We start from the raw sequence: 144179 nt of genomic DNA, 5'->3' as shown, positions 1-144179 counted from the left end.
CGCTATTGAATTTTGAGAGTTCTGAATGTATTCTAGACATGAATGTTTAGTCAGATATGGAGATTGTAAATATTTTCTCCTAATGTGTGGCTTATCTTTTTATCGTCTTAACAAGGTCTTTCATAAAACAAAAGTTTAAAATTTTGACAGTTAATGTTAAATTTAATATTTTATTTGCTGGATCATGCTTTTGGTGTCACATCTAAGAACTCTCCATCAAGCCCTAGGTCCTGAAGATTTTACTCGTATATATTTTTTAAAAAGATTTTTAGTTTTATGTTTTAAATTTAAAGCTATGATACAATTTGAGTTAATTTTTGTAGAAAGTATGAAGCTTATGTCAGACTCATTTTTTTGCCCATGAATATCTAATTACTTTAGTACTCTTTCCTAGAATAGAAACCATATCTTTCTTTCATTGAATTGCTTTTGTACCTTTGTCAAAAATCAGTTGATTGTACTTGTGTGGGACTATTTGAGAGTTCTCTATACTTTTCTATTAATCTATGTATCCACCCTCTGTCACTACCATGCTGTCTTGGTTAATGTTGCTATATACTACATCTTGAAATTGGGTACACTGACTCCTAACATTTCATACCTCTTTTTCAAAGTTGTTTCGCTATTCTAGTTATTGTGTTGAGTCTTTAATCCCTGAACATAGTATGTCTCTACATTTATTAAGATACTTTTTTACTTTTCATTAGCATTGTTTAGTTTTCAACATACAGATTCTGAACATGTTTTGTTAGATTAACAACTAAGTATTTTATTTCTTTTGAGTGATTGTAAATGGTATTGCATTTTTAATTCCTGTTTCCATGAGTTCATTGCTAGTATATAAAAATTCAATTCCTTTTTTACGTTTATCTTGTATCCTACTCTGATCTTTATTATCTATTTCCTTCTGCTAACTTTGGGCTTACTTTGCTCTTATTTTTCCAGTTCCTTGAGGTGTAAACTTAGGTTGTGTATTTGTGATCTGTATTTTTTTCTTAATTTAGACATTCATTGCTATAAATTTCTCTCTTGGAACTGCATTTCCTGGATCCCATAAGTTTTGGTACGTTATGTTTCTCTTTTCATTTGTTTTGATATAATTTTATTTCTTTTTTTATTTCTTCCTTGACCCATTAGTTTTTCAGAAGCATGTTGTTTAATTTTGACTTATTGTGGAATTTTCCGAATTTTTCTTCTGTTATCGATTTCTATTTTCATGAGTTGTGGTTAGAAAATATACTTGGTAAGATTTCAATCTTCTTACATTTTGTAAGGCTTGTATTGTGACCTAACGTGATCTATCTTGGAGAATGTTCCGCTTATGCTTGAGAAGAAGGTATATTCTGCTCTTTGGGTACATTGCTCTGTATATATCTGTTAGGTCCATTTGGTCTAAAATGTAGCTCAAGTCCAATGTTTCCATATTGATTTTTTTGTCTAGATAGTCTATCCATTGTTGGAAGGGGTATTGACGTCTCCTACTATTATTGTGTTGTTGGCTATTTTTCCCATGAAATCTGTTAGTATTCCCTTAATATATTTAGATGCTCCAGTGTTGTGTGGATATATATTTACAACTATTATACCCTTTTGACAAATTAACCCCTTTATGATTATATAATTACCTTCTTTGTCTCTTGTTACTGTTTTTGGATTAAAGTCTATTTTGTCTAATGCAAGTACAGCTATCCCTGCTCCCTGCTGTCTTTTGCTTTCCATTTTCATGGAATTTTTTTTCTATCCTTTCATTTTGAAACTATGTATGTCCTTAAATATAAAGTGAGTGTCTTTTAGACAGCAAATAATTGGGTCTTATTTTTTATCCATTCAGTCACCCTATGACTTTTGATTGGAGAATTTAATCCACATACATTTAAAGTAATTATTGAGAGTGACATCAGCACGATGGTGGTTAGAGTTGTTCCCTTTTTCTCTCCCTCAAAGTTACAATTAAATGGGCATTCATTAATGAACAGAGGATTCCCTACAATTAAATGGGTATTCATTAATGAACAGAACACAACAGGATACCTGAGAGATCCACATAGCCATACATCTGAAAGTGTGTAGATTGGATCCCTGAGAAGCACTGGAACTAGATGAGTGGACCCCTCCCCCTCCCTAGCAGCAATGATTCAGGTCATGGGTCCTCACACAGTGGCCAGGAATACTGTAAATGGAGGAGGGGGCAGCATGGCTTTCAGAGTGGTAGCCCACCCTGCAGAAGTGCCCACTGTGCCACAGTGGCCTCACCTATGGGAACTCTCCCCACTGAGTGGGGGAAACTCAGCCCCCACAAAAGAGCCCCTCCCACCAAATGAAACAGCTCAGCCAAATTGCCCTTGAGTGCAGAGCTGGCCTCCACACAAAAGAAAGTGCCCCTACCCTCCCAGCTAGTATAGCAGCTTAGCTGGTCCCCTGCAAAGTGTTGCATTCCCATGCACATGAGAGAAACCTGACAGTGGGGCACAGAGGCCCCACCTGCACAAGCATGTGTGACTTGCCAAGTGTCTGCAGCCAGCACACAGATGCAGATCACCCTTACTGTCACAACCTCCAATAGATGAGGTGGGATCAGAAAACACAGTTCCTGCCCCCGTCCAATGATGACAAATGGAATCTGCAACCTGATACTACCACAAATGCACTGGCAAAGTATCAAGTCATCAAACGCCATGAAGAACTACAGTAACACTTCACAGCAGAAGGAAAATGACAAATATCCAGAAACCAGTCCTGAAGTCACATAGATGTACACTCTAAATGAGAAAGAATTCAAAATAGTTGTCATAAAGAAACCCAACCAGTTACAAGAAAACTCAGAAAAACTGTTCAATGAGCTCAAGAATAAAATGAGTGAGGAAAGGAGTACTTAGCCAAGGAGATTGAAGTTCTCACAAAGAAAAAACAAACAGAAACTCTGTATAGGAAGAACACAATTAATGAGAGAAAAAAGCAATCTAGAAATGATAAAAGGTATAGCTGACATTATGGAGGACAGAATTCTTGATTTAGAAGATAGAAATATACAAATGCTTCAGATGGAGGAAGAGAGAGAACTAAGATTTTTTAAAAATGAAGAAATTCTTTGAGAAATATCAAACTCAATTAGGAAAAGTAAGAGAAGTATTATACTTTTTCCAGAGGGAGAACACAGGGAGAAAGGAGCATAGAGCTTATTCAAAGAAATAACAGCTGAGAAATTCCCAAACCGGGGTAAAAAACTGGCCTTATAAGTACATGAAAACAATAGAACTCCTAATTACATCAATGCATAAAGACCTTCTCCAAGGCATATAATATTAACTGTGGCAAAAGTCAATGACAAAGAAAAAATATTAAGGGCAACAAGGCAGAATAAAATAACCTATAAAGGAATCTCTATAAGGCTTTCAGTGGATCTCTCAGAAGAAACTTTACAGGCTAGGAGAGAATGGAATGATATATTCAAAATACTCAAAGATGAAAACTTTCAGTCAGGAATACTCTACCCAAAGAAACTAACCTTCAGATACAATGGAGAAATACAAGCTTTCCCAGACAAACAAAAGTTGATGGAGTTTGTTGCCACTAGGCCTGCCTTAGAAGAAACATTGAAAGGAGGCTTGCCATCTGAAACTAAAATGCAAAGGTTTACAAAACCTTGAGCAAGGAGACAAATAGACAGATAAAATCAGAAAATTGCAACTCTCTATCATAATAGATTAGTAAACAGTTACGACATAAAAGATAAATGGAAGCAAAACATCAAAAAATCTATAAACAATTCAATTTAGTCACAAACTCACATCACAAAACATAATAATTTGTGACAACAAAAACCAAGAAGGGGAAGAAGAGAGAGATGGAACCTGTGTAGGCTAATGGAGATAAGGGGCTATCAGAAAATGGACTATCTCATCTATAATTACCTCATGGTAATTGCCAAACAAAAAAATTAGGGTAGAGCAACAAATCATAAATAAAGATAAAACTGAGAAAACCATCACAGAAAACCACAAAAGTGAAATGGTAGTCAGAAATATAAGGGGGACAAAAGGAAATATAGAACAACCAGAAACCAGGAAATGTAGAAAAACAAGAAAATAAGAGATAAAACGACAGTATTAAGCCCTCATATATCAATAATCATTCTAAATGTAAATGGATTGAATTCTCCAATCAAAAGACACAGAGTGGCTGGATGGGTTAAAAAACAAGACTCAAAAATATTCTGCCACCGGGAAACACATCTCAGCTCCAAAGACAAACATAGACTCAGAGTGAAGGAATGGAAGATGATACTCCAAGCAAACAGCAAGCAAAAGAGAGCAGATGTTGCCATATTTATATCAGACAAAGCAGGCTTCAAGATAAAAAATACAATGAGAGACAAAGGGGGAAGTAGATAATGATAAAAGAGACATTCTACCAAGAGTATATAACACATGAATATATATGCACCTAACACCAGAATATCAAAGTATATACAGTAACTATTAACAGACTGAAAGGGAGAGACTGAGAGCAATAGAGGTGACCTAACCACCCTGCTTACATCAGTGGATAGAACATTCAGACAGAAAGTCAATACGGAAACAGTGGCTTTAAGTGAAATGCTAGACCAGATGGATTTAAAAGATACATATATAGAAGATTACAGCCTAAAATGGCAGAATACACATTCTTCTTAAATGCACAAGTTACATTCTCAAAGATAGATCTTACGTTAGGAAAAAAGACAAGACTCAATATATTTACAAAGATTGAAATCATATCAAGCATCTTTTCTGACCACATTGTTATGAAACTAGAAATCAACTACAAGAAAAGGGGTGGGAAAGTCACAAATATGTGGAGAATAAACTACATGCTACTGAACAACCATTGGATTAATGAATAAATTAAAGGAGAAATCAAAAAATACCTGGAGACAAATGAAAATGAAAACTGAACATACAAACTTTTATGAGATCAGCAAAAGCAGTACTAAGAGGGAAAATTAGAGAAATACAGGCTGACCTCAACAAACAAGGAAAATCTTAAATAATTAATCTTAAACTACACCTAACAGAAATAGAAAAGGAGGAACAAACAAAGCCCAAAGTCAGCAAGAGGAGGAAAATAATAAAAATAAGAGCAGAAATAAATGAAATAGAGACTAAAAAACATAGAAAGGATCAATGAAACTAAGAGCTGGCTCTTTAAGAAGATAAACAAAATTTACCAACTCTTAGCCAGAATAACTAAGAAAAAAGGAGAGAAAGTTCAAATAAATAAAATTGAATATGAAAGAGGAGAAATTGCAATGGATACCACAGAAATACAAAGGATTATAAGGGAATACTATGAAAAACTATATGCCAACAGATTGGATAACCTAGAAAAAATGGATAAATTCTTAGACTCATAAAACCTCCCAAAACTGAATCAATAAGAAATAGAGAATCTGAATAGAAGAATCTCAAGTAAAGAGGTTAAAACAGTAAGCAAAAACCTCCAAAAAACAAAAGCCCAGAACGAGATGGCTTCTCTGGAGAATTCTACCAATCACTCAAAGAAGACTTAATACCTATCCTTCTCAAACTATTCCAAAAAATTGACGAAAACAGAATGGATGCCAACTCCATTCTATGAGGCCAACATTACCCTGATACCAAAACCAGACAAGGACAACACAAAGAAGGAAAATTACAGGCCAATATTGCTGATGAACACAGATGCAAAAATTTTCAACAAAATATTGGCAAATTGAATACAGCAGTACATTAAAAGTATCATACACCATGATCAAGTGAGATTTATACCAGGAATGTAGGGATGGTTCCACATCTGCAAATCAATCAATGTGATACACCACATTAACAAAATGGGGAATAAAAATCACAGGAACATCTCAATAGATACAGAGAACCCATTTCACATGTTCCAACATCCAATGATGATAAAAACTCTCAATAAAATGAATATAGAAGGAAAGAATCTCAACATAATAAAGGCCATATATGACAAACCCATGGCCAACATCATACTTAATGGTGAAAAACCATTCCTTTGAGAACAGGAACAAGACAAATGTGCCCACTCTCATCACTCCTAATCAAGATAATACTGAAGGTTTTGGTCAGAACAATTAGGCAAGGAAAAGAAATAAAAGAGATCCAAATTGGAAAGGAAGAAGTAAAATGCTTGCTGTTTGTGGATGACATAATAGAAAACCCCAAAGAATCCACAAGAAAACTATTAGAAATAATCAACAACAACAAACATGTGGCAGGGTACAAACTCAACACACAAAAGTCAGTTGCATTTCTATAATTCATAAGAAAATAGCAGCAAGAGAAGTCAAGAATACAATCCCATTTACAATCACAAAAAAAGAATAAAACAACTAATAATAAATTTTAGCTAAGAGGTGAAAGATCCATGCACTGAAATCTATAAGACATATTTGAATGAAATTGAAGAAGAGCTAAAGAAATGGAAAGATATTTCATGCTCATTGATTGGAAGAATAAACACAGTTAAAATGTCCAAATTACCTAAAGTAAATGACAGATTCAATGGAACTCCAATCAAAATCACAATGACAAACTTCACAGAACTAGCACAAAGAATCCTAAAATTTATATGGAGCAACAAAGGGCCCTGAATACCCAAAGCAATCCTGAAAAAAACATAACAGTGGTGGAGGTATCACAATTCGTGACTTCAAAATATACAACAAAGCCATATTAATCAAAACAGTATGGCAGTATGGTACTGGCACAAAAACAGACACACAGGATCACTGGAACAGAATTGAAAGCCCAGAAATAAAACCACATATCTATGGACAGCTAATCTTTGACAAAGGAGCCAGGAACATACAATGGAGAAAGGAAAGTCTCTTCAATAAATGGTATTGGGAAAACTGGACAGCCATGTGCAAAAAAATGAAAGTAGACCATTATCTTACAACATATGCAAGAACTCATTGAAAATGGACTAATGACTTGAATGTCAGACCTGAAACCATAAAACTCTTAGAAGAAAATATAGGCAGTACACTCTTTGACATCAGTGTTAGCAGTATCTTTTTGAATACCATGTCTACTCAGGCAAGGGAAACAGAAGAAAAAACAAACAAGCATGACTTCATCAGGCAAAGGAAATCATGAAGAAAATGAAAAGACAGCTAAACAACTGGGAGAAAATATTTGCAAATCATATATCTGACAAGAGATTAATTTCCAAAATATATAAGGAACTCATATAAATCAACAACAAAAAACCAAACAACTTGAGCAAAAAATGGGCAGAGGATATGAACATTTTTCCAAAGAAGATATGCAGGTGGCCAACAGGAACATGAAATGATATTCAACATCACTAATTTTTAGGGAAATGCAAATCAAAACTGCAATGAGATATCACTTTATGCCCGTGAGAATGGCTTTAATTAGCAAGACAAGAAATAACAAATGTTGGAAAGGATGTGGAGAAAGGGAACCCTCAGATACTGCTGGTGCGAATGTAAACTGTGGCACCACTATGGAAAACTGTATGGAGACTTTTGTAAAAGTTAAAAATAGAAGTACCGTATGATCTCACTATCCAACTACTGGGTATTTATACAAAGAATGTGAAGTCAACAATTCAAAGAGATCTATGATTTTCATTTCAGCATTATTCACAGTAGCCAAGATATGAAAGAAACCCCACTGCCATCAATAGATGAACGGAGAAAGAATGGAGATACACACACACACAAACACACTGGAATACTACCAAGCCATAAAAAAGACAAAATCGTCCCATTTTCAACAACATGGATGCAACTTGAGGGCACTATGTTAAGAAAAATAAGTCATGGCAGAGAATGACAAACACCATATGATTTCACTCATTTGTGGAAGATAAAAAAACATGGATAAAGAGAACAGATTAGTGGTTACCAGAGGGGATGGGGTGGGGGTGGGACTGAAAGAGGTAAAGGAGCCCATATGTATGGTGATGGATAAAAATTAGACTCTTGAGGAGGCGGTACCAAGATGGCAGAGTGAGTAGTCTTCTTTGTCTCTCCCCCTTCGAATCTACAACTAATTGGACATTCACTGATTAACAAAGGATATCCATATAGCATCTCAAGACGCCGAGAGACTCATGCTGCTATACATTGGAAGGCGGACGGACTTCCCCCCTGGAGGAGGTGGAGATAGGAGAAAACTCTCCAACCACCAACCCCCAGACAGCCTAGTACCTGCAAGAGGCTCTCTTCCAGCAGACTCCCCCATAGCTTCGCCATGCACCAAGGGCAGGAGTGTGCACTCACTGGCGGAGCGACAGTGGAAACAGGTGACTACTGACCTACCTAAGCCCCCAGCAATTACACCTAAGTCCAGGGGGAAACTCCAGGGTCCTGCACCAGCCAGCAGGGAAATCCTCTGCTCGCCATTAGCAGAGAGGCCCCGCCCAGCATTCAGAATACTGGAAAGCTCCCAAAGAGTGGAATCCCTGGCAGGGCACCAGCTCACCAGCTGCTGCCACACCCACGGACTCCGGCTGTGCATGGGATGGTGCAAGAGGCACCCAGAGTTCCTGTGGGCATGCTTGGGAATTGAGTGGAGCTCCAGCATCTGGTTCCACGGCCCAGGGGGAACCTCCAGGGCCCTGCACTGGCAAGGAAAGCCTCTGCTTGCCATTAGCAGAGAGGCCCTGCCCAGCATTCAGAACACCGGGAAGCTACCAAAGAGAGGAATCCTCAGCAGGGCACCAGAGTTCCCATGGGCATGCTTGGGGGTTGAGTGGAGCTCCAGTGCCTGGCTCCGCGGCCCAGGGGGAAACTCCAGGGTCCCGCACTGCTGGCAAGGAAAGCCTCTGCTCGCCATTAGCCGAGAGGTCCTGCCCAGCATTCAGAACACCAGGAAGCTCCCAAAGAGCAGAATTCCCTGCAAGGCAGCAGCCCACCAGCTGCTGCCAGACCCACAGACTCTGGCTGTGTCCCAGAAGGGGCAAGGGGCTCCCAGAGATTCCGCGGGAGTGATCTGGGGCTGGGTGGAGCTCCAGCGGAATGGCTACAAGGCCCAGGGGGGAACTCCAGGTTCCCACAGGAGCCTCAGCAAAAGCCTCTGCACAGCACTAGTGGAGAGGCCCCATCTGGCAATCACAAGGCTGGAAGGCCCTGGGGCAAAAGTAGCACAGCTAGGTGAGTTAACCACAGACTGCAGAAGATACCCTTAGCTCTGCTGGGACCTATAGTGGACAAGTGTGATCTTGTGGGCTCTGACAGTGACAGAGCTGCGATTATAGGTGATCCTGCTCCCGGCTGCTGGGAAAGCCCATAACACCGCTGCAGACCCCAAGGAGGGAGCGCATCTAGGTGGTCTGCAACAGTAGGCACCAGCAGCCTGAGGCCCCCTTGCAATTGCCCCCATAACTGACGAGCGACTCCTGAGGACCACTGTGACTATGAGGAGGGGCCCAGGTCCAGTCAGTAACAGCTGACAGGGTTCCTGGTTGGTGCAATGTAAACAGCTGCTACCCCCCACACCAGTTGCAACAAGCGGAAGTGGTAACTAAACGCTATCTCTATGTGGAGGCACAAATCCACGCTATCAAGCAGTATGAAAAAATATATTTAATCTCCAGAACAGAAGGAAAATGATAAGTACCCAGAAAACAATCCAAAAGATAATGAAATCTATAACCTAAATGATGATGATTTCAAAACAGTCATTATTAAAAAACTCAAAGAATTAAAAGAGAATTCAGATAGACAACTCAATGAGTTCAGGAGCTATGTCACAAAAGAGCTAGACACTATAAAGAAGAACCAATTAGAAATACTGGAGATAAAGAACACAATGGAGGAGATTAAGAAAAATCTGGACTCTCTGAACAGTAGGGTCAATAATATGGAGGACAGAATTAGCAATTTGGAGGATAGGAATATAGAAATGCTGCAGACAGAGGAGGAGAGAGAACTAGGACTAAAAAGAAATGAAGAAACTCTCTGAGAATTGTCAGTCTCAATTAGGAGATGCAACATAAGGATTATAGGTATACCAGAGGGAGAAGAGAAGGAGAAGGGGGCAAAAGACCTGTTCAAAGAAATAATGGCTGAGAACTTTCCAAACTTGGGGAGAGAGATGGAACTTCATGTGACAGAAGCCAATAGATCTCCAAACTTTATCAATGTAAGAAGACCAATGCCAAGCCATATAGTAGTGAAGCTAGCAAAAGTCAGCGACAAAGAGAAAATACTAAGGGCAACCAGGCAGAAGAAAATAACCTACAAAGGAACCCCTATAAGGCTATCAGCAGATTTCTCAGGAGATACCTTACAGGCTAGAAGAGATTGGAATGAAATATTCAAAACTCTGAAGGACAAAAACCTGCAGCCAAGAATACTCTACCCAGCGAAAATGTTCTTCAAATAAGATGGAGAAATGAAAACTTTCCCAGATTAACAAAAGTTAAGGGAGTTCATTGCCACAAGACCTCCTCTTCAAGAAATGCTCAGGAAGAACCTCATACCTGAAAAATCAAAAGAAGGAAAGGGATCTACAAAAGGAAAGGAAAGGATCTACAAAATCCAGAAGAAAGTAGATAAGCAGAAGGACAATAACATAAAGTAGCAGCTCTCCATCAGAACAGGTTAGCAAAAGTTAAATAAAACATTAAAGATAAATGGAACAGAAACACCAAGAATAACTATAACCTTGTCATTTTAACCACAAACTCACAACACAAAAAGGAAGAGGAAAAAAAAATCTGACAATAACAACCTAGAAGGGGAAGAGAAAAGGGATGGAACGTTTTAATTTAAGGAAATAAGAGGCTATCAGAAAAAGGACTATCTCATCTACGAGATGTGTTATACAAGCCACCTGGTAACCACTAAACAAATAACAAGAATAAAGACACAAATTACAGATAAGAAGAAAGCCAATACAGAAATTTACCTACCTGAATTAGGAATCCAAAAATCATAGGACGAGAAACAAAGGAAATGCAAAAGAACTGGAAAACAAGTGATAAAATGGCAGCAGTAGGCTCCCACGTTTCAATAATCACTCTAAATGTAAATGGATTGAACTCTCCAATCAAAAGACACAGAGTGGCAAGATGTATCAAAGAACAAGATCCAACAATACGCTGCCTCTAGGAAACACACCTCAGACCCAAAGACAAACACAGACTCAGAGTGAAGGGATGGAAGACAATACTCCAAGCTAATAATGAACAAAGAAAGCAGGTGTTGCCATACTTATATCAGACAAAGTAGACTTCAAAGCAAAACAGATAAAGAAAGACAAAGGGGGCAGTATATAATGATAAAAGGGACACTCCACCAAGATGACATAGCACTTATAAATATATACGCATCCAACACAGGAGTACCAAAATTTGTAAAGAAACTATTAACAAAACTAAAATGAGACATCAACAACAATACAATAGTAGTAGGGGACCTCAACACCCCATTAACACCAATGGATAGATCATCCAGACAGAAAATCAACAAGGAAATTATACAATTAAATGAAAAATTAGACCAGATGGACTTAATAGATATATATAGAACACTTCACCTGAAAACAGCAGGTTACACATTCTTCTCGAGTGTGCATGGAACATTCTCAAGGATAGACCATATCTTGGGAAACAAAGCAAGCATCAATAAATTCAAGAGGGTTGAAATAATATTGAGCATCATTTCAGATCATAATGCTATGAAACTAGAAATCAACTACAAGAATAAAGCTGGGAAAGGGGCAAAAATGTGGAGACTAAACAATATGCTACTGAACAAACAATGGATTATTGAAGAAATTAAAGAAGAAATCAAATATTATCTGGAGACAAATGAAAATGAAAACACGCCATACCAAATTATTTGGGATGCAGCAAAGGCAGTCCTAAGAGGGAAATTCATTGCAATACAGGCTCACCTCAATAAGCAAGAAAAATCTTACATAGACAACCTCAAATGACACCTAACAAATTAGAAAAAGAAGAACAAAGCCCAAAGTCAGTAGAAGGAGGGAAATAATAAAAATTAGAGCAGAAATAAACAATATTGAAACAAAAAAGACAGTAGAACAGATCAATGAAACAAAGGGTTTGTTCTTCGAAAAAATTGACAAAATCTATAAAACCTTAGCCAGACTCACTAAGAAAAAAAGAAAGAAGTCTCAAATAAATAAAATTAGAAATGAGAGAGGAGAAATCACAACAGATACCGAAGAAATACAAAGGATCATAAGAGAATACTATGAAAAACTATATACCAAGAAATTGAACAACCTAGAAGAAATGGATAAATTCCTAGACTCTTACAACCTCCCCAAACTGAATCAGGAAGAAATAGAGAACCTGAATAGACCAATCACAAGTAAAGAAACAGAAATAGTAATCAAAAACCTCCCCAAAAATAAGAGTCCAGGACCAGACAGCTTCTCTGGAGAAGTCTACCAAACATTCAAAGAAGATTTAATACCTATCCTTCTCAAACTATTCCAGAAAATTGAGGAAGATGGAGCACTCCCTAACACATTCTATGAAGCCAACATCACCCTGATCCCCAAACATGACAAGAACAACACAAAGAAGGAAAACTACAGGCCAATATCACTGATGAACATAGATGCAAAAATCCTCAACAAAATTTTGGCAAACCGAACACAGCAATACATCAAAAAGATTATACACCATGATCAAGAGGGATTTATACCAGGGACACAGGGATGGTTCAACAACTGCAAGTCAATCAATGTGATTCACTACATTAACAAAATGAGAAACAAAAACCACATGATCATCTCAATAGATGCAGAGAAAGCATTTGACAAGATCCAACATCCATTTATGATAAAAACCCTCAATAAAATAGGTATAGAAGGAAAGTACCTCAACATAATAAAGACCATATATGACAAACCCATAGCCAACATCATACTCAATGGACAAAAACTGAAACTCATGCCTCTGAGAAGAGGAACAAGACAAGGGTGCCCACTTTCACCACTCCTATTCAACATAGTACTGGAGGTGTTGGCCAGAGAAATTCGGCAGGAAAAAGAAATAAAAGGAATCCAAATAGGCAAAAAGAAGTAAAACTCTCGCTGTTTGTAGACGACACGATCTTATATACAGAAAACCCCAAAGAATCCATAGGAAAACTGTTAGAAACAATCAACAGCTACAGCAATGTTGCAGGGCATAAAATCAACATACACAAATCAGTAACATTTCTATACGCTAACAATGAACTAACAGAAAAAGATCTCAAGAACTCAATCCAACTCACGAGTGCAACAAAAAGAATAAAATACCTTTGGATGAATTTAACCAAGGAAGTGAAAGATCTATACAATGAAAACTACAAGACTTTCTTGAAAGAAATTGATGACGACATAAAGAGATGGAAAGACATTCCATGCACATGGACTGGAAGAATAATCATAGTTAAAATGTCCATACTACCTAAAGCAATCTACAGATTCAACGCTATCCCAATCAGAATCCCAATGACATTCTTTACAAAAATTGAACAAAGAATCCTAAAATTCATATGGGGCAACAAAAGACCCCGAATTGCTAAAGCAATCCTGAGAAAGAAGAACAAAGTTGGAGGCATCACAATCCCTGACTTCAAAGCATACTATAAAGCTACAGTAATCAAAACAGCATGGTACTGGTACAAAAACAGGTGCACAGATCAATGCAACAGAATTGAAAGCCCAGAAATAAAACCACACATCTATGGATTCGACAAAGGAGCTGAGGGTGTACAATGGAGAAAAGAAAGTCTCTTCAACAAATGGTGCTGGGAAAACTGGACAGCCACATGCAAAAGAATGAAAATTGACCATTCTTTTTCACCATTCACAAAAATAAACTCAAAATGGATCAAAGACCTAAATATTAGGCCTGAAACAATAAGTCTTCTAGAAGAGAATATAGGTAGTACATTCTTTGACATCAGTTTCAAAAGAATCTTTTCGGACACCATAATCCCTCAGACGAGGGAAACAATAGAAAGAATAAACAAATGGGACTTCATCAGACTAAAGAGCTTCTTCAAGGCAAGGGAAAACAGGATTGAAACAAAAAAATAGCCCACTAATTGGTAAAAAGTATTTACAAGATATTTATCTGACAAAGGGTTAATCTCCATAATATATAAAGAACTCACACAGCTCAACAACAAAAAAGCAAACAACCCAATCAAAAAGTGGGCAGAGGACATGAACACACATTTCTCCAAAGAAGATATACGGATGGCCAATAGACACATGAAAAGATGCTCATCATCACTAATCATCAGGGAAATGCAAATCAAAACTACACTAAGATATCACCTTACACCTGTTAGAATGGGAAAAATATCCAAAACCAAGAGTGACAAATGTTGGAGAGGCTGTGGAGAAAAAGCAACCCTCATACACTGTTGGTGGGAATGCAAACTGGTGTAGCCACTATGGAAAACAGTATGGAGATTTCTCAAAAAGTTAAAAATAGAAATACCTTATGACCCAGCCAGCCCGCTACTGGGTATCTATCCTAAGAACCTGAAATCAGCAATTCCAAAAGTCCCATGCACCCCTATGTTCATCTCAGCTTTATTCACAATAGTCAAGACATGGAACCAACCTAAGTGCCCAGCAAGTGATGATTGGATAAAGAAGACATGGTATATATATATACAATGGAATACTACTCAGCCGTAAAAAGGGACAAAGTCGTCCCATTCACAACAACGTTGGTAGACCTTGAGGGTATTATGTTGAGTGAAATAAGCCAGACAGAGAAAGATGAACTCTGTATGACTCCACTCATAGGTGGTAGTTAACATATAGACAAAGAGAACTGATTGGTAGTTACCTGGGGAAAGGGGGGGGTGGGGGCAGGGCACTAAGGGTGAAGTGGTGTACCTACAACATGACTAATAATAATGTACAACTATAATTTCACAAGGTTTTTAACTATCATAATCTTAATAAAAAAATTAGACTCTTGGTGAGCACAAAGTAGTCTATATAGATACTGATATATAATAATGTATACATGAAATTACACTATGTTATAAACCAATATTACCTCAACAAAACAATTTAAAAGACTATTGATAGAGAAGGGCTTACTTTTGCCATGTTGTTTATTGTTTTCTAGCTGTTTTGTAGTTCCTTTTTTCTTTTCTTGCTATCTTCTTTGTGAATTGATGAATTTCTCTAATGGCGTATTTTGAATCCATTTTCTCCATCTTGTGTATATCTACTATAGGTTTTTGTTTTGTGGTTACCCTGCGGTTTATTTGAAATGTATTATAGATATGACTGTCTATTTTAAGCTAATAGTAATCTAACTTTTATTGTATACAAAATATTTACACTTTTATTCCCCTTCTCACATTTTATGTTTTTGATATCATAATTTACATCTCTTTATAATTGTGTAAACATCATCAAATTATTATAGTTATCTGTTTTTAATACTTTTATCCTTTGACATTTATACTGGAGTTAAGTGGTTAGCCCACCACCATTTTACAGTATTCTGAATCTGACTAAATATTTGCCTTTACTAGTGTGTTGTATAATTTCACGTTTTCATGTTACTAGTTAGTGTCCTTTCAACTTATAGCACTCCTTTCCACATTTCTTGTAAGACAGCCTTAGTGTTGTTGAACTGCCTCAGCTTTTGTTTGTTTGGGAAAGTTTTTATCTTGCCTTCATTTCTGAAAGAAAACTTTGCTGGATAAAGCATTCTTGGTTGGCAATTTCTTTCTTTCAGCAGTTTGACTATATCTTTCCACTCTCTCCTGACCTGCAAAGTTTATGTTGAAAAGTCCAATGATAGCCTTATGGGGGTTCTCTTGTATGAGAGAAATAATGTTTCTCTTGCTGCTTTTAAAATTTTCTCTTTGTCTTTGATTTCAGAAAGTTTTATTATAATGTGTCTTGGAGATTTCTTTAGACTAAAATTTGGGAGTGATCTACTAGCTTCATGAACTTGGATGTCCAAAATATCTCCCCAGGTGTGGGAAGTTCTCAGCCATTATTTCCTTAAATAAGCTATTTACCCCTTTCTCCCTTTTCTTCTCCTTCTGGTACTCCAATTGTTTTCTTAACAGTGTCCCATAAGACCCATAGGCTTTGTTTCTTTCTTTTCATTCTTTTTTCTTTTTGTTCCTCTGACTGGAAAATTTCAAATGATCTGTCTTCAAGCTCACTGATTCTTTTTGCTCATTGGTCTAGTCTGTTGTTTAAGCTCTATTGAACTCTTCAGTCCGGTCATTGTATTCTTCACCTGCAAAATTTGTTTTTAAAAAATGTTTCTGTCTTTTTATCAAACTCATTTTGTTCTTATATTGTTTTCTTGATATCATTAAATTGTCCATCTGTGTTGTCTTCTGGCTCTCTAAGCACCTTTAGAAAACTATTTTGATTTGTGGGGGAGAGGGAGAAATTCCTGTATCTCTATTTCTTTGAAATCAGTTACTGGAGGTTTACTGTATTCTTTTGGTGGAGTCATATTTTTCTGATTCTTCATGATCCATTGTAGCCTTGCATAGGTATCTGTGCATTTGAAGAAGCAGTCACCTTTTCTAGATTCTATGGACTGACTTTAGTATAGAATGACTTCACCTGTGGATAAGGTATGCTGGAGTGTGCTTTGACCCCTGTTCTAGTTATTCAGGGTGTCAAGTGTGGGGACATGTGCTGGGACCAGGTCCAAGGGTGGTGAATCATTGGTTCGGGCTGTCAGCATCCACATCATTAACAACTACGAGGTCTGTAGTGAGTACTGCAGCGGGTCTTCTGAGGCTCCAAGGTCTGTTGGGGTCCTAAGAATCACCACCAGGTCTTCTAGTTGCTAGAGACCAAGGCAAGCAGTGGTATTGGCTGGAGCCAGTAGTGTGTGCATGCTCAGCTGTGGGGGCCAGCTGCAAACAAACATATATTGGTGAGGGCCAGGGAAGGTAGCAAGGACCAAGGCCAACTGTGGGTACACTGACATCTACAGGGACAATGGATTTCAGCATGCACTGCCATGGCTGTTGAGTCTCATCATGGATGCACGGCAGTTGAGGCTGGTAATGAAGATTGGGCCAGAGGTTGCAGGTACACAGCTGAGGTGACTAACTGCAGGTTATCACTGTGGTGCAGGCCAGGAACAGAAGACAGGGCCTTATCTGGGCCCACAGGCAGCTGTGGAGGCCCTGAATGTTAGTGTGCTCTTCCATTGTGATACAGTCTCCCCGTGGATGTGAACATGGCTGGAGGCATGTATGTGGACAGCTGGAGGTTCTAGCCTAGCTCTGAGCACATACAGGATGGTGGTCAGCTATAGGCTGCCTAGCTTGGTATCTTATACTTGCACAGCCTCGGAGGTCTGGGATGGCTGCCGGTGCAGTTCCTGGGGCTCTAGTGGGGGTGTGGTAAGGAAGGAGTAGAGAGGGACTCAGTCAGTTGGCTCCAGGGAATGCAAATACTTGTAATGTGAAAGCCAGTGAAATCTTCAAGGGATCTGAGGTGGCTGTGCTGACTACTAGTTTCTTCAGCGGCAAAAGGTGCTAGGGTCATCTACAGAGCAGATCACTGGTAACTGTGGTAACTCCCAGCTCCATGGGTGATATTAGTAGCCCCTGCTTTTTTTCTTTGTTCCCGGATCTCTCTACAAATCTCAGTTTTGCTGGTCTCTGGGTGGGAGAAAACTGAAGCAGATAATTTGTGCAGTGCACCAAAAGCTGGAGAAGCTGGTTGCTCATCTTAAAATTCCTCTCCTGGTTAGAGGAACTCTTTCTAACTGGAACATTCCCTCTTGGTACTGAGCAATGCCAGCTTGGGGGATGGGATGATGCAGGCAAAATGAAGTTGTTCTTCCTTCCCTTTTTGTGATGTGATCTCCAGGTTTTTTTTCTATTGAATTGCTGAAGTGTCTTAAATGGACTCCAGAGCTCTCTCAGAGCTGTTTCTGTTCATGGATAGTTGTCTAATTGTTGATCTCTTGGGGAGGAGACAGAGGCTGGGGTCTCCTAATTCTCCATCTTGGAGATGTTACTCCCTCATCTTATATCCTGTGAATGTGCTGAATTCACTTACTAGTTCTAGGTTTTTTTCGTAGATTCCTTGGGATTTTCTACATAGACTAGTATGTCCCGTACAAATAAAGTATTCCAGATCTGTGATCCGTGTATTTTATGTTTCTTTTTCTTTCCTCATTGTACTGGCTAGAACTTCCAGTATTGTGGTAAAAATAATATTGTATTGCATAAAAGTATTATGTTAAACAGTGACCTTGGGCTTTCTTGTCTTGTTCCCAGTATTAAGGGGAAAAATTCAATGTTTCATCATTTATGTATGATATTTGCTGTATTTTATAAATATTTTTTATCCAATTGAGGAAGCTGCCCTCTATTCCGTTTTTTAAGGCATCATATTATGAAAGGATATTAAATTTTCCACAAGCCCATTCGGTGTCAAATGATTTACGTGATCTTTCTTCTTTACCTTCTAAATGATAGATTAATTCATTTTTGAATATTAATTAAACCTTGCATTCCCCTGGAAAAATACTTTTAGTTGTAGTTTATACTTATTTTTTATAGATTTCTGAATTCTACTTGATAATATTTTACAATTTTTTGCATCTATATTCACTGGAAATATTGGTCTATAGTTTTGCGGGTTTTTTGTGGTGCGGTCTTTGAATTTGGTATAAGAATAACACTGGCTTCATATAATAGATAGAAAGTGTTTCCTCATCTATTTTCTGACAGGTTGTGCAGAATTAATCTTAATTATTTAAAAATTTGGTAGAATTCTTAAATGAAAGTATCTGTGCCTGGAGACTTCTTTTTCAAGAGTATTTTAATAGGGAATTCAATTTCCTTCTTAGTTCTATGGCTACTGTCAAATTATTTATTTCATATTAGGTGAGGTGTGGTAGTTTATGATTTTTAAGAGATTAGTCCATTTCTTCTAAGATATCAAATTTATGTGTAGAGGTATTTGCAGCATTTTCTTATTATTCTTTCATGTCTGCGTATCCTATAGTGATATCCGGTTTCATTCCAGATATTTCTGATTTTTGTCTTTCCTTTTTCTTTTCTTTGTCAGTCTTGAGATTTGTCAATTGTGTTAAACTTTGCAAAGAACCAGATGTTTGTTTTATTGATTTGCTCTATTGCTTTTTCTTTTCAATTTAATTGATTTCTGCTCTTATCTCTGTTGTTTCCTTACTTCTGCTTGCTTAGGGTTTATTTTGCTCTTTTACTAATTTCTTTAGGTGGATGTAGATATTTTATTTTAGACTTTACCTCTTGTCTAATGTAAAGATGTAATGCTATGAATTTCCCTTTAGGCACTGCTTTAGTCGTGTGCCACAAATTTTGGTGGTTATTTTCATTTTTTATCCAGTTCAATGGGTATTTTTGTTTTCCTTGAAACTTTCTCTTTGATCCACAGATTATTTGGAAGTGTATTATTTAGCTGTCCTATGTTTGGAGATTTTCTCTATATCTTCCTGTTGCTGATTTCTAGATTGATTCCATTGTGGTCAAAGAATGCACTATGTATGATATCAAATCCTTTATATTTATTGACACTTGTTTTATGGCCCAGGGCCTGATCTATCTTGAACGTGTCCTTTGGGGCTTGAAAATAATGTATGTTCTGCTATTGTTGGATGGAGCATTCTAACAATACCACTTAAATTCTATTGATTGATGGTGTTGTTTATATCTAATTATTCTATAAGTTGTTGAGAGACAGCACGGAAGTTTTCAACCATATTTGTGAATCTGTCCATGTCTCTTCTGAATTCATTCAGTTTTGCTTCTTGTAATTTTGAAATTAGTTGTTTAGTGTATGAACATTTTGAATTTGCTATGTCTTCCTTTTGTATTGACTATTAACTATTACATGATTTACTTCTCTGTCCCTGGAATTTCCTTTGCTCTGAAGTTTACTTTCTCTGATATTTATATAGTCACTCCTGCTTTTAAAAAAAAATTTACACAACTCAGTGGATTTAGGACATCCACACAGTTGTGCAATCATCACTGCAATATAAGTTTAGAAGGTTTTTGTCAACCAAAACGAAACCCTGTAGACCTCAGCACTCACTCTTCATCCTTTCCACCTCTCCATCATCACTACGAAACCACTAATACACATTTTTCTCTATAGATTAGCATATTCTGGACAACTTACATAAATGGAATCATATAATATGTGGTCTTTTTTGACTGACTACTTTCAGTGAGTATGTATTTTAGATTCATACATGGTGTATCAATACTTCATTTCTTTTTACTGCACAATAGTATTCCATTGTATGGCTATAACACATTCATTTATTCATGCATCAGTTGATGGACATTTGGGTTATTTCCAGCTTTTGATTATCATAGATGATGCTACTATGAATATTCATGTACAAAAGTTTTTGTGTAGATGTATGTTTTCATTACTCGTGGGAATATATTTAGAGGTGAAATTGCTGCAGCAATTCACTGGTAACTCCATATTTATCCATTTGAGAAACTGCCAGACTGTTTTGTAAAGTGATTGCACCATATTACATGCTTACCAGAAATGGATGAGGGATCCAATTACTCCACATGCTCACCATCACTAATTTTTGTCTGTCTTTTTTAGTACAGCCATCTTAGTGGGTATGAAGTGATATTTTATTACAGTTTTTGATTTGTATTTTCTTAATGAATAATGATGTTCAGAATCTTTTCATTCGTTTATTGGCTATTTGTATATATTCTGTAGAGATATGTATATTCAAATCTTATGCCAATTCTTTTTTTTGTTGTTTATGTTAAGTGCTTTTTAGATATATATTCTGTATGCAAATCTCTTTTAAGATATATGATTTGTAAATACTTTCTCTCATTCTGTGGGTTGTCTTTTCAATTTCTTCATGATATCTGCAGCACAAAAGGTTTTAATTTTCGTATAGTCCAGTTTGTCTAGTAATTTATTTATTTATTTATTTATTTATTTTTGAGGAAGATTAGCCCTGAGCTAACATCTGCTGCCAATCTTCCTCTTTTTTGCTGATGAAGACTGGCCATAAGCTAACATCCATGCTCATCTTCCTCTACTTATATGTGGGATGCCTACCACAGCATGGCTTGCCAAGTGGTTCCATGTCTGCACCTGGGATCCGAACTGACAAACCACAGGGCCACCAAAGCAGAACATGCGCAGTTAACCACTGCGCCACTGGGCCAGCCCCTAGTAATTTATTTTTTTGTTTATACTTTTGGTGTCACATATAAGAAAACTTTGCCTAATCTGAAGTTACGAAGATTTACTTCTATTTTTTCTTCTAAGGGTTTTGTAGAGTTAGCTGTTGCATTTAAATTTATGACCTAATTTTAGTTAATTTTTATATGTGGTTTATGAAAGAGGCCAAATTTCATTACATGCATGCGAATGTCCAGTAGTCCCACAACTATTTTATGAAAAAACTATTCTTTCCCCCATTGAATTATCTTGACCCTCTTGTTGAAAAGCAATGGATCATAAACATAGAGGTTTATTTTTGGGTTCTAAGCTATTTCTCAGTGATATAGACACCCAAACTTACATCAGTACCACACAGGCTTGATTACTGTAACTTTGTAGTAAGTTTTGAAATTGAAAAGTGTGAGTGTTCCAATTTTGTTCTTTTCTTTTCTAGATTGTTGTAGGTATTCTAGTCTGTTGCATTTCCATGTGAATTTTAGGGTAATCTTGATAATTTCTACAAAATATAAAGTTCTAAGTTTTATAAGGATAGTGTTGAATTTCTATTTCAATTTAAGGAGCATTGCCATCTTAAATATTCCAATCCATGAATATAGGATGTCTTTCCATTTATTTACAACTTAAATTTCTTTTAACAATGATTTATAATTTTCAGTGTACAAGTCTTGCACTTCTTTTGTTAAGTTTTATTCCTAAATACTTTATTCTTTTTTATGCTATTGTAACTGGAATAGTTTTCTTAATTATATTTTTCTTATTCATTGCTAATCTATATAAACATATTTAGTTTTCTATTTGATCCTACATCCTGCATATTTGCCAAACTCATTTATTAATTCAAATAGTATTTAGTGTATTTCTTAGGATTTTTATATTTGAGATCATAGCATTTTCAATTAGAGAGAGTTTTACTCTTCTTTTCCAATCTGGATGACTTGTCTCTCTTTTTATTGCCTAATTTCCCTGGCTGGAACCTCCAGTACAATATTGAATAGAAGTGGCAGGGGGACTTTCCGATCTTAGGAGGAAAACATTCAGTCTTTTAACATCAAGCATGATGTTTTTGTGTGTCTTTTTCATATATGCCCTTTATAAGGTTGAGAAAGTTTCCTTCTATTGCTAGTTTTCATTTATTCCTTCTATTTCTAGGATTTTTATCATGAAAATGTATTGGATTATGTAAAATGCTTTTTCTGCATCTACTGAGATGATTATGTGTTTTTTCCCCCTTATTATATTCATATGGTGAATACTTTAACTGATTTTCTGGTGTAAAATCAAGCTAGCATTCCTGAGATAAATTCTACTTTGTCATAATGTATCCTATTTATATGTTGCTGAATTCAATTGGCTAGTATTTTTGTAGGAATTTTGGCATCTGTATTCCTAAAGAACATTAATCTGTGGTTTTCCTTTCTTGTGGTGTGTTTGTTATGTTTTGATATCAGGATGATACTGGCCTCTTTTTGGAATGAGTTTGGAAGTGTTCCCTAATCTTTGTATTTTTTACAAGAGTTTGTAAAGGATTGGTTTTAATTCTTCTTTAAAAATTTGGTAGATTTCACCAGTGAAACTGTTCCTGGGCTTTTCTTTGTGGTGAGATTTTATTTAATGTTTCAGTAAATTTTATACTGTTTCCTTTTCTTTTTTATAGGTCTATTGAAACGTTCTATTTTCTTCTAGTGTCAGTTTAATTTGTGTCTTTCTAGGAATTTTTTCATTTCATCTAGGTTATATAATTTGTTGCCCTATAGTTATTTCATTTAATTATAATTCTTTTTATTTCTCTAAGCTCTATAGTGATGACTACTCTTTCATTTTTGATTTTAGTAATTTGAGTTATCTTTCTTTGTTCTTGGCCAGTCTAGCTAAAAGTTTGTCAATTTGTTAATCTTTTCAATGAGTCAACCCTTGGTTTTGTTGATATTCCCTCTTATTTTACTATTCTGTATGTCATTTATTTCTCCTCCAATTTTTATTTTCTTTCTTCTGCTTGATTAAGGTTTACATTGTTCTATTTTTCTTAGTTTCTTCTTCTTTTTTTTTTTTTTGAGGAAGATTAGCCCTGAGCTAACATCTGATGCCAATCCTCCTCTTTTTGCTGAGGAAGACTGGTCCTGAGCTAATATCCGTGCCCATCTTCCTCCAGTTTATGTGTGGGACACCTGCCACAGCATGGCTTGCTGAGCCGTGCCGTGTCCACACCTGGGATCTGAACCAGCAAACCCCTGACTGCCGAAGTGGAACGTGCGCACTTAACCGCTGCACCACCAGGCCGGCCCCTTCTTAGTTTCTTAATGTGGAACGTTAGGTCATTGATTTCATATCTTACTTCTTTTTCTTATAGGGTTTACATCAATAAATTTCCCTGTAAGCACTACTTTTGTTTTGTCCAATAAATTTTGGTATGTTATGATTTTATTTTCATTCATCTCAAAGTATTTTCTAGTTTTCCTTGTGAATTATTCTTTGACTCATTAATCATTCTAGTATGTGCTTTTAAATTTCCACACATCTATGAATTTCCCAAATGTCCTACTATTGTCCTTTTCTAATTTTATTCTATTTTGTTCTGAGACTATACTTTGTATGATATCAATCCATCAAAATTTATCCAGGCTTGTTTTATGGTGCAACATAGGTTCTATCGTGGAGTATGCCCATGTGCACTTGAGAAGAATGTATGTTCTGCTTTTGTTGGGTGGAATGTTCTAAAGACAGCTGTAAGTATAGTTCTGTTAGTGTTGTTTAAGTCTTCTATATTTGTGTTGATCTTCTGCCTTGTTTTCTATCCCTTATTGAAAGTTGGGTATTGAAATCTCTAAATATTACCTTGAATTGCTTATTTCTCTCTTCAAGTCTACCAGTTTTTCTCTCATGTACTTTGAGTCTCTGTTTATAGGTGCTTATATGTATAAAATTGTACTATATTTATAATATGCATATATAAATACATATATATAGTACAATATATAATGATAAGTGGATTTACCCATTTATCATTATAAAATATCTTTTTTCTCTAATATTTTTTATTTAAAGTGTATTTTGTCTGATATTAGTTCGATCACTTCAACTCTCTTGTGCTTGCTGTTGAATGGTTTATGTCTTATGCAATTACAAGATTTAGTAGATTTTCTTGAGTGAATGTGTCTCCATTTGCTGTACGCCCTTCGGACAATTTCTAGATTCTTTAAATGATTATTCGTATAATTTTTTTTCCAGTTGAATATCTTTTTTGTAGGATGCCCACTGCACTCCTCACTCCACTATTCTGGAAGTTGATTGCTCCTGTTTTCTTTATATTTCTAAGGTTTACAAGGTATATCTTTTTCCATCATTTTACTTTCAGCCTACCTGTATCATTATAATTGAAATGTGTCTCTTATAGATAGAATATATTTGAGTCATGTATTTTTTTAATCCACCTTGCCAATTTCTGTGTCTTAATTGGGATATTTAGACCATTTATATTCAGTGGAAGTATTGATATATTAGAGCTTAATTCTGCCATTTTACTTTTTGTTTTCTGTTTTTTTCCCTCTTTTTTCTCTTGCTGTATTTTCTTTTTCCTCCCTCTCTGTGGATTATATTACCTTTCTTAGAATTCCATTTTGATTTATTTGTGGCACTCTAAGGACATGAATGCTAGATATTTTGCTATAGTCCTATAGGTTCTTGAGGATGTTTTTTAAAAAAAAATTCTGTTTATTTTTTGTTGTTGTTTAAATTGTGTATTTCTTATTGTTCCATCTTCAAGTTTACTGATTCTTTCCTCTGTCCTATCTATTCTGCCTTTGAGGCCATCCATCGAGATTTTTATTTATTTTATTTTTTCAGTTTTAAAATTTGTATTTTAACCTTCCTTATATATTGTATTTTTTCTGAGACTTTCTGTTTCTTGTTGATGCTTTCTGTTTTACCATTTGTTTCAAATGTGTTTTTAATTACTCACTGACGTATTTATACGATGACTACTTTAAAATAATTGCCAGAACATTTTAACCTCTGTATCATCTCAGCGTTGGCTTCTCTTTTTATCCTTCCGCATTCAGGTGGTTTTCTTGGCTATTGGTATGGCGAGTACTTTTTTATTGAAACCTGGACATTTTAGTTATTATGTTACGAGATGTTGGATCTTATTTAAGTCTTCTTTTTGGTAGGCCTCCTCTGACACCACTCCAATGTGGGAAATGGGGTACTATGTTGTTACTGACAGATGGGGTGGCAGTTTGGGTTACCCAGTCTACCTCCTTTGGTACTTCAGAGTGATGATTGCCTTGTTTCTGCTCCCATGTGGCCTCCATTGGGACTGTGAGACATAGTGCCCTTGTTACCACTAGTGAAAGTCCTGACTCTCCACTAGTCCTCCTCTGATTCCACGCTGGCTAGAAAGGTGAGGGTTGCCTCATTACTATCAGATCTCTGTGTCAAATGTGGTCTTTATTGACACTATGGGTGGGAGGAGGCTTGTTACTGTTCAGTGAGGATAAAATCCCGACTGCCCTTTTCTCTGACATGACAGCAGTGAGGCAGAGTGAGGGTGGGGGGTGGAAAAATCTGATTAGGGAGAAAATCTAGGCTTCCCACTTGTCATTTGTTGGTAGAGGTGGAGTTGGGGCCACCGTTTTTTCTGTGACATTTGACTAGAGAAGGAATGTTGATCGTCTAAAAGTTTTCTGTCTTGCTATTATGCCACTTTTATGGTCCTTTGGCTGGAGAGAGGAGGCTTTTTGTGGGTCTTTTCTTTTTCTTTCTTTTTTTCTTTTGAGGAAGATTAGCCCTGAGCTAACATCTGCCGCCAGTCCTCCTCTTTTTGCTGAGGAAGGCTGGCCCTGAGCTAACATCAGTTCCCATCTTCCTCTACTTTATATGTGGGATGCCTACCACAGCATGGCATGCCATGCGGTACCATGTCCACACCTGGGATCCGAACTGGTGAACCCTGGGCTGCCGAGAAGCAGAACGTGTGGACTTAACCGCTGTGCCATCAGGCCGGCCCGGTGGGTCTTTTCTAATCTGCACCCATTGATGGTTCTAGATTCTGTTTCTCTATCACCAAATCCAGGATATATGTGGCAAAAAAATCCCTAGGGAACTCACTGCTCTGTTGTTTCCCAGGTCCTGGAGTCCCTAAACCATCTGCCTTCTTCTTTACATCCTCCGGAGACTTTTCATGTTTGTTTTACATATGATGTAAAGGGTTTTTAGCTGTACTTAGTGGGAGAAATAGAGAACAGCACATCTAATACATGTTTCTAAAAGCAAAAGATACTCATTTAATTGTTTTAATTTTCATTTCTTTGATTGAGCATGAGGATAAAGATTTTTTCAAATGTATATCAGCTGTTATTGTTTCCTCTCTCCTTTATTTTCTGTGCATGTCTTATGTTCATTTTTCTATTCAAACCTTAAACTTTTTCTACTGATTTATAAGAGCTCTTCATTAATGATATAACCCAAATATTGATTGGAAATCCCATAGTCATTTGCTTTTTAATTTTCTTATAATATTTTCTAATGCACGTAAATTTTTAACTTTTAGGTAGTCAACTGCATCATTCTTTTTTCTTTTAAAGTCTCTGCATTTGATTTCTTGCTTTCCCTATACCAAAATTATGTAAACATCAGCTTAATATTACCCCCACTGACTTGAAATGCTGGCTTCAGCAAAAATTCAATTCTCTTTTCTTTGTCACAAATAGGGTTATTTTTAAAGTTGATATATAATATGCAGAAAATAAAATATACCTATCTTAAATGACCAGGGCCATGAGTTAATGCTAAATTCTTATACATACTTGGCTCTTTTCCTGTACTTCCTATTCTGTCCGCTTGGCCTTGACTCATTTTTAAGTTGTTTGGGATAACAAAAAAACCTCATGAAATCTGGTACTTAGATTTTTCCCGCTTTTATAGAACGAAGCTCAATCACTTTTTAATATTAGCACTTGGTCCTTAAGAGTCAGCAGGACCCTCACCAACTCATTAATTAGAAGTGGCTCTAATGATTTCCAGGCCCTGCACAGACCAACATTCCTATTAGGAATTAGGGTTTGGTCCTTAACCTAGAAACATTTCTACCAAAACCAAGATCTGAATACTCATTTTAAATATTAGAATCATATAGATTGCAAAAACCAGGGTCTTAGAGAGGTCCACAAAATATGCTGACATTTGTTTGCATATTAAATGCATGGAAACAGATCAAACCAAGTTAAATTCCATCATAAGAACCCCAAATTATCACTTCTTCTCTGGATTTCCTTCTGGAGGAAATACTAAGTAGATTTCCCCGAAAGACGAACAGAACAAACCTATATCGTCCTTTCCCTTCTTGTGAATAGACTGTGTTCTGCAGCCCTCCTAAATTGTGGTCATAGGGTTATAAGCAATATAATAAATTGCAGGAACTTATTTCCTTTCTCTTATTTATTTTGGATACCCAATGATCCTTTTAGATTCCTGGAGCAAGAACCAGGTACAAATGTGGGCATGGAAATGATGAACTCATTGTTTTCCAATAGATGATATGTTTTATTGTGGTCCACTGGTGGCCTTTCAGAATATATGCTTATAGGGAAAGAACAAAAGAAGTGCTCTCTTGGACAGCCCAAGGTCACTAAGGTACAGACCATGGTCTCTGACTAGGCCACAGAGGGAAGTTTTAGAGCCAGAGAGGCTTAGAGGAGCTTAAAGAAGTTTTGCGATAGCTTATCAAACCAGAATTGAACTCTTGTCAAAATGCAAAGGTTAATTTTGTTTCAATTACTCTTCCTCTTAGTTGTTACCCAACTTCTGACCTAGGGGTGTTTACATACTATTTTTCCTCACTTTCAAAACTTGCCCTTTATTTATGCTGAGGTAGGAGTGTCTTGTTCCTTCCTTCCTCATTTACAATGTTTACTTTGTGCAAGACACTGGGCTAGGTGCTAAGCATGAATTAGATAGGATTCCTACCCTCAAGGAGCTCACAGACCACAGCTTAAACTGTTACCCCAGGCAAGGTAGTTGGCATTTTAATTGAAGTTAAAATCTTTAGTGGGAGAGCTAGACTGCCAATTTTTGGCATTTTGGACACCACTGGGAAGTATTTGGGGAACAATAAAATCACTCCTGAGGACTCAGCAGCTCCTCGTAAAAATAGGTCCATGGTGTATCAATGGGTCCTCCAGATCAGGAAAGCCACACAACTTTTATAAAGTAGATTGGTTATTTTTAAGCTTCATTGAGATATAAATGATATACGAAGAGAAGTAGACTGTTAACTGATTAAATTGTAAATCCCTTGAAGTCAGGAATTATATTTTTAATCATCGTTGAATATCTGGCACCTACCAGAGTGCTTAGGCTTAGGAAATATTGGCTCTAGAAGTGAATCAGTAGAAGATGGAATAACTCTGCAGGTCAGACCATACCCCAGGTGTCCCTCACACAAAAGTGCTTAAGATTGTTCACAGGGCATCTGGAGAGCCCTCTGAGAAGGTCTCCTCTCTTTTTTGTTGTTGTTGAGGGCTTACATCTCACATTACACACCTCCCTGCCTGAAAAGAGACAGTCTTTCGCCAAGAAGCTAAAAGAGGTTGTGCAGTTGCTGTGTAGCCAAAAATGGCTGCTTTTTTTCTTGCATGCCAAAGTGAGTTTTTTCATGTAGCTGATGGACATTAATAAATTAGTCAATTTACTAGTCTATGCAGAGTTTCATGTTGAATATTATGTAAGGTATAAAAAAGCAAAGTATTCTTCTCATGAAAGAGGCAGTGTAGTTTAGTGAAAAGAACAGAGGCCTTCAATGGATATGGTTTGAAATCTTGGCTAAACTACTTACAGTTGTGTAACTTTAGACATGTTCTTTGAGGAAGTTTTTAAGCCTCAGATTCCTCATCAGTAAATTGATGATAATAATATTCATATAAGGTTGCTCTAAGGATTACATGAGATAGTACATGTACTTTGAATTCTCATTGTAGAGCTAGACTTTGAGTTTCCTCAAAGACCCTGTGATTTTCATCTCTGTATTCATCCCCTACCCAAAAGTTTCTGGTATATTGTAGGTATTCAAAAAGTCTTTGTGAAATTAATTAACAAATTAAGTACATTTACACAGAAACAAATTCCTCTTAGCTAGTTTTCCAAGGACAAAAAGAAAACAAATTAACAGTGTTTTCATTTTAATGGGACTTACCAGCCAGACATAATTAAATAAACCCTCATTCTAAAATAAATTCGCAAGCCTAAATTAATTGCCTCTAACATATATGTGAAGTCTTCAGCATTCCATGAGAAACTATAGCTTTTTACATGACTTTGAAGTTATTTAAAGGTAAAAGAAAAAACTGTCTCTGAGCCAACGATATAAACTTGAAAAACAACTACAAGTGTCTTGAAAGCTTATCACATACTGTGAGGAGGGTAAAAACAGGAGTCTCACAGTTCAATTTCACAGAAAGACGTGAGAGGGCTTGAAGCAGTTTAGCTTGCTCTGGTCTGGTTAAAACACCAAGAAAGCTAGTTCAGTTGCTTCTAATAAACCATTTCAATGAATGTAATATTTCAATGCCACAAATTTCTCTGCACAGTAATTTTCATTGTTTAATGGTGCCAAGAAGAAATCAATATTGTTTAGAGGGGGCTAGAAGGCTACCTCTTTTACCCCCTGAAGAAGATGAACAATACCAGAATTTGTTAAGCTGTTTTTTAGCCAGGTAGATCTGTGAAAGGAAGGGCAGGGTGGGCTCAAATAAAGGTGTATTATGGGATATGTTCAATCAAATTAGAGGAAAGGTCATCATCTTAATAAGTCAATTTATATGTGTCCAATGTATTTATATGAACAAATTAGCTTTTGATTGTTAGGTAAACTATCCTTGAGCTTTTTATCCTCTTTCTTCCTTGTCTGCTCTTCTAAGAAGTTATGGAGATTCTCTACAATCATATTCCTTCTAGTAGGAACAAAAACCCCAATATGTTAAAAAATAATCCTTGAAAACAGGAGTCATGACTTATTAATCACTGGACCACTGAGCACAGCGTCTTGCAAGTACTAGTTTCTTAATAAATACCTGTTGAACAGATGAATGATGGCCTAGTTCCTTTTATGATACCATCATTCAGCCAGTGACTTAGGCTCAAAATATAGTAACTGTTGATTCCTCCATCTCTTTCAAGCCTCCAAATCAGTTAGACATAAAATCTAGTTGTTTCTTCCTTTGTAACATCTCTCAAATTCCTTCCTTCCTATTGTAACTGCCAATCTGATCTGCCACAGTCTGCAGGGACACAGTGAAATGGACTTCTTGTTCCTCTTTGGCTCTTCAGCACACTCCTTACCAAATCTTGTTTACTCACACCCAATAGGTTATAGGCGTTCAGGAATTCTTTCTTCTTAGAACACTGGTCACAATTTTCCTGTGTTGCTGGTATGAGATTTCTTTATGCTAGGCTGTGAGCCTTTTTTTCTCTAGAATTGTCATTCCCGCTTCCTCTTGCTTAAACTAAATTTCTGAGTACTGAGTCTGAGTCTGTGTCTAGTTGAACTTCTCTCTAAATTGTTTGATTCTTGAAATAATGACTCCAAGTCTGTTTTCTCACTTCCAGATTGTTATAATGCTTCTCTATCTATCTATCTATCTATTATCTACTCATCTTTCTATTTATGTTGCCTACTCATTTCCTCAAAAAGAAATTTGAAGGTAGTTTACAATAAAAGCAATCCTAAAAAATGACAGTTAAAATAAATATTAAATTAGCAAAAAAAAAAAAAAACCATTAAGAGTTTGCCCGCAATTTCAAGAGTTCTATGGGTCTGTTGAGATTCATTCATAGAATCAAGATTAAGATCTTCTGATTTAGAGGAAGGACAAGAAAGGATTGTGGTAGGGATGTAGAACAAGGAATTTGGAATACTAAATTCAGCTCTGAATGTCCTAGAATCTAGGGTCGGGAGAAGGAGAAGGTAAACTTGATTAGCTTCTTGGTTTCATTGTCAGGCAGCACTACCATATAATCGTCACACTCTTTAAAGCAGCTGATCTCCTGACTACCTCCTTTTGATAGGATAACAATTCCCTCTATTCTTTTTTAAGAAGCTAACTTGCTTCCTGTTACTGAGTCTTTCTTTCTCAACTCCAATTTTCAATTGTTCATGGCCTATTCATGACACTTCCTAACTCCAAATCCTTATCAACTCGTGCTTTGATTATCACAATATTCCTGACTGATTTCCTTGCCTTCGGACTCACTCCTTCCCCAATCAACTTGTACACTATTTTCAGAAGATTTTTAGAAATAATGTATTTGATCAGGGCTAACTCTGGCCCATCTGACTGCTTTATAAAATTAGAAAAAGAATGTCTCTTTCAGTCTAACATAGCCCTCTGGGTAAAAACCTTGCTTTTTGTGAATTAGCAAGTGACACATCTTTCTGCAAGTGAAGCAGTCCTGTGCTTAAGAGCACTATTTGGCTTAAATTTGAGCTCTTATGCACATCTTGGATAGTCACACTTTTTCATTGCACAACCATACGCAGCAGCCCTGGCTTTGTTTACATTTCTCCTCTACGCCAAATTTTTATTGAGGCCTCATGGCTTATAATAATATCATGATCATTTTCTTTTTCTTCCATATAAATAGGCCCATAATAATCTAGAAAAGAAAAGATCCAAAAGCAAAAGAAGGCCCCAGAGAGCTACTTGAAATCTTACACCCTCAAATCATAACCATATCAATAGTAAAGCTAATATTTTGAGGAGGAATTAATGTGACCTACTTCAACCATCTCACCCACGTTTGGTTTCAAAGCTTTGCTCTTTCCTCATTTAATGATGTTCTCAGACAAAAGTTTGTTGAATGGCTGTTAGTGAACCCTTCTAATGAGACCAGTCAAGGTCAAGGTCATGAAATGCTGAAAGCTTGTTTTTGAAATATTTACCGCTTCTTTCTGAGGAACTTTCTCTATTTTTAGGCAATTTATTTCCCTACCACTCATACCCACGCTTACCCAAACAACACATTTGCAATATGGTGTTAAGGATTTAATGTGTTAAAATTATTGTTTCAAAGACAAGTGTATGGAGACGGCAATGCTTAACACAAAATAATAACTCAAAGAAGAATTTTAGTCATCTTTATGGGAGACATTGTTAAGCACAGTGTTTCTGGTGACCTCAAATTATTCCATTTTGGTGACCCAGTAAGGTTTTCCCTGATTCCCAAGGAGGTTCCTATTATTATCACCCTTTAACATTTGAAACAGAAAATATGACAGAGCATAACAATGTGGTCTAATCACTTCAATATGGCTTGGAAACTTTTATCTCATATTGCTAGCCTAAAAATCATATTTGACTCACATACACACATGCGTACACACAAGGAAAAAAAAGGAAGAAACATGATGATAGAGTAAGATGGGTGTGTGCATAGCAGAAAGCTCAGTGCATTTTTGACACATTCTCTTTCCAAGTACCATAGCAAAGACATGTGATCTTTCATATCCTTAGATAGAAACAGCAGCCATTGCATCCATGGGATCTAATGATGTCTGGAAGTATAGTATCTTCAGTAAGCTAGAAAGCTATGGAATAGCTTCTAGAGAGCCTTAAGAGTAGTTCAAATAAATTCCCCCAAGAAGTAGATGCCTTGCAAGACTATGAAGCAGGAAGAAGTCATGGTAAGGAACAAAACATACAGATAGACAATGAGGAAAAAGTAGTGTTTAATGTTCTCTGTTAAAAAAAAAAGATAAGCATTTTAAAGACATTACAACTTATTTTTTACTTTATTTTTAAACAGCAAGTAAAATTCTAACAGGTAAGTTGGGTTTTTGCACTTTAAACTTTCAGAATAGACTGAGGAAACTATGGTAATACGTGGCAAATTAAAGTCAGATACTGTTTCTGATTGAAGTGTACAAAATCATGGAAAGTCTGAATTTATCAAAGACAAAATTTCAATTTTCTTTGCCCACAATATCCTCTGAGGGGAATGCTTTCCTAAACAACTGAGTGATGCTGACGAACAGTTTTACGTAGCATTAGAGGGAAATGATTTTGTTTTTTTTCCTGTTTTACTCAATAAACTACGTTACTTCCTCTTGTAGCTGTACAAGCTTGCAGTTCTCTACAGGATATCTGTGTAGAAAGGGTAAGGTTCTTGGCTTTCTTTTCATACGTTAAAAAATAGAACTTAAAAATCTCTGAATTGAATATGACCATGTGAATTGCTGCCGCTTCCATCAAAAATGTAATCCTGAATCTGCTAATATTTTACCTTTTGAGGGATGTATTATTATGAAGAATGGAGATTCTAGTGAGGTAATATCTATTTATAAGTTTAAGTGGTTAAAATGTTCACTGAAACTGCTGCATGCTTTGTGTGAGGAAGTGTGGCTGTCTAGATAGAAAGCTCCTTTCTCTACAATTCAATATGCCATTAACATAAACCAGGAGTCCAGACTTAAATGAAACACTGCTCCTAACAAGTCTGTGTTAAAATTAAGTTAGTGGTTGATTAAACGCATTTGTATTAGTATGAGCAGTAGGGGAAAAAAAAACTTAAAATTTTAAATCCAGAGATTTGTCAACCAAATTAAGTGGCATTCAAATGGTAAATAAATACAATTAATTGCTTAAATCTTTTCATAAGATGGGACTTGACATGTTTCCTTTGACTGGGACATTTCACATGCATGCATTCTGGGGTGGGACGTGAGAGTCTCAAATGGCACAAAAAGATTTTCATCGAGCCCTAGAAACTAGCACAGCTGTCAAATCTCAGAGGGGCTGATTCTCAATTTGTGATGAATGTTTCCTTGGATGTATTTTTAATTTGAGAACATGGGAAATATTTTAGGAAGGTGCTCCAAGTGTTGTGCTGTCTTTGTTAGAAGGAATTCCTTCCATTTTCCTTACTTGAAATAATAAAATAGCTCTTGCCCTTTTTAAAAGTCTGCTAATATTCACACTTGGAGTTTGATTCTTAAGTATGTAAGATTATTCAGAATATATAAAAATTGTATACATTCTAGAGAAGTTAGTGCAAGCTATCTATGATATCAGTGAGATCTAGTCATCCTGATACTTTCTCATGATATGAGCAAATCAGTGTAATTTGTATATACTGACTTCCCCTAGAATAAAGAGTTGGAAATACTAAATTCCCTTTTAGTAAAAGACGATTCAATGAAGATTTTTACAGAGAAATATCAGGATAAAGACTTTATTGTATTAATAGCTTTATGCTCCAGGAACAAAATGTAACTAACAGCTGTAGACTACATGAGTATGACTCACAGGATGGCACTATCTGCATATTATGATTGCCAATTGGCAGCATAACGTTGGTTATTGAAAGCAGCTCTGCTCAATCTCCCTGACCACAAGTATAGGTGGGACTCCTCCATTGAAGTCATTCCAAAGTGCCTGAGAATGGGACAGTGAATGAAACCCAGGCAGGCTAGGCAGCTGCAGGGCTTTGGGAACCTCCAAAGTTGCTGAGGTCAGCAGTGCCCCTTGGACTGATTTTCCCCAGACATTGTGTTTTGGTGGGACTATGAAGAAAGGACCTCCTCAGCAGACTTGAAAGCTCTAGATAAAGTGTTTTCTTCCCAATCTGCTCCCCTTTTCCCACCCACCAAGCAAGTAACTGAGAAGGAGGCTGGGTGGGAGGAAAGGAATCATCTCTGTAGCACTAATAGCCAAGTTTAGCCTAAAGCTGGTGCTTAGTAGGGACTATGCATTCACTAAATTGTAGAGCCCTAGGGAGAGGGGGAGTTTGCTGTTGGCTGACCCTTGCTGAGGTCTTGCTTTCTGCAGCTGTGAATGTGGGTGTCCTAGGAGATTGAGAAATTATTCACTAGAGGTCGAGGCAGTTTTCCACTTGGTCCAAATAACTGCTCAAGATTGGAAAAGAATACTTGACCATAATTTCTGGGAGTATTAAATGATAACACACCACTAGAATTAGACTTACAAATTGGCAACAGTTTAAGCATGTTATTTTGAGACTCATGTTTCTCCGAGCCCTACCTGTGTATCTGCCGCCAACCAAAATGCTGCTATTAGTAAACTACTACCAGAGGTTACTTACTGCGTCTCTAAATTCCTACTTCTTGAAATGTAACTGTTCCTGGGAGTGGTAAAAGGCTACGCAAATGACAATTCAGTAAGTGAGTTTATGAGCTAGATTTATCAGCTAGTTGCTAGCTTTTCTCAAACTAGGAAGATTGACACTTCAGAAGGTACTAGGTGATTGAACAAAGGGCAATGAGTGTGTAGTGGAGGAAAAACTATTCCTCTACCCTCTAGGTCCCTCTGGCTGGTCTAAGAATTAAATTGACATGAGGCAGAATAACAGGAGAAAATCAAAGTTTAATAACATGTGTACATGGGAGAAACCCAGAAAAACTGTGTAACTTGCCAAAATGATGGAAGCCACCACCTTAAATACCATTTTCAGCTAAAGACAAAGGAGGATGTTGGGGGTAGTGGATTGGGACTTCAAAGAGGAGGAAGGTAATTTACATGGAGATGGAAAAGCAAATGTTTGGTAAACAAATGTTTACTGGGTCATCTATAGACAATATGACTCAAGAAAGAGAACTTTGATAAAAATGGGCTTAGCAAGGATCCTCCCAGTCTACCATACTCAGAGTTATCTATGGTGACGGACTGTCCTGGAACAGGCCTTCTATCTTAAATTCTTTTAGCCAGTCATGGGAAAGGTCAAAGTTTTTTTTCAGTCTTTTGTTCTTAAAAATAATCAAGCGGAAGAGACACATTTTGGGATGGCAAATTCTGATCTCACACAGGAGTGAAAAGAGAGACAATGAAGGGTAATGGAAAGGGAACTATAATGACTTCACACATCCTGCCTGCTTACTAATTAACCAGAAGTGCATAATGCATATGTTCCATATCTAGCCAACAACCTATGAACATAACTATGAACAGCCCAGAGAGTGAGCAGTGCCATTCATGGGGTTAACTTCTCTTTTCTGGCTTTAGACTAGATCAAGGCTGCTGCATCTCTGTGGGCAAGTCACAGATTACAGAGCTGGTTGAGACTTACAATCAAATTTCCTGAATGTCTCATCCTGAGAGCTGGCTCTGATGGGAGATTCAGTTCAATGGCTGCAGAATGAGCACATGTTTTTTCCGGAGAGGCTTCTGAAGGATTTGTAATTGTACTTGCCAAAGCCAAAGACTTATTCGTATGTTGAACAAAACCAAGCAGAAACCTATTTCTTAATTGTGAATCAACATTCATGATAGTGAATAGCATGGGAAGTCAAGATTTGGTAGATCAGAAGATGATTTCCTCCAAAATGTATTACATATGGAAAACCTGAGATAAGACGTTTTTAGTTGTTTTTCTCACAGAGCCAGCCAATTGTGCTTCAATGCATCTCAGGAGGAAGTCTTTTGTCTTTTACTTTTTATTTTGAACTATTTTTAGACTCACAAGAAATTACAAAAATAATATAGAGCATTCCTGTGCACACTTACCCCAGCTTTCCTCAATGATAATATCTTACAAAACTATAGTACATTATCAAAAGCAGGAAACTGACATTGGTATGATACTATTAACTAGACCACAGACTTTATTTAGATTCTGCCAGTTTTTACATGCACTCATTCGTGTGTATATGTGTGTTTTTATAATTCTATAAAATTTTATTATCCATGTATATTTGTGTAACCACAACCACAACAAAGATTCAGAACTGTTCCATTACCCACCACACACAAAAAATATTTTTGTGCTACACCTTTACTTCACAAATTCCTCCCAACCTGAACACTCTGACAATTACTGATATGTTCTCTATTCTATAATTCTGTCATTTTGAGGATGTTATATAAATGTAACCTTTTCAGACTGGTTTTTTTTCACTTAGCGTAATGTCCTTGAGACCTCTGCAAACTGTTATGTGTATCAATAGTTAGTTCATTTTTATTGCTGAGTACTATAGACCATTGTATGGATATACCACAGCTTATTTATCTTTTCACCCATTAAAGGACACTTGGGTGGTTTCCATCTTTTGAATATTACAAATAAAGCTGCTATGAAAATTCATGTACAAGTTTTTGTGTGGGCATGTTTTGATTTCTCTTCCGTATTTACCCAGACATTGGAGCGGAATTTCCAGGTTATATAGTGAGTGCATGTTTAGTTTTCTAAAAACATTGCCAAACTGTTTTCCAGAGTAGCTGTACCATCTACCATTACTAACAACAATGCATGAGAGATACAGTTCTTAATCTTAGCACTTGCTGTCTTCAGTATTTTTATTTTAGATATTCTGATAGGTATATCACGGTATCTCATTGTGGTTTTAAATCGCATTTCCCTGATGGCTAGTGAAGTTGAACATCTTTGCATGTGCTCTTCAGTGAATTGTCTGTTCATGTCCTTTGCCCATTTTCTAATTGAATTGTTTGTTTTCTTACTTTTGAGTTTTGAGTATTCTTTACATATTTTAGGTGCAAGTCCTTTTTGGACATGTAGTTTGCACACATTTTCTCGAAGTCCATGGTTTGTCTTTTCATCCTCTTAACATAGTCTTTCATAAACCAAAGTTTTGCATTTTGATGAAGTTCAATGTATTGATTTTGTTTCTTTTTTGCATCATTCTTTTGATGGCATGTCTATGAACACTTTACCAAGCCCTATATCCTGAAGATTTTCTCCTACGTTTCATCTAAAAGTTTTATAATTAGACATATGATCCATTTTGAGTTAGTGTTTTTATAGGATGTGAGTTATAGGTCAATATTAGGTTTTGTTGTTTGTTTTAGAGATGGATGTATAATTGTCCAAACATCATTTTTTGAAAGGCTATTCTTTCTTTATTGAACCTTTGTAAAAATATGAGTTGGCTCTACTTGTGTAGATCTTTCTTAATTGTCTATTCTGTTTCATTACTCTATGTATCTCATGCTCCACCAATACCACACTGCCTTGATTACTTTAGGCCTATAGTAAGTCTTACAATCGGGTACCGTGATTTCTCCAACTTTATCTTTGTTTTTAATAATTTTTTTTACTTATTTTAGTTCCTTTATCTTTCCACATCAACTTTAGAATAAGCTTGTCTATATCTGCAAAAAATACATGCTGGGGTTTTGATAGTCATGCTGTTAAAACTACTTACCCATTTTGGGAGAATTTTCATATTTATGATGTTGAACTGTCCAATCAATGAACAGTTTGTGTCTATTCATTTATTTAGGTTTTTTATTTCTTTCATCAACATCTTGTAGTTTCTAGCATACAGTTCTTGTAACATGGTCTGTTACTTTTATACCCAAGTATTCCTTGCTCTTTTTTTTTAATGGTTTGAAATGGCATTGTTTTTAATTTCAGTTTCCACATGTTCATTGTATATAGAAATAAAATTAATTTTTGTGTGTTAACCTTGTATCCTGTGACCTTGCTAAACTCACTTATTAGTTCTAAAATATTTTTTTAGGTAAATTTTAAAGTATTTTCCACATGTACAATCATGAAAATAGGGATAATTCTATTTTTTCCTTTTCAATCTGTATTCCCTTTATTTCCATTCCTTGCCTTATGGCACTGGCTAGAATTTCATCAGTATCTTTATTTATTTTTATTAAATTTTTGAAATTTTTTATTGCAGTAACATTGGTTTATAACATCATATAAATTTCAGGTGTACATCATTATATATTTCAATTTCATTAGTATCTTCATTAGTAAGAATGGATATCCTTACCTTGTGGATGATTTTAGAGAGAGAGCCTTGTAGTTTTTCATCATTAAATATAATGTTAACTCTAGGTTCTTTTAGAGATCTCTGTCAAGTTGAGGTAGTTTCCTTCTATTCCTAGTTTGCTGAGAGGTTTTAAACTGAATGTGTGTTGAATTCCATCAACTGCCTTTCCTGTGTTAAGTGATATGTTCTTTGTGTTTTTTCTTCTTTAGCATGTTAGTATAATGGGTTACACTGTTTGATTTTAGAATATTGAACTAGCTTTGTATTTGTTGAATAAATTCCATGTGGTCATGTTGTATAATTCTTTATATATTGCTGGATCCAATTTGATAATATTTTGCTGAGAATGTTTGCATATATATTCATGAGAGCTATTGATCTATAGTCTTAAAGTTTTTCTTTTGTATTGTCTTTGGTTTTAATATCAGGGAAATGTTAGCCTCATAAAATGAGTTGGAAAGTGTTCTGTCTTCTGTTTCTGGAAGTGATTGTGTAGAATTGGTATTATTTCTTTAATAAGTGTTTGGTAAAATTTGTCAGTAAACCCATCTGTGCCTGAAGATTTATTTTTTGGAAGCTTTTATCTTATAATTTCCATTTCTTTAATAGTTATAGGACTATTCAGATTATCTATTCTATCTTGGGAGATTTGGTTATTTGTGGTTTTCAAGGAAATGGTCCATTTCTTAAGTTGTTAAATTTAAGTGCATAGAATTGTATATAGTGTTCCCTTAGTAGCCTTTTGATGTATGCAGGGTCTACAACAACATTCTTCTTTTAATTCTTCATACTGGTAATTTGTGTTTTCTCTCTTCTTTTCATTTGTTGGTCTTGCTAGAGGTTTATCAATTTTATTGATCTTTTCAAAGAACTGGGTTTTGGGTTTGATTGATTTTCTTAATTGTTTTTCTCTTTCTAATTTCATTGGTTTCTGCTCTTTATTATTTTATTCATTCTTTTTGCTTTATTTTGCTCTTTTTTTTAGTTCCTTGAGGTGAAATGTTATATTACTGACTTGAGACCTTTCTTCTTTTCTAATATAAGCATTTAATCTACTCAATTTCCTTCTAAGCAGTCCTTTAGCCACACTTCACATATTTTGTTATGTTGTATTTTCATTTTCACCCAGTTCAATGTATAGTTTTATTTCCCTTGAGACTTACTCTTTGAATCATGGAGTAATTAGAAATGTACTATCTAATGTCCAAGTGTTTGGAGAAGTTCCTATTGTCTTCTAGCTTGATTTCTAACACGTTACTGATTATTAGCTTAATTCGTAGCTTGATTTCATTGGGTGTCAGAACATATTCTATATGATTTCAGATATTTAAAAAAATTGTTAAAATTTGTTTTGTGATCCAGGATATGGGTTATCTTTGTGAACGTTTAATGTTTGCTTGAGAAGAATGTGTATTTTGCTTTTGTTGGATGGCATACTCTATAAATTTCAATTAGATCCTGTCAGATGATGTTGATGTTCAGTTCTTCCACATTTTTGCAGACCTCTGTCAATTATAGAGAGGATTGAGGTCCCTAACTATAATTGTGGATTTTTAAATTTTTCCTTTCAGTCATATCAGTTTTTGTTCCATGTATTTAAAGCTCTATTTTTTTCTTACATACACATTTCAAATTGCAATGTCTTCTTGGTGGATAGATCCTTTTTATCATTATGTAATATACCTTCTTGTCCCTACTAATTTTGTTTGCTCTGCAGTCTATTTTGTCCGATATTAATATGCCCTGTCTTGCTGTCTTTTTGTTAATGTTTGCATGGTATATATATGTTTTCCATTCTTTTCCCTAAAACCTACATATATCACTATGTTTACAATGAGTCTCTTATAGACATACAGTTGAGTATGGTAGGCAGAATAATGGACCCCCAAAGATGTCCATATCTTAATCCCCAGCACCTCTTAATAGGTTATGTTAACTGGCAAGAGGGAATTAAGGTTATCACAGATTATCCAGATGGACACAATGTAATCACAAGCATCCTTATAAATTGAAATGGGAAGCAGGAGAAAGAGAAGCAGAGTGATGGTAGCACGATAATGACTTGACTAGCCATTGCTAGCTTTGAAGGTGGAAGGGGGCCATGAACCATGCAATGCAGACAGCCTCCAAAAGCTGGAAAAGGCAAGAGAAGTGATTCTTTCCTCCAGAAAGGAACAGAGCCAATGTTTTCATTTTAGTCCAGTGAGACACATTCCAGACTTCTGAACTTGAGAACCGAGATAATAAATTTGTGTTGTTTTAAGCCACTAAGTGTATGGCAATTCATTACAACAGCAATACAAAACTAACTCATTTGGTCATGTTTTTTCTGTCCTGATATTGTCTTTTGTTTATTTAGACTATTTACATTTAATGTAATTATTGATATGTTCAGACTTAAGTCTATAATTTTAAAGTTTGTTTTCTGTTTTTCCCTTCTCTTTTTCATTTCACTGTTTTTATTTCCCTGGCTACCTCTCAGTGACTTAGAGAGTTTTTACTATTCCACTTTGATTATTCCAGAGTATTTTTGAATCTACCTCTTTTGAGTCTATAGTCGTTTTCATGACAGCTTTATTCAGATATAATATGCATACCATAAAATATACCCTGTTAAACTGTATAATTCAGTGTTTTTCAATATATTCAGGGAGTTATGCAACCACTACCATTATCTAATTTTAGAACATTTTCATCACCCCCAAAAGAAATCACATGCCCATTAGCAATTGTTCTGTATCCCCCTCCCCTGAGCCCTGAAAAACAATAACCTAATTTCTATCTCTATAGATTTGCCTTTTCAGAACATTTCATATAAATGGAGTCATACAATATGTAGTCTTTTGTGTCTGGCTTTTTTCATTTAGCAAAATGTTTTTAGTGTTCGTCCATGTTGTAGCATGCATCAGTATTTGTATTAGTCAGCTCCAGCTGCCATAAGAGAATACCATAGACTAGGTGGCTTAAACATCAGAAATTTATTTTCTCACTGTTCTGAAGGCTGGAAGTCCAACATCAGGGTTCCAGCATGGTTAGGTACTGGTGAGGAGTCTCTTGCTGGCTGGCAGCCTTCTTGCTGTGCCTTCACATGGCAGAAAGAGAGAGAGTTCTGGTGTTTCTTCCTTTTCTTGTAGGGGAACCAGTTCTATCTCATTCAGGGCTCCACCCTTATGACCTCATTTAACCTTAATCCCCTCATTTAACTTTTAATCACATGGGGTTAGGGTTTCAACAAGAATTTTGAGAGGATACAATTCAGTGCATAGCAGAATTTAATTCATTTTTGCTGAACAATATCCAATTTATATGGATACATTGTATTTTTTCATCCATTTTTTAGTTGATGGATATATGGGTCATTTCTACCTTTTGGCTATTATGAGTGACTCTGCTGTTGACATTCATGTACAAATTTTTGTGTGGACATGAGTTTTATGTCTCTCGGTTATATACATACAGGTTGAACTACTGAGTCATATGGCAACTCTATGGTTGACATTTTGAGGAACTGCCAAATTGTTTTCCAAAGCAGCTGCACTATTTTACAATCCCACCAGCAATGGATGAAGGTTCTAATTACTCCACAGCTTTGTCAATACTTACTATTTCTAACTTTTTTTATTTTAGCCATCCTAGTGGGCATGAAATGTTATTTTAGTGTGGATTTGATTTGTATTTCTCTAATTACTAATAAAGTTGGGCATGTTTTCATCTGCTCATTTAACCTTTTTATATATTTTCTTTGGAGAAATATCTATTCAAACTCTCACCTTATTTTGAAATTTGGTTATTTGTCTTTTTATTGTGAATTATAAGACATTTTTATTTTTATCCCTACTCTAGATATAAGTTCCTTGTCAGACATATGATATACAAATATTTTATCTCATTCTATGAGTGTCATTCATTTTGATGGTGTCCTTTGAAGTACAATGTTTTTAAATTTTTAATCTTGATAAAGTCCAATTTATCTATTTTTGTATATGGTTTTGTTGAATGTGCTTTTGGTGTTGTATTTAAGATGACATTGCTTAAGCCGAGACCCCAAAACTTACTCTGATGAGTTCTTCTAAGAGTTTTGTAGCTTTAGCTCTTACATTTATGTCCATAACCAATTTTGAGTTAATTTTTGTATATTGTATGAGATAATGGTCTGTATATTTCAAGACTCAACCAGAGAAATAGAACCAGTAGGAGATATATATATGTGTGTGTGTGTGTGTGTGTGTATGTATGTATATATATAAAGAGGTTAATTGCAAAGATTGGTTTACACAATTGTGGGGCTTAACTAGGCAAGTCCAAAATCCATAAGGCAGGCTATCGGGAGGAACAGGCTGGTACTCTTTGGCATGAGCTGACGCTGCTGTCCACATGTGGGATTTGTTCTTCAGGAACGTCTCAACTCTGCTCTTAAGCCTTTCAACTATTAAATCAAGCCCAACCAGATTCATTTAAAAGAATATTCTTTATTTGAAGTAAATTGATTATGGATTTTAATCACATATACAAAATACCTATATAGCAACACTTACATTAATATTTGATTGAATAACTGAGGACTGTAGCCTAGTCAAAATGACACACAAAAAAGAACATTACATTCCACCCCTTATCAACTTGATGCCTACATGTCCTCTTAAACCATTCTTAATCTCCAAATAAAGACAGTAACAAAGTCATACTTCCATGGAGCATAATACAACTATCTCGTGTACAACTGAAAACATGCTCACCCTTTCTCTGTAAGACAATCAAGGTCCTTGGATGATGTATGCTCTTAAACTTTGATATTCTATAGCTTATATACTGTGATATAAAGTTAACTATTCTTAATACATCTTATATTTGTTGATAAGGGGATAGAGAGACAATAAGCCAAAAACATTTGGGGTATATATATATATATAAACATTCATAAAAATATAAGGAAAAATACTCAAAACTATTAAGTCCTTATTTTTACAACTAGTCACTTGGTCATAACTGATATTTTTATCTACTTTCTTCCACTATCCATTCTACATTCTCTTTTTCCTCAGCAAGTACTCCATCTTATCATGTTGTTTTGCTTGGTAGAGAACTCAAAACTTTATTCTGTTTTTTTTTAAACTTTATTCTTGAATGTTCTAAGCCTTTAGCAGTCCTACCCATAGTTGGTTGTAATAGTTTTCTATTGACTATTCATGGGACATGGTAGTACTAAGATATTCCCTAAGGGATTTCCTGTAATAAAGACACTGTTTTTCACCCCATATACTCCTTCTTACCTCCATTGTGTAGTAGTAACACAATTTGCCTTTGGTAATTAGGATCAGTCATCCCAGTCATACAGTAATCCTCTTCTTTTCTTGTTGATTGAGAGACATTAGGAGCTCAAAGTGGTCTAGTGGCAGTCTGAACTTTCAGTTCAATGGAATCATTGTTGTGTCTTCTACTGGAAGCATTCTTCCCTTTGGAAGTAAGACCTCTAGATCAGCAGAGCCTAAAGTTGCAGGGGTAGGAGGTAAAATTTTTGCTAGTGCATCACTGTGAGTAATAGTGAGAGGGATCACATCCATTTCCACCCCTTGACTACTGGGTGTATAAATCCTGGATGTGAAAAAAACACCCAGAACACTGATTTAGAGCACCTACAGCCTCCTGGAGAACATAGTCTCAGCCTTGCAAGGTACTGTCAGCTAGCTGGTGCTGTAGGGGGGGTGGATCAGGAGCCTGGGTTTGCCAAAGCCCAAAAGGAACCTTGTGCCATGGAAGTTGCCTGGGGGTGTGGGAGCCACCTAGAACCTCTGGAGCATCCTGCTGCCTGAGTGGGCTGTGGGTTTGGGTTAATGAGGGCTCTCTGGGAGCCAAGAGCTGTGGGAGAAACCTGGGGCCACTGAAGTCAGCAGGTGCTGAGGAGAGCCAGGGGCCTGGGTTCCTGACAGCCTGCCAGGATCCTGATGCCATAGAAGCTGCCTGGGGTCACTGGAGCTGACAGGCATCTTGGTGAGGTAGGTGCCTAGATTTTCAGGAGCCCACTGGAAGCCTAGTGCCAAAGATGCTGCCTGGGGTTGCAGGATTCCCTGAAGCTGCTGAAGTCAGCAAGCTATGGGGTGATCTGGAAGCCTGGGTTTATGGGAGCCCATAGGGAAGCACCTGAGGCTGCAAGAGTTGGCCTGGTGCTGTGGCATGCTGGCTGTGGCATCCATAGTGAAATTGGGCACTCACTTCCCTCTCCTCCCATAGAGAAGATCTCTCTCTCTCTCCACTGGGCTTGGTGGAAGGGTGATGGGAGTAGTGTGAATCAATTTTTCTACTCTCCTCAATGCTTCTTTTCTTATTCTATGGTTCAGCCAGGTACTGCGATCCCTCATCTGGAATGCTTGGCCCTTGTGAAGGTATTTTCATGCATGAGTAGTTGTTCAAATTGATGTTTCTGAGGGATTGCTAGGAATTCTGGGGAATGCTAGAAATTCCTATGCTGTCGTTTTGCTGACATCACTCCCCTGTACCCATTTCTAATTTCATTTCATTGTCATCAGAGAATATACTTTGTGTGATATCAATTCTTTCAAAGATTTTGCGGGTTATGTGGCTTAATATATGTCCTGCTTTGGAGACTGTTCCATGTTTACTTGAGAAAAATGTATATTCTTTTGTTATTGGATAGAGTATTTTATTACTGTCTATTACATTTAGTTGGTTTATAGTGTTGTTCAAGACTTTTATATCATTGTTGATCTTCTGCCAAAGATGTTTTATCCATTATTGAAAATAGGGTATTGAAGTCTCCAATTGGTATCACTGAATTGTCTATTTCTGCTTTTATGTCATGTATTTTAGGGCTATATATTCAGATGTATATATGTTTTTAATTGCTAAGTCTTCCTGGTTGCACTACCCTTTTATTATTATACCCTTTCTGTCTGTAATAGCAATATGTGTCTAAAACTATTTTATCTGATATTAGTATTGCCCTTCTAGCTCTCTTTTAGTTACTGTTTGCATGGTATATCTTTTAATTTCTCTTTACTTTCAATCTGTTTGTTCTTTGAATATAATGTGTCTCTGTAGGCAGCATATGGTTGAATAGAGTTTATTTTAATCCATTCTACCAATCTCTGCTTTATTATTGGAGTGTTTAATCCACTTATGTTTAATGTAATTACAGATAATGTAATTATGAATCTGCTATTTTGCTGTTTGTTTTCTTAATGTCATGACATTATAACACTCTCCTCTAATCATTCATTTCTATCTTCATGTGTTACATAGGCATTTTCTTGTGTACTGTTTCAATTCATTTCTTGTTTCTTTTACTCTAGTTTTTAATTTATTTTCTTAGTGGTTTCCTTCTGGGTTTCAGATAACAACTTACCTTGAAACAATCTATTAGAGATTAATATCAACTTAATTTCAATAGTATACAAAAACCTTGTTTCAATATAGCACTTTTTGTTCTATTATTGTCATACATAGATTTATATATTATAAACCCATCAACACAGTTTCATAATTATTTTAATTGTTTTATGCAAATTTCCTTTAAATCAGAGAGTAGAAGAAAAGTGCCACAAATAAATATATGTTTATGCTCTCTTATGTATTTCCTATGGAGTTACCTGTACTGGTGATCTTTACTTCTTCTTTTGGGTCCCAGTTACTTTCTCATTTTCTTTCAGTTCATCTTAAAGGAGTCCTTTTAGTATTTCTTTTTGGAGAACACTATTATCAATGATTTCTATTAATTTTTATTTATTTGGAATTGTCTTAATTTTTCTTTCATTTTGAGGGATAGTTTTTTTTTTTTTTTTTTTTAAGATTGGCACCTGAGCTAACAACTGTTGCCAATCTTATTTTTTTTCTGCTTTTTTTCTCCCCAAACCCCCCAAGTACATAGTTGTATATTTTAGTTGTGGGTCCTTCTAGTTGTGGTATGTGGGATGCCGTCCCAAGGTTGCCTAATGAGTGGTGCCATGTCCGCGCCCGGGATCTGAACCGGCAAAACCCTGGGCTGCCGAAGCAGAGCGCGTGAACTTAACCACTCCGCCACGGGGCCAGCCCCTGAAGGATAGTTTTTATGGATATGTTATTCTCTAGGTTGTTCTTTCTTCATTCTTGATACTCAATTTTTTTCTCTTATCATTTCCTTTGTGTTTGAAGATTTTCCTTTAGCAGTTCTTTTAGAGCATGTCAACTTAGTTTTCCTCATTTAGGTATTCCCAAAAGATATTTTTGCTGGCCTCCGTGGTTTCAGATTAGAAATTTCCTGTCATTTGAACTATTTCTCCTCTGTAGATAACATATTGCTTTTCTCTCCCTCCTTTAGATATTTCGTTTTAGTCTTTAGTTTTCAGAAAATTGATTATGATGTGTCTGTATGTGCATTTATTTGCACTTATCCTGTTTAGGGTAAACTCAGTTCTTGAATTCATAGCTTTATGTCTTGCAGAAAATTTGGACAACTTTCAGCCATTTTTTGAGAATATTTATCCTCACTTGTGGGTTTCTTTAGTGCTTAGTCCAAGATACAGGGGAAGCAACATACACACACACACCCACACACACTAAAATTGATGTCATGTTTTGCCTTGAGTCTTGAGATCTTTAGCCAGTCTTTCTTATTTTCTCCACACTTTAGAGTCTTCTGATATTTATCTTATGTGTTTTCTCCAGGGATTTTAGCCATAATTATCAGGAAGAATTATACTCTGGGAAGCCTTCCCTGACTAAGTTAGGACGTGAAGGAAAATCAGTTAGTCACTTGAAAAGTGGGAAAAGCTCATTCTAGGAAGAGAGAATATTTGTGAAAATTCATAAATATAACAAAATGCATCAGATATTCATGAAAGTGCAAGTACTTCAGCATGGTGGGAGCATAAAATGGTGGTAAAATGTAGAGATGAGATTGGAGAGATGAGCTTGCAGGACTTAATAAACCATAGTAAGGAGTTTTTTCTAAAGATACAGAGGAATACATGAGGAAACTAGACAGGGGAATGGCAAGATCAGACTGAAATTTAGAAAGATCACCTAAATGGAAAATATATTGATTGAAATGGGCAAAATTGGAAGTAAAGGGAGCTAATAGAGTCTTCTCAGAGTAAGGAATAGATGATAGCTGTCTGAATTAGAATAGAAGTGATGCAGAAAGAGAGAAGTGGCTAAATTAAAAAATTAGGAAGATAAAAATCACAGGATTTGATGATTGTATGTGGGGGTAGTAGTAGGTGAAGATGTTAAAAGTGTTACCTAGATTGTGCGAATGGGTAGATGGCATAATGATCAAATAACATTATCCAAACAGGGACACCTTTTTTTTTTTTTTGAGGAAGATTAGCTCTGAGCTAACATCTGCCACCAATCCTCCTCTTTTTTTGCTGAGGAAGACTGGCCCTGAGCTAACATTTGTGCCCATCTTCCTCTACTTTTTCATATGTGGGACGCCAGGCACAGCATGGCTTGACAAGTGGTGTGTAGGTTTGCTTGCACCACCAGGCTGGCCTCCAAACAAGGATACATTTAAGGATAAAAGGGTGTGCCATTACTGATTACACTGAGATATTAGTTGTAAACCAGGACTGTGCCTGGAAGATCAGTATATATGGTCATACATAAGCAGGCAACTTACTATAGTTCTTGTTGCTAATGTTTCTGAAGAAGAAGTGTTCTACCGTCATCTCTGCCGGCTCAGCCCCTAGTTAGAAACACAAAACTCAGATACAGCCAAAGGAGCACAATAGTGGTGAGACTATTCTGTTCCCAAGCTTTTTGTTATCTGAAATGAGCAGCTGTCTCTAGCAAGCATTGCCAGGCAGAGGTGGGAAACATTCATGCTTCTGCACTTGGAGAAAAGAGGATGTGGTCTCCAGTCAAGATAGATTACCATTGCCCTAAAAGCCCTTTGCAGAGCTAATATTTCAGGAAGGGCTGAAAGCTTTAAATTAAATGAATGGAGTTTTCTACTTTTAAAGCAATTTTAAGGGTCAGAGTCCCTAGAGAATTTAGTCTAACCATATGATTGTGAAGGGAAACTGGAAAAATCCTGGAGAGGCCAATGACCAACCCATGGATGCTTGCACTGAAACCTCCAGAGTAAGATTCTTTACCCACTTCTGGTGTAGCCCATTTGTCAGAGGTGGTAAGATAAGACATTTGTCAAGGGACTTGTATTCATGATCCACACCCTAGACATAATAGCAAATAATGTACTAGTACAAAACAATAATGCACAAGTAAAAAGTTTGACCCTTTACTGATAGTCTTATGGGCACAATGACAGGATCTCCCTTCCTTATAGGATTGTCATGAGGGTTAAATTATATAATATGTAAAGTGCCTGGCACATAGTAAATGCTCACTAAATTTAATTGTTATTAAATAATGATGCCACATGGTATAAGTTGCTAGATACTTCAGAAATCTCATGAATGCTGAAGTCAAGAAGGACTAGAGAAGTCAGGGGTAGCTTCTTGGGGGACATGGAACTTGAGCTGGGTTTTAAAACATATTTGTATTTCATCTTCTTTCATGACTCAAAAGAAATACACAAAATAAATTAGAATAATAACAACACTAGCTGTGTACTTACTATGTACCAGATACATGCACTGCATATGTTATCTTACTTTGAATGTACACAACAATGGTAAACACTGTACAGGGGAGGAAACTGTGGATCAGATAAATTAGAAAATAAATGCAACTCATAAGCAGAAGAACTTGGAATTAGACCTCAGGTTTATCCTACTCCAAAGCCTGTAGTTTGAATCACTACACGTCACTGAGTGTTAAGGAAAAACAATCCAGAAAAATGAATTAAAAACATATTGGGATCAGGTGAAAAAGAATTTTAAATAGGTTGTTGTGGGAGAAAGTTTATAAACGTCTCCAATTTCTGGGGGGAAAACAACATCAGAAATATATTTTTCCCTTTAAAAATGAAAATTACTCATAACTCAAGAAAGTCTTTACCAGCTGGATTTTGAAAGCTAATGAAAAATCTTAAGACAAATGCACTTTTTGTTTTGATTGAACTTACTGTTTTCAAGGTTCTGACACTGAAGGAGAAGAAAGTAGGAATTCTGATATGACCTAGTTTACTTTTCTGTAATACGTATTTTGTCTTTCAGTAGTTTTGGATTTTTGGAAACATTGTTCATATAAGCCAAAAAAAGTGGTTATTCTGAAAATTAATAATGATTTTTAAATTGAATCAGTTGGATACAAATGCTTGAGGAATAAGTTTATTAGGCTTCTCTCAAAGATCCATTGTGGCAAAAAATATATACATATATTAAAAGCTCAGCATTTTTATAGCATTAAGAGAAATGCAGATTTTTTTAAACATGAGAATCCTGATTGTTTTCTAAAACCTAAACACAATGCAATATTTTTGTAATTGTTTTTGTTTTGCTTTATTATCACTTTTATTCTATGTGGTAGAGACGGGAGAAATAATGGAATGTAGATAAATAAGCCAGATTATACTACACAGTTATGAAAGTTAGGTCACAAACTTGTCTGTGAGTTTCCTCATCCAGGGTGGAAAAAAATATGATTAATTGTCTTAGTCTGTTTGGGCTGCTATAATAAAAATACCATAGACCAGGTGGCTTAAACAACGTTTATTTTTCATAGTTTTGGAGGCTGAGAATTCCAAGATCGAGATGCCATCAGATTTGGTGTCTGGTGAGAACCCACTTCCTTGCTCATAGACAGCCGTCTTCCCACTGGTGGAAGGAGCAAGGGATCTCTCACTGGTCTCTTTTATAAGGTCACTAATCTCCTAATGATCTAATCACCTCCCAAAAGCCTCAACTCCAAATACCGTCACATTGGGGATTAGGTTTCAACATATGAATTTGCAGGCACATAAACATTCAAACATTCAGTCTATATCATTAATTAAATGATTCATAGTATTTGTGAGGAGATAATATACTGGTTTCTCAGGTAAAACACAATCCTTGCTGGTATAAACAGTGTGTTAGGGCAGTGGTTTTCAACATGTGGTCCCTGGATCACATGTGAACTTATTAGAAATGTAAATTCTTGGGCCCTACCTGAGACCTACTGAATCAGAAACTCTTGCGGGTGGGACAGCCCTCTAGATGATTCTGAGGCATACTCAAGTTTGAGAACCACTGTGTTAAGGTGGAATAACAAATTCTGTCTGGTTGACTTGTGACTAGGTCGAGCAAGTCATTTTGAGCTAGGCCTTCAAGAGTGACTCAGAGTTTTGTACCATAATTCTTCCTCCAGCTGAAAAGAATTTGATGCATTTAGAAAACAAATGGATATGACATTGCAATGTTATGAAAAAGAGCATTAGTTTTGGAATTTCATATAGGATGCCTTCCAGGAGACTAATTTGCATTACACACCAAAAGCCTAGAAATTCCACTTTTAAGAATTTATTCAAAGGAAAAAGTTGTTCAAATGTACAAAGATGGCTGTATAAGAATAGTTACAAAGGCACTGTTTTAATAGTGAAAAAATGAGAATCTACCCCAATGTCCACTGGTTAAATAAATTACATTACATAATTCTGATGGAATTCTAAGTATCCATTAAAATGATTATTTAGATGTCTATTATTGACAAGATTCTAGTTCGTAATAATTATGATTGAATATAAGCTATGATTATAAAAGAATATGTGTATATAAGTCGAATTTGGTTAAAATACCTATATATGTATTCATTTATAGATCCATAGGCATAGAGAAAAAAAGAAGGCTGTACACCAAAATGTTAACAATGGAAATATTGGTGATAGATATGTATAGATTTTGGGTTGTTTTTGCTTATCTCCATTTTCTAATGTGAAACTCTACTCCTTGTGTGAAGAAATAGTGAAAGTTTAAAAACAACCAAGTCTAAGATGTCCAAGCAGACTCTTTACACAATTATATCATTAGGGACTAGAAATTCTCATTCCAATTTTAAAAATCACTATTTGTCCTGGAATATTTGGAAGGAACTAATCCTTGCTGTAACAGTTCACTGTCTAGGTTAGTGTTCTAAAATCTGGCATTAGTTTATTTCTGATAGTTTGTATTATTAAATAATTACAAAAATATGGTTTTCATCTTAGAAGTTCCTGGAAAAGTAAAAATTGCTCTGTAGTGGGATTCAAGAGATCCTGGTTCAGCCTTTGCCACTAATTTTCTATGTGAATTTGGAAAATTTAATATCCCTGTTTTTGGCCTCAGTTTCCTCATCTATAAAAAGTGGGAAGATCAAGAGATCTTGAAGGCCTTTAACAGCTTTAATATTCTAGGAATCTATAATGTATTTAGAAGCCAGACTATTTTTTAGAGAACTATATGAGAAAGTATGGAAGCTAAAAAAAATTAAGTAAAATAAATCTAAACTCTCTAAAATGCCCTTTAAAAGATTCTTCTTCTGATGTTAGATGTCGTTGATACTTCTCTCCTTTAGTATGCTGTATCCTTTAATGGAATTTTCAAATAAATTAAGTGTTAAATATCAAAAGATATTTTAACGTTGGTATACTCATGACACCCGGTGGTCAAATTAAACATCACAGTTACATTCTAATTCCCCAGACATTCATTCTCTTCGTCTCAGTAAGACTTTTTTCCCCCTGATTCATCATTCATCATGCATTCAGTCATTCACTCAACAAACATTAGTGGATCCCTAATATGTTTGCGACTTTACTACACACCCTACTACGGAGGAAAGGAAGAAGTAAGAGAATGAGTCTGACACGTAGGACATTGTAATCTATTTAGGGGAAGAAAACAGACTCCATGGAAAGTCAAATAACCACAGCATGTTGGGTATGGTAAGTGTGCTTTCGCTAAGGAAGATGATCAGAACTATGGATATTATGAGGCCATAGGAGTGACTTGTAGTTTAGAGAGGTCAGGGAAGGCTTCTAGGAGGAAGTGAGTCTTGCTTTTCTTGGGGCTATAGTTTTCCAATCTGTAAAATAGTGGTAATATTTTATTGTCGTGTAGAATTGCTGTGAGGGATTGATTGAGAGCCAGTATATAAAGTACTTAGTATTTACTTTGCCCAAAGTGGGCATTCAGATTTTTTTATTATTATAACAAAATCAAACGTGATCAGAGAAGACTTCATGGGTATTAACTATTCCCTAAATTTTATTTCAAGAATGATTCTGGTTCAAGTTTACATGTTTTTTTGTTTAGACTGAGTATACAGAACACGAGATAAATTATTTTAGTTAGTTTAGTGGATAAGCAAACAAACCACACACACACAAATAGTGTTGGCTTTATTTACAGTATTCTAGCCTAACTGGCCGATTCAGCAAAATAGTCAGCTCAGTAGAAATAAAAAGTTCGAAGTAGTTGTTTATGTGGATGAGCTGGTTGTTTGACTGCAATGAACTGTCAGTAAATACAACCTATCTGAGAACTCCCTGTAGTCAGTACAAAGGCATGAAATAGGTGTTTGGCACTGTATGAGCTGTGTGTAGGTTGAATGAATTTTTACACTTTTTAATTGGTTGTGTTTAAGGTTGAGAAGGCACTGTCTTAGATCTCATATGGCTTTCAATAATTAATGCTAAATCTATCTCAATTTCCCTTTAATTTCATAAAATGTTAAACAAATTAGCTGCCTTTGCAAGCAATAAAAAGTACAAGGGAGTAATAAAATCTCATTTATCCTTTTGTTTTTCAATCAGATGCATAAGTCATATTTCCTAAAAATATCAAACATTTTGGTAATTAAACCATTTTCAAGGGTAAAATTAAGTTGTATTGCAGTGGCTTTTGGCCAAAAGCAATACCGTTCTGATGCAAAAGAAGACCAAGAACAAGGACCATGACATATTAGGAATGAATGTTTAACCTGGATAAGGGAAGATTTGAGAGAGGACAGGATTGCTGCCTTCAGATACTTGAAGAGTTTCATGTGCAACAGGGAGTAGACTTTATTTTACTTGGCTTTGCTACGTCCAACTAGGTTGAAATGACAGGGATACAGATTTTGACTCACTAGAGAGAAGAACTTTCTAACACTTACATTGTTACAAATGTAGCCATCCTCATTAATAACATTTCACTGAACTTGCCCTGAGAGCTGAAGCAGAGATAGCCCCTTTTGCTGTATCTACCACCAGAGACCAACTAGTCCCTCACAGACTCTGGTAGTTGTTTGAAATGGTTGCAGGGATAGCCTCCATACAAATATGAATGTCTAAAGCTACCATATTTCTATTAATAAACACAAATCTTTAAAGTTGCAGAAGCTTCTGAACAGTGTCAGGACGTATAAGCAGGACTAATTTTACCCTCAGCCAAATTCTGAAGGAGGCAAAGGTTATCTGAGTTGCACCACCTTTTACAAGCCCCTATCCTTCCAAGGCATGGTGACCTGTCAGCGGGTCCCCAGGCCCTTATCCCATGTTTCATTCCCAAAGGTACATAGACGCACCTCAGCAGTCACCTAATCCCTGACAAGGCTGAAGTCGAAAATTAATTAAATTTTCTATCTCCCAAGGTTGATAATAGGGAACTCAGGTAGATCTCAACCTTTGAAAATACAGATGGAGACAACTGTAAAACTGAAATGTGGAACCCCGCAAGAGAGTTGGAATGTATTTCTGGGGGCCGTTTTCCAGTGAGGTCTTTTTTGTTGGTTATCTCTGTAAGTTTGACTACTTCTTATGACAGAGAGGAAAATCTTACTGAAGTTATTGCCAAAGTAGTAATCTTTTTGATTCCTGGAAATATATTCCACAGTACTGTTATCCTTTTTAGATTGGCATGATATTTTCAGTTTACGTAAAAAAGATCTTTTGAATTTATGAAAGTTCTCACTTGAATACTTCTTTGGTAGGAAACAAATATATTTATATACCCCAACATGGACTGACATGGCCTTGACTCTGCTTTTCCTCTATTTTCTGCAGAAATCATCACTCTAATGCTTTCCTTAAGGAAGGAACATAAATCCTCAAGATGGGAAGTAACAGCACAAACAGTACAAGAACAAAGTGCACTGATCTACACATGCCGTTTCAGTACTCCCTCTATGCAACCACCTACATCCTCATATTCATCCCTGGTCTTCTGGCCAACAGTGCAGCCTTGTGGGTTCTGTGCCGCTTCATCAGCAAGAAAAATAAAGCCATCATTTTCATGATCAACCTCTCTGTGGCTGACCTTGCTCACGTGCTGTCCTTACCCCTCCGGATTTACTATTACATCAGCCACCATTGGCCTTTCCAGAGGGCCCTTTGCCTGCTGTGCTTCTACCTGAAGTATCTCAACATGTATGCCAGCATTTGCTTCCTGACGTGCATCAGCCTTCAAAGGTGTTTCTTTCTCCTCAGGCCTTTCAGGGCCAGAAATTGGAAGCGTAGGTATGATGTGGGCATCAGTGCTGCCATCTGGGTCATCGTGGGGACTGCCTGTTTGCCGCTTCCAATTCTGAGAAGCGTTGGCTTAGCCAACAACACTGAATCCTGCTTTGCTGATTTAGGGCTTCAACACATTAGCATGGCTTCCTCCATTGGCTTGGTGACTGTAGCTGAACTTGGAGGGTTTGTGCTACCTGTTGTAATTATTACTTATTGCACATGGAAAACAAGAAAATCTTTACAGGAATTCCAAGATCCCCCTCAGAATACCAAAGAGAGAAAAAAGGCTTTGTGGATGGTCCTGATGTGTGCAGTGGTGTTCATTGTGTGTTTCACGCCTTACCACCTCAACTTCCCATTCTTTATGATGGTGAAGCAACGTGTCTTTTCAAACTGCTCCTTTATTAAAAGTACTCTATATTTCCATATCATTTCCCTATGTCTTGCAAATCTAAATTGCTGTCTTGATCCAGTTGTATATTACTTTATGACCTCAGAATTCCGTGGTAGATTTTCGGAACATGGTGGCTTGGTTTTTCAGTCATGTGTGAAATGCAAGGACAATGCTTTGGAAATTCATCACAGGAAGGAGGATCTTCAAACTATCTCTCTTGAACTTTTGGATGATTCCAAAATAATGTAATCAAATAATTAGCTTAGAATAATCTATATTCTCTGTTGGTTTAGCTATGTTATCTTAAATATTTTTCTTAAAAAATGGTGTTGTTGAGTGCCTCGACAAAACATGGTCCTCTTCCCTTGCTCCTCAAAATGATGATTCTGAAAGAATTATTCATGACTATATTTTCTGTCCAAATGGAAAAATATTGTTCTATAGAAAATATCTTTCTTTATAGAAAGGGATGAGCAACAGAATGAATTGCACACCTGTTCCTCAGCAGTGAGTCCAATTTTTTCGCCTTCTCCTCTAAGAAACAAAATGTAAATTAAAAACAGTTGGACAAAGGTGAATTGTCCAAACATTCAAAAATATACAGGAGAACAATATGATTCTAGCTTCATCTAGAAAGTATACACTAATTGAGCAAAGTAGATTAATGAAGAAAGGCTTATTAATATTAGTAGGAGTTATGGAAATTAATATCCTTATAACTTAGAATATCTATGATACTTGCCTTTACTCCCTTGAGCAAACAAACAATTCATGTTAATCCCAAATATCTCAAAAATATAATGAGATTCACACACAACACATTCAATTTAAACAGAAAATAAAATTGTGCTCTAACATATTTCACAAACTTCACAGTTTCAGGGTTTGCAATGAAAGCTCTTTACTTGGATGTCTGTGAGTGTGTGTGATGTTATATGTGCTTTAGTGTATTGGCATTTACCCAAAAAATATTTTATTATATTTGTTCATTAAAATCAACTATTTCACGGTCTACCTAGATTAATTCCTCTATATACAATCTCATCCACAACTCCTCAATAGATTTAAACAATGAGTTAATGAAGAATCACACTCATGCATATAGTTTTTCAGTTGGACCTCATTTCTCACAAGTAAAAGTAAATGTAAGGAGGATATTGGTGAATTGAATCTTATTATAAAGGTAGAATGAAAAATTGCTATTTTAAAAGTTTCTGTGGTTAAATCATTTTGTAATACAAATCATTCTCATTGGAAAATTTGAAATTTAAAATTTCATACATTGGGTTTCATTAAAATGGTATTTTAAAAAGCATTGGTTAGTTTTATAAAATTATAAATACACTTTCTTGTCTTTATAAGATTGGAAATTCACAAAATGTTTTATTTGTGGGAAAATCTTTTTGTAATAATGATTGCCTATCAAAATAAAAACAGATAATATTTACTACAGGGGAAAAAAAAACCAGGGTAAAACCTAGGTTCTCTGAAGACATCTAGGGATATGTATTTTAGAAAGTTATATTCTATAGAAATGATTCAGCTCCTTAAGCACCTGAACATTTAAAACACCATTTTAGATGCAATTGTTTCTAAATTATATTCTTTCCTACTCACTTAAGCAGTTTGTTTTAAACAAGTGAACACCGTGTATGAAATAAGCATTAATCCAGATTCAGAGGACAACGATCCTAGTTTCAAATCTGCCAGCTATAAGCTATGTGACTTTTGGCAATTTACTTCTCTTTGAGTTTAAGTTTTATTATCTGTCACTAAAGGGGCTAGATGAGATGATCTCAGTGTGAGGCATACTTCTTGGAAAATGCTTTCTAAACTCTAAAGCACTTTACAAATGTGTGTTGTTGTTATTATTAGTATTAATATTGTTATTATTTAAGAAGAGCTTTGACTCTAATATTTAACGTAATCTTTTCATAATGACTGAGGGTCATCATTAAAAACATCAGTTATTGTACTGTATACATTTGCTTCTCTCAAGGCTTGCTTGTATCTACACTAAAACGGCCTCACGGATTTTCAGTTATTATATATTTGATTTTATAAGTGCTCTTTTCTCCACCTTTTCAGGCTATCTGTTCTTACTTCTTGCCATTGTCAGTGAGCTTGTCTAATGATGTCCCCATCCTTTCAATTAGTTTTTTCTAAGATTAGATTGTGGCTTTGAAAACACCTTCACTAACCAAGCTAGTCCTAACACAGTTTAAATTTAACAAAAATGAGTAAAAGCTTTCTTATTTTATTTTATTTGGAGATTGTGTGTTTGGAAAAGGGAAAATCTCCTATGGAACAAAGTGTATGGATTTTAGTTTATGGACTTTACGACATCTATTTTGGCTATTCAGGACTATTTTGCTTCCTTCCTGGCTCTGTCGGCTGTGTTTGAATAACTGAGGTTGCCAAATATTTGAGTTCCGGCTCACCAGGGTGTGACTAGCCATTTATGACACCTAAAATTTCTTGGAGTATAAATATTGCCAGCTTACTATATATACATATTATATATATTATTCATATATATAATATAATATATATAATTAAATTTCCAAAATCATTACTTGTTTCATTAAGAAATGGTTTGTTTAAAACTGTTTTATTGCTTTTAGAGAAGTTATTTTCCATTTTCCATAATGCTCTTGAAAAAGCATAAACTCACTCTGGCCATTTCTCCTTTCCTCTTTAAGGCTATTTGGTAGAAATTCACTTACTTATTTGAAGTCCTATCTGAGATAAAGTCAAGTCCCACATAACGATATTTTGGTCAACATTGGACTGCATATATGACAGTTGTCCCATAATATTAGTACCATATAGCCTAGGTGTGTTGTAGGTTATGCCATCTAGGTTTTTGTAAGTATACTCTGATGTTTGCACAATGACGAAGTCACTTGATACATTTCTCAAAATGTATCTCTGTCATTAAGAGACATATGATTGTACATTAATTATTTTTTGGAAATTTACTTATTATTATCATGAGAAATGTACATTATCCAAAAGCTTTGGAAAAGCAGAGAAAACATACTGGCTTGCCAACTCCCTTGAAGTTATCAGAATTCTCCAGAAAGCTCCAATTTACTCCCACTTTTAGAGGAGTGGCTATGTGCAGTCATCTTGATCCAGTATTTCTGCGGCCAGGCAAATAGCCAACCCTATCCCTTTACTCCCTCTTTCCCAAAATACTGGAGTTCCTGAGTTCTAAGAATGGCAAGTTGAATCTACAGTTGTAACTGACTGATAATTAGGTAGAGTTGGGTTCTAGTACTATCTCTGAGCTTTCTTAACTGTGTGATCTGGAGCAAGACATTTTACCACTCTGAAACTGTTTCCTCACCTGCAATATGGTGATAATAATCTCTGCCCTTTCTGATTCACAAGACTCTTGTGAAAACCTTATAAGAAATGTAGATAAGAATTATTTTTAAACTAAAATTATTATTTAAACATAGGATATAGGGAGAGGTAATATTAAGAAAGGAATCAGGAAAGGAGATAAAAAATCCCCCTCAACCAATGACAACACGGAGGATATTATTAAAGAATTTAAACAACCTATTGGCATCATAGAAAATATAAAGGTTTGAAGTAATACCCAGGGTCAAGGTAATACTGGCTGAGGCCCCTGAGGGTAACAGAATGAGCCATTTACCTTGTCTCCTACCATGAGTTTGTTAGGTCCAGCCTTTCAGAGGAGAGAATTATGATTAGGGTTAAGGATTTCTGAAGAAATCAAATATAAGAGATTCACCATAGCCAGAGGGAAACAATGAAGATACAATAGGGCACAGTCAGTGTCTCTTACTGATGAATTCTGTAGATGGAAGGCAAGGTGTCCAGAACTTTGGGAAGAAATAGATTTGAAACAAATCTAGAGGAACCTACAGTTCTAAAGGGTAGAGCTGAGGGCAGGAAGAGGTTACCCGGCAGTATTGTTTGGACACGGATACATTTGTTGAGGGGCATTTAAAAGTTCAAAGTACTTCCTTCATTCGATGCAGTTCTACAGTCTGGTCTGGTTAACCATATTGGATAATAAAATCTGCAAAAATGTGAAATACACAAAAACCCAAAGTCTCCAGAAAAAACCTTGAACATATACACTTCTGCCTTTGCTCACACTGTTTCCCTGTCATGTATGCCTTTGTTTCTCTTCTCTGTCTATACAGTCTTACAGATTATTTAAGATTCAGCTTAAACTCTACTTAATTGTAAAACCACATCATCTTCTCTATAAAGTCCTTGAGGGCACTCATGAAGGATAGTGCAATATGTTGTACTCCATAACATAGCGAAATTGAACCTGATTTCCTATAGTGATATTAAGACTTTGGTAGATTCTGTTGCTAGATTAATTAAGGCTTACATATTTCTTTCTCTATGGGAGACTGTATTCCGTGTATAACCCAGGGAGTCTATTGGTACCTGATCTAGTTCTCTCAGCACCATGCAAATAGTCAGTGCTCAATAAATGCTTGTTGATTGATTTAAAAGAGAATATATAGTAATTTGTTAGATATCTAAAAGACTGGCTCCTATAAAGCTGACATCAACAAATGTCACAAGGTTTATGCACTCATTCTGTCTGTCTCTAATTACCATGTTAACCACTAGGACTTAAAGGCCTGAAAAGGGATTCTTTTTCCACCCACAACTTTATCGAGGAATAATTAATAAATATAATTATATGGATTTAAAGCATACAACATGATGATTTCATATACATATACAATGATTATCTGCCACTACAGTCACTGTATCTTTGCAGATTAGTTGAATTTGTTGAATATAAATGAGGCCAAAGTCTGGTTGGCTCTTAGTTAACTAGGTAACCATATTACGGAAGACTCCAACTTTTGTAGTTCTGTAAAATGTGTTTGTAAACTGTGCATTAAATTTTAAAACATTAAAAAGTATTTCTGGAAGGTTGATTGCTTTTTGCTTTGATGTTGTGGTTGTTGCTATTTAAAAAAAGAACAATTTATTCCTTTTTTCCTCAGTAGGGAAGTGGGAATGTGAAGAAGTGGGTGCAGAATAAAGATAATACCTCGCAGGATTTGTTACTCTTTCCCTCTTTCATCTATATTCCCAGTTCTTTTATTTCTGATGAATTCAATAAAGTGTCGATAAAATTATACCTGTGTGAGTTCCATCCAAGTTGTTTATAGTGTCACCTTTTCATCTTTTCTCTAGTAGCCAAGAATCTGCTCTTGTTCTTGCTTCCACTCCAGCTCCAGTTCTAACTTACCATTCTGTAGTCACTCTATTTCCTTTGGGCCATTATTCTCCTTGCCCAGTGGTGGTTGCCCAGTTAGATTCTCATTGTACTTCTGTGGGTTTGGCCCACCTGGAAGTCAACGAGAAGTTACTGCCTTGATCACATTCTAGGGCCCAACATTTGTGAAACTGGGTTAATAGAATAGCAAGTATGGAAGGGAGGAGTAGGCCACAAAAGGATCACATACAGCCTAGATCTAGGATGGGCGTGGGCATACAAGGAAATCTTAACCCTTGTTATTGGTAGCTTATAGGCTGGTTGTATATTAACCTCAAATTGCATTTAGCATCACCACTTAGTTCCCTACCTCTACATATTTCCTTTGGCATCCACCGCCAATGGCAGAAAAATGGAGTCCTTGGCCTGGCATCTAGTCTAGCCCTAGCCTCCTTTACCTAGCCCCATCTCCATCCATTTCTCTACTCCTGCCAAATTAGTTTTTTTCATTCTCCCCCAGGCTTTTCCATCTCTGTGCCTCCTGTCCTTTCTTGCAAGAAGACATCCTCTGCTCTTCAGCTTATTAAAATCCCAGCATCCTTTAGATGATCCCACCTGATTCAGGAATGTATCTCTATTCTTATTATATTCAGTGACGTCTCTTCCCTTTGTGTTCCTTTAGCACCAATTGGCTGGGCCACACTTATTATATACTTAGCATACCTGGCATAGAATATAAATCAGAAAGGCTTGGCAATTGCCTCTATAAAACTAAGAGTTGTGATACAGGTAGAAAGAGACAGAGAGCAGAGGGGAGTTTTGTAGGAGACCTGACTTGATTCTGCATTTGCAGGATCAAGAAAATGCTATCTGTCAATATTACGGAATGAAGGAGTAGGACCTGATGGAAAGAGTGAGAGCTAAAAATCCTCTCTTCCCCCCATAACATTCCTTGATGTAGCCATTGTCAAATTCCCTAGTTTCAGGGGAAGAAACAGAGAGAGTCAAAGCATCAGAGTTCTATAGTAAGTGATCCCACAGTAACTAGTGTTATAATAGGGACTCAGATGCAGTTATCCTGATTCCCAGTCCTGTTCTCTTTCCGCTAACTTATGCTACATTTTGAGTTATTTATTTAACTTTATGCATGTTGTTTTAATTTTATTACTGAAACTCTGAGTTCCCTAGAGGCAGGGACTGAGTCATACTCATCTCTATTTCTTGCAACATAGTATAGCACAGAACTTGGGCACCAGGTAAATAATTTATAAATAGTTGCTGGTTGATAGATTTATTTTGAAAGTCCCTAACTAGTTTATATTTTTACTTTACAATTACTCAACTTCTATTGATTTAAATAATCATAAAGCCCCAGAAGGCAAAATGGAGTGTTCCTCGATGTATGTATACCAGCATTGTGAAGCAAAGATTGCCAATTACTATCTATGGAACCTTAAGTCACCGTCCCTCTCTGGGCTTTTATTTCCTCATTTTTATAACCACAGAGGTGCATTACATGTTTTCTAAGCTCCCTTTCAACTCTAACACTTCAATAAAACTAATTTCTCATTTTAAAAATTGTCTTTAAAAATCTCGTTGTAATAATTTAACACTTTACATTAGCAAAATATGGCATAACAATTACTATCGTAACAAGATGCAAAAACCAAAGATCACATTAGATCAGTTTTAGCTGATTGAACATCAGAATGATGAATCAAGCCTCACTCTGCCAAACAGATTGATTTCACTTTATCTCTGTCTTCTTTGTGTTCTAAATGAGGAATTATTTATTTCTATCCTTCCTTGGGCATTAAAGTTGGACAATCCTGGGCTTAAATGTCAGCTCCACCTTTAACTATTTGACTTTGTGTGAGTTACTTGGTCTCTCTATGATTTGGTTTCCTCCCTGGGAATTGAAGCTAAAAATCCTTACCTTACAAAATTGTCGCGAGGATAAAGAGAATACATGAAACCTCTTAGTACAATGTATGGTACCTAGTAGGTATGCAAGGCATCCTAGTGATGGCAATCTATATCATGTGTAATTGGTATTACTAAGGAGTTGGCTTTTTATTGCATCTTTTTAATGTGATTCTAATACTACATTTTACCAACCTTCAGTTAAGCTTGCAGATTGGGAGATGGGAATGGTGAAAGAATATAGGATAATCTCCTCCCTCGACATTCCTGTCAGCATATAGTCTATCAATTCAGGTTTAAGATCTACAGAAGAAAGAGGGGAAGAAATTAAAAATGGCAGGAGGTGTGTTTAGAAGTGGCTCCAATGAAATAGAAGCATGTGAAAAAATTGTAAGCAGTCAAAAGAATTTGTATGAGCTGGCTCCCAACACATGTGGACCATCTAGTCCTCTGCATAAAAATAGAACTCTCAGTCTCTAATAACAGATGCTGTGAACGTATCTAATCTTGTTCATATGCAAATAAGCCCTGGGTGAGATAACTATTTCCAGGGAAATTGAAACTTACTCTTATTTAAATTTCTGAATTCTACTACTAGTAATTGTGTCTTCATGTCTTGGTTTGACTCAGTTTACAAATTTGATGTTTAACACTCAAAATTTGACTCAGGGTGACAGAGAGCTGGCATGATCAGGTTTAAAAACAAGAATAAAAATGAAAAAAAGAAAAGGAAAGAAAGAAAAAGAAAGAGACTTGAGGAGAAGGTAGATAATAAAGTTGTAGAAAGAAACCAATTCACCTCCCTATATCCTAAACTTGAGCCCAAACTAACCTTGAACCAGCAAAATGGCAATAATTACCCCAATGAGAACTCCAATTATTTACAGTCCTCCAGGCCTGGATTCTGTTCTGTTCCTGTTTCCTCTCTGGCTCTGACTCTGTTACTGATGAACACGTGCAAGAGACTGAATGTCCTGATAATTATGAGAGAAAGTATTGCTGCTGTAGAGGAAAGAGCACTGGCCCAGGAGTTAGGAGGCCCAAGGTCTAGTCCATGCTCTGCTGCTTATTTGCTGTGTCCTGACACAAATCATTAGCTCTTTCTGGGCCCAATTTCCTCTTCTGCCAAATGAGAGGGTTGGGCTTTATGGTCTCTGGGATCGTTTCTAGTTCTGCGATTCAGTGACTGTAAAGGAAATATCAGATTTTCTCAGAAAAGTCCAGCTGCACTGATGCAAGTGTGTGGGGCATGGGAGAGTGGTAAGGCACAGTCTCTGGGCTAGAGGAGTGAATGCTACAGAAGGTTACAATTTCAAAGAAGCAAACATTAAAGGATGATATGTTTTACGGCTGCTGATACTACAGGCATGCTCTCTCATTTATCCTCCACTTATCTGGACCCATGTGGACCAGAAGGAACAGTACGTGGTCAGGGGACAACTAGTGAGATGCAAACAGGGGATGGACCCAAGTCCAGTTAAACTGGGAAGTTGGAAATGCCTACCCTCTTCCTTTTGTTTTTGCAGAAAGTTCTATTAAAAATGGCTTTGAAACATTAATGCAAAATGCAAGCTGCAAAACAATGTGCACATTACAATTTTATTTTTCTTTATAAGTAACAGGAAGAAAACACACCAGAGTCATAGCAGTGATTATCTCAGAGCAAAATAATTTTCTTTTCTTTTCTGTGCTTTTATACATTTTACTATAAACTTAATGGACTCCTCACTCCACTCTTGAGTCATAGAACCTATTCTTCATTGAGAACTCAGAATATCTTTTTCTAAAAATGTGAATCAGGTCAGGTAAATCTGTTGCTTAGAAGCCATCAGTAGCTTCCTATCACACTTGCAACACAAGCCAAACTCTTTACTACAGTCAAAAGACTCTCCATGATTTAGCCCCTGACATTTTTTAAGGAATTACTTTCCTATCACTTTCCCTTGCTGGTCTACTCTATTGGCTCTTCTTTGAACTCCTGAAGCTAACTACCACCTCAAGGTCCTTACCTGAAATGCTCTTCCTGCAAATTTTCACATAATTAATTCATTTTCATTCTCGTTCTCAGTTTCAAAGTTACTGAAACACAGAGGTCTCCCTTGAACCCTCCAGTTTAAATTAGTCTCCCTTGTTCTACACCCTCACAGTACTCTGTACTCTTCCTATTTAACGTTTGTATAGATTGTAATTACAATAAAATATAAATTTATTTTATTCCTCTATCCCCTACTAATCTGTAAGCTCCTTGAGGGTAGAGTCCTTGTCTCCCTTGCTCACCACTGTGTCTCCAGAGTCTAGCACTATGCATGGAACACATTAGGTACTCAATAATGCTTGCTGAATAAATAACTGAGTGAATGACTCAATCAATGTGCATTATTTTTGCAAGTAAGAAGAAAAATGGAGGGCACAATTGTGGTGAAGATTCTGTTTCTACAGCACAGTCTTGTTGGTTTGTGTCCTCAGTATAAAGGACAAGACCATTTCTGACAAGGAACTGGATCTAGAGAACACATCTTCCTTAACAGTGTGGTTGCTATAATTTTGTGCAACCCAAGTGTCTAGGTTCTCCGAGGACTTGCTGCTAGGGTAATTGATTCTAACTACCTATTCTGCCTTACTAGTTAGTTACTTACCTAGGGATAATATTCTAAGCTTTTATTAAAGGAAAAGCTACCCTAAATCAATGAATAGGTTGCACTTTCCTTGAGTTTCTGACAAAGTGAATAAATTGGATAGGAAGAAATGAGATTAAGGACCCTGTGGCGTAGACTTATGTGTAATTTTCTGTTATGACAAACAGCAAAGAGATTGCAATGTCAGTAAGGTTGTTTAAGAAGAACCACAAGGTCCCACTATTTCTTTGCATTGCTCTCTGCACCCAAAGGCATACTGGAAAGAAAAGTGATTATTTGGATTTGATGACAAGAAAAAGTCTCTTAAGAAAGCTTCTTTCTGATAGACAATGAATCCATTAGTAGTTACTTACTTGAGGGGAGGGAAATGTATTTTTGAGAGACATGGAGCCAACATGGGTAAGATGCACAATCAACTGCCACTTGGGAAAGCATAGATATTGTGACCCCTGAGACAAATGGCTTAAGGTGAACTCTGCAAAGGGTACTCGTTTCTATTAAGGACAAAAGTAATTGTTCCTCCTGAGGGAGGCTTTCCAAACAAGATGCACTACCACTGGAAAGGACAAGCCTTGCCTCAGAAAAATATCCTGATAGATAATGTTCTTCTTGGACAGTACTTCCTTCTGTTCTTGCAATTCTGCACAGCTAAGACTGTGTCACCTTCCTGGAGGGACTTCCATTTTAATGTAAGTCAATACTCTCAGAGTTGTAAAGATAAAGTCATTTGAGGCATGAATTACAAATGAGGGTAGATTCAGGGTGGCTTAGGAACTGTCCGTCTCATATTCGTAAGGTTATGTTATTAATTTAATTTTACTGATTACTTAATGAGGTGGCAGGTACTCTTCTGGGTATTTCGTAAGTTCAATCTTATTTTATTCTCACAATAGGTTTTAAGATAAGAAACTGGGGATCAGAGAGGGTAATTGACTTGCCCATTGTTATACCGCAAATATTTGGTAAAGCTGGAGTATGAAATTAGGCTTGTTGACTTCAGAGCCTGTGTGTTTGGCCATAAAAATTATTTGGCTAAAGGGACTCCTCAGTGGCCTTGATGTGAGCAAACAATGAGAACCCCATTTGAGTCTGTCTCTGATGCACTGTCTTCGAATAAAGAATGAATACAAACATTGTTGTACATAGGAGGAAAAATATGTAGGTATGGACCCTGTTCCACCTGTCTTTGACAGAAAAATTGAGTGAAATGATAACTTTTTAATATCAGTATGTGTAACAAATTAGTCCCTTGGAAAATACTAATTATAGCATTTTTTTAATATTCTATAACCATCCGTCATATAACGTGCACAAAGCAACTCATTCACCATTTGCCAGGTCAGGTCATTTGTTGACAATACTGAAGGAGATTTTTATGCTCATAGTGTTTGAATTATAATGTGAATACAACAGTGCCAAGAAGCACAAGTTTTAAAGTGTTGCTTTGTTTTTTGCTTCCCCTATCACAATGTTTGTTTGATCTCATCACTACATGGTTTCTACAAACAGATCCTGAGGTTGGGGTGATAAGAAACTAATTGCAGGTCAGCTTTATAGTCACTTAGATGTCATCTAAAGATCCATTTTTTCTCAGCTCTTTTAGTCGAAGTGGTTATTTACTCTGGCTCTACCTTTAGAATTTTTTGGTGAGCTATTTAGTTTTATTTACTTATTTATTTTTGATTGAGGCTTGGCATTCCCAGCCCTGGTGTTCTGATTTAAATAGCCTGAGTGGAGCCCAATAATAAGTTTTTATTAATTGATGTAAAAATCATCATATAATATACAATTAACAATTCTAATATATACAATTCAAAGGCATTTAGTATATTCACAATGTTATGCCACCATTACCTCTATGTAGTTCCAAAATATTTTTATCACCTGAAAGGAAAACCTATACCCATTAAGCAGCCATTGTCCATTTGTCCCACTTCCCAGTCCTGGAAACCACTTAATCTACTTTCTGTCTCTTTGGATTTACCTATTCTGGATATGTCATATAAATGGAATCATACAATATGTGACTTTTTGTGTCTGGTTGCATTCATGTGCCATAATGTTTTTGAAGTTCATCTAAAGTTGTAGCACTTCACTCCTTTTTATGGCCAAATAATATTCCATTATATGGATATACCACCGTTTATTTATCCATTCATCAGTGAATGACATTTGAGTTGTTTCCACCATTTGGCTAATGTGAATGTGCTGTTATGGACATTCATGTATAAGTTTTTGTTTAAACGCCTATTTTCCATTGTTTGGATACATCATAAGAGTGAAATTTCTGGGTCATATAGAATTCTATATTAAACTTTTTGAGACACAGTCAAAATAATTTCCATTGTGGCTGTACCATTTTACATTCCCACCAGCAATCTATGAGGGTTTCAATTTCTCTACATCCTCCTCAACACTTGTTATTTTCCTTTTTTAAAATACAGTCATCCTAGTGGGTATAAAGTAGCTTCTTATTGTGGTTTTGATTTGCATTTCCCTGATGGCTAATGATGGTGAGCATCATTTCCTGTGTTTGTGGTACATTTATAAATCTTCTTCAGAGAAATATTTATTCAGATCCTTTGGCCATTTTTTAATTGGGTTATTTGTCTCTTTACTACTGAGTTATAAGAGTTCCTTATGTATTTTAGAGCCAAATTCCTTATCAGATATGATTTCCAATACTTTATCCTATTCTGTGGATTGTTTTTCAGTCTCTTGACAGTGTCCTTTGAAGCATAAAATATTTTAATGTTGAAGTTCAATTTATCTATTTTTCTTTTGTTTCATGTGCTTTTGGTGTCATATATAGGAATACATTGCTAAAGTCAACGCAGTTGACTATAGACACAGAGATTTATTTCTGAACTCTCAATTCCATGCCATTGATATATGTATCTATTCTTATGCCAATATCCCGCTGTTTTGGTGACTGTAAATTTGTAGTAGGTTTGGAAATTGGGAAGTGTGAGTTATTTGAATTTGTTCTTCTTTTTCAAGATTGTTTTTACGAGTCAGTGTCCCTTACAATTCCATATGACTTTTAGGGTCAGATTTTCCATTTCTGCAAAAAAGAACATTGGGATTTTGATAAGAATTGCATTGAATCTGTAGATTGCTTTGGGGCATATTGCCATCTTAAAAATATTGTCTTCCCATCCATAAACGTGAAATGCCTTTCCATTTATTTATGTCTTCTTTAATTTCTTCCAGCAATGTTTTCCAGTTTTCAGTGTACAAGTCTTGCACCTCCTTGGTTAAATCTACTCCTAAGTATTTCACTATTTTTAATGCTCTTGTAAATGGAATTGTTTTCTTAATTTCATTTTCAGCTTGTTCATTGTTATTGTGTAGAAATGCAACTGATTTTTGCATGTTGATCTTGTATCCTGCAACCTTGGGCAATTCGTTTATTAGACCTAATCAGATTTCTCATAGATTGTTTAATATTTTTTTTTTTTGAGGAAGATTAGCCCTGAGCTAACATTCATGCCCATCTTCCTCTATTTTATATGTGGGACACCTGCCACAGAATGGCTTGATAAGCAGTGCTTAGGTCTGTACCCGGGATGCGAACTGGCCAACCCTGGGCAGCCAAAAAGTGGAACCTGCAAACTTAACCGCTGTACACCGGGCAGGCCCCCATACATTCGCTGATATTCACATGTTGAACAAACCTTGCAGTCTTGGGATAAATGTCACTGGTCATGATGTACAATCCTCTTTACATGCTGGTGGATTTGGTTTGTTAGAATTTTGTTGAAGATTTTTGCATTTATATTCACAAGGAATATTGGTCCATGGTTGTCTTTTCTTGTGATATTTTTATCTGGCTCTTGTATCAGCATAATGACGGCCTCAGAAAATGAATTAGGAAATGTGCTTTCCAATTCCATTTTTTTGGAATAGGTTGAGAATGATTAGTGTTAATTCTCTTTTAAAATTTTTGGTAAAACTCACCAGTGAAGCCATCTGGTCTTATAGAGTTTTTGTTGTTTGTGTGTGTGTGTGTGTGTGTGTGAGAAGTTTTGATCACTGATTCTCTTTAATTTTTTTAGGTCTGTTCCTATTTTCTCTTTCTTCTTGAGTCAGTTTTGATAGTTTGTGTGTTTCTAGGAATTCATTTCATCTACGTTATTTAATTGGTGTGGAATTGTTTATAGTATTCTCTTACAATCGTTTTTAGTTTTGTAAAGTCTGTATTAATGTCCCCACTCTCATTTCTGATTTTGGTGATTTCAGTCCTCTCTCTCTTTTCCTTGGTCAGTCTAGCCAAAGTTTTGTTTTTGTATTTAAAGTAATTACTTTTTACATTTATTTTATTCAATTAAAAATTATCATTTATATTTAAAGTAATTGCTGATTAGGAAGGACTTATTACTGTCATTTTGCTATTTTGGTTTCAATATATCTTATCTCTTTTTTTCCAAAATTCCTTCGTTACTGCCTCCTTTGTGATTTTTTTTCTAGCTTACTATTTTGATTGTCTTCTCATTTTTTCTGCATATATCTTTTTTCTTAGTAGTTACCCTAGGGATTACAATTAACATTTGTACTTCATCGCTTTGAAGTTTGAATTATATCAACTTAGTTTCAACAGTATGCAATAACTCTGCTACTTTATATCTCCATCTCCTCAATATGTTGTTTTCATTATAGATCAAATCTGTGTACATTTTGTGCCAATTAGCATAGATGTATAATTGTTGTTTTATGCTTTTGTGTCTTAAATTATATAGAAGAAAAGAGAAGAGTTTCAAACCAATAATGCAATAATGCTAGTGTTTATATTTACCTATGTAGTTACCTTTAGCATTGTTCTTTATTTCTTGGCATGACTTCCAATTACTGTATAGTGTTCTTTCATTTCAGCCTTAAGGACTCCCTCTGGAATTTCTTGTAGGATAGGTCTACTGGCGGCTAATTCTCTCAGATTTTGTTTATCTGGAAATGTCTTCATCAATACCTTATTCTTCAAATATTTTTTCTGCCTCTTTCTCTCTCTCCTCTCCCTCTGGGACTCCCACTAGGTGTAATTTGATACACATGATGATGACCTATGGGTGTCTTAGACTCTTTTGATTTTTTTTCATTCTTTTTCTCTTTCTGGATAATCTCAATTGATCTATCATTAAGTTCATTGATTCTTTCTTCTGTCTACTCAAATCTGTTGAATCTTTCTAGTGTTTTTTTTTTTCATTTTATCAGTTATATTTTTCAGCTTGAAAAATTCTGTTTGGTTCCTATTTATAATTTCTGTCTCTTTATTGATATTCTTTATTTGGTGAGACATGTTTCTTCTGGTTCTTTAGTTCCTTGTGCATGGTTGCCTTTAGCTGTTTGAATGTGTTTAAGGTAGTTGATAGTAGTCTTTTGTATAAGTCCAATGCCTGTGCTTCCTCAGAGACAGTTTCTCTTCATTTCTTTTTTATTCCCTGTGAATGGGCCTAAATTTGTATGCTTTGTAATCTTTTGTTGAGAGTCGGACATTTTTAATATTATAATTTGGCAACTCTTGGAAATCAGCTTCTGCAAATAAGATTCCTCCTTATTTGGGATTTATTTTTATTGCATATTGTAGGTTGTTTTTTGTTTTCTTGTTTATTTAGTGTCTTTTATAAATCATTTTTGTAATGTCTGTATTGTTTTTCAATGTGGCTACTGAAGTTTGTATTCCATTAGCTTTGTGTTGAAGTATTGTTTTTACAGAGATTCCTTAAACATCTACTGAGTAGCTGAGCATGCTTTGAACCTTGGGATCAACCTGAAATGAAGGCGTAAGGTCTTCTCAGTTATTTTCTGAGTATGTATCTTGCTGACTCCTGCATGTGGCTTTTTTTGATTCCACTGTATACACAGCTGCTTTTGAATGTCTTAATTTCCCAAACAGTCTCATTCCAGCTTTTCCTTGTGTCTTTAGATGGTCTATTGTATGTCTCCACCCATAATCCATTGCCCCAGGCATCCGAAGGTCTGTAGTCCCCCTGTAGTTTTTCTGAGCAGTGCTCTCTGCTTTCTAACACTTTCCTTACATGAACTCTGAGTGATTCTGCTTATTTCTGCCTGAGATTCAAGTTAGGAAGAACAGATGCCAGTTTTTCAGGCAGTCCATAGACTGGTTAAAATTTTCAAATAATGTCTACTCTGCTCCCTCTTGTTCCTGGGAGTAAATCAAGAACTGGACTACCACCTTCTCCAGACCAAGGTCAGACCATCTATGTATAGGATAAGGTGAGGGAGTAGGACAAGGGTGAATAAAAACACCACGACATTTCCTACAGTTTTGAATATGGCTATTTCTTGTTTGGGCATTTGCTTGATTACTACAGACCTTTCACTGTTTCCCAGAGTTCCTATACAGTTATTTTAGCCTATCTGTTGTGATTATTTTTTGAAGTTTCAATGCAAATTCCTGCATATTTATTATGGAAATTAGAATACACTGCACTCAGTAGCTTAAAATCTGTTTGTCTCACTTAGTATATAAAAGCTATCCTTTAATGATATTCACTGAATCCAGGTCTTCTGACAAATCCCACTACACTGGAGCTGCTAAGACAAGGCAGAACTTTAAGGAAGATCATTGCCCCTATAATAGCATTTCTTAAAGTTTGTTTTACAGAAAGCTATTATGCTACTGGATATTCCACAGCTTTTTCAAAACGGGGATCTTTAGCCATATATTTAGGAAACACTTACAGTATTGAATATTCTCTGTTTGGCCTCCATCCCCATCATTCACTAGACCTCCTTTGTCTTGCTCTGTATCCTTTAAGACTAACTTCTGAGGATTTCATTATCTGGGGTTCCTTGTACTCTGGCAAATGAGAGCTATCTATAGGATATCAGAGGATTGGTGGAGAGAATTTAAGACTTCACCTAGGAAATGACATTTGGGCTGAGTCTTGAAGAATGTTAAGGAGTTTACCTCTCAAAGAGGAAGGAAACACTATTAACTCCCCTGGTCCCTTTAGCTCTAAGGTTAAAGTGACTTGTTGCTAGTCTTTGGGTGCCTCATCATCCCTTGTTTTGTACTCTAACCCTGACCAGGACTCTGTAAGACATTACTTGATTGAAATATCTTTATGTGAACCACTTGAAGTGAACTCTGTTTCCTTCTAAGATCCTGACTGAGTTAAACAAAATTTAGTAGCTTTCTTTACTGTAGAAATTTGCAGAGGCTTTAACGTGTTAATTGCATTATTAATCTCCCAATGGAGGCTATTAGCTGGCAGCATTTCCCAAAAGTCTTTGTCTATAGAGCCCTTTCAGAAAAATAACAATAATCACTTATTTATTTATTTATGTGGACCAGCCTTTAGACTAGTATTCAAAGAAACTAGTTTTTGGAATTGCTGCTCAATAATAATAACAAAGCTACCATTTATCAAGTGTTACACTTAAGACTCTGTACTAAGTTACTTTTCATGGCTTATCTCACAAAATCCTCATCAAAACCCTATAATGTGGGCCGGCCTGGTGGTGCAGCGCTTAAGTGTGCACGTTCTGCTTTGGCAGCCTGGGGTTCGCCGGTGCAGACATGGCACCACTTGGCACACCATACTGTGGTAGGTGTCCCACATATAAAGTAGAGGAAGATGGGCATGGATGTTAGCTCAGGGCCAGTCTTTCTCAGCAAAAAGAGGAAGATTTGCAGCAGTTAGCTCAGGGCTAATCTTCCTCAAAGAAAAAAAACCCTATAATGTGGATTTTATTATTATAATACTATTATTATTATTGTTTCCAATTTTTAAGTGAAGAAACCAAGTTTTAGGAAATTAAAGGCTGGACAGCTTATAAATGGTGAAGATGAGAACCAATTCCAAGTCTTCTTGATTCTAAAGTCCCTGTCCTCAAACCTCTAAGGCTCTGCTTGAGGTGAATTAAGACTGCTGCAGCTGTGACTAATTTGTCTGAAGGTAGGCACCCAACACATATGAGCGCTTTAAAATAGAGATTTCCATTTAGCAAATGGACAGTTCATTCACTGTGATCTAATTGTCTGGCTCAATAGATTGCTGCATATTGCTTAGCACATAATTCCTGGTGAATGCTGATGCACCAAGTGAGGATTTTTGTAACCCAAGAGAATTAATGTAACTTTCCAGGCTGCAATCTTGCTACCTGGGAATGTAGTGTTCCATTCAGTATTTTTTTTAAAGTCTCATTAAATTAAAGATGAATTTTTCTTAGCTATTGGGATCTTGAGAACAGGGACCACATCTTATTCTTCAACTTGTATTCCCAATGCCCAGAGTACCTGTCACATGGTAAACACTCAGTAATTGTTACCTGTTATGATTTCTGTTACATAACACTGTCTCTATAAAGTTCAACAATGGAGCAAATTTCCATGAACCTCATCTTATTTTTAGTATCATATCCTCCATATGCATTTTCTTATCATATATTTAATCCCCTCTTTCTTTTTTATCCTCACATAACACTCACTTAACTTCAGAGCTTTAGAGATAATACCATCTGGTTGCAAAGTCTTAACTGTTTTAGTCATGGTTCAGGTCATGACAAAAGAGTGTGGAACTACCATTCTAACATCTCAGAGACTATGAATTGAGCAGAGAGATTTCAGGTACAAATTAGCATGCTCTAAATGGATGTGTGTGTGTGTGTGTAGCAGGAGTGGGGCATGGTGTGTATATGTCATAGGTATATGAGCTTGTGTGTGCGCCATTGTGTGTGCCATTCCTTCCTAGGATACCCAAATGTATAACTAGCCCAAAGTTGGCTCTAGGGAGGTAAATGAGCAATTTTTTTGAGCAACTTTAATTTTTAATGAGCAACTTTTTAGTGAGAAACTTTATTCTTACCACTTGTGTCCAGTTCTTTTGCTGCAGAGGTGTATGAACATAAAAACGAGTTTAGGTACATTAAAAAAATAACTGATAATTAATTTCAATCAACCCACCTAGACTTCTTTTGTCTACATAATTCTATGTTAACCTGATATTCACAGAAATTTAAGAAAATCAATCTTCCTGATTCTCTTGAGCTTACATTTTTGTTTCCCTTAGTGTGAAAGTCTTTTGTGTGTGGTATGAAGTTATCACACCTTATACCATCTTTTCATTTTTGCCACACTTGTTTATCATGAATCATCATTTAGTTCATTTTTCTCTACATTGACTTGTGCCTTATTATTTCTTAATTAAATTTAATTTTTAAAACTTTATATTACTACCATAAATGGAAAATCAGCATCATTTACCACAAACAGAAGGTAATATTAAAAATAAATGCAATAAAATCAAAACATTGAAATTAAAATTTCTTTCCAGATATTGGTGCCTGCTCAAGGTTCTGAGCCTGAGGCCTGCTTTCTCTAAGACAAAAGGGGAAATTGTCAAGTGTTTCAGAGACACTAAAGACTAAAACCAGAAACTTCATCTTCGACATCATCAGAAATATTGAAAGAAAATTGAGGAGGAAATGCTTTTCTAACTCTATGATTCAATATACTTAATACTGAGCTAATGTTACACCTGACTATTCCACATTTAAACCTGTTAAAATTTATTCTGTAACTTGTATCTAGCTCCAGAGTAGCATCCCCACGTCTTATGAGACACTGTCAACTGAGAGGATCTGTAGAGAATTCCTTTTGTTCCCTGGGACCAAAGCACATTACGGTTGGAATGAGGAATACTCTCTTCCACTGCTACCAAGAAATCATAGATTGGGTTACACAAAACCTCTCTTGCCTAAGACTGTAGTATTAGGCTCAGGATGTTGTCTGTTGTAAATCACTTAGGGTCCAAGGCAGCAAGTACTATTATAAATAACTAATGTAATGTAATGTAAATGAGCACTATTAATAGCACTGGTTTGCAAGGAGACTTATTCTTGTTAAATCAAGGGCTGACTGGTCCATTTTTTCTGCTGGGAATTTTATCTGAAAAAGACTCCCAATTTTTAAAAATAATTATCTCTGTACAGACATAACCAAGAATCCTCTTAAGATCTGTTTCAGCTCTTTCATCTTCAATATTTAAAAAGCATAAAGATCCAAATTCCTTGAGATCAATGCATCACCACAAATGTTCTTCTTGATTCATTACAATAATAAAAATGACAATTGCCTAATATATACCAGAGACTTTTAATACATCATTTCATTTACTTCATGTAATAATCTTATCTAAAAGGTTGAAAAATAATTGAATGGATAATGACATTCTCACTTTGTGATTTAATGTTATAATAACTATAAAGTGGTTGATATTATTACCATCCCACTTTTATGGATAGGAACAATGAAGCTCTATGTCTATGACCTTCTCACCATAAAATATTTGTTTCCTGGGTTTTGAAATCAGAGATACCTGGATCAAATTTCAGCTTCAGTACTTTCTGCTGGGATATCCTGGGACATTTAGTTCTCTGAATTTAAATTTCTTTCTTTGTGAAATATTCTTTAACAAAGGTTATTGTAGGTTTAATTGAAATTGTGTACCTATACAATACTAAGTGGGCAGTAAATGTAAGTTTCTTTTCTATTTGCCTCTGTTATTCCTAGGTGGCTCTTCAGTGTGGTTAAAACAGCTCAAATTCTATTCACATGATTTTGAGAAGTGCCTTTGATTGAGTTAGAATATCTGAATGCCTATAGCACTTAAAGCTAGAGCTTTGCAACTAAGTTTATTATGGTGTCTCTGAAATGTTTCTGGGAGAAGTAATCTTGTCTTGTGCCTCTTGAATCCTACCTGGAGTTTGATGCAAGGGTTGGAATATAGCATAATGGTTAGGGGCAAAGGGGCTGTAAAAGGTACTTCTACTATCTTTATTGATTAAGTGATCTTAAGCAAATCATATAACATTTCTGAGTCTGTTTCCTCATTTTTAAAATAGAGATGATAGCATAATATCTACTTCATAGACTGAATGACATAATGCACATAAAGTGTCAAGTACAGTGACCAATACATAGTAAGTGTTCAAAAAATGGAACTATTATTAGTATTAGCATAAAGTTCAGTTATCAATAAAGACATGTTCGATCAATCTAATCCAAACACTCTAAGATATTAATAATAGCCCTAGGAATGTTTTGAGGCACATTTTCCTTATTTCTCTATATTCTGGCATTATTATCAGTGTGATACCTGACAATCATTACCATTACAGCATTGTTAAGATGACAGCTTATCTGCGAACAGTGGCAAACATAGAAATATTTCATTTTGCATTATTTCAAAACCCTTAGCTTCAGGATGACTTATGTTCTGCATTTATAATAAGTCAGTGGCACATATGGAAGAAATTCTGAATCAATTATCTTACTTGTTTCAGGTTACAGATTCATTACTTGGCTGAGCAATGAACTTTGGTTGCTATTCATAAACCACTGGCAAAAACAGGATATAACATCACTTCCTCGGGTTTAAAACAAAAATCCCCTACAAGAAAAATTAGTACAATCAAAGTGAATATGTGAGATCAGACACTTAAAACTCATTAGTCTTTAGCTGTTAATGAAGAAAAGTATAGGTTTGGAAATTTACCGGGTAATAAATTTATGGCAGAGGCATGATATCATGAGAGATAATCCAGATCACTCAAGCCTATCCTACTGGGCCACCCTCCTCTTTTCAAAGTGAGACTTTGAACCCCCTTTTGATAGAGTGGGTAAAGTGAAAAGGGAAAGCAAACCAAGTCGCGGCTATGCACATCAAAGCTTAAAACATGCAGGCCACTGAGATAAACATGTGCCATGATATTTGGGACCTGGAACCCCCAAATATGAGTTTCCTCTTTGCTTTTTACCCATTTCTAAGACCACATTGCTTTGTTCAGCCATTTAGTTAATCCATAGGTTTTAAATAACTTTATTACAGACTGTGTGTGTTCTCTAGGAGCTTACTTACCATATAATTAAAAATGGGAATGTACCCAGAAAAAAATAGTGAACTCTATGAACATTGCAAATGAGGATATTATAATCCTAAGGCCTAGGAGATTGATAATTGTTGGGCTCAGTGAAAATTTGAAAGGGCCTTTTAAATGGAAAAGGACAGTTACGACTTGGATGGGCAGAAAGGCATATCTTTTCCCATTTCACAGACTATGTTGGTGTTCCCATTAGGATCAATTGATCAATATGTTGAGCATAGCTGTTTTTTTCTGCCAATGTCTCTTCACTTACTTTATACCCACTCCATTAATCTAAGAAATAAGCCTAATAAACAAATGAAAAAAATGTTGTCTCCTGAGCCACAAAAGTTTCTGAACTAAATTCAATTTATGTTGAAATATAACTCCAAACACACACAAAACTGAACAAAAAAACTTTGACCAGTTTCTCCAAAGCAATGAGTTTAACTTATTATGCTTTAATCCTGATATGGAACCCCTCGAAAACATTCTCTATAGCACTCATCACCACCTGCATTTATATCAGTCTCTTCCTCAAGCACAGCCAGGCACTCCATTAAACAATCTTCAACTTTGGCAGACAGCTTAAATGCAGAAACAATCGCCTCTTTAATTTTAAAATTAGCAATAGATTGAGCACTCAGAGAGACCTGATTGCAATTTGGGAAGCTGCAACACTTCAAACTTTGTTTCCCAGACGTTCAAGCCTGCAATTAGAGAACTCTGAGCAATCAACCAACTGAGCTCTCTAAGAGAATATGAAAGTTCAGGCCAGAATATGAAACCCAGTAAGAGCTTTAAATATCAATTTTAAAACTTTGAAATCTCAAGGTTTCAAAGTGTAGTATCTCAATGGGAAATTTTATGTTTGGGTAATAAAGAGAATCCAAGCAAATTCCATGATAATGGACTTTCTGTAAATTCCCGAAATTTGAGTTTAAAAATTCAAAAAAATTACCCTAATGGTGACAATTACTCTGACAGAAATTTTATTCTCTTCAATGAGCCATCATGAGAATGGAAGGGAATTTTAGGAAAATAAAGCCAGGGTTTTTTCTCTGAGCTCCACTTCACTTCCAAAATTTTTTTGAAACTAAAAAATAAATAACCCAGCATTTGCATTAACTCTACTTTCACCTGGATGCACAAAGCCTGGCATTCGAGGCACGTTATCTTCTCAGTTACCACAAGCCTGATTTCAGAAGGCTACACCTGTATTTTTGCTCTGGCCAGTGCTAGAGAAAACCATGAAAAAATGTTTTCCCCTCAATTTCCAGTTTTTTATCTCTTCTCCCCTCTTCCCATTAAGATACTTTTGACCTCTTGTTCTGACTTCAGCTCCACAGTTTTCACTAAGATGCTAATGACTAAGAACAGCTTGCTCATCAAAGGGAACTGTCATTTCAACACACTCAATGAATCTTTATTTCACATCTATTTTTGTGTGTGTGTGAGGAAGATTGTCACTGAGCTAGCATCTGTGCCAATCTTCCTCTATTTTATGTGGGATGCCGCCACAGCATGGCTTGATGAGTGGTCCTAGGTCCACACCCAGGATCTGAACCTGTAAACCCCAGGCTGCCAAAGCAGAGTACTGAACCTAACCACTATGCCACCAGGCCGGCCCATCTATTATGTGTAGGGTCTCTTACTTCATTTGATCTGGGATGAAGACTTTAAACAAAGGCATGGACATGTGTGCATGTGTGTGTGTGTACGTATGCACACAGGCACACATGTGGCACACACACACAGAACGTGTTACTTGGGGACTTTCAAGTACTTAAGGAAAGTCAGAGAGATACTTGTTGTAGGGTCTTTTTGGTGAATCTGGCCACACACCTTGGTAGTTCTAAGAGATTTACATTGGAAAGATAGAAAATCAAAAATTTATGTTTCTGAGAATCAAGGTTCTCCTGTCATCATTCACTGTAAAGATATGTTGAGATCCCCAAATAAGCCCTTTGTACTGATAAATTGGCTGGCTTCTCCACCTGAAAGTATTCCTCTCTCCATCATCCCAATTAGTAATGATTTGAGGTGGCCAGAGTTGTCTGTGCTACCGTACATACACAATAGGGGTCAACAATTCTTTTAAAAATAGTTTTAACAACAGTAGCAACAATCCGTTTTATTACCATTGACAAACATGTTGAAAGCATTTGCTATATGCAGGTTACAGTACTTGATACTTTTAAAATTGCATTCACATCATTAATTAAGGTGAGCACCCACAACTATGGAGTGAGTGGAGCAGGTATTATTATCTTTGTTTGACAGATAATAAAAAGTGTCCAGAGAATCTCATATATTTTTTCAATTACAGAAGTTAAGCTGCATGTCTGAGACTATTACACATAGCTCAATAGCTTAGCTCTTTATATACTTTCTTAAATAAGACTTGTATTAGAATTAATTGTATGTATCTTCTAGTTTCCTCAGTTGCTCACGAGGCAAGATCCCAAAGCCATATACTTTGTTTTAAATGAATATTTGCTGTACAGTTGAAGGAAGAAGGTGCTGATCCACAGGTATATGTGAGGCTTTCATGCTCCAAAGAGTGTAAATCCTGAAGTGTAAAGAAAGGGCCTATGAGGACTTGCAAGAGCAGAGAAAGACAGCAGCTCACAGCTGTGGGAGAAATGCAGGGTTATGCCTCAAGCTTGGAATTTCACAGCTCTGCGGCCAAATTTGCAAAGGCTGTGGCACAAACTGGGTTATGGGAATGGTACATGGGGAATGTATACCTTGGGCCCTATGTGCTTTTGGAAAATTTTCCCCTCCCCCTCCTCAGGTAGGAAGCCCTTCCAAACCAAACCAACCCAGAGAACACACCTGGGAAAAAAACCTCAAAGATTTAGTAGATTTCAGAAATTTGTGGAGTGGGAAGTGGCCTCAGAAATCATCTAATCTAACACTTTCTTTTTATAGAGGAAGAAACAGGCCTGGGTGGATGGAGGCAGGGGTAACTAGGTTACATTCTGAGTTAGTGGGAGGTCTGGGGCAAGAGCCCAGCTCAGCACTCCTTGTCAGTAGTTTTTTCCATTTTACCCTACTTGAAAGTCAGGTATAACCTTGCAGCAAGAAAATAGCCATCTAAGCAGAGGTACTTTGCGGTTAAAGAAAGATTCCATTATAAAAGACTTCTGTCTGATTTCAACTTTATAGATTATCTCAGAAAATATGCTTCCTTACTCTCCAGTTGCCTGGAGAGCCTGGAAACTGAATAACCTAGGTGTGCCTGTGTGCAGAGGGGATTTAGTCACGGACAGAGTACAAACACCTAGGAGGAAGACAAGAGAGCTTTCCATAACAAGGGAAACAGCAGTGCACAGCTGTGGGCTAACAGAAGAATTACAGATCATGCTTGGAATGTCGCAGCTTTAGAGCCAAATTTGCAAAAGCTGTATCCCATCCGGGTAACAGTGAGTGGAGCATGGGAAATGTGTACCCCTGTGTGCCTGGAGCTCCAAGGAGGAGAGGGCTAGGAGCTTGCTGGAGGGCACCTTCTAAAAGACTAACAAATGTCTGCTTCTGCGGTGTTTGATATATTACCAGTCAGATAATTAAAAATGTGCATTTTTCTTGTAAATTGCCATAAGGGAGGAAGCATAATCTTGAAAATATTGAAGTCAGCAAACAAGAGTGACTCAAACTGTATCAAGGGAACCTGGGTACATGAAATTCTCAACATCTTTTTAGCACTTCAGTGGATCTTCTCTTCCATCACTCCCCTCACACTCTACATCCTCATTTTGCCATTTTACTAGTCAAAATTCCCTTCTTCAGCCCTCCATCCAGGCCTTCGCTTCTCTAAAATCCTCAGAATCCCTGGGTATTTCTCAGATCATAGGCACCAGCTCCCAAATTGGAATCCCCATTCCCTCAGAGCAGCTGATCATACTAATTTACAACATGATTTGGATCACTGGTCAACCTAGTTATATCCCTCACAGCCTCTGAGATGGTTTGCATCTTAAAAGAGAAGGCTGATTGACTCAAAAGAATGTCTATTTAAGTAAGGGGTTGGCAAACTTTTTCTGTAAAGGGCCAGATAGTAAATACTTTAGGCTTTTCAGGCCATATGATCTCTGTTGCAACTACTCAGCTCTGCCTTTGAGTTCAAAAGCAGGCATACATACATACATTCATGAATGAGCTCACACATAAATGAGCATAGCTGTATTACAATAAAACTTTATTTATAAAAACAGGTTGGTAGTGTGAGGAGCTCAGCAGACTTTCTCACTTGAGCAACAAGCATTTAACTGGTGAAAATTATAGGAAACCATTTAAATTATCTGAAAATTGATCTAAGCAGCACACAGGAAACAGTGAAACATTTATCCAAGAAAACCTCCTAAATCTCAGCAATAAAATTCAGAGTCTGGCATTTGAGTGATGAACTTCTCCCATTATCTGCCCTACTCAGCTCTGTGTCATGGAAGCTTTACTCTGGGCACTCTACAGTTTCACCTGACAGGGACAGTATATATGCTTATCTCATGCACTCCGCTAGATCTATGTTGCTCAAGATCTATTCCCAGAAGACATGGCTGAGATGACTGGAGGTCTTTCCTGACACCCAACTCCAACTCATAAGGCAAGGACTTTGCCCCAGCAGTCACAAAGAATACTGGTGCCTGATTGACCCCAGACCAGTTTGCTCATAGAGCAGAGGATCCATTCCAGGAAAGTCAAGCTGAAAAAATTAGGGGCTATTGTACTTCTCCCTGACTCCCCAGACCCCACTGATAGAGCAGGGATGTCACTCCAAGAGAAGCAGTATGTTCTCTCCACCCTTGGCTCCTGTGCAACAGCATAGAAGATTTGCCCAAGAGAAGGGGCAAGCCACAAGGACAGTTTTGCCTGAGGGGACTAACATTTGGAACTGAGAGTGGAGAACTCCATGTCTAAGGGCCTTGTTAAAACAATGAAGATTTTGGTGGAGAGCAATTAAGAGGCAGCCAGTAGCTCTGATATAAGGAAAACAGCAGAGGAGCCAGAAATTTAGTAGAGACAACTAGAGAAAGAGACAGCCAAGAAGAACCCTCCTGGGATTAGAGTCAACTCTGGGGGTTGGAAAGGCTGTCTGCATTTACTATTCATGAATAATCAGAGCAGGACATGGGGAAGACTTGAACGCATTCCCCAAGCCATATACCAATCAATCAGCAAAAGGTGGAAGCCTTATGGATTCAAGGAGCTTAAACACAACCTCTGACAAAACAGTGGCAAAATAAAAAACTTTTCTGACCCCAGGGTGTCTCCTAAGAATCTAGGCAAAAAAAATAAGATTACATTCGACTCTGGTGGTCTGGAAGACTGCACGCAGCCAAGGTTGTGTGACCAAAGAAGGAATTTCTCTCAAGGGCAACCATACAGGGAACTTCTGAGCTACTCATCCCAGGCTGAAAGTGAAGCAAAATCCAAGTTCCCTGACGTGTAGAAACAGTCTCCAAGCCACACACACTTCCAATAGTAAAAGCAGAAAATCTAACTGGCTTAGTGAGCTTGAGCACAATCTTTGACCAATAAGCGACTTATGATGAACCAGGGGTGAACCAGAGAAGCCAGACTAGAAGGTTAAACAAAAAAAAAGTAAAATAATCTGAGAAGGAATATCAGAGGCTGCACAATGCAGGAGAAATAGACTTCATAGAAGTAGTCCAGCCAAGTTACTAACCAAATAAACAAATGATCAAATAAACAACAAGCCCCAGCAAGGTAAGGGGCTCAGTATCCAGAATTGCTACAATATATTATTTGTCCTGGTTTCAACAAAAATGCAAGATATGTAGAGAAACAGGAAAATGTGCCCTATACACAGAAAAAAAAAAGCAAGCAATAGAAATGACGTTTGAGAGGGCCCAGATGTTGGACTTAACAGACAAAGATGTCAAAGCAGCTATTAAAATATGCACAAAGAACTAAATGAAATCATGTTTAATGAGTTAGAGAAAGATATGAAAATGATATATCATCAAATAAATATCAATAAAGAGAAATAATAGAAACGGAAATTCTGAAGATGAAAAATACAATGAACAGAGTGAGAGACTCAATGGAAAGACACACAAGTACAGTTTTCAGAATAAAGAATCAGCAAATTTGAAGATAGATCAATAGAGATTATGCAATGTGAAGAACCAAAAAGAAAAGGACTGAAGAAAATGAACAGAGTCTCAGAGAAAAGTGGGACAAGATGAAGCAGACTAACACATGCATAAAAGAAATAACAGAAGAAGAGGAAAGGTATAAAGGGACAGAAAAAATATTTAAAGAATTGATGGCCACAAACTTTATCAGTTTTGTGAAAAACACAATCTTCACATCCAAGAAATTTTAACAACCTCAAAATCAGATTAACACAAAGAAGTGCACAACCAGATGCACAGTCAAACTGCTGAAAGCCAAAGATAAAAAGAAAATCATGAAAGTGGAAAGGGAAGAAGAAGCATGTACAGGGAGCCACAATAAGATTAACAACTGACTTCACATCAGGAACAATGAAAACCACAAAGCTGTGAGATGATATATTCAAAGTGTTGAAAGGAAGAAAATCTATTAACCAAGAATTCTGCATCCAGAAGTAGTATGTTTCAAAAATGAGAGAAATTAAGACAGATAAACCAAAACAGATTTTCTTGCTGGCAGACATGTCTTGCAAGAAATAGTAAATGACGTTCTGCAGGCCGAAAGGAAGTGATACTACACTACAATTCAAATCCACATGAAAAATCAAACAACTCAAGTAAACATAATTATTCAAGTAATTGTAAAAGACAGCATAATTACATATCTTTCCCTTTCTTTTCTAAAATAATTTACAACGTAAGTGTATAAAACAATATGCATACAATTGTATTATAGGGATTATAACAAATATTTATTTAACATATTGAATAATAATAGTATTACAGTAAGAAAATTACATTAGGTGGTAATTTTAATCCACAGGGAGATATGAAGAGAATCAGAAATGATAAAAAAGGAAGTTAATATATCTTTTAAAAACCTATATAAATGTATTGTGCTCTCTTTTCTTCTAGTTTATTTAGAATAAATAAGATTATATAAAATAACAATTTTAACTTGGTATTGTTGATTTTTCATATATATATATAATCTTATTTCTTCTAAAGAAGCTAGGAGATGTATATCTCCTATATATTTTGTGCTGATACATGTTAGCAGAAAAATGAGAGGGCAAATAGAGCTATATAAGAATAAAGTTCCTTTATCTTACTATAATTAAATTTGTATAAATCTGAAGCAGATTCTGATAAGTTAAAATATATATTTTAAGCCTGAGACCTACCACTAAGAAAACAACTAAAAATACAGTTAAAAATGTTTAAAGGAATAAAAATGGTATATTGTAAAATTTTCACTTGTGTACAAAAATCAGGAGTAAAAGGAGGGAGAAAGGAATGAAAATTCAGAAGACATACAGAAAGAAAAATTGTGGACAAATATTCAAATATGTCAATAATAAAATTAAATTTAAATGAATTAAATGATTCAACCAAAAGGAAATGATTGGCAGATTGAAGTAAATAAAAATAATATCCAACTATATTCTGTCTACAGGAGACACACTTTGGATTTAAAGCTACAAATAGGTTGAAAGTAAAAGGATGGAAAAATGTATACCATACAAATAGTAACCAAAAGAGAGTTGGGGTGGCTATCCTAAGATAAAACAAAATAAACATTGTTACAAACGCTGTGACTAGTAATAAAGAGGAACATTTATAATGATAAATTCACTTAGTAATGAAATTACTAAAATTTCATTAGTAAAATAGAACAATTATAAACATGTTTGTACCTAACAAGAGAGCTCCAAAATATGTGTAGCATGAACTGATGGAATTAAAGGGACAATTAGACCATTCAACAATAGTTGATGGAGATTTAAATACCCAACTTTTAATAATGAATAGAATCATTAGGCAGAATATCAACAAGGAAATATAATATATTAACACTATAATAGATATTTATAGAAAAATCCACCAAACAATAGCAGAACATGCATTCTTTTCAGGTAGACATGCAATATTCTTCAGGATAAACATATGCTTGAGTATAAAGCAAGCACTAACAAATTTGAAATGATGGAAACTACACAAAGTATGTACCTTGACTACAATGAAATTAGAAATAAACAGAGAGACAATTTTATAAATAACAGATATGGATAAATTAAGCAACAGATCCATAAATAACCAATGGGTCAAAGAAAAAAATGGGAAAGAAATTAAAAAATACTTTGAGTTGAATTAAAAAAACCCCCACAACACACCAAAGCTTATGAGATGGAGCTAAAACAGTGCTTAGGGAAATTTTTATCCATAAGCAACTATATTACAAGGCAAGTTTCTCAAATCAATAACCTAAATTTCTACCTTAAGACATTAATAAAGAAGAACAAAGTAAACCAAAGGAAAGCAGATGGAGGAAAATAATAAGGATTAGAGTGAAAATTAATGAAAGACACAATAGAAAAATAGAGAAAATTTATGTAAATAAAAGCTGGTTCTTTGAGAGGATCAACAAAATTGACAAACTTTTAGCTAAACTAGTCAAGAAAAAAAGAGAGAAGACTCATATTACTAAAGATCAGGGATGAAATAGGGGTCATTACTACTCAATTACACAAATAAAGAAGATTATAGAGGAATACTGTGATATACCTGTATGCCAACAAATTACAGAATGCCAACACAAGAGATTACTTAGATGAAATGGACAAATTCTTAGAAAGACATAAACTACTGTACTGATTTTGGAAGAAATAGAAAATCTGAACAGATCTATATAACAAATTTAAAGATTGAATTAATAATAATAATGATAAATAACTCCCCACAAAGAAAAGCTAAGGACCAAATGGCTTTTCTGGTGAATTCTACCAAACAAAGAAGAATTAATACTAATCCTTTTCAAATTCTTCCAAAAAATAGAAGAGGAGAAAATACTTCCCAACTCATTCTATGAGGCCAGTAGCACTCTACAAGCAAAGCCAGATAAAGACATCACAAGAAATGAAAACAACAGGCCAACATCCCTTGTGAATATAGATGCAAAAATCTTCAACAAAATACTAGCAAACTGAGTCCAGTAAAATATAAAGTATATTATGTACCACTAACAAGTAGGACTTATTCCAAGGATGCAAGGCTGTTTAAACATCCAAAAATCAATGTTATACATTGCGTTAATTAAAAGGGAAAATACATGATTATTCTAACAGACACAGAAGAATCATTTGATGAAATCCAACACCCTACCATAATAAAAATTTTCAATAAAGTAAGAAGAGAAGGGAATTTCCACAATCTGTTAAAGGACATCAATCGAAACCCAAAACTAACATCATACCCACGGTGAAAGTGTGAAAAAGTAAATGTTTCCCCCCTAATATTGGGAATCAGACATGGATGTCTTCTCTCACCACTTCTATTTAACATTGTATTCGCTAGGGCAAATAGACAAGAAAAAGAAATAAAACTCATCTAAATTAGAAAGGAGGAAGTAAGCTATCTATATTCAGAGATGACATAATCTTGTGTAAAGAAAACCTTAAGAAATCTACTAAAAGACTATTAAAACTAATATTAGAATTAATTGCTCTAATAGTTAAAACTAAGAAACAAGTTCAACAAGGTTATAGCATACAAGATCAATATACAAAAAACAATTCTATTTCTATACCCTAAGAATGAAAACCTGAAAATGAAATTAAGAATACAAATTTCATTTATAATAATTAACATATATATAAATGAATAAATAAATGTAATGAAGAAGTGTAACTTGTACGTTGAAAACTACAAAATATCATTGAAAGAAATTAAAGATGATCTAAATAATGGAAAGACATCCATGTTCTTGAAAATAAAGAACAAATCTGGAGGAGTCACAATTCCCAATTTCAAAACCTAATACAAAGCAACAGTAATCAAGATAATGTGGTACTAGCATAAGGATAGACATATTGATGAAAGGAATAGATTTGAGAGTTCGAATAGAAACCTATATATTTATGGTCAAGAATTGGAAAAAGAATAGTCTTTTTTTAAAAAACAGTGCTAGGATAACTGGATATCCACATGCAAAAGAATGAAATTGGATCCTTATTTCACACCATATACACAAATTAACTCAAAATAGATCATATACCTAAATGTAAGAGCTAACACTACAAAAGTTTTAGGACAAAACATAGCAATAAATCTTCATGACTTTAATTTAGGCAATGTTTTTTGTATAACAACAAAAAATGTATAAGTGATAAAAGAAAAGATTGACAAGTTGGACTTTATCAAAATTAAGAATTTCTGTGTTTCAAGGGACACAATAAGGAAAGTGAAAAGACCATCCATACACTGTGGGAACATGTTTATAAATTATATGTCTGCTTTACATCTTGTATCCAGAATATATAAAGAGCCCTTATAATTCAATAAAAAGGCAAGTAAACCAATAAAAATGAGCACAAGATCTTAATAGATATTTCGCCAAGGAAGCTAAACAAGTAGGGAGTAGGCACATGGAAAGATGTTCAATAGTACCAGGAACTAGGGAAACAAAACTCAAGACCACAGTGAAATACTACTTTATACCTGCTGGAATGGCTATAATAAAAAAAGACAGACAATAATAAGTGTTAGCAAGGATATGGAGTAATAATTGGAACCCTTATATATTGCTTGTGGGATTGTAAAACGGTATAGCTAGTTTGGAAAATAGTCTGTTTTTTCCTCAAAAGGGTAAAGGTAGAGTTACCACAGGATCTAAACAATTGCACCACTACATATTTACTCAAGAGATATGAAAATTTACACCTATGTAAAAACTTGTACACAAATGTTCACAGAAGCCTTATTCATGATAGTTCAAAAGTCAAAACAATCCAAATTTCTATGAACTGATGAATGAATAAACAAAATGTGATATATACACACAAGGAAATGTTACTTGGCAATAAAAAGTATTGAAATACTGATACATACTACAACATGGATGAATCTTGAAAACACTATGCAAATTTAAAGAAGCCAGTCAGAAAAGGCCACATATTTTATGATTCTATTTATATAGAATGTTCAGTATAGACAAATCTATAGAGACAGAAAGTGTGTTAGTGATTGCCTAGGGCTGGAGGAGGGAGTGGAATGGGGAGTGACTGGTAATGGTTTCTTTTGGGGCTTTTGAAAATGTTCTAAAGTCTTCTAAAATGTGATTATAGTGATAGTGTACCACTCCGTAAATAGTCTAAATAGATGAAGTCAAGAGCATATAAAAGTTGGATTTGACCTGGATGTCATACTTTGCCAATTCCTGGTTTAAGCAGTGGAATTCCAATTTGTGGGACAGGGAAGAATGGTAGGAAGGGATGGGGCAATATTTTGGAGAAGTCAATATTTTAGTCCTTTACTAACACACATCACATAGGTAAATCTATACAAATCTGGAAAGGGAGTGAGGATGGGCAATTTTTCTTATTTCTCCCCAATAAATATACATCCGGTATTAGACTTCCTTCCCTTTTTTTAGTTCCTTTACAGTCTTGAGCTATTGAAATACAAGCCCCATCCTTGTCAAAGGAAGGTGATGAAGTCTCTGTATATGGCAACAAAATATTGTGCTAATGTTGGATATCTGAATAATGAGAAATTTTGTAGCCATACTTTGAGAGTGAATTTGGAACTTCTTACAAACTATTATGGTGGCTTTTCATATAATAATGTTAATAATAATAGCTAACATGTTGAAAGCTTGCTAAGTGCTTTGGTAATACTAATTTATTTATACCTCACAACATCCCCATATAGTAGGTTCTGTTATTATCCACATTTTACAAACGAGGAAATTGAGGCACTGAGAAGTTAAATTTCATGTCCAAGGTTATGGAGCTAGTGAGTAGCAGAACCAAACTTATAACCCAGGTGGAACTCTAGAGATTTTGCTTTTAACCATTGTGCCATATGGCCGTATGATCTCAAGTTTGGAAAGGATCAAAAAGATTAAGGACTTCAACGATTTTTTCCAAATATTTTTAAAGCATTCAAACTATTTATTCAAATGAACTTTTACAAAGGAATTCTATATAAAATATTTTAACCTAGAACCTTTTGAGCTGTGTGCCTGGAGTCCTGCCTTTGCTGATCGCCCAGGGCTTATTCAAACAATTTTAGAATCTTTGGTGTAGCCTAAGTTTTCTTCCTTTGTTAAATCTCCTCTGCAACATCCCTCTCTTAGTCTGCTTGGGCTGCCATACCAAAATACCATACACTGGGTGGCTTAAACAACAGAAATTTATTTTTTCATAGTTCAGGAGGCTGGAAAGTTCCAGATCTGGGTTCTAGAAGGATTCAGTTTCCAGTGAGAGCTTTCTTTCTGGTTTGCAGATAGCTGCTTTCTCACTGTGCCCTCACATAAGGGAAGGAGAGAGAGAGAAAGAGAGAGAGCACTCTGGTGTCTCTTCCTCTTCTCATAAGAGCACCAGCTCTATTGGATTAAGGCCCCATTCTTATGACCTCATTTAACTTTATCACCTCCTCTCAGGCCTGATCTCCAAATATAGTTACATTGGGGATTAAGGCTTCAACATAGAATTTTGAGGAGGACACAATTCAGTCCAGAGCAATCCCCATCATGAACAGTCCAGCTTTCATACTTCCACAGGGACAGGGAACTCTTTTGCTTGCCTATGCTCTCTTTTTTAACTTTTGACATCAATAATCGCTTGAATGCTTTTTCTTACATTCAGCAAGCATATGGCTCTTGGGAGTTCATATCTACTGCTTCCAGTTCTTCCTTTAGGATTGTGTTGATTGCTCTGCTCATGTAAAGCGCTTGGTTTTGTAGCTAGTGCATAGTAATTACTGAGTAAGATATTGTTATTATTTTGGATAACCACCACTGAGTTATTTAAAGGTAGAGATTACGTGCCCCATCCCAAACTCTCAGATTCTGCACACTAAACATTCTCAATTCTTTTAACTGCTTTTCTTGTAAATACCTTTTTATCATCTTAGAAGCTCTCTTCTCATTGTATTCTCTCCTCAAGTGTGACTGCTTGAACTTCATAACCTATTTTAGGAGTGCTCTGACTAAGCTCACAGTAGAATATAACTATCACCTTCATCATTCTACATAGTTTATTTCCATTAATTCAGCCTAAGACAACATTTATTTTTTGTTGTTGGTAGTGATTATTGCTTGCTGTTCACTGAGCCTGAGCTGTCGACTGAAATTCATCAGTATTTTCTGTATGTTATGCTGCTTAGCCACATCGCTCCTGTTCTCTAAGTGGCTGGTTGCATTTTTTGGGATATAAGTGTAAGGCAAGACATTCTTCCTATTTAAAACCCATCTTATTACAGCCAGCCCTGTTTGAGATCCTTTTGGATCTCCAATGATGAACTTTTCCAAGGCTCTGTCACAGTTCCAAGTTTTCCAGTAGTCATCTCATGCAGCACAGAGAAATCCTGAGCCAAAAATGAGAGAGATATATATGGTGTGGTAGAGGTATGATGTTGTCAGGTTATATCTGTCTACAGCTGGTTACATCAGCAACACCTGGAGTAAAATCTAGATCTGAAAGGATATTAGGTGTCTGATACAGTCACATACCTAAATAGCTATGTGACCTTAAGCGATCCTCTCAAGTATTTTAATCTTCTGTTTCATTTTCCTCATGTATAGTAAGAGTATTAAAATACCTGCTCTACTTCATCTTGCAGAACTTTTGAGAGTACAGCTTATCACCACTTGTGAAAAGCCTACCAAAGAATGAAGCCAAGCCAGAGGAAATAAGAGACAAGATATGACAAGAAACGTATTTCTGCTTTCACTCTCTGAGAACCTAGATCTAGCAATGCTTGAAGTCCTGGAAATTTCAGGTACATGAGCTAACACATTTTTTTTCTAAATCCAGTTTGAATTGGGTTTCAGTCACTTTCACATGAGTCCTGATTAAAACATCCAGGGTAGGGCAGAGGATGACTTGGTTAATGTGATGATAATTCCTGAGGATTAAAATGCCTACACTTTTTTACCTTTCCCAAGGCATGTGGAAGACAGAGGGAAAGGAACAGTAATGAGACACATGAAGAGGCTCAAAAAAGGTCAGATGGCTTGGAAATCACCTATTGCATATTCGATTAATTACTTGGGAGGGAGTATGGCCTTTTAGTATGGGGGACCAGGGACTCAGCTGCTCCCCTACATAGCAGCAAAAGGAGCAGTTTAGTCACTACTGCATCACTTGCATCTTGCTAGGCTAACAGAGAACTGAGTTGAGGCTATTCCTATTAACAGTTCACTTGATGCTTATGGTAAGCTAGAGATATGACTGTTTTTTAATAACTGATGGCAAGCAAAAATAAAAAGGCAGTGGCTGATAAATGCTTTCAAGTACCTTTGATCTAAGACAAATTAGAAAAGCAGGTCAAAATTAAAGATTCCATTAGTTGCTCAGTATAATTTCCAAAGCAAAACAACTGGGAAAATGGGCTCAAAACACATACACACATTCTAGATTGGAGATAGGTAGTGTGACATATGAAATCTGCACAGCCTAATTAAGAAAAAATATACATTTGGGTGTGTATATTCCACTCTGATAGATGGTTTCAAATTAATTTCCTGTTCCTCAATCAAAAGGAGCTTTATCAAACCCTTGAGGTTAGAAGGGAGTGATGGAACCAAATTAGTCCAGTTTCCTAAGCCAAGGAAAAGTTGCTCCCTACTGATTATTCTTGTTTTTCTACTGTCTATGATTCATCTATAAAGATTACACCTACAATGACTTCTCCTCTATAGGTCCCAGGAAAGAAAAACATCTTGATAATCTACAAGCCTCTGCCCCTTTAAGTCAGAGCTGAGGTAGAAGGCAGGAAAATCAACATACTGTGGCCTCCAGCTGGCTTCACCTCTTTGGTCCCCCAAGGCTACTGTCTCCTCCCAGAGTTCAGCACAGACAGAGAATGTTGCCTATGGACAGCTCATTCTTCACTTTAGCTGAATCATACCTCTTCACCATCTCTAGCTTTAATCCATCTTTCCTTCTTCCTTTCCTCTCAACTATCAGCCCCTTTGTTTTCCCTCCATACCTAGCACCCAATTATCTATCCCCATTCCATTTACTCTGTTGTTAATTTGTTTTTGCCTCACTGTGCTCTTGAGTCAGGACCAGGCATTCCTGAGTTGGCAAGGTCCCACTCCTTAGTTCTTCAAACTCCTGATATAGTCAATTCTCTATGGGAACGTGCAGAAGCCCAGACAATTCCTAAAACAGGCACTCCAGTTTAAGGACTGCAGACATGGCTTTAGGGTATTTTACCTTTTTGAATATCTTCTTAATCTTATTTGGCTTAAACTAAAATTCCAAAGAATTTTGTATCACACCAATTCACTATGAAGTTAAATGGTTTAGGAGTATCCTAAGGGGTCTCAACATGTCACTTTTGATTTTAAATACTTTTTTGAGTGATTTTTAAATTTTCCCATCAATCCTAGCCCCCTTTGCATACTACGATACAAAATAGTTGACCAATGTTACCTCCTAGGGAAGATATTCTATGTTGTGACCCAACGCCCATTCCAACCCCTTTCTAGTTTGGCTGCCTGTACTATTGACTCTGGAACACTATGATCTACATTGCATGTATGCATACATACAAATACATTTTTTTTCATCAGGAAATCTCTCGTTTATTTATTTTTTTAACTTTTTATTGAGGTTACAATACTTTACAACCTTGTGAAATTTCAGTTGTACATTCTTGTTTGTCAGCTGTGTTGTAGGTGCACCACTTCACCCTTTGTGCCCAACCCCTACCCCCCCTTTCCCCTAGTAGACACTAATCTGTTCTCTTTGTCTACATGTTTAACTTCCACATATGAGTGGAGTCATATAGAGATTGTCTTTCTCTATCTGGTTTATTTCACTTAACATAATACACTCAAGGTCCAACCATGTTGTTGTGAATGGGATGATCTTATCTTTTTTATGGCTGGGTAGTATTCCATTGTATATATATATACCATATCTTCTTTGCCCAATCATCAGTTGATAGGCACTTAGGTTGCTTCCATGTCTTGGCTATGGTAAATAATGCTGCAATGAACATAGTGGTGCATGGGTCTTTTGGACTTGCTGATTTCAAGTTCTTTGGATAGATACCCAGTAGTGGGATGGCTGGGTCATATGGTATTTCTATTTTCAATTTTTTGAGAAATCTCCATACTGTTTTCCATAGTGGCTGCACCACTTTGCATTCCCACCAGTAGTGTATGAGGGTGCCTTTTTTCCTTTTTCTCCACAACCTCTCCAACATTTGTTACTTTTTGTTTTGATTATTTTTGCCATTCTAATGGGTGTAAGGTGATACTGCTACAAAAATGGGTGCGCAGATCAATGGAACAGAATTGAAAGCCCAGAAATAAAACCACACATCTATGGACAGCTAATGTTCAACAAAGGAGCTGAGGGCATACAATGGAGAAAAGAAAGTCTCTTCAACAAATGGTGCTGGGGAAACTGGACAGCCACATGTAAAAGAATGAAAATTGACCATTATTTTTCACCATTCACAAAAATAAACTCAAAATGGATCAAAGACCTAAAGGTAAGACCTGAAACCATAAGGCTTCTAGAAGAAAATATAGGCAATACACTCTTTGACATTAGTATTAAAAGGATCTTTTCAGATACCATAACTCCTCAAACTAGGGAAACAATAGAAAGAATAAACAAATGGGACTTCATCAGACTAAAGAGCTTCTTCAAGGCAAGGGAAAACAGGATTGAAACAAAAAAACAACCCACCAATTTGGAAAAAATATTTGCAAGTCATATATCTGACAAAGGGTTAATCTCTATGATATATAAAGAACTCACACAACTCAATAACAAAAATTCAAACAACCTGATCAAAAAATTGGCAGGGGACATGAACAGACATTTCTCCAAAGAAGATATATGGATGGCCAATAGGCACGTGAAAAGATGCTCATTATCACTGATCATCAGGGAAATGCAAATCAAAACTACACTAACATATCACACACATTTTTTTTTAATTAATTGTTTTGGCTACTTGTATACAGGCATGTGACCAGGTTTGATTAAGCAGAGGAAACTTCATGATACTTGGAAGTAGAAGAAAGCAATATGAGGATAAGGCCATATGGAGGGGGTATATCTTCTGGAAATGATTATGGCAGAGGCATCTGATGATTCTTTTAGAGAATCTGGGCAGAGTGTCACATCCAGTCCCTAATGTCATAAGTACTGAGTGGTGGATGGTGACCGTACTGGTGTTTCTGCTAGAATATTTTCATGGTGTGACTGGGCATTGCTCTTGGCTGAATTGTCATTGCCTATGTGGTATCTAACCCTGGTTCTTTGTCTCTCCTGGAGATACAGTGATTTATCTAATAATCTTTAATAAATTCATTTCTGTCTAAATTAAGTAGAGTCTGTTTTAGATTGTCTATAACTAAAATACTAACCTATGTAGCTTAAACTTCTTACCACAACCACAGTGGCTAGATCCATTTGAAAATACATTGGTTGAATGATTTAGGGTTCAGAAGTCTTCTTTGCATTAGTTTAAAAAGCCTTTTCTGTATTGCGTCTACAGTGTCCCTTGTCTTGAGTATAACTTATTGGGTCTTTCCCACAGGTAATAAATAGGAGAAAGACAAAAATGCATGTTATTTAGAAAGATAAGGTGGTGAAGAAAGAGATTGCTTGGGGGCAGGGCAAAAAACACTGAACCAAAGTTAAGAGATTGGGTTCTAGTCTTGGCTTTTCTACTTCCTAGCTATGAAAATATGTGCAAATCCCTTACCCTCTCTGGGCCTTAGTTGCCTTAACTGAAAAAATGAGGTCAGTGATTTTTAAGTTTTTTGGGATAATGGACTCTTAAGAAGCTTATGAAAACTGTAGAACCTTTTCCAAGTAAAATACACACACAGGATCTCACAAACACACACACACACTCACTCACTCAAAAAATTACATATAATTTCAGAGATTCTCTAGGCTGACGAAACTGTGCTTTAAAATTTCATCAAATATTATGGCAACATTTGTTCAACATTTCCCGTTTTAGCATCTCTCCTCTTCTTCCATTACTCAGATCTGAAAATACCAGCGTAAGTCTGTATCTAACACACTAAGCACCCTCTTTTCTACCCACAGTGACCCTCAGAAAGGAAGTATCAAGGAAAATAGATAATAAGAGAGATAATCTCTCATTAGATTCAAAATAAGTTCCACTGAGCTCACCATGATTATTATATTGGACAAGATCTGTAATTCTCTGGGCTTCAATTTCCTCACCTGTAAAAGGAGGAACGTGAACAGATCAGCGGTTTGTAACTATTTGGGGGATGACTATCTCAATACCCTCACTTGCTGGGCCTTTCCTGCCATGTTGTACTTCCTGATAGCAGAGAGAGTCTGACCTGACAATGCTCATTAGTCCAGTGGTTCTTAACATCTTTTTGGTCTCAGTCTCCTTCAAGAATAAGATTAAAATACGGACCTTGTTTGTCTGAAAAATGCACATATGAGTGCTCACAGAAAATTTCATACATGCTTTGAGAGATTCCAGGACCTTCTGAAGTCCATGCATGGCTCACAATTGAAAACTCATGCACAGGAAGACATCTAAGAGTCTTTTTACTTCCAATACTCTGTGAGTCAGCATGTTTGGCCCAAGGCAAAATTGTATGGTGGATACTTCCCCACACCCTTCCCATTCCTCTTCAGCATTCCTTTCCTGTTAATTGTCCTGAAACTGCCAGGGTCTCTACTGAGAGTAGATTTACCTGATAAACCTACACTTAGTAAGGAATTTCAGGCTATACACATTACCCTTCTCAACAGAGTTTACTTTTGAAAAAAGGACACAGAAGGGGAAGAACCAAAAAGAACACACCTGAAATACTGACTTTTCAGACCTGGTGGCAGGTATGTGAATGGGCTTTTGGGGGATATAACACTTGTATTGAGTACTGTACTGTGTGGGATAAGTGACCTTCTAGTCTGTCTATGGATAAGGGAGTTTGTCTCTCTGTAGGGCTTTGTCTACGTGTATATATCTGAATACAGGCTGTATAAAGTGACCTTTGTGGGCTCCAGTTGAATCCCCTATCATCAAGGATCTAATACAGTAGATAGCCTCACTAACTACTTATTGATAATTATAAAGACTTAAAATCAATAACAATAAAATCACTCCTGCCTCAGGTTCTGGTCCAAGCATATAGATCCAAATAGCACCACTTTGCTCTTTTCTCTTGAGTGCTATTTCTGATTGGGAAATCCAGGGTTCATTTGCACTTACACTGCGACTTTTAGTATAATGTTCTCTGGACATTTTTGAAATAACAAATTAGGCTCCCTTCAGGCCCCAAATCTGTCCCAATACTGATAACACAAATATTTCTTATTTTGGACACTGTGCTCTCGACCATCTATCATTTCTTTTAGTTTCTAGATAAAGAATAAAAATTCAATGAAAAAATTAAATTTCACTACATTGGTTTTGGAAATGAACACAGTCTTGAGTAAACTGCCTCTTTGCATTTGGCCACTGAGCTATTTATCTGGGATAGAAACAACTTTCCACCAATTCTCCTTCAATTTTTCCTGGATTCAGTAAATTTCTGTAAAGTGAATTTTGTTTTCCCACCTTCTTCCATGATCAAGTCAGAGACTCTCTCCCAAGGAAAAACAAGACATACAAGTATCAAATATAACTGAAAATTTTGGCAAAAAAGGAAGGAGTTGAGCAAGCAATCTACTCTGGGACTGCTTGAAGTTTTGGTACTGAGAGATATTTAGAGATATTTGCAGTCCATTTAGGACTATGTGGGAGTTCCCTAAATATGGAATCTCTCTTATGTCATTACCTCATAATTTCAATGCTGTGAGAATTTTTCTCTTGGCCCTGTGTATCTCCTGGATCTACATTTAAAAGTTTTTCTTCTATTGTCTGTCTATTTATGATTAATAGAATTTAGTTGCAATATTATACTTTATCAATAGTTAGCACTTTAGCCTGACAATTGGCAATGATATTTTCTGTCTTGAGATCTTAATTTCAATACTGCAAATCAATTCTCAACATTTCTTGACTATCAAAGCTGTGTATCTTGGGAAAGCTACGTAACATCTCTGAGATTGTATTTTCAACTGGAAAATCGGGACAGATAGCACCTAAACATAGGGTTATTTTGATTATAAGTAAATAAGACAATGATGTAAAACTTGTAGCACAGTACCTGGCACATTGCCAACTCTCAGGCCATAAAATACCCTCCCTTTCCACAAAAGAAAGTATTTTACTTAAACTAGGAATAAGTATAATTAGTACTTGAACTGGTAACTCCCCAAAGAAAATAATTTAAATTTTTTAAAATGTATTTTAATTTGTTAATTGCAGCACTCTGATATTTTATTGACGATGGTGCATTAATTCTGTTCAGTTACATAACAAAGCATAAAGCACTTTGCAGAATATTGAGTGCTAAACAAATGCTAGCCATAATTGAATCACAACCAATGAAAGTTTAAAGTATAAAAACTTCTTGGAAAGAGAGAAATTCTGGTATTTAAAATTGCAGTTCTGATGGTATGAATATGTTTAGTAAACCTATATTAATGATAATCTATATTGTATCATGTAATATTAATGTACAACACAACAAAGAAGCTAACTTGAAACTTAGTAATTTTAGAATCATGAAGTAAACATTAGATGATAATGAGACATTTATTAAAAAGAAAATTCTCTCCTCAAACCCATAATGAAAGCTCAAACATTTCCTTTATTTCCACTTTAATATATTTTATAATTCAGAATTACAATATTGAGAAAGGATAAAGCAATTGTCTTGATCTGTATCCTTAATTAGAGTGGGATTGACCATTTTCCTTTTTAAGTAGATCTAAGTGAGTCAAAATGTCCACCCTTTTATGTATAAAGGCAGAGCCATAGAACTTAGCTTTTGAGTCTGTTTGATATTTGACCTTTCCTCTGGAACTAAACAAGACAAAGCCTTGCCACAGATGACATAACTGCAAATAAATCACCTATTTCATAGATGTCAGGAGACATTGGCCAGATGGAAATGACTTTTGTGGGGACATTGTGTTAAAAGTCAAGAAACCTGGGTTTAGGTCCCAGTTTTATGATTAAGTCACTGTGAGACATGAACAGGGTTCCTTCTCTCTTACCTTTTTCATCTTTAAAATGAGAGCTTAAACTAAATTATCATTCATCCCATTGAGCTCTGATATGCTATTATTATTTGCCCAATTTGGAATGGAATTTAACAATGTTCCTATAGGAGTATTCTTTTGATTCTAATCAGGCTAAAGTTCCTTAACCTAAATAGGAAAAGTAAGTGCAGCTAGCTCAGGAAATTTCATCACTAGGTGTTTTATTTCAAAACACATGAAGATTGGCTCCTATGAGTTCTATCTGAAACTCAAGGAGCAGGCTGAAAACTCAAGGAGACTGATATGCCTGCATCCAAAGCTTATTTGGTGGAAGCAAACAGGAGGAAAATGAGGAAACCAGAAGGTGAGCCTGTACAAAGCAGCACAATTTATGAGTTATTAGAAATCTGAATAATATCTTTCTGCTTTTTACTTATTGAAATCTTGCCATTCTTAGTATGCTCAGCCCAAACTCTCTTTCTCCTGGAAAATTTGCCCAACTTCCATCTTGAAATTCCATTTCTTACCCTAGCCCTCTGGGATCTCTGACTTCCTCTGTGAAATCTAACAACACTACATATTACATTCTTAGGCCCTCTTCACATACGTGTTGACTTATATTTGAGGCAACTGCATAATGTCTTATCTACTTAACTAGATTCTAAAAACCTGCTAGGAGGTGGCTCCCTTTCCTTTACCATCAGCCCTCTCCTACTCTCACTCCCTCATTCTCTCCTCCCCAGCTGTATTTGATCCCCTGGTCTTCATTTAGCAGTTACTCAACAGACGTTTGCTGAACAGAGCTAAGGCTGTGTTAGGGGAGAGAGAGCATCACAATAAACTCTAGGCACACCAAAAGGACGTACGAAAAGTTTCTTTAAATAAACAAACAAAGCATTACCTTTATATTCCGCCAGACCTTGGAGTACAGAATAAAAAGACAAAGCAGTGGCAATGTATTTGGTTTGTTGTCAACATACCTGACCTAATGCAAATTTAGATTAATTTACCCTTTTTCCTTTTATATTTTCCCCCATTTGCCTAGTATTAAGTGATTAAAGATTGCTTTTGGCAGTTCAATTTTCCCGTCCTGGGATCTCTTCAGTTTCAATTTATATCCTGCTCCCACCATCTACTCCCATCTTTCCAATTCTAATAAACTCATTCACACCAAGGTTTTTAAGCAAGGTATTTTAGCAGCATCAGGACATGAAAATCAAGACTTCAGGAAGAAGGGATTGCTTACCTCCAAAGGACTGGTGTTTCAGGCATTAGTGAAGGAAGTATTTTGAGGCAGAGAGTCCTACAGGTGCTCCTTATGAAATACCACGCAGGTATATTCTGGCATTAGGCCAGACCTGAACTAACATACTTCTTTCTCGCATGGCCTATGTGAAAAATTCCCTTGCTCTGATCCAGAAATACTACTAAAGTCTTGGGGATTGCCTTTAGCTGCCTCTCATTCATCTTCCAGCAGTGCTGGTAGTGGTAGTGGTGGTGGGGTGTCAGGTGTCTAATACAGTGTGGCACTGGGCTCTGGGGTTCTCAGGCTCCTTGGAACACCATCTTCAAGAAGCTGTGGTGATGGGTCTGGGCTACAGGAAACCAGCCTCTTTTCACCCGATCCTCCCTAACCATTGAGAGGAAATGGGGGTTTACCTGCACTTCCTGGTCACAGGGACTCTGAAGGGTAGGGGGAGTGGGTGGACAGGAAGTGGGAGGTGAGTGAAGTATCTGCAAATTCCTCTTAAAGAGTAGGGTAGTATTTATTTCAATGCCAGGAGTTCGGAGGTTTGTACATCCAAGAATACCCTAGGCAGAGGCTATCCCCATCATCAGCTACTTAAGGCACATCCTTAGGAAGTGTGCACTTTGGTACCTGAACAAAACAACTGTGAAGGGCTGTGAGAAAGGATCACAGTGAAGACTGCAGCGGTCCACTATCTATGGGAGGGGCCAGAGGGCAACTAGCTGCAGCAAAGTGTTCCATAAACAAATAGGCTGTGTATTATCACAAACTCAAAGCTGAGTGCAACCACAGGATTGGAAGACAATGCACTGTGGCCCCATAAATAGAAACGGGAGTTTCTTTGCTAAATGTGAAGCTTTGCAGGCTCTATGTACAGCTCATAGCATAGCCCTGCATCATTAATCAGAGAGAGAGAGAGAGAGCAAGCTAGCTCAAGCTGCCCCCTGGAAAACGGAAATGTTCAATGTGCACAGACTGGCTTGCATATTTCACTCTGACATTTCACTACCATGTTTTCCAACATGGTAGTGGTTAGGTAATGATGAGAATTTTATTTCTTCTCTTTTTCCTTTTCCTTTCTTTATTTTTCTTTTGGCTTTCTTTTGTTTTGTTTTCTTTTTACTCTTTCCTCCCTCCCTGCTTTCTTTATTTCTTTTTTTCTTTCTTTCTCTCTCCTTTCCTTTTCACTTTCTTTCCTTTTTTTGTTTTTTGGTAGTGAAGGGGAATTGGATTGGTCGTTCTCAGAACAAGGAGCCGGAATTGACGCACAGAGCAGTAGTGTCCTCGTTGGAGTGGCTGTGGCATGAATTCCTTGAAGATCTCTGGAGAAAACAGAAAGAAACTGAAACGGTAGGCTCCAGTTTTTTAATGCTTAATTAGCTCTCATTTGTGCCTTTCACCTTTGATATTTAGAATTGGCCTCTTCACACCAGGTCTGGGTAACCTGTCGGATCTAAGGGTGGTATGGATATAATGAACCCGGACCATCCTGGTATGTCATTTCCTTGGTATTTGCACAAGCAAAAATAATTATACGGTTGGCTGCCTGAGGTAGGAGGGGGGTGGTAACTTTAAACTTGGAAAAATGTAAGTTTGACATGGAGAGGTTTTTCATGTGTTTCACTCAATTGATATTGAATAAAATAGCCCTGTGAACATTTGTAATTTAACCAACTCTGTATTAAGTAGAGTTACTTGTATGAATTTGCAGGATGGTTTTTATCTTTTCTTTGCTATAACTCTTTGGAGATGATATTTTTATCTGCTGAATCATTAAAATGGTTAAATTTGTGTTATTTTCAAAATGAGCTACAAACAAATAAGAGAACTGTAATACCTGAGGACCTTTACTGACATGAATGCATGCTCCTATCAGCTTGTATCAGTTACACATTTTCACTGTAAAAGTGAATCGTAATCAATGCTAGCTGTAGAGATTCTGCTTTCAGAGAAAGTACTCCAGAAAAAAAAAAAAACATGTTTATAATGAGAGAGGGGAAATAAGAAAGACAATAGGCACAGTTGCTCTGTTTTTCAGAGAAGCTGTATCTATCAGAATAAATAATCAGTACATTAAAAAATCAACAATGGATAAAATGATTTTAGATTAAATTTGAATTTTACGTACACATAATTGACTTGTTTTGATAAAATGTGCGTGAAGTTGTTTCCTGGCTTGCATGTTGTCTCTCTTTTGTGCTCAAAGAAAAAATATTGAGGAAGGTGCCTCCTAACTTTAAACCAAAGATGGGGCTATCAATGGCATGAAACTGCTAGGAACTGCATTCAGAGATTAAAAGAAAGGAAAGGATGGATTTCCATGGTGCAACATGATCCAGGATTAAGTCTCAAATGAGTTTCCTGCTCCTTTCTCTGCTGTCAACAGTGGTATGCACGGACTCCATTTTATACTGTTCTGATCATTCCAGGGAAGAAAAACATTTTAATTTTACACAGTTAGCAGAGCTACATTTGCTAGAGAGCTTTGGATCATTCAATAAAGAGTATTTCTTTCCTGCAGCTGCTGTAAATCTCAGGTATGGTGGCAAAGGTATCAATTTTATAGATGGGATTCAATATTTTAGCCTAGGGAAAGATTCTACCAGCCACACTAACAAATATTTGAATCACATAAAAACCATCCTCCAAGAAATTTGTATCGGAGGGGGAGTAATTTTTTTTAATTTTTAAAATTCAATTAAATTTTTTAATTTGCACTTGTGAACACATGTACTGTTCTACCTTGCTATAATTTGCAGTAATATTTCTGTAAGACAGGAACCATATAGTGTATCTATTTCTGTTGGGGCCAGTGTAATATGGTACTAAATATTGTAAAGGTGAATAAACACAAAATGGGGCATTGACTCCTCCATAAAGCTCTCTGAATTTTCATCTAGAGACCCTTAGGAATAGATGAATTCAATTTTCCCCCTTTGCACTAGGTAACAAAATGAAAAGGAGAAAGAGGCATGCTTTCTGCCTTCCTCTCATAGACACTTTTTGCATGAGTCAGATGCCCAGAATCAGAAAAGGAAGTTAACTCCTTCTTCTGACTCCCCCCTCTGCCCCACCCCCGCCTAATCTTGAGAGGAGGGACCACAGATAGTCCCATTTCCCTTGCTTATTAAAGTGACCTTCCAAAAGTTTTCCTCTCTTGCCAAAAGTTTCAAGAATCAGTCTCCAAACCCCTAGTAAAAAAATAAGAATTTATCAGAAACAGATTCAAATCCTGTCACTCACAGGAGTGATGGCAAGCATCTCAGACTCTCTTATGCTTTGAGAAGTGACGTAGATTGACAGTTTGCATTTTACAGTTAGAAAACCTGAGGCTCAGAGAGTTGAAGTGACTGGGCCAAGTACCTCTGTGAGTCTGTGACAGAGAAGAGGCTAGAACCTACATCTCTTGATGCCTCGTCCAGTGCTAATTTCACTTCTCCTTGCTGCTTAACAAGGCTTGAGGATTAAGAGACACATGCATTATTCATTGGGAAATGTTAAAAGATGTCATTTTGAAATCATTCAAGAACCTCTCAATACCAGTGGCACACTTCAGGCTTCTCCCAAGGGCCCTAATAATGTAGCAAGCCTTGATTTGCTGGGCTCTACCACTGTTTCCCTGCGAGATTAGGAAAGAATTATTCCTACTGTGCCCACAGATAAAAATCTCAAATTGCAAATCAATACACACTAAGTGCTGTAATACAACACTAACACAGACCTGAGCATGTACTGGATGTTTATGTGCTATACCAAGTACCAGAGCAAGAATTTCGCTAAGCTCTAAGACAAGAGAGAGTATTCGGGAGGTCCTGAGATCTAGGAGATTCCAAATTTGAGAAGGGAGTCAAGATTACAGGATATCTGCCTGGCAAAAACAGGCATATGGGGCTTAGGATAAAGTGTGAGGGAACTAAATATTATAATAATTGGTGGTATGTGAATCCTGAAGAGGATGCAGTAGTTAGTGGCTTCACTATTGCTAATTTTTATTGCATAACAGAGTGATATCTAGGATTTGAAAATTAAGGTGGCATCTTTTGGTATAGTCATTGGAAGACAATTTGGAGGCGAGAGTGTGCTTCAGAGTCATCACTTTCATTTGCAGTAACAACTGCATTAGCATCAGCCAGTAATCAAAATGCAGACAGAGTTCTTGAGAAACAATCAGAAGTACAGGATATTAAACAAAATCAAGTTTGTATAGACTCTGGAGACTTGGGTATGGGCCAGGAACTTCACTAACTCTAATTACCTAGTGAGGAAACCAAAGTTTAAAGTATTGGCCATGATCAGTATGTGGGTCACATCGAAGCATGACTTGTGCCCAGAGCATAAGCCAAGGCTGCCCATTTAGGTTCAGTTGTATCTGGGGCAGCATAATTACTCTCTCACTAGGACTTACAATATATGCAAATATCTGCCACCAAGTCAAAAGCCTCTCAACTAGTTCCTTGCTTCTTGTCAATATATTTGTTTCTTCCAAAAACTTTTGCTCAATGTCACACTCTATTGTTTTCACTCTTAATTTCATTGATATGGCAGACAATGGCAAGGTTTTTCCACATTGTCAGCAACAGAAGAAAGGCTTTAATACTGTTGTAATTATACTTACTTAGCTATTTTCAGCTTTACTTGGTAGATTAGATTCAGGTATTTCTCGTAAGCTAATAAAATGTTACTAGACATTTCTTGTAAGTAATGACATTTTTACGTGATAAAATAATTCTTATAAGTTATTTATAGGGTGACAGTAATAATAATGATTTACTGTTTGGAGTATTTAATCTTTTTAGGTGTTATAAGGTGACCTATGAGTTGGTTCTTTAAAACTAAACGTTTGTTATCCTAGGTGGCTACTCTATTTTAAAGTGTCAGACCAAACGGAGTGCTGGAGAATGAATTACGTGTAGGGGATAGACTTATTTATTATTCATCAGATGTATTTTTTTTAAAAGCCATTCAATTCCAAAATTGCAAAAGGGAAATATTTTCCTGATGTTTGTGATTAATGTCGCATCAATGGATATAATAAAGTCACCCAGATTACAGAGGCAAATAAAGTAGTAAGACAGTGGCTCCAAATTACAGAAATAATTTCTGTTCTCAATTGACTATAAAAGTTGAAGAGCTATTTCTCTTCTTCCAGGAAAATTGAAGTTGTTGAGACTAATGCACATTTGGCAACTTCCATATATTGTGCATATTAAAGAATCAAGGATATGTGCTAAACATATTTGTAAGGAGTCTAAAAGAAAAGACTGGTCTTATCTTTAAATGTAATAATATGACAAAGTGGGATAAGGTTTACTAAAAACCTATCAGAGGTGCTCTAAGATGTGAAGTTATATTTACACATGCTTCTCACAGTGGAAAGTTAAATGATTATCCAAATAATTCAGTTAATGTAGATAGAGGAAGAGCATAGCCCAGATCCAATAAACAAACTTTATTTCAGTAAGGCACAGTGTTGTTCTCTTACTGTTTTTTCTAATTTACTTGCATAGTTTAAACTTGTTAAGTGTAGAAAGAATTTGGAAAATTCTATTTTGTTTTTCTTTTTTGCTTGGGTGGTGGGGACCTGAAGAGGAAATTTTTAAATCTGAATTTTCCTGGCCCTTGTTAATTTTATGCCAAAGATTTTACTCATTTAATATTCTAAAGACATATTTCTTTGCTTTTTCTCCCTACATTCCCATGATAAAAATAGCATCCTGCTTCTATATTCTTGGGTACACTTTTGATTGAGATCTGATTTTTTTTATTGTTGTTGTTTAATGTTTTTTCCCCTTCGTCCTAACATTTTTTAAATTGGAAGGTACGAGCAGAGTTCTCTTTTTTCTAAGGATGCCAGAGTTAAAACTAGACAGTACTGATTTTTAATACTTAATAAAACTACTTCGATATAAAGAAAAGTTCAGTCACTTGACCTAGCCCAGCATTAATCTCTCTGAGGAAGAACCACTGACAATAGAAATATCTAGTTTGTTGTTAAAAGCAGGCACAGTCCATATCAAGGCATCTGGTACACTATGTAATGCCTTTCCCTCTGAACGTCTATGACCTTCAAAATCTTCTCAGGACTAAAAAGAGAAATATTTGTGATTAATTTTATGTCGATGGATGTAATAAAGCCATCCTGATGATAATCTAGCTTGCTGAAGCAGAGTATAAATATGACAGACTGTGAAGTGGCTAGTGTAGATAACCAATCCAAATTAATTAGGGGAAGTAGACTTGGGGCCCAAGTTATCCAGAGTGGGCGATCATCCATCGGATTTTGGGATACCCAGTTGTGCTCTGGCCACTTGCTGAAAGTGGCTTTTTGGTGATGGAGAATAGAGTAAACTTCCCTTGATTTAGGACCGTGAAATTTGATCAGGCAAAGCTCTATAAAGACATCTTGCAGTCTGCAGAGAGAAAGCGCTGTTTCTCAGAACTCACAGAGTATGACCTGGATCATATTTGACATAGAATTATCTGTTAATAACCATCTTAGCTCTAAATTACACTTGTAAGAATTGAACATTGAAAACTATTATCTGTGTATCTGTTTGAGTCTTTCATAGGGGAAAAATCACTCAGGAAGTTTAAAACTTCCTGACCTCCGAGAATCAGCAAATTTGAAAATTCCTGTGACGTGGTCCAATAGGGAAGAGATATTAAGATTGATTACCTTGGGTTATAAGTTATTCCTTCACTGAGACTTGGGCCGAACATATAAAGCCAGAGTAAAAACCCAGGCTAAACCAATATCTGGAGTACAGGGGCATGACGGTGAATCATGCTGACGCCTCCCCAAATGCTATGGGATCTCCAATATGCAGGCTGCTTTAATGCACTAGATAAAGATGCAGTCTTTTCCCCAGTCTTTTCATTTAGTGACACATTTGGGAAATTGTTGGAAATATTTTGGATACATATAAAATGAAAATTGATGGTGAACCACTCTAATACACTCCCCTCTGAAGACTGTATGATGTTGCTTTGGAAATTTTAAGTCTAATTTAGGATTGTTTTCATGCATTAGTCCCCTTGCAATATTGGGCCAAAGAATATGAAGTACTTCTCAGAAATGATGATCAGTTCATTATCTTTGTATGTAAAATTTCAGCGTATTTATTAAAAATATGGAATTGATTTCTTTCCATGTATAAAAATTTGTCTTCAAAATAAAGTTTTAATTTCAGATAGCCCTTTTGTGGGCTATGTGAATTATTTTTAGGCGTGAAAAATTCATTTTGGAATGTAAATTAGTTTTGATTTGTTAAGTCTCACACCTATGCATGCTGACTTAATTTTCTTAATGGAGAATTCTGAGCCTTTGGCCTCGTCCTATTCTTACAGCTCTGGAAGGCCAGTTTGGTTTTTATAGCAGAGGGAAAATAACCAGAATTTTCCAATGTGATTTAGGGGCTTAGAAGTACATATAGTTTTTCCTAAATCCTCCTCAAATCTCAAGCTGTGGAATTTAAAGCAGGGCCTAAGTCCTCACCATGAACTAAGGATCAACATCAGATTCAGGCCATTTCTGAGCTGTTGATTTTCTCCACAAAAAGTATGCCCTATTCTAAATCAAGTATCTTCCTAGAAATGACTCCAGAATAAGCTATTAAATATTTAAGCACTTCCCTAAAGTCTAGGATTTACCAGATTTTTGAAGGCTATCTGCTACTTGCTCTAACTTTGATTTTGGGTTCTCAACCATCAAAAATAATAATGATTCCTCTTTATTGAGCACTTATGATATACTAAGCATTGGGCAAAATCTCTTACATTTTGACAATAACTCTATTATTTTCCTCATTTTATACATGAGGAAACCAATGTTAAAGAAATTAAATAACTTGCCCAAAGTTGTACAGCTGTCTTGGTTCAGTTTCAAAACCCTTTCCATTATACTAGGATATCTATATGATAAAGCCACATCTCACTATTTTGTTCCTTTCCATTTGAGAATCAAGAGAGTTCATAATAGAGGGAGTCAAGATGTACTAATTTCAAAATACATTTTTCTTTTATTAGATTTAGCCTGGGTGAACTAGGAAATGGCGGGCAGATAGAACGCATAAAGTAGGGAATAAAATGGGTAAAAAATGGGGATCATAGAAAGCGTAGATGAAATACTTTAATTCTCTTTAATCTTTATATCATGTTTACTATTTTTCCAGTATAGCATGGGCAACAATAAGAGTCATGTAAGATGTAGCCCCTGCCCCCATGGAGCTCATTTATTTGGGAAAGAAAAAGTAGCACATACTAAATCTAACTATACAAAGGGGATTTAGAAGAAGGTAGGTGACTTCATGACATATTTTGCCTTAAACAGAGAGTCATCATCCCCATTCACACTTAAGCTGATGTGGTGCAAAAAGAAAATCACATCAGAGCTTTTGCAAAAGATCTGCTTTCTTATCCCTAACCTAATCTATGTCATGCTAAGGTTGGAACAAAGGTTCTGAATTCCAGATAGAAGGCTATATCGGAGACTAGGGCAGACTATGTAGTTTTAGATGCAGGTTAAAATAAACACAAGGGAAGGGCTCAGAAAAAAATTGTACGTAGAGACTCTCTAAACAAGTCTACGGGAATAGATTTATTTATATGTATACTTGTTTGCTGGCCTCATACTACACTCTGTATTGACTATGGGCATCAAAATTGGAGAGAAAACTTGAGATCTTTGACATACAAAATTGAAGCTACACACCAACCATTAGAAGAGAGGGTAGAGCTATATTTATATTTGCAAGTCATGTTTTTCGTTAGGACCCACGACTTGGAGTAACGGGATACCTGTCTCAGGTTCAGAGCATAATCTATTGCTATGTTACAGAGAGCATTAACTGAACTCTAACTCACATACTTAAGTTTAGGAGCTCAGTGTTGGAACCATCTGACCCAACTAGCTACAGAATTCTGGGTCAAAAACGAAAACAAAAACACAGGAACAAGCTTTTAGGATAGTCTGTCTCCTGATAATGTTGGTTATTCCTGCTCTCTGCAACCCCCACCACCATGTCTGTGCTTCCTTATCCAAGAGGAAATAGAGAAAGTGCCTTGGGACATCCATCCTTGAACTCTGCTCTAAATCATACTTTTAGCAGGCACCGATCACAAGCTTGAGCTTCAAGTTGTGCTCCTTTGGGGCCAGCTAGGGGGTATAAACCTGAACAAGGCAGTATGCGTCCTCATTTTTCCGTTTCCCTATCTGTGAAAATGGTGTGATTGAGAGAATCTCTTTCTCAAGGGTATGGATCACTATGCTAATGCCTAATAGATATTTTGTCTTTTTTTGGTCAGAGTTCCTCTGTACAATTTGCAAAATGCCGTGTGCAATTGAATTGAAATCACACTGGGAAAATTAAGTTGCACCTCCCTTTCACCTGACAGATTTCCTTCAGCACATGGGAGCATTATGCTTGGTTAAGCTTCAGCTTGAAATTCTTGTGAGGAACAGAATATTTATAAGGCTTGAGCTGAATAAATGAGAAAAATTATGAGTTTTATGGATTAGTAAAATCACTGCTTTTAGAAATGCCATATAGAATGACACACCCACAGTAAAGACTATTATGGATTTGTACCTTAAATATTTGGAAGCTTTCTATAGAGCTTAGCATTTGGCTTGCTCAGTTTAGCAATTGATTTTACTCATTATTCTCTGTTTTATCTGTTGTGTCACTGCTACCTGTCTACAAGTTTTCAAGGAGGGAGGCCATGTCGCTCCTTTCTTATCTCCAGTGACATCTAGCATGGTGACTTGATTTACAACAAGGTATTGCTCATCTCATCATTTCATTCCTTTGTCCTAGATTGATAATTTAGCAAACTCTAACAGCAAGAAAGAGGTCAAAGAGGAAAAAGGAACATTTGTCCCATTTTGGTTATTTTCTTCCAGTCTTGCATCTCAGCAGAAACGGATGTCTGCATGTCTGTGTTCTGTATGTGTGGGGGATGTAGGGAGAGAAATGGAGAAGAGGCAGGAATAGGTGTTGATTTTCCCTCACATAATCAAGAACACTGGTTTCCATGCCATTGCAGAAAAAAAAATGCATGATGCTTGTTTCCAGTGATTTGTATACTAGTATTGATTTAGAAAATTGACAGCCCTAATAACATAAACAAAGCTTACATAAAAATTGTCTGACTATATGAGGGGAAGGGAAATATCCACACACGTACTAGAGAATATGTAGTTGTGAGGAAGTGTGATGTGGATAAAGGAACACAAGTTTTTTGAATTAAAACTTAGGTTCTAGACCTGGGTCTGCTATTAACTTGCTATGTAATGAAGGATGAATCCCTTATTTTCTCTAGCCCTCAGTTATCCTGTTTGTAAAGACTAAAGAATCAATAGAGACTAATAGATTATTAACATAGATTTAATGAAGATTAAAAAGTCTAGTATTTATTTAAAATGTTCAACCAGTTCTGCCAACAATTGAAAAATTATAAGGCTCATTGAATCATTATCTATGTTGACTTTGGGCTTATCAATGAAAACAGCTTACTGCCCCAGGTGCTCAATAAGTATGTGCTGACTGAACATTTTGAATTACTTACTCCATGTGTAGGCTACTGAGCAGGCTTCGGTGTATGATATGAGAGGTGAAACCTGTTTAAAACCTCTCCCCTACTCTCCTCCCATGGTACTGTGCTCCTTTTCGCTTGGGTTTTCAATGTTTCCCATGAATTATTTAAAAGAAAGCTGCTTGAAAGATGCTTACATTTTCTCTGTGAAGGTCCTGGATAATATTTTCTAGTTCTCTGTCATTAATGCATTAGCTTAAACTCACTTATCAAATCTCAGTGGTTTTGAGCTCAAAATTAGAGACACTGGCCCTAAGGAATGATTTGATGGGAAGCAGTCCATGATAAGAACAAGTCTGTGCCAACCAGGAAAGTCTGCCTAACAGTGTGGGTCTTGGGTTGGATATAATCCAGGCAGTTACGGTTGTGGTGTGAGGACTCTTGGTCAGACCTGAGGTGAGGAAGCACTGAATAGGAAGGACAGCATTTCTTCAATTATGCCCTAATTTTTATATGATGTTGGGCCTATCTGCCAAATCAAACTTTCTACTATACTTAGACTGTCAGAACTCAAAGGAACCTTAGGGATAATCTAGTCTAACTCTTTCATTTTACAGATGAAAGACTGAGGCCCAGAGATAGAAGAGACTTTCCCAAGGTAACACCACTAATTAGTGATAAGACCAAGACTAGAAGCCAGGTATCCTATGTCTCTGACCAGTGCTCTTTCCCCTACACCCTGCTTGCTCTCAGCTTAAGCAGTCTGTCTTAGGAGTTGGAAAATCCAGCAAGTAAAACAGAATAGTTTTAGGGTGTATGCTGTTCTAGAAGAAATTGATGGAGTGACCTCCAAACAAAAACCCACATTTTTATATCTTGCCTGACTCTTGTCCATGAAATATAATAAATTAAATGATTTTTATAAAAAAGCACCTGAGAATAGTCACCATTTCAATAGAATTTGCTTCTAGCCAGCTGGATTTGTCTAGTGGTGTTTATGATTAATTTGTGACCCTGCTCTGTCACTGAATTCTGTCCCTGTGGACTATGGCTCTAGTTTGTCCGCACATATATGCCTCACTCAGGTGGTACTTGGATTGTTCTGGTTCTGCTGTCACACACAAAAAAGCTGCCGGTAGGGATCATAACGTTGTCAGTTTGTAACTTCCTATCTCAGCTTTCTTTCCTAGCCCCCATGACAGAGTGCTATGGATCCTGGGGCCTCTGGGAATGCCTTTTGGTTACTCATCCTTTCCTCCAGTCTGTTTCTTACACACTGTTACCTTCTTTTAAAGATAAAGGAATTTAGAAAGAACTTCAGTCTGTTTTATCCTCACCACTAACTTTTCTTTATCAGGTCCTTTCAAAGCATTTATTTAGATGTTCCTGTGTGCCTAGTATCCTATTTACCAAGTGTTAGAGGCAAAAATATAAGGTCAGATAACATGTATTGAGTATCTATTACGTGCCAAGCACTCTCTTACTGGCTTTTACTTGGCATACCTTATGTAATCTTAAAAATATACCCCAGGCGTAGGCGTTGTTTATTATACTTATGTTATAAGAGGAAAAGAGTGAGGAGGAGAGAGAGAAGGGAAGAAAGTATTTCAATATTCCCCAACTGAAGCTGGCATTTGAACTCTTTGAAAGGATCCCTCTCCCCAAGGAGCTTGCAGCCTAGATGAGAAAATGTCGTTAAAAGGACTAGCTTGAAGCGGATTTGTTTAAGTGACAGCTATTGCATTGGTTGTCTGCCTTCTATCTTTTCTGCCCTATCCTCCCCTTTGTAGAATTCTCTGACAACGGTTATGATGTAATCTGGCTTCTCAGGTTATCCCACCATATTGCACTACCTAAGACTGTCCCCTTCTATGTTCCTTTACTTCCCCTCTTCTACCAAGTAAGATGTATCTCTCATTGTATTTCATCTCAACCACTTTCTAAGGTGAAAAATAGCTTATCTGATTGATTACGGTTAATATATTAATGTGAAAATCCTCCTTATAGTATTTTCATTTTATTAGGAGATTCTTGGGGACAAAGTGTCTTAAAGGATTGAATCTATAATGGGATATTTCAGGTAAGGTACCAAGCCTGGGTGAGAGATCATTGAGTAAAGTGGAGCAGAGAGGAGTGAAATGTGGTTTTTGATGCTCCTAAATCACCCCATGTAGGAAGCCATCTATGAGCATGGCAAGGGTACCTGTAAGGCAGTTTTCTGTAGAAATTAACCTATCACACCAGCTATGCTAACAGCCGGTGGCCAGCTGGGTCTCCCTCCATGTGTATCTACTAATCAATGAAACAGTTGGGAACATGAGAACCCAGAAAAGATCTCCCACTGAGAAAACCTCAGTTTCTACTTTCTAACTGTGTTGTGAGTTTGACTAGAAGCTGTAGGATTTTTCTAGGCTAGCTCATCATAGTTAAGAGCTCCTTGTGACCAGGGAGTGACTTGTGAACCCTTCCACTGATATTCCTACCTTCTCTCACCCTTTCAAAAGGCTGCCAAGTCAAGAAGAGATGTCAGATGGTAAACGTATTCCAACTAACTCTAGTTTGCTACCATGAAGGGCTGAGTGTAACTCTCTCTATAGTTTCTTTTGCCCATGGTAATCCACTTTGGGGGTCTCAGCATCTACCTGCTGAAACTTCCCAGTCCTCTGTCAGCATTTTCTTCATGCTGTACTTGAGCACTGATTGTCTATGTTCTTTCAAGCATAAATGAATTAAACCAGCCAGATTCCCCATGGCTTCCTCGGGAGACCCTATAGCTCTGAGTAAGAAATTCTACCAGCACTGGAGAAGTCAGGAGGTACTCAAAATGGTTTTGACATCATCTCTAAAAGAGTGCTCTTTCACTCTGTGGAACCTGGGCTGGTTCTGAGAGCCCTCACTAGCCACCTGTCCCACATTTGCTGGTCCACTTGATAGACTACCAAGTAATGGCCAGGTTCTACCAGTCAATGAATGTAATCTTATAGAATACACAAGGCTGCTGTTTCTGGAGTATTTGGTAGAACGTGATCTTCTTTTTCATAGTGCCATGTTGAGTCATATTGGAGCCTGAGACAAAAGGAAAAATCAATCATACTGATTCTGTCTTTATTTACTATTTTGATATTATGTTCACCATGGATTTGCATTCATTTTGATCTTTTAAAAATATTGCACTAAAATATTACGTATCTTGATTACTGAGCTCTTTGGCAATCCCTGAAATTTTGTGTCCAAGGAGAGTCCCTCACTCACCACACCCTAATCCTGGCCCTGTTTTTTTATGGACTGTTTAATCTGCTTAGGCTTCAGAAGGGGAAACCAGGTTACCCAGTCTTTATTCCCACTTTGAAAGTAAGTCTATGTACAAATTACACAAATCCTTTCAATTCTAGACTTTAAGGAGATATCTATATCACTCAGAACTCAGCACATATTGGCCACTCTAGTCATATAGTAGAAAGTAACATGTGTGTGTTGAGGAAGGGGATGATGTTTGCTGAGAAGGAAGATTACAGTAGTTGTAAGTGAATCACATGAATATTAGGCAAGTGTCTACTCACTGATTGGTAAGCTTAAAAGTCAGCGAGTCTTTGGTTAAGAACATATTTGGAATACGCCGATTTCGGAGGTAAGGGGAGTGTTTGTTATGTTTGATTTTGGCTCCTTTGTCTGGGTGCCTATTCTTAGAAGAAGTGGATTACCAAAGCACCAGCCTAGATATCTAACCATTGTAAGAGGACATGTCTAATACTTAAGCTCAGTTTAAAAAATCATGAGCAAAATGACTACACAGATCACTTAAACATGGATAAAAAAATACCCTAAACATGGTTGCATTCAATTATATCACAAACTAGGAGGTCAGGGTTTTAACAACTAGTACAACTCCTTATAATGCACATACCCTTGTATGTGAATATGTGTTTGTTTAACTTAAGTATTTAATGTATCAGTTTATGGATATCTGGAAGCCAAATTGAAGCCACTTCATCTTTTCTTTCTAGTTGCACTTTCTCATAAAAGGGGAAAGAGCCCCTGTTTAAGACCACTTGATATTTTTTTCCCTGATGTAATCAGGATGAGTATAGTTGGAGAGCTCAATGAGACAGGGAGAAAAGAATCAGGTAACTGTCCAAAACATATTATGTTTGTAATACTCGTGAATTAGTGACTAATAATAGGTGGTGGTAATAACATACTTCTATTGTCAAAAGTAATTATCCATTGGCTCAAGTAAAGTACTATACCTCCGTTGGAGGAATTGAAAAATAGAAGTGCTGGTTGAGTCTGAATCCCTATTGTGATATGAAATTCAAATTAACTGGGAAAAATTTTAATGCATTTTCATTTATTAATAGCCATGAAAGTCCCTAATCAAGATACAACCTCAGGCTTTAAAGAGAGAAAGAGTACTCAACCACTAGTATTAGCAAACAAACAGAAAAGCAAAACAAAACAAATACCAATGAAACAACTTTTTTATTAATAGGCATATAAAGATATCTATGTAATTTGTTTAAATAATTTCCTCCTGGAGACATTAGCCGGCATTCAGTCTTTGTCCACAGCATTTATGTATGCACACAGTTATTTTATACTGTTTAAAATGCTAACAATTTGTTCATTTTATTTGTTATATTTATATAGCGCTTACTATAGAAACTCAGAAACGTTAACTCATTAAATACTCATAGAGATAGGTAGGCACTGTTACCATCTCATTTTACAAATGAAGCAATTGAGACACAGAAATGTTTAAGTAACTTGCCCAAAGTCACACAGCTAGTCAGTGGCAGAGCTGGAATTTGAATCCAGGAAGACTGGTTCCAGAGTCCATGCTCTTGCCCACTACAAATAATGCCTCATTATTTATAAAAAATTGCATATTATGCAATAATTAAATGTGCATGCACATGAAAACATATATATGGCATGGAATATCAGGGTATTTAAAACCCAGATGAAAAATGACTAAATATTAGAGCTAGAAGAGCCCTTAAAAGTTCTTTGGTTTAACCAACACATTTCAAAGAAGAAATGGATCTCAGAGAAATCGACTTGCCCAAGATCACACAGGAAGAGGTGTAACAAGAACTCAAGACTTCCCACTTGCAATCTAATATTATTTTCATTACACCAAGTTGCCTTTGCTATGACTAATTTAAATAAATACATCACAATTTATATTTTCGAATAAATGTTACTTTCAAATGGTCACTTTGAAAAGCTATATACTTACCCTACTGATGCTTCATTTCACCAAATATTCTCATAACTTGTTCTTTGAAATTATCTTTGATACTGGTTTGAGCTAATCGATAAATATGAGTCTTAACACAGTATGGTCATACCTTATCATACCTTGCTTTTGACCAAAAATGACATTTTTAAATTGAAACTTAACTTCATCTTTCATACTTGGTTCTGAAAAATGGCTTTTGAATATTTCCCAAAATTCAACTACCCTTAAAAGACAAGGATTTATCACCACGGGAATTATTCTAAAGTATGTAATGTAGAAACTCTAAAGGAGAATTCCAAAATTTTCCTGAACAGTAGGAGTATAATTGAGATAATCATGTAGCCTTTCAAAGTGACAGCTTAGGAAAGGCAAACTCATTTGGATGCTTGCTTTCTGATAAGTTCAATTTTTTATATTTTAAAATTTTTGTTTTTTGCGAGGAAAATTGGCCTTAACATCAGTTGCCAATCTTCCTTTTTGCTGAGGAAGATTGTTGCTGAGCTAACATCTGTGCCAATCTGCCTCTATTTTATGTGGGATGCCACCAGAGCGTGGCTTGACTAACAGTGCTACCTCTGTACCTGGGATCTGAACCTGTGAACCCTAGGCCACTGAAGCGGAGAGCATGAACTTAACCACTAAGCCACTGGGCCAGCCCCAAGTTTATTTTTTAAAAATTATCACTGTGGGGAATCCCATGTTCTAAAAGTTTCAACTCATTGATGGAGTCTAGAAAGGTAGTGTGTGTGTGTGTGTGTGTGTGTGTGTGTGTGTGTGTGTTGTATTTCTTGGGTAACTTTTCCCAGATGTAGTGGTTCCAAATGGAGAGTACCATTCATCCTCCTAGGCAAAGAAGATTTCTTGGGGATGAATACCTTGGTATGGTATGTAGGATACGTTGATGGCATAGTCGGAAAGGTTGTGAGAATAATAAGAAAGTCAGATAGACAGAGATAGAACTAAGGTAAAAATAAGGTAGATCAGAATAATGTTGCAGGGAAGGTCAGATGAACCCTGTAGCGCTCTAAATAGCAGGTAGAGAATGGAAGCCAGGACGAAGGGGGAGGAACGGGATTAAAGAAGACTTTAAAGTTGAAACTTTGAGTTATCAGTGATGTTCCCAATAGTGAGAATAGTGAGAATAGAAATAGTGAGAAAAGAAGGGTCTCGGTTTTAGATAAATTTATTCTTAGGATTGTTATCCATTTGTTTTAAACTTCCTCTTATCTTGTCTATGAAGCCTTGTCTAAATGACTGATGAATGGATGGATGGATAGGTAGATAAATAGATAGATAGATAAAGAGGCCAAATACATAACAAATGATGGAAGTACATAACCATTTGATGGTCATTTTAAAATAAAAATAACCAGACTTCACATAGTTGCAGTTACTCTGCCACTGAATTACTCATTCGCTGAAACCAGCAATTGGCCCTCCAAACTGTCAGAGTTATTTCTCCAAACTCTTTGTACCTGACATATACTTAAGTTGGTAAGTACGGGGCATCATCTGAATTCAAGTCATTTGCCATCTCTTAGAGCTAAACCTCATTGCTCTAACGCTTGTTAAAATGTTACAAAGTAAACAGGTGGAAAATGCAATGAATTCAATCTAAACAAAATCTCAAGAAGTGGCCAGTTGTTTAGTTTTCATTCTAGTGAAATAGTCATCAAAAACCAACCAAATATTGCAAATAATGCCATTCACTGAAAAAAAAAAGCCTTTTAATTTATTGTTTCTAGTTTTGATTTAGAAATGCCTTCTCCCTTTAGCCTTTCACAAGATGTATTTAAGTGAAAGGAATTAGAAATAAATAAATAGCAAGCTTATGCTTAAATGACTTCTAAATTCGCCCTAGGCCAGATTAATTCCCTAGGCCTACAGGTGTCCAGAAGTACAGTTTTACTTGGAGTAGGTAATGACATAGAGTGGTAAGCAATTGGCTTGTGTCAGAAATAAAAGTGAGCAAACCAGCAGGTTAATTTAATAAGAAAAAAATATTATCTTTCTTAATTGCAGATTTTGGAGACCAGTGCCCGTCCAACACACTTTCTGGTACTGAGTGAGTCCCCTGGCTATGGTGGGGAGGGACTTGTCATTTCCTGCCATAAGAACGCAGCAGGCTGTGGTAGAGAAAGTAAAAATAGCACCACATTGCCACAGACAAGTGAGCTCTACTCCATTTTGGGAGGGGGGTGTGTGTGTGTGTGGTAGGGAGGTGATACTTTTTAAATTTGACTTGCTTTTATTTGTACTTCCTTTGATTGTAAGACAATGTGGCTGCTTAAATTTCTGTTCTCAAAAGTTGAGATTTTTTTTTTAAAAAGCCAGTCAGGGTGTTTAGAGTTGTGTACTCTGCCGTAGCTTATAGCTTGCAGATAAAGACGGTAAATTTGTATTTGGATGATTTTTTAAATGTTAAATGGACATGGAGCTTGTGGGGGCCACTGGTGCTGTGAAGGAGGTGTTTTCTCTTTGATCGTTTTTGAAGTTTCTTCAATTTGATTCCCAAACACTTAAGTTAATATACTGTAATTATTTTGGAGAAACCATGGAGAAAATCCTAGTCAGTTCAATAGGGTGGCATTTAGAACACTTAGTTTATGCTTTGGCAGATGACCAATAAGGAAGAGCAAATTTTCCTGTTGTGAGAAAAAAGACAATTCTTTAAAGAGAAAAAACCAGACATAGTTGTCAGTAAATAAAAAAGGAAAGTTTTTTAAAAGTGGCTTTTGCAATCTCCAAATGCTTTACAGTGCCCAATATCAATGATTAAAACAATAGCTCTAAATTATTAAATTTGCTTTCAGATTTTATAACTTGATGAGCCTTTAAATAACATACTGAAACAATTATACAGAGCTAGATAGTTGAAAAAACGGTTTTACAAACATGCAGGGACATTTGTATTATCCATTTAACAGACATTTCCGAAGGGTCTGCTAATGGACATTTATTTAGCACAGGTCTATTCTAATTGTTCTGAGAGATACACAGATGATCAGGACAGAGTCCCCACTCAGAAAGAGCTTACAATCTAGCGATTATGAAGATAACTAATTATACCATCCGATAGGATGAAACACATCAGGCTATAATAGAGGTACAAGCAATATGCTGTGTGAAGTCAAAGGAAGGAGAGCTAATTCCAATTTAAGTGAACCAAGGAAGTGTTGGAGGAGGAAATGAGATTATCAAAACTCTCCTTTCTATCATGAATTTTCCTTTCAATGTTAGAAGGTAGGGATGAAGGACTGGACTATAAAGACATTCAGGCTAAATTAAAAGACAGAGACATCAAGGTACATGATGTATTCAAGGACAGCCTGGCATGGTGGAAACCTAGGGCATTTGTAAGAATTTAAGTGATTAGTCTAAAAAGAGAAAATAGAAGTTTGTCAGATTATTAGGCCATCACAGTGTGGACACTTAAAGGATTTTGTACAAGTGATATGCTTCAACCTGTGTCTGATAAAGATAGCTGAAGAAATATGTCAGTCTAAAACAAAAAAGTTATGCTGTTTAACATAATAAAAAGGAAGTAAGGCTATTCCTCATGTCAAAATGTTGTAAACAGAGATAAAATATGATTGCCTGTTCCTCCTTCTGAAACATTGGTGGAAAAGTACAAACAGTGCTGGAAAGGTACAAAAAGTTTGCATTTGCCAGTGGGGATTCCTTATTTGCTCGCCTATTCATTTTAGGTAAAAGATGCCACTTTCTCCCTTGAATCAACCCAGAATAGAAGTTCATAGTCCTTCTGTAAGGACCTCTGTCAAAGATTTTGGAATAAGGGATTTTCTGAGCTTCTTAGATACTTGTCAACTCATGTTACATACTGCAAGAAAAGAGTGGGTACTGTATTTCTGCTTTTAAAGCCAAAAAACAAGATCATACAACACTAGCCTGTCCAGTCCTCCTTCATTATATCCCAATCTTGTATTACTTTTCACTTCAGTGAAATAAGTAGTCATCAAAAATGAACCAAATATTGCAAATAATTCCACTCACTAAAAAATCACTTTATTTAGTAATAGAGTGTTATGCAGTGAACACAACTATGGAAAATTCCAGTCAAATATTGCCCATTCACTACTCTTCAAGGACTGACATGATCCCAGGCTTGACTTGGGGTGGGTTCTGTGATCCTTTAGGACACTTCAGCCCTGTCCTAAAGAAGAGTAAAATTTCTGAGTTTTTGTGAATCTAGTACCTAAAAGATTGATGTGGAAAGAAGAGAGGGTGTCATATGAAAGGGTCTCATCTGATTCAATTTTCCTTTCAATCAATATATATGATGCCATCTCAGACAAACGTGACAACAGTTCTGATGAGGATCCATGATATAATTTGATGTTTGATGTTTTATACCTGGGACGTCCTTATTCCAGACTTGCGCTAGAGTGACCTTCAAGTGAATATGTCATTACCTGTGTTCTTGGATCATGGGTGCAGTAGAGTTGGCACAAGGTCTTTGAGGTTAGTCTAAGACTCTCCGTATCTCACCCCTGTAGCCCTCCTTTTCGAAATAGATCCAGGGCAGCAGATACCTACCCCTCCAGCACTTTACAATTATAAATCTTTTCTCAAATGTGTTGGCTTACAAAGGAAGAAGAGTCTGAGAAGGAGATGTATTAGCAATGATGCTTCTACCTAAGCCAGAGGGCATGTACATATCACAGCGTTCCCATCACTGGTGGAAGACTAGTCAAGGAATTCAGTCATCTTCTTTTTCAATGACACTTCCGTGTCGGTAACTTGAAAGATGCCTTTAGGAGCCAAGAGTTTCCAGAAGACTCAGTTTTCTTCTACTATCGGGGGAGGGGGTGTGCTGCTGGATGGAGAAGTATAGGAACACAATAATGGTTCCTGGTGTGTGGTCACTCCTTGAACAGTGACTCAAGGAGTTTGGAGGCTTATTTTTTGAAGTGAGAGACAAGGTAAACTCTTTTAGCGTCTTGCCTAATTTATAAGATCCACTTTCCAAGCATAGAACACATGGTAGAAGATTAAGAAGTAACCAACCAGAATCTTGTTCAGTTGGAGTACCACAGGAGACATGCTACAAAGAGCAAGAAAATCAGACAGGTCCAACAAAGACAAAACTGCCACGACAAGAGACTTGCATTCAATCATTTGAGATAACAGTGTTCAGTGTCTTATACCCCTCTTCCATGCCTCCCTCAAAGCCTGATCTAAGGACAGGATCTATTATCTGTCATTTAAAATCCAGGAATGAGATCCCTGGATCCATTCTAAAATCCAAGAATGAAGTCTAATATTTTAGATTAATTGCCTTGCTCTTGGGATATCAAATGTTCCATGTGCATATTTTAGAGTAATTACTGAGAGCTTCACGGGTAGTTTCTAGGGTAGTTACTGAGGGCTAAACAATTCCTTTTATGTCATTTGCATTTTTAGTATTTAAAACCTTAAATTTTAAATCATTTTCCATCAGGATTTTTTATGCAGTTTCTGAAGATCCCAGTGTCTGCTGAGAGGATTCCATATTACCCTTTTGTTCCTTAAAATAAAATGTGATAGGTTTTGGATAATATAGTGTGGAGAAAATGGCCCAAAAATATAAGTAAAACACAAGAAATTTTTTTGGGAAAAACTAAGCACCAAGAGCAGAAAAAGCTGATACACTAACTGAGCTGAAAGGCAAAGGATGCAAAAGCTCTGGGACCAATTACACATGATCCAGAAATTCTGAGTTTATGTGAGGCATTGACAATCCCCAGGAAAAGTTGCCAAGTTTAAGTTCCTAGACTCCATCTTTAAAGGTGGGAGTCTGGCATTCCAAGCCTAAACTGTCTCTATAGGGCAAGAGTCTTATCCTTAAGAAAAAGGAGTTTGGGCCCCAGCCAACAAGTGGGAAGGTATTTTTCCTTTTTTTTTCCTTAATGGAGGGCTTTTTGGCAACCCTTGAAATTACACCACATTAGGTAGCCACCTACACCCAAAATCAAGGCCAACCGTGGGGTAAGGCCCTGAAGACTGGTTTAATTTTCCACTACACCCTTGCTCTTTCTACCAGACCCTATAAGGTTGGTTTACTCCTCCAGTTTAGCAGCCTATTAATCCTGTGAAGCAGTGGGTAGGGCATACTCTCAAAGAGAAAATTGCAAGAAAGTGCCTGCAAAAAAGTGAAAAGGGCCAGAAGGACCTGATTATCTTGGACTCTGGTTTATTTTATGTAAGCTTGGAAGCTCAAAACTTTCCTTAAAAAAATCTCCTTTCTTGTCCAAATGCTCATGTCTGGTCTGAGACACAAGGTGAACATTCAGAAAAGCCAAGGAAAATCCCCACAGCTATGTCAGAGCTGAGAAGAGGAAATACATACAGCCTTCCCACCATAACATAACTTGTGATCTTCTCATCACTTCTACAGAGTGAAAATATTTGAAATTTAACATGTAAAATGGTGGCTTGTATTTTAAATAGAGAGTTGGGATACACACATCCAGAGTAGTAAAAAAACAGGAGACACTGATAGCCAGATATTTGGCCACGTGTAATTCTAAACTGTCTTTTCAGTATTTTATAGTACCTATCAAAAGTTATTGACTACTTTCTCTAGTAATTTAAACATGTATAAATAAATATTTGAGATCCACTATGAATCACAAATTAAACAGTCAAAAAATGGAGATATATTCAAACTGAATATGTCTTCATATTTACAAAACAATGTAGCATATATGAGACATAAAAGGATCTTCCCATTGTATTAAACTCTGGTGTAGATATCCAATAAACTTGGTCGAATCTAATTGAGTTCTTACTACATGCAACGTAGCTGGGCACTTTAGGGGTGGAGGATTATAAAGGCCAATAAAACACAGACTTTGCTGGTAAGGAGCTCAACATTTTGTGGAATGGATAAGAAGGAAGCATATTTCTAATACATATAAAGTGCTATGGGAGTTCACGGGTAGGTATGATCACAACCAGGCAGAGGATAGTGAAAGCCTGTATGAAGAAGGTAGCATTTTTTAATAGTTTCCTTGGAGGACAGGCAGGATCTCAAAAGGTAAAAATGGGAGAGAGCATTTTAAACAGAGGGAAAATCAAGAACAAAGGCAATGGAGATAGGAAAGCACAGTAAATACCTGCGAGAACCTCGTTTGGCTATGGAGCTTAACAAAATGTTGGAATTGATATTGATAATGCCTTTTATCACTCAAGGAAGGCTCTCAGATTTGCAGGCTCTCAGATTTGGTTCTCTGGAAAGCTTGCTAAAATGTAAATACCTTGACACCATCCTTTGGCAATTGAGATTCAGTCAATCTGGGAATATTCATTTTTAACATGCACTCCTGTTAGCCCAGGGACAACATTTTGTGAGACCCTGCTTTATAAAAAGGGAAAGAATAAAAATAGACACATATCAATCATGTGGATAAAAGCAAGACCCTGAGAGGTGGGAGCTGTATAAGAAAAAACTGACTAACATTTTTTAATGGATTGAAGGGTGAGGAAGTAATAGCGGCTCAAGTACTTGTTGATTATCAGTACAGCTTTCAATAACCTCTGAAGTCACTCATCCCCAATACCAATTGGTGTGCTCTGTTCTCCAGGATATGAAATTATTGCAAACTAGGATATATGAGAAAAGGCAACATGACTGGACATTATTCACTAGTGAGGTGGGGTCGAGTGATGACCTTTTTGCTGTTTCCAAGTAATTAAAAGAGTACTACTCAGAGCAGAAGAACAAGATGCACTATCTGCTGAAGAGGAAATGGGCTTCAGATCTCAGCAGAGACATTTAGACTCAGCTAAGTGAAAGAACTTCCTGGCAAAATGGCAATGCTCACAATAACTGTGTTATCCACACATAAGTATTTCCTCCCTTCATGGACTTGGCCTATGGGGGAATCATAGAAGGTGTCAAAGATAAGGGGGCTTGACTGGATGTGATGCTATCCAGGCAGAACACTCTCTTTAAAATAAAAATTCTGATGGAATATATAGTACGGAAAGAACTGGTGAGTTCCCTTGGGGAATTAGCCAGGCAAAGACTTACCTTAATCTTTGCTGTCTGCATTATAGTCAGCTCTTCACATAGATGCAGTTGCTGGATTGGTTTCCTGGAAAGATTGTAAGCTATTTCACTTTGAAGATTTTCAAAAGTGAAAAAGAAGCCCCGACATTTGCTATGTGTGCTGATCAGAATCACAAAGAAATAGTTCTGCTCTCTTCTATTCAATATTTGTGGTTACTCATATATCGTAATGGTACCATTGCCTCTCACACACGTACACAACTTGTTCAGCCCCACATAATTTGCAGTCCCTTGCAGCACTAGGTCTGCTTTTTCTTGGCTTACTAAAGCACATATGTAACCAGAACTCTAAAGTGAAGTTGGCTTTTGAGCAGTTGGTTGCCTGTGACCTATTAATGGGTGGTTGCCGGGCAAGGCTCCACACTCTGAAATATAGTCTCAACTTTCCACTAATATGTCTCAAAGACCACGATTAAAAATTAGGTCATTTGGTGATCTGGTATTTTTAATAATTCACTTTCCTTTGTTAAAATACAGAAACACATTTCTAACATCTAACGTCTTCATAGATAATAAAAACTTGCTCAGAGGAAGTCTTAGTAAAATGACATGGAAAGCTACCTCTGGTATTCATTTGAACCAGGTTTTCCATGGATAAACAACCAAAGATATAATATTGCTGGAAAATACTCTTGAACCCATATCATGAGTAAAATTTAGTGAGGCTTCAGTTTCAGATAAACATAAATAAAGACAAATAAACATTAATAAATAAAGATAATAAAATAAACATATATAAATATAATAAAACAAACACAATAAATTAAACATAAATAAAGATAATAACTTCCCATGAGATCTTCATATGGAATTGTTTCTAACCTCTAGATTTCTGGAAATCAGGCTAAATTCAGACTATCAGTTTCGTTTTTTCTCTTCTTTTTTCCTCTTCCCAAAAAAGTAAGAAAAATTAAGGAAGAATAGGCTCCTGAAGCAAGAAAAAATTTGCTAAAGGAGGCCGGCATTTTCCTTGGAGTAAATATCACATTCAAAATTGGAGACTGTTCCAGTGTCTGTTACAATATGGATTTTTTTCCTGAGAAAGGAAAATCTCAAAAAATAGTGGTATGCTCTGAAAAAAATGCTTCCTTCATCTTTTGCCTCCATCACTCTTAAATCAAGGAGTATTTATATTTATTACAGCACAGCTGACTAGGGGTTTTTCTATGTTTGAAAGCCTTTTCAATCATCCCAGGCAACTTTTCCTGCTAGAAAATAACGTTATCTAAACAAAGGGAAAGTATCATCAGCTCTCCCAGGAGGAAGCCAGAGAAATCTTAAGGGAGCTGCTCTATTCAGAAGCATTTCAAGGTTACAGGCTGGGATATACAGATGCAAATGCAGTAGTATGTGGCCACTGAGGGAATGAGCCACAGGAAAAGTACACACTTCAGGAGGGTAGTATTGACCTTAAGTTCATTTCACTTAAGCAAATAAGTCCTTAATATTTTAATTGATTCCCCTCATTTGTGCTTATAGAGCACACTGTACATTGCCTATGACCACATATATTGTGGCAATTATTCTCCCTCACTAGACCATGGCCCAAGAAGACAGTAATCACGTGCCTTTTTCCATAGTCTATATCCCCAGTACTAAGCATGGTGCCTGGCAAATGGTAGTTGGTAAATAAATATTTGCTGAATAAATACTAGATGAACCCACACATTCCAAACATGGTTCTAGGTGCCCCGGGGGATATAGAGGTGTATGAGACCCAGGCCTTGACTTCAAGGAATTTCTGGCCTAGCCGTGGTGGGGTGGGGTAAGCAGGCGAGCAGGGGCGTAAATAAGACACAGACACAAATTACTAACCAAAAGCAGAGGAAGTTAGGTGTTTTAAGAGAGGTATAAATGGAGTTTTAAAAAAGGAGCTATCATAACAGTGTTGAGTTAACCACAAAAGTTTTCATGAAGAACAGGAAATTTGAGAAAGGCCTTTACAAATAGGTAGGACTGATATACAAAGAGAAGATACTCCAGGCTGAGGTAGCAGAATAGCAAACACTGTTTATGAAAAAACAAAAAAGCTCAGTTTGAACAGCAAGGAGCTGAGTTTTGCAAGAGTGCTGGGCATGTTTGGGGAGTAGTGGGAAAAAAAGCTCTAAAGGTAGACGCACTGTATTTAAGGAAGCCACTGACTGCCAGACTATGTACTTTGTGACTTGTTGGGCAATAGGGAGCCATTAATGCTTTTTAAAGACCTCATCCTAGAAAAAAGAAAATACCTGACAACATTATGTAGAATGGAGTAGGAAAAGATAAGGGATAGGGAGACAGATTAAGTAATAAGGGCCTGAACTAGGGTAGAAACAATGCAAATTTTAAAAGTGAGATGATTATCAGAAATAATGCAGTTGCAGCAAATAGTAATAATATCAGTTATAATAACTGTTTATCGAGCACTTATTATGTACCAGACACTATGCTAAATGGATTACATACAGCAGCTCAATTAGTTCTCACACTGACTCTATAAGCTAGGTACCACGATTATTCTCATTTTACTAGTGAGAAAATTAAGGATCAGAGAGGTTTAGTGATATATCCAAAGTCACACAGCCATTAATTGAAAGAGAAAGAATTTAAACCCAGGTCATTCTGATTCCTAAACATACATTAGTTCCCCCATAGTATGCTATCTCTCCCTTAGGCACTTGTTTGTATGTGGACAATAAGGGGCAAAGAGTCAAAGTCTCCAAAACTTTGAGACAACGTGGGAAAATATTGGTGAACTTAATAGTGAATAAGGAAGTCTGGAGCAGAATCTGTTTTGAGGTCTTAAGAGATGATTTTTGTTTGAGATGTTGATTTTTACAGTCAAATAATTTATTTTTAATTATTTTATTGAGATCATATTGGCGTATGACATTGTGTAAATTTCAGGTGTACATCACTATATTTCAGTTTCCGTATAGACTGCATCGTGTTCACTACCAACAGTACAGGTTTTATCCATCACCATACATATGTTACCGTAATTATTTCATTCAACAAATACTGAGCACTTACTTTGTGTCTTGTACAGCCCTTGGTTCGAGTATACAACAAGTAAACAAAATACACAAGAATCCTTGTCCTCATGGACTTTACATTCTAGTAGAGAAGATATATAAAAACAAAATAAATACCTAAAAAACATAAAGTATATTAGTTATGATTGATAGTGGATAAAATAAATACTGAAGGGAGATGGAGAGTATAGGAGGAGAGCTACAGTTTTAAATAGGAAGATCAGGGAAAGCCTCATGAAAAGGTGACATTTCGGTAAAGATCTGGAGGAAGTAAGGAAGTGCAACAAGTAAATAACTGGGCTAAAGCATTCTAGGCACAGGTAACTGCCAATTCAAAGGCTTTGATGCAGGAGCGGACGTGGTTTGTTCACTTAACAGCAAGAATGGCAAAGTGGCTCGAGCAGAATGCAAGGGGAGAGTCTTAGGAGGTAAGCTCAGAAGTAACTGGAGGCCAGATCACACAGTATGATGTAAGCCATTGCAAGGACTTTGATTTTACCTCTGAGATGAAGAGTCATTAGGAGATTTTTATCAGAGATAACATGATTTGACAAGATGTGACATATTTTAATAAAATATAAAAGATGATTTCAGTTTCATATGCCACATTTTGAGGTGATGATGAATCATTCAAGAGAAGTAGTCTTATATATAGTTGGAAAGAGAGCTACAGCTCAGATGAGATACAGATTTAAGAGTCATTGGCTGTGACAGGAGAGGTGAAGGTTCAGTAGAGGTTGATTGGATGTATATTTCTAAAATTCTTTCTAATCAGTGACATTAGCAGGCGATGACTTTTATATAAATAGTTAAAAGGAAGTGGAAAACCCAGGGCTTTTGACTTTTTTATCTGCCACCTAATTTTGCCTGTCACCTAACCAAAATCACTATCTGTGAAAATATTTCAAAGAAGTATTTCAGTTTGGGAGCTGAACAAGCTCTAATGTTAACCACTCTTTCAATATTGATGTTATTATTTACAGTTGTGCTTCCCTATCTTTATAACACCATCTCTCTACTTCTTCCTTCTCTGAGAAATCTCAAGTATTTAGCCTCTTCAATCTGAATCCATAGTTCATATCATTCATCAGGCCTTTTAATTAAAGTGAGCACCATATCTCTTAACAAAACATACTATTTTACTTACCAGGCAATTGAGGCAAAATAATAACAATAAAAATTCCTTCAGGGGCTAAATCAAGCACTCTTCAAACCACATGGATTTGATAATCCACATGGATTTGATATTCTAAAGCAGTGTGTTTCATAATTTCTATTTCAATTTTGTTCTTTCCACATATCTTTAAAGTCAGTTAAGTCCTCCTGGATTTCAGCAGCCTTGAGGCAACTATCCAGGTCCCTAAGCTAAAATTTGTTTACCTCAGAACAAAGGTCATCGACTCAGCTGAGGCAACTTTCTGGGGATTTTGATTCTCTGTACTGGTGCTATGGTCTGTTTCTTGGATAATTGAGAGGTGACTAAATGACCCATGTAAATAGAAGTATTTAAAGAGAGGCAGGTTGCCCACTTATTTTCAGACATCTGGAAAGTATTTGGATCAAATCGGTGGCCCCTAAATGATGGTTCAAGGACAAATGCTGGGTTGGCTGTATCTGAATCATATGGGGAGCTTTTAGAAAAACAAATTTCAAATTTGGGCCCTACATGCTGAATCAGAATCTCTGGAGGAGATACTGGGAAAGCTATGGAAAGCTGTGTTTTTTAAAAAAAATCTTCTCCAGATGACTCTGACAATCCACAAGGGCTGTGAAGCAAAGATCTAAATCAGAGCATCTCAAATGTTAATATGCATAAGAATAACCTATTGTTCTTGTTAAACTGCAGATGTGATTCAGCAGGTCCCAGGTGGGACATGAGATTCTTCTGCATTTCTAACAAGCTCTCAAGTAATGCTGGTTCAGAGATGGCATTTTGAACAGCAAGGGGCTAGATTACCTCTCAGGTTCCTTCTAGCTATATGTTCCTGATTCTCAAGTTTAACTGTGGCTTGTCACCCTCACTCACATCAGAACTTTCCATTTAAACTAATAGATTTTTCTACACATAGCCTTTTTTTGTTTGCAAAATGTGCCAGATAATAATTGGCTTTTTTTTTCACTTGCAGCTCTGCCTTTGCTTTCCACTTTTTAGCTTTCGACATAACTGAAAACATCCCCAAACACTGATCTAAGTTAATCATCTCTGAAGAGTTGCGGATCCACTGAGTATTAAAGCAAACCTTCCTTCTATGTGAGCCAAAAAAAAGAAAGCCTGCCAAGCACCTGTAAAGAGATGGCTATCATCATATGGGAATTTGAAGAGCTGCTATATGGCACATTCGTGATCCAAATGGGAGAGGATCAACTGTTGTGATGTCCCAGAAGGCTTTATAACAGAGTAAACAAGAAGGGAAAATTTTAACAGCTTGTTGTCTGTGCTTGCACACTAGATTTCCTTGTAGTTACTGTAGAGAAATCCAAAACAAACATGCAGGTAGTTCTTTGAAAAGCCCCCAAATCAGGTATAGAGGCTCAGACCAACGCAGTAAAAAGATTATTTTAGTCTCAGATTCTCCAACCTATCGATGGTCAGTCTTTTAGAAAGAGCAAGCAGTTGATAGTGAATTTAGGTTCTGAACCACCATTTGGCAAAGACAGTTTCCCCAGAAAGAAATATGCCTGCTAATGACACATGTGCTGGACCATATGCAGACAATACAGATTTTCGATACTTTATCTATGCTGTGACATACACTGTTATTCTTGTGCCGGGTCTCATAGGGAACATATTAGCCTTGTGGGTATTTTATGGCTATATGAAAGAAACCAAACGGGCTGTGATATTCATGATAAACTTAGCCATTGCTGACTTGCTACAAGTTCTCTCCCTGCCACTGAGGATCTTTTACTACTTGAATCATGACTGGCCATTTGGGCCTGGACTCTGCATGTTCTGTTTCTACCTGAAGTATGTCAACATGTATGCAAGTATCTACTTCTTGGTCTGCATCAGTGTACGACGATTTTGGTTTCTCATGTACCCTTTTCGCTTCAATGACTGCAAACAGAAATATGACTTATACATCAGCATTGCTGGCTGGCTGATCATCTGTCTTGCCTGTCTGCTCTTTCCTCTCCTCAGAACCAGTGATGAGACCACAGGCAACAGAACCAAATGCTTCGTAGATCTTCCTACCAGGAATGTCAATCTGGCCCAGTCTATTGCCATGATGACCATTGGCGAGTTGATTGGGTTTGTCACTCCTCTTCTGATTGTCCTATATTGTACCTGGAAGACGGTTTTATCACTGCAAGATAAATATCCTGTGACTCAAGACCTTGGAGAGAAAAAGAAAGCCTTGAAGATGATTCTAACTTGTGCGGGAGTATTCCTAATCTGCTTTGCACCTTATCACTTCAGTTTTCCTTTAGATTTCCTGGTCAAGTCCAATGAAATTAAAAGCTGCCTAGCCAGAAGAGTGATTCTAATATTTCATTCTGTTGCCCTGTGTCTTGCTAGTCTGAATTCCTGCCTTGACCCAGTTATATACTACTTCACCACTAATGAGTTCAGAAGACGGCTTTCAAGACAAGATTTGCATGACAGCATCCAACTCCATACAAAATCCTTTGTGGGCAACCATACCACTTCTACCCTGACAACTGAATTATGCTAAATAAAAATTAAAAAGTGAATGTGGTCTGAAATGCAAGTATATCAGAAAACATTTGCAATACCCCAAGCCACTGGGAAGTAATCACAGGAAGCACTCATAGCTTTTCAGTTATGTTCTATCTTACCTGTATGAGGAATTCACATCGTCATAACAGAACCAATTTAGAGCATTATACTCCACCATCAGTGATGTTGACATGTTCATGTAGTAATTTGTCATCAAGTCTTTAAGATGTAAACTATAAAATTTCAGTGGCATCCTATACACATGTGCTCTCAACTAAAGTCAGCAGTTTTATCTGTGAACCTCAGACACAGAGAGACTGTTAGCTTGGGATCATAATAAGTGCTTAGGTTTGTTACAACAGACAATGAGTCTCTTTGCATTTTAGAGGCAATACAGTTGTCTATTTATACTAGTAATCACGGTTTATTTTCCAATATGACATTTTTGGTTTGATTTTAAGTAGGATGGACAATATATTATTCTGTGAAAACAAAAGCGTTATAAACATGGGACCATTTTTATCTCCCATGTGTGATTATACTCTAGGGGTTTGAAGACTGGAATAGCTATTTCCTTCATTTCAATGTCAGTATGAAACATTATCTGTCACACCTATGCTAGAATAAAAATCTGAACTCAGGCCTCTGCCATGTTTAAAGTAAGAACAAGAAAGAGATTCACATACAATAACTCTCTGTGACTGTATAATACACCGTATTAAATCTACCCAGGGCAGTTAGCTTGTCAAAGTCCATACAAGGTGACCCAGATTGCCTCTATAGGTCCAGGAGACAGCAGATAGATGAAATCACAGCTCTGTTCTTTTAAACTATTTCCTAAGAACACCTCTGGAGATGTATGGACCTGCCTAGAAGAGAAAGTTTCCACTAAGCTTCTAGAGTGACGTTGAGGTACCTCTGACAGGTTACTGTGCTTTCTGAGCCTATGAAAGAAGTAGTGCACTAATTAATTACTAAGCTTAGGCCAAAGTGGAAAGATGAAGTAGAGTCAAGTACACCTCTTAAAAGCCTCATCACATTGTATTTCTTACTTTAAGTTAGGTGACAACTGTCAAGCCACCTTCACATGCCAGAATAGGGTTTGGAGGCAGCTACGCATGTGGACCCTAGAGTCTTCAGTAATTTTTCTGGCCCACCTTTGCCCCAGTCATACCATTCTGCGGCCTGCACAGCCTACCTCCCAGCAGTTGGAGAAGACAATTCTTTCACTGTTTGAGAAAAGTGCAGAAGATTAATTTTGGCAGCATTGGAGACCGCTAACAATGCCTTGTCTGCTACATTCTTGGTACTAGTATGCAGGAAACAGACCCAGGATATGAATAGTAACTAAACCTGAGATCTTAAATATTAGAATACTTTGAAGCATGTTTCAGCAAAAAGCTCTAAGATAAAAAATGCTCTATTTAAAATCTATGTGCTATATAATGAAGACACATGCTACTTCTCATCTGGAAGGAATGTGAAAATCAACAAAGAGCTCCATCGTATTTAGAGGAAGGGAGTTTCTTTAGGCACACAGTTATGATACTAATATGTTTGGAGGAAAAAATGGTGAAATCAAAATGAATTCTAATATCTAAGATGAATGGAAACTTTTCTAATGTTTTCTCTGGACAAGTGTTGATTTTGCTTGTACTTTGTTATTAAAATAATACCCTACTAGAAGACTGATTTTGTGCTGCTAGCAATAGTGTATTTATCTCCTAATTATTCATTGTAAGATACATATTTTATGTGTTAAATAAGTGTTAAATTGTGTTTTTAAAAGGGCAACTTGTAACTGTGTCTGGTCTGTTTGCTTTGAAGTTATTTGTGTCTGAATATAATTTAGTGTTGTAATGGGATCACAAGTAATAATTTTGTGGGTACTTGCATGAGTCTTGTCTATACTATATGTGTTTCCTAGTTTCCAGATTAGAATGAATTACACTTCTTAGGGGTTGTTTTGAGAGACCAGTGATTTATTTTTATTAACATATTAATTTCACTTTAAACATATCTGTTTTTAAAAGGGGAGATTACTGAACTTCTTAGATGAATGGTTGAGGTTAGAACCCATTTACTAGGCAGTCCAGAAGCCCTTGCAGATCATTTACATCATTCAAGGAGAGGACAAGTGTCCACTATTCTTATGCTGCTTAGCTAGGACCACCCCTTCTCCTCAGGCCAGCCCATCTAGGTTTGTATTCAGTTCTGTGATTTACTTTATCTACCCCTCCTCTCCATCCATATATTTTTGTTTTCTGTCCTATTCCCTTGTTCGTCTAGTCAGTAATCTGTCCAACTTATTCACACTAAGGTGCTAATGACTAACGTTAGCTTAAAATTAATTTACCGAGGATATCTGAAATCTAGGCTTTAAGGGTAAACCTTAACTCAAAATGTTAATCCCTCACTTTTAATAGTGGCATTAAAGACACTGAAGCAGACTGGAGGGGAAGATATTTTGAAGAAAGTAGGTCTTACAGCAGTGTCTTTCAGATTGCATATAGTAAGTGATCGCCTACTTTGCTTACCATAATGGGGATGCTAAATTCTAAGAAATATATCCACAAGCTCAGCTGTCAGTTTCTTAGATCTCTGCTTGTTTTCTTTTACTTTTTGATTTTCCTCTTCCAACTCTGGACCTAATTTCTAGAGAAAAGTCTAAACTAGGAGAGAGGTACTGCTGCAGCTGCCATCCACACAGCAGCCTCCTCTCGGAGCTTCTCCTTTCTTTGGAGAATCTTCTCTCCAAACCTTCCATTTATCACTTTCTGGATTCAATGAAATCAGGGTGCAAAAAGTAAACACTCTGAACTACAGCAACATGCAATTCAAGATAAATAAACTTACATTTCCTATATAAGGTTATTTGAGTTCTGATTCCAACATACACACGTAATTATTCCAACAAGAGAGATTTTGAATATGGAGTGATTTCCATATTATTGTCATATTGTTATTGTTATTATTGTTATATTCAAATATTTTATATGTTTTATTGTCATTCAGTTAAGCAGCTAATTCTATTAACCTGTAATTCCAGAAAAAGGAGCCATCTGCCCTAGGAACAACAGGTCAAGCTACCTTGGTCTAAAAGGGTGCATAAGTGGAACTCTTGTGCAACTTAATTTTTATGTAATCTCTTTGTTTTTACTTCCAAAATACTGTGAAAATGTTGCACTTGGAACTTATTTACATCTATAATTTATAATATGCATTTTCATAATAAAGATGGTCTCGGTAAAATTACACAGGAATTTTCTGCCTCCAGAAGTCAATGTATATTTAGTAGTCATTTTTTCAGCAATCTGATATTCTTGACGATCTTTGTCAGTGTTCTCACACACATGGATGAAAGTCCCATGATGCTCTACTCTCCCTGGAGGCGTGCACTCTATTCTCAGATGGAGAGATGAAGCATTTCTCCCATCCTACCCCATCCCTGCCATCTACTCCGCCCATAGATAGACTCATTACTGTCCTCATCCTACTAAGATTAGTCCCCAACCTCACTTGTTGACCAGGTTTATCTGAATGATTTAAAGCCTTATATTTACTAGAGTATGGTCTGTGGGCAGAAAAGGAGATGAGGTGAAAGACGGAATGTTTCTTCTTTAGTCTTAAAGGTTGTTAAGATCTGACAGTCTGATTTTTACTGTTGATTGGCAAGGAAAAAATCCATCGTCCACCACCTCCCTCTGCTCTTCCCAAAACAGATCTACTTCAACAAAAACATGTGAGTCAGGACAATTGTCTCTGGCTCTCCTGTCATCCTAGTTCTCTTTCTTCCACTTTAGCAACTCCCTCCTCATCTCACCTATATCCCTAGTAATTTCAGGAAGCCCAGGTATCTTCTGTAATAACCAAGTTGTTAGGAATTACACATTTTGGCAGTTGCAGAAAGATTTTCCTAGGAAGTGGTAAAGGCTTTCCTAAGGAGAAATTTCTGATGTTTCAGTAGACCTGAAGTAAATAATGGGATGTAAATATGGATCTGCCCCATGCATCAAATGTCCTCAAATAATATATCTGCCTCCCTTGTGCCTTCCTGAAACCAACTCAGAAGTAACTTGACTGCCTTCACTACCATATTTTGAGAGAAAGGAGTGAGAGATAAACTCTCAAGTAAATGTGGCTCTTTTAATTTACTTATTCCTCAGTTATTAAAGGATGTGATGTGTGAGTGGAGTACAGGCAGTGAGTTGTAACTTTCTGGAACTTCCCAGACCATTTCCTCAGCAGAACTTCCTCAGTGTTAACCATGTATTTGATTTTGCTAAGACCATATTTCTTTTTCTGTTGTTTGTTGACTAAGTTCTCTACATCTAACTCCTTATTGCACATCTGAAGATTAATCTATAGGCAAAACCCTTATTTAAGTCCTTACATTTGCCTTCTTGGATCTCTTCAAAGAATAATAGAGCAACTGCTCCTTGGTGAGCTGTGAGAGGAAGGCTGTCATTAGGCCTATTGGCCTGACCCCAGTGTCTTCTTTTTTGCAGAAGCTTCAGAAGCAGTGCTGAGAGGCTGACCTAAGATCTTTGCTTTTCAAGTTTGATTCTGGCCCATAAGTGAGAGAAGTTTTTCAGCCTTTTCTAAGCAATGTTGAATATCTACAATTTGTACAAAGACCAGTATTATTTACACCTTTTAAAATGCCAATCTAATAATAAGAAAAAAACAAATAAAAACAGCTTGAAAGCATAATAGCCCAAGTTTGGGTCTCAAGAAATGAAAGCATGAAGGAAGTAGTCTTACCATAAACTCTGCACATCATGCTTGCATAAAGTAAAACATGTAATACTGGGTTAAAAATGATATGAAGTCACATTACTGACTTATGTCATTAAATATGTTTAACTTTTTCACTCAGATGTATAAGAACCTTTACTATGTAAAAGTTCAAATATACTCAAAAGAAGAGCAATTAGTATAATGAACCCCCATGTACCAATTATTCAGCTTCAACCAAATTCAATACATGGTTTATCTTCTTTCCTGTATGCCTGCACTCACTCTCCTTACCCCAGATTATATTAAAGTACATTCCATGCATTATATAATTCCATCTTTATTTTAATAAGTTATAAAGCCATTTAAATGAACTATTCAATATATGATCAAAAGAAAGTAAGGAATAGGAACTGATTTTAGATATGTCACAGTGATGACATCAAACACTAAATTCCAATATGTATAAGAATTTTATTTTGATGAATCTGAACAAGTTCCAACTTAGATAAAAACATCTATTTACCTGACTCTGTTTTCCTTGGATGAGCCTTCCTTCTACTGCAGAAGTGTGATGGAGACTGATGTCGAATTCAGTTCAAGGATTCCTTGGTCCAAATTTATTATGGCTCCCATGGGAAGGAGTCCAGTACATTCAGCTCCACTCGATGTAAAAATACCACTACTGACAGCTTGCATTTTTACATTTTTGTCAAAATGGTCCACTAAACAATACTCCTAGAGCAGTGTTAGAATGCATCTACGTAAATGTACACTCTGAAAGTTTTCTGAGACCTATGTCATAGTTATGTGAACCCTATGAATGCTGCTCATAGTTAGGTGGCTAGATTTCTCTAAAATTTCCCTTGAACATTTCACATTTTCTTCTTTTGAATCTATCACGACAAGTTGTATTAGTTACACTATGGGTTCAGCTGTGACTAATAGAACTGTGGCTTAAACTAGATAGAAATGTATTTCTCTTTCATGTAAACATCTTAGCCAGTTGGTGGCTATTTTTGCAAGATATTTGGATATGTAGGCTCTTGTTTTGTAACTCCAACATTTCTTGGGTGTTTCTCTAATCTGAATGGTGCAAGGTTTCTTATCACATTCACATTATAGGTAGTAGGACTGGGGAAATGAGGAGACACATGCCTTTTCCTTTTAAAGGGATGACTGGAAATTGTGAAAATCCTTTCTGCTTGCAACTCATTGGCTAGAAATCAGCTACATAGACCTGCCAAGCTGCAAGGGAGACCAGAAAATGTTTTCATTATTCAAGGTTTACACATGCTAAGCTAGAAATTCTTTTATTATGGAAAAACTGGAAAGCAAATATGGGGTAACATGTATTCTCTATCATTCTGTGCATATCAGAAGTACTAAGGATGTCATTTTGCCCTAAGGATTCCATATATACCAGAAACTCAAGCAGTCTCTTGCAGGCTCATTCCATTTCATAAAACTATCACCTCCCTTTAATGGAGCAGCAACTTCTCTTCCCTCTTGGGGTTTTCTAAACCATCAATGACACCTATGCCTATAGCAAAAAGAGCAGCAGACTTTAGAAAAAAGTTATAGTGGTGGTGCCCTGGGAGTGTATGGACAAAGCTTAACACCTGCTTAACATGGGGAATCAAAGAGGAGGATATGGGAAGTGATTGCACTGGTCAGTGTCCCACCTTTAATTTCTTTACCTTGTTCCCAGAGAGGAAGAAACACTTCCCTTTTCTGACCTCCCATCAATGAATCAACTCACGTGCTGCACATAGGCTTACCCTCAAAATTGATTTGAGCAAAGAATTAAAATCACTCCAAAAAGTTCTTTGCAACATCTGTTCCCTCTGCCTAGAATGTTCTTTCAACTGCTATCTTGCCCCTTCCTTCAGTTAAAATCCTTCAGTTCTCAACGTTGACCACCCTAAGAGCTTCCCACCCCTCCAGACACAAGTTCATTTCTAATGTTACTTTGATTTTTCTCCACATGGCTTCTTATAATTTGTAATTATTATTTTTATTTGTTTACTGTATGTTTTCCCTACTTGAATATAAGATTTGTTCACTTTTATGTCTGTAATGCCTACCTCACTACCTGCAACATAGTAGGAGCTCAAAAAATATGTTGGGAGAGTGATGTCAGCAACATGGCAGCATGATGTTCCTCCTTTTTAGTCAACAAATTAGGCATCCATACACCAACAGCAGCTCCTTTGTTGGAGTTCCTGAACGTTTTACTTTGCTGCAAAGTACCTAAGATGAATCTTGTTCACTAGTTCAGATGATAGGAGATAAACAAACTTCCATATGGGTTGCAGAACCAGCAGGGCCAGCACAACTGCCTGGACTCCTCTTGCTGCTGTCAGGCAAGACTTGGGTGAGTGCTGAATTGGGCAGACACTCACCAACAAGAGAGAACATGCAGAAGTTCAGCTTTTTGAAGGGAGAATCCAACATGACTTTGGAGAAAAAAAATATGACTTTGGTTACAGCAGAGGTGGTAACAGAAACTTTCCTGGTGCTGCTCCATCCCCAAGAAGGCACAGATCAGGGCTGATTTATCTGGCATAAGAGGTGACTGCTCCCATGGGGAAAGAGGAGGGCAGTGATATAGGGCCCACTACCCCAGCTGAGGGGGATGCTGCTGAGGAAAACCAATTTCTCTCCGCCAACACCTGGAGTACTAAGTTGGGAGCCCTGCAACTGGAGGGAGGGAGCATACTGAGAAAGAGGCAGATTAGAATTTAAAAGGGCTTTGAAGAAATTGCACTCAGCAGAAAGTCCATCCATTCACCTTTGGAGGAGCCACGCATAGGGATTTACCTGCTGGTTCTACAGGTGCCCCAAATACACCAAGTGCTATACCCAGACCTCCCCACACTCTGCTACTAGATCCTTGTGTGTGCTCCCAAGTGTTTCAGGGAGAGTGAGCTCCAGTGCACAGAGAGCACGCTCAGAAAATATGCAATGTTGGGGGCAAGGGAGAAACTGTAAACTTTAACTATAACACAACCTTCTGGAATACAAAAGAGAGGTTTCTAATAGCTAGGCTGGTGAATGGTAAGAACCATAGAAAATAAAAGCTTAGTTAAGGAGATATCCACTGCTTCAAATGCCAAAGCAGAAACACATAGGTACAAACAATAAAAAAAATCAAGAGGGGCTGGCCCCATGGCCGAGTGGTTAAGTTCGTGCGCTCCGCTGCAGGCGTCCCAGTGTTTCGTTGGTTCGAATCCTGGGTGCGGACATGGCACTGCTCATCAAACCACGCTGAGGCAGCGTCCCACATGCCACAACTAGAAGAACCCACAATGAGAAATATACAACTATGTACTGGGGGGCTTTGGGGAGAAAAAGGAAAAAATAAAATCTTTAAAAAAAGAAATCAAGAAAATATGACATCACAAAACAAAATAATAATTCCACAGCAACCAAACTCAAAAGGCACAGAATATTGTGATCTAACTAATAAATAATTTAAAATGACTGTTATGAAGAAAATTCAACAAGCTACAAGAAAACTCAGACAGAATTCAATAAAGTCAGGAATAAACTAAGGAACAGAAGGAGCTCTTTACCAAAGAGACAGAAATTCCAAAAAAAGAGCCAAACAGAAATTCTGGAGCTGAAGAATTCAATGAATGAGATGAAGAATGCAATAGAGAACATCTGTAGCAGGGCAGACCAGAGGAAAGAAAGAATAAGTGAATTGGAGGACAGGGATACAGAAATAATACAGTTAGAATAGGAGAGACAATTAAGATGTAAAAAGAGTGAAGAAAGCCTACAAGAGCTATCAGATTCAATAATAAAAGCGCATATTAGAATATTTGACCTTCAAGATGGAAAATCATGGTAGAAGGGGGCAGAGGTTTATTTAAAAAATAATAGCTGAGCACTTGCCAAACCCGGAGAAAAACTTGGACATACAAGTCAATGAAGCTAATAGGACACACTATAATCTCAATAAAAAAGACCTTTTTCAAGATACATTTTAATGAAACTGTCAAAAATCAATGATAAAGAAAGAATCTTAAAGGCAGCCAGGGCAGGGAGGGAGTGATATACAAAGGGAACCCCATTAGGCTATCAGATTTCTGAGCAGAAACTCTACATGATAGGAGAGAGTAGAATGACATGTTCAAAGTGTTGAAAGATATAAATTGTCAGCCAAGAAAACTTTATCTGGCAATGGCATCCTGCAGATATGAGGGAGAAATAAGATTTTTTCCAAACAAATACTGAGGGAGTTCATCACCATCAGACCTGCCTTGCAAGAAATGTTGAAATTTCTTGAAGCTGAAATGAAAATATGCTAATCAGTGACAGAAAAACCTATGAAAGTACACAACACACTGGTAAGGTTGAAAATAGTCAGACTCAGACAACTGTAACTCTATATTAGGATGGTGTGTTAACCACTCAACTACAGTAAAAAAGTTAAAGGCAAAGAGTAGTAAAAATAACTATAGCTTCAGTAAATTGCTAACAAATACATGACATAAAAAGAAGCAAATTGTAACATCAATAATATAAAAAAGTACTAAAAAGATGAAGCCATTATAGACATTCAAAGATAAGTTCCTATCAACTTAAAATGGACAGTTTTATCTATATTTTATGTAATTCACAAGGTAACCACAAAGCAGAAAGCTAAAATAGATCCACAAAAGACAAGAAAAGGGGAAACAGAATACCACCATGGAAATTAACCAATTTATGAAAGTATGCAGAGACAGAAGGAAAAAGAAACAATGGGAATACAAAACAGCCAGAAAGTAATTAATAAGATGGCATTAGTAAGTCCTTACATATCAATATTTACTCTAAATATAAATGGATTGAACTCATCTATCAAAAGGTACACAGTGGCTGGATGGATTAAAAAAAGAAGACCCTGGAGTCCAGCCCAATGGCATAGTGGTTAAGGTCACTACTCCATTTCAGTGCCTGGGGTTCATAGGTTCAGATACTGGGCGTGGACCTAACACCAGTTGTCAAGCCATGCTTTGTTGCATCCCACATAAAATAGAGGAATATTGACACAGATGTTAGCTCAGCAAAAAATCTTCCTCAAGCAAAAAGAGGAAGATTGGCAACAGATGTTAGCTCAGGGCCAATCTTCCTCACAAAAAACAAAACAAAACAAAACCAGACCCTGCCTAAAAGAGGCCTATTTAAGATTTAAAGACACACATAAACTCAAAGTGAAGGGAGTGAGAAAGATATGCCATAAAAATGGAAACCAAAAGAAAGCATGAGTAGCTGTATTTATATCAGACAAAACAGACGTTAAGCCAAAAATGGTAACAAGAGACAAGGAAGCTCATTAAAAAATGATGAAGGGATCAATACACCAAGAATATATAACAATCATGAATACATACACACCCGACGTTGGAGCACCTGAATATACTAAGCAAACACTAACAGACCTAAAAGGAGAAATTAACAATACAATAACAGTAGGGGACTTCAATACCAGACTTTCAACAATGGATAAATCATCTAGACAGAAAATCGACAAGGAGAAAATGGACTCTAACCATACATTATACCAAATAGATGTACAGACATCTATAGAACATACTATCCAACAGCAGCAGATTAAACATTCTTCTCAAGTGCACACAGAACATTTCCAAGGATAGAGAATATGATAAGGCACAAAATGTGTCTTAGCAAATGCAAAAGGATTGAAATCATACTAAGTATCTTTTCTGACCACAATAATGTGGAACTAGAAATCAACAACCTGAGGAAAGCTGGAAAATCTACAAATATGTGGAAACTAAACAATGTTTTCGTGAACAACAAATGGGTCAAAGAAGAAATCAAAACGGAAATCAAAGAGTATCTAAAAGTAAATGAAAATAGAAACACAACATACCAAAATCTATGGGACTCTGCAAAAGCAGTTCTGAGAGAGACATTCATAGTGGTAAATGCATATATTAAGAAATTATAAAGATGACAAATAAATGACTTAAATTTACACCGCAAGGTACTAAAAAACAAGACTATATCAAGCCCAAAGTTAGGAGAAGGAGGGAAATAATAAAGATCAGAGCAGAAATAAATGAAATAGAGATTAAAAAAAAAAAGAAAAGATCAATGAAACTAAGAGCTAGTTATAAATAAAATCGAGAAATCTTTACTGAGATCAACTAAGAAGACAGAAGACTCAAATAAAATTAGAAATAAAAGAGGAGAAATAATAAGTGACACTACAGAAAGACACAGGATCATAAGAACTTATTATGAACAATTATACACGAATAAATTAGATAACCTAGAAGAGATGAATAATGTCCTAGAAACATACAGTCTATGAAGACTGAACCAAAAAGAAAAATTCTTAATAGATCAATAATGAGTAAGGTGATTGAGTCAGTAATCAAAAACCTCCCAACACAGAAAAGCCCAGGACCAATAGGCTTCACGGGTGAATTCTACCCATCATTTAGGGAAGCCTTAATGCCAATCCTTCACAATATCTTCTGAAAGATTGACGAGAACGCTTTCAAACTCATTTCACAGGTCCAGCATTACCCCGATACCAAGCCAGATAACGACACTACAATAAAAGAAAACTGTAGATAAATATCTGTGATGGACATAAATGCAAAAATTCTCAATGAAATATTAGCAAACCAAATTTAAGAACTCATTCAAAGAATTATACACCATGACAAAGTGGGATTTATCCCTGGGATGCAAGGATGGCTCAAAATACTCAATTCAATGAATGTGATACAACACATTAATAGAAAGAAAGATAAAATTCATTTGATCATCTCAGTAGACGCAGAAAAACGATTTAACAAAATAGAACCTCCCTTAATAATAAAAACTCTCAACAGGTTGGGTATAGAAAGAACATACTTGAACACAATAAAGGTCATATATGACAAAGCCACAGCTGACGTTATACTCAATGGAGAAAAATTGAAAATTTTTCCTTTAAGATCAGGAATAAGACAAGGGTGCCCACTCTCTCCATTCTTATTCAATGCAGTACTGGAAGTCTTAGCTGGAGCGGTCAGGCAAGACAAAGAAATAAAAGGCATCTGAATTGGAAAAGAAGAAGTAAAATTATCTCTATTTACTGATGATATGACCTTATACATTGAAGATCTCAGAGCTCCAACTATAAAACTGTTGAATCTAATCCATGGATTCCATAAAGTTGCAGCATATAAAATCAATACAGAAAAATCAAGTGTTTTTCTATACACTGACAGTGAAACATCTGAAAAAGAAATAAAGAAAAATATCCCATTCACAATAGCATCAGAAACAATAGAATAACCAGGAATAAATTTATCCAAGGAAGTGAAAGATCTATACAACAAAAAGTATAAGACTTTGCAGAAAGAAATAGAAGAAGACACAAACAAATGGAAGGATGTCCTCTTTTCATGGATTGGAAGAGTTCATATTGTCAAAATGTCGATGCTACCCAAAGCCATCTATAGATTCAATGCAATCTCTATCAAAATTCCAATGGCATTTTTCAACATAGAAATAGAAAAACACAGCCTAAAATTTGTGTGGAATCCTAAAAGACCTTGAATAGCCAAAGCAATCTTGAAAAGAATAACAAAACTGGAGGCATCACACTTCCTGATTTCAAACTATACTACAAAGTTCTAGTGATTCAAATCATATGCTACAGGCATAAAAATGGGCACATAGACCAATGGAACAGAAGAGCCCAGAATTAAACCCCTGCATATGTAGTCAACTAATATTTGACAAGGGAACTGGGAATATCCAGTGGGGAAAGGATAGTCTTTTCAAGAAATAGTGTTGGAAAAACTGGATAACCACATGCAGAAAAGTGAAACTGGATCCCTATCTTATACCACTCACAAAAATTAACCTGAAATGGATCAAAGACTTAAATATAAGACATGAAACTGTAAAATCCCTAAGAAAAAAATGAAGGGAAGAAGCTCCTTGACAGTGATCTTGGCTTTTTTGGATATTTCTCTTTGGAAAATCACCAGTTCTCTGCCAATCCATTGAGCCTGGTAATTGTTCCCATGGGACTTTGCCAGAGGCATCTAAAAACCACTAAAAAAATCCAGCCAATGCTGGACTTTAGGTAAAGATCAGGAACATTCTACTTCTTTCTTTACCAGCCATAATTCCAACCCTTCATTTTTGAAAGGGTATAACATACTCCACAGTTTTTCTCCTCTTCTCACCTATCACAAGGACGTTGTGTTCAGGGTTTGGGGCCTGAACCTTACCTGGTAGGGGTATGGAAATTCCCACTACTAACTCTGCCACTGCCCAATTTAGGCTTTGAGTTGAACAAGACAATCTTTTTCTAACAAATCATCTAAACTGAGATCGTTTACTCCAAATCAGTAGCTTGTATATAAGTCTTGGAAATATAATTTGGATTCTACTCAGCAGTATGATGAAATTGTTCACACCTAAAATGAGGTTTGGGAAAGCAAATGTAGTGAAATAAGATGAGACTGATGGATAAGCCCTTTTAAGTTTACTTGTCTCCTGCTTAGTCTCATCCCAACATGTGTCGCTGACTGTATTTTAGACCTTTTAGTTGAAAAGCCCTCTGAGAATGAATAAACAGGTTCTTCTAAAATGGCTGTCCTAAGTATGAAGATGTAGGGGAAGAAATGTATGTTTGTGAGGTTAGAGGAGAAGTAAGGATGATTAGGGCTGCTGGAGAAGCATAAGTATTTAGAAAAGGCATTTATAATAATGTAATATACTTAATATAAACCATTTGCACAGCTCCTATTTTGTTCTTTCTCTAGCTATGAAAATAAAACAAAGCCATAAACATGGTATTTAAAGTGATGTACAAAGTGCTGTATCTTCAACATTTGCTAGGATAAAAGAAGTTCTGGAAATCTACTTGTCTTAATAAATTGTAATTAAATTGTTAACTATTGCATGAATGCTGTGTAACATTCTTTTTGTTAGGCACTAGGGATGTGAAGAAAATA

At 36.5% G+C, this 144179-nt stretch overlaps 2 protein-coding genes across 5 annotated transcripts; both read left to right on the top strand.

The window, feature by feature from the left end:
- Nucleotides 1–33341: 33341 nt before the first annotated feature.
- On the top strand, nucleotides 33342–60854 carry LOC124246188 (putative P2Y purinoceptor 10). The gene is made up of 2 exons (XM_046674173.1): nucleotides 33342–33380; nucleotides 54881–60854. Exon 2 carries the CDS (start codon nucleotides 54930–54932, stop codon nucleotides 55971–55973), a length of 1044 nt encoding a protein of 347 aa, XP_046530129.1. The 5' UTR covers nucleotides 33342–33380; nucleotides 54881–54929; the 3' UTR covers nucleotides 55974–60854.
- GPR174 (G protein-coupled receptor 174) lies at nucleotides 33395–132167 on the top strand. Of its 4 annotated transcripts, none has more exons than XM_046674177.1 (5): nucleotides 33395–33550; nucleotides 91163–91321; nucleotides 101127–101260; nucleotides 117708–117743; nucleotides 129916–130021. In XM_046674177.1, exons 2-5 carry the CDS (start codon nucleotides 91246–91248, stop codon nucleotides 129922–129924), a joined length of 255 nt encoding a protein of 84 aa, XP_046530133.1. In that variant the 5' UTR covers nucleotides 33395–33550; nucleotides 91163–91245; the 3' UTR covers nucleotides 129925–130021. The 4 variants fall into 4 exon arrangements, with proteins under 4 accessions (XP_046530133.1, XP_046530132.1, XP_046530131.1 ...); XM_046674176.1 differs by lacking the exon at nucleotides 129916–130021 and adding an exon at nucleotides 128900–129447; XM_046674178.1 differs by lacking the exons at nucleotides 33395–33550; nucleotides 91163–91321; nucleotides 129916–130021 and adding exons at nucleotides 94025–94051; nucleotides 128900–129447.
- Nucleotides 132168–144179: the final 12012 nt, after the last annotated feature.

This window comes from Equus quagga, chromosome 10 (genome assembly GCF_021613505.1).
Source record: "Equus quagga isolate Etosha38 chromosome 10, UCLA_HA_Equagga_1.0, whole genome shotgun sequence".
NCBI lineage: Eukaryota > Metazoa > Chordata > Mammalia > Perissodactyla > Equidae > Equus > Equus quagga.
The sequence above is the reverse complement of the archived record's forward strand: the minus strand, read 5'-3'. Positions and strand labels throughout refer to the sequence as shown.

Coding starts and splice junctions, on each gene's coding strand:
- GPR174 (XM_046674175.1), top strand. CDS start 129,449: ATGCCTGCTAATGACACATGTGCTGGACCATATGCAGACAATACAGAT.
- LOC124246188 (XM_046674173.1), top strand. CDS start 54,930: ATGGGAAGTAACAGCACAAACAGTACAAGAACAAAGTGCACTGATCTA.